Genomic DNA, 126,220 nt, shown 5'->3' on the forward strand with positions numbered 1-126,220 from the left:
CCGGGGGCGGGCGAAGCCAACGAATTTCCAGTGGCCGGGGCTGGGAATGGGCCGGGGGGTGGCGGAGAGCGCAGCCCTAGAACCCTGGAGCCCCCCACCCCCACCCCGCCTCGGCCAGCGAGCCCGAGGAAGAGGGGGGTCCGCCCGTTAGGAAGCTGGAGACCCCCTGAAGTGGGCGGGTGTTGGATCGTCCTCGGGGTCCGCGGGGGGGGGGGGCGCGCGCGCGGCGAGGGCAGGTGAGGAAGGGGGTCACTCTCCCTTTCCCTCGTCCCGACCCCATTGTCTCCGTCGCCTGCGCCCCGGGCCGGCTCGGTAACACGTGTTGACTGCTCCGCGATGAATTGAGTTGGGGTTTTTGTTGTGGTTATCGTTGACTATTTTCTTTTTTTCGTTTCCCAGAGGCGGTGAGCTCGTCACCTTTCGGCCGGAGGATGTCGCACCTTTCTGAAAGTCCGGAGTTAAAAGACCACGTCCAGCACCTTTGTCCCCTTCCCCGTGTTCCCGGCGAGCTGCACAGCCTCGGGGGCTGGGGCGTGGGGGAGGGGGAGGGCTCCCACCGGCCTCGCTCGCCGCCACCTTCACCACCCTCCCAAATCAGCGTTTTGTTCTGGCCTGCCACGTGTTTGATGGGGGGGGGGGGGTAGAATTTTTTTTTTTTTCCCTTCCCATGAAGCAACAGGAATTAAAAGACTATGTAGGGTATTAGTTGGTTACTGCCCAAGAAGGTGAGAGACGCCTGGGTGTCCCCTCCTACCCCGCCTCCGACCCTCCCTCCCTCCCCCATCTGACTCTTACAATTTTGTCAGCTCTTGACCACAAGCATAATTTTAAAATAAACCGGAGTAATGAGCTGGAAACTGCTCACCACATAGTAGGCACGCAAAACATCTTTTGAATGAAAAACGAGATAATCGGAAAGAGCAAAGACCATTCAGGAAAATTACAGTGGGGGGCGGGGGTGGAGGGAAGAGAAAAAAAAATATGTTGTCTAGAATGTGTGGATCGTTTGCCTGGGGAGGGGAAGGGACTTTTCTTGGTGATGTTTGTAGGGTTTTATTTTATTTTTTTCAAAGAGCTGAAAAAAAAAAGATGATCCTTAAAAGGCTGTTGAGGTCCTTGGCCTTTTCCTAAATGGTAGTCCCCAACCTCTTAATCTTTTCTGTTTTATTAGGGAACAAGGAAGAGGCTGACTAGGCAAAGCCAGCTCCCAAGAACGTAGAAGGCTGTTTACTTGATTTAGTTTAAATCTTCAGGTATAGATAATAATTATCTCCCTGAGGAACATACCCACCGCTCTATCTCTTCCTAAGACAAAAGCCAGTTGCAAGCCTACAAAAACTAGGTCTAGCTTTCTCCCTATGACTCCAAGATAAATTTTAAAAAGTAATCCTTGAATTCAACCTAGATTGCCTTTTTCCCATTTAGAAATATAATAGAACTCTAAATAATGAAAACCAGTCCTTTTAAAAAATAATATATAGGAAATGACAATACTGGGGAAAATAGAAATTTACTTCAGTATTTTTAAATCGTTTTAAATGATTTAATTAACAGTGTACCAATTGTTGCTCCATTGAAACTAATTCTTTTTTTTTTTAAATCAACTGTTTAACTGAATTCTAATCCTGTCCACCACCCCACCACCCCCAAGGGCTTCTGTGTGTATAATCAGCGGCTGCACAAGCTGTCCGAATACTGCTGGGTGACTGTGCCCCCACTTGAGTTTGCTTCAGTGACCCAGCGATCTTAGGCTGGGATAGAGGGAACTGAATGGTAGTTGAGGCTTAGCTCCTTTCCCTTCTGAGTGTGCCCAGCACTAAAATTAACCTCAGAGAAAGGTTATTTCTTATCAAGACTCATATTCCTAGGTTAGGGATTGGAAGGGGGGAAGCGAGGAGCACCATCTTCCTCTCCTTGTCTTGTTTGTTTTCTTTTTAGTATCAAAGACAGCTAAGAAACATTGTATTTATTTTCCTTTTTTTTCTTTCTACATTGCTTGTTTAGGGACTCCAGTAAAAAGTAAAATTTAGTTTGTGGAAATGTCAAAAATATAGCCACAGGATGATTTGTTCTTTTCTTTAATGATAATATAATTATTATACTTGCTTTTTTTTTTTTTTTTCTTGCTTTCCCTTCTCCCCCACCCCCAACTCCCAACTCCTTGATTTTTCCTAAGAGAAGTGTTTGGTCTCCTTCTGGAATTCAACTCAACCCCCCTCTGCACTTAGAAAATGTGAAAATAGACTATATTTTAAAGATAGGACCCTGGTGTCCAATGTGAGCATACAAATACATGCTGAGAGAGGAAAAAAATGCAAGAAAATAAAACAACTTTTTAAAAATTGGAAGTAGATGAGAAAAATCAATTGACAAATCAATTCCACCATTGTCATACAAAATTAGTTTTTTTAAATAAGTTTTCTCAGCATCTGTAACAGTTTATATTTTGTCAGCCTTTTATATTCTTTTATATCCCTTTAATTGTTTCACTTGCTGCTGTACTTTACCATGCTGGCTCCAAATTTTCCTAACTACCATTATTTTTATTCAGGATAATAGATTTAAATTAATTTCTAGATTTCTATGTTACATCGACTTTTTAAATTTTTTTCTCCCTTTTGTAAATAGTGCAGAAAAGATAGGACATAAATTTGGGGTATCATTTTCCCCTTCTTTTTTGGATTAACTTCTTGGAATAAGTCCCCCTAGTATATATTGAATTTAAAATCTAACCTTTGTCAATGGCTTTTCTCTTTCAAAATTTTAGCATGTTTTATAAAAGGACACAAAAAAACTCAGAAGTAGGAGGGAAATACATTAAGTAGAATTGTTTTTTAGTTTTGTGTTTTCTAATAATCAATTCTGAACTAGTTATAGTTGCATGAAATAGAGGAGGGGAAAAAAAGCCCCATTTCCTGACTTCAAAGCTTTGGGAGGAGTTTAAGGTTTTTTTGCTTGTTTGTTTGTTTGTTTGGATTTTTGTTTGTTTGGTTTTGGTTTTTGTGTTACTGCTTTTCATCCTTACTGCCTTGGGATGGTTGACTGTTCCTTCCTGCAGTTTGAAGTGTGGTTCTTTTAAATGCCTATAAACTTTGAGAAAGTGTAAATTAGTCCCAGTTTAAAGGCACATGCAACATTTTCTCCTGTCAAATAAATAAGGGTAATTATGTGTTTAGGATATCTCATAAAATGTAAGAGAACTATATCCAGAAAATGATATTCTCCTTCAAATTAGCAATCATTGAAGTGTTCGATGTGTTGCAACTTAAAAAAAAAAGTGTGTATGTGTGTGTGTGTGTGAACTAGAAGGACTCAAAAGGGGGGAAATAATCACGTTTTCTTGGGGGTCACACTGTGTGTGAGAACATAAAAACTCTCACTTTTTTTGTTTTGCCTCAGGTTTACAATGCAGAAACTTTAAGGCAAGGAAGGAAATAACTTGTTCTATCAAGTTTTTAAAGTGAATATTCCAAATTCATTTTGTTAGTAAATTAAACTGCTCTGCTCGCCCCTGGTGATAACTGTATAGAAATAGCCAAAAACATGCTTCCTACTACACTATTTTACATTTTTTGTTTTGGTCCAAAATCATTTGGTTGAAAGATAATGAACCATTTTACTTATTCCCTGCAGCACAAAATAAGAAATGGATCCCTGATTCATTTGGAGGAAAATTGTGCAAATCAAGAAAAGACAAAGGCTCTTTTAAAAAATAAAACAAATTACGAAAAGCAAGAAAGGAAAGGAAATCTATACCTAAATATCTAAGATGGAAATAGTAGTAAGCTAAATTTGTGCTTGAAATCAACCTTCTAATTATTTAAATTATTTGAATTTGCAATGTCTGTAACAATGTCAAACAGCATGAAGTTATTTTCAAGTTTTAGCTGTGTAATATCTATGCATTTTTAAGACAAAGATTTTTCAAGCTGAAAACCAAATTATTTTTTGCTTGCTTTTAAATTTTTTACTTCTGATTCATTGATTTTACTTCTATTCCTAATGAGGATTTTTTTTTCAGCATTTGCTTCAAATATCTCAGAATTCTTAAGGAAAAATGTTATTTTTTAATCTAAAATTAATACATATATTATTTCACTAGTAGATCACCAAAAAATGAAGGAATCACTAAAAGACACTTCAGTCTTTCTTTATCCTCAAATCAATTTTACAAACAAAAGGAGTCTAGTCTAAAAAACTTTTTTCCCACTGGTTGTTTGACTGTATTAGGATACAATTCTTATTGTGATTTCTGTTTTTCATGAGTTAATCTAGAGGGTTTGGATCACCCACCTCTCTCACAAACACTCCAAAATTTTTAGAAATTATGATTATGACAACTGAATTTCCACTCTGAAACACTACCTGAAAATATTTGAGCAGTGTGTCTATAAATTACTGCATGTTTGGGGACTTTTCATCTCATTTCCAAAACGTGTTTATAAGTGTATAGGAAACATATCTTAGGAGTTATTTCCAAATGGCTTTCAAATGAAGTTCCCAGTCCCATCTCTTCTCCTTCCTCTTCCTCACCGCCCCTCCCCCTGCCCCCTCCCCCCCTCCCCTCTCCCCTCTCCTCTCTCTCCTTCCTTTTGTTCCTCCATTTTTCTTCCTGCTCCCGACACTGTCAATTCCTTTCCTCCTCCCCCTTACCTTTACCCTCCTTTCCATTTTTCTTTTTTCTTTGTTGACCCTCTTCCCCCTCTTAGCATTCTTCAGCTCCTCTGCCTTGAAACTCCTTTTCTCCCTCTTTTTAATCACTATGCTTATCCCCACTTCTCTTCTTCCCTTTCCTTTCCCTCTATCCCTAACTTGTAAGTATTTCAAACTGTTGTTTTCAATGAGAGGAAAGATGCAAAGATACTTCAAGTGTTTTTTTCCACCAAAACAAGAAACTTGTTTGTTTGTTTGTTTGTTTGTTTGTTTAGGAGAAACTCAGTAATTCAGATTTCAGAGCTCCTTCACCCCTTCCCTTCCAGGATCCATTGGTGGAACAGATTACTTCTATCTGTCATTTCTCTGAGTCTCATAAGACTCCTTTTGGTTGTTAGAATTTCATGTATGGAATCCTTGAGATCAAAGATGAGGTATCCCTTAGGCAGTCTTAGCAATGCTCACAGATGTTCAACAAACATTGGGTAAATATTTTTGATAGTATCTGAGAAGAGATAGCCATTGTGACTAAATAAAATATTATGCTCAACCCTTTCTCTCTTTCTTTTTTTTTTTTTTAATAAATATGATACAATCATCAGTTCAATGATTATAAAGGGAGTCTCTGGAATTTACTTCCTTTAAGATAGTTGGTCCATAGGAATGAGCAACCAAAGGAGATGTTTTGGCTCCTTAATTCTGGGTTCATGCCAGTCTTGTGGTGTCCAGTATCAATTGCTAAATGTTCTTTTTGCCCCGTGTTTGGGTAGGCAGCTTCAGCGTCCTTAGCTCTGAAGCCCCGATCGTTGTTGGCAATTATCAGAATTACATGCCAAACCCCTTTGCCTTTCTGTTTTCTCCTCTTCTCAAACAGCCAGGTAACAGCCTCAAAGGAAAAATCCCCATGTACTTTCTGGGGAGAACTGTCTTAGGGTTCTCTTCTTGGATATGTAGGTCCCACCCCCTTTAACCATAGAAACATTTGTTACTCTTCTTATGTGGCCCAGAGTAAAAACTGGCACCTCCAAGCAGCTTTCCTTCTTGATCATTCCTAGCCCTTTGATGTAGTCACTTGCCAACCTTAGATGCTTACAGAAAGTTCTTGAGAAGGCAAACCCATTTTAACAGTGGACTAGTTTAAAATGAAAATTAGGCGAGTCATAGAAATAGAGTTTGGACTTTAAAAGAATGTAGTGAGAGAAAACATTCCTGTGGCTCTGTGGGAGAACAATGTTAAGAAAAAAGGAGGGCTGGGAATATGGCCTAGTGGCAAGAGAGCTCGCCTCATATACATGAAGCCCTGGGTTCGATTCTCCAGCACCACATATCTAGAAAACGGCCAGAAGTGGCGCTGTGGCTCAAGTGGCAGAGTGCTGGCCTTGAGCAAAAAGAAGCCAGGGACAGTGCTCAGGCCCTGAGTCCAAGCCCCAGGACTGGCCAAAAAAAAAAAATAATAATAAATAAATAAATAAATAAATAAATAAATAAATAAAATTAAAAAAGAAAAAAAGGAGATTCTTTAAAAGCAGGTCTTCATGGTACAGGTCTATAAATCCAGCACTTGGAAGGCTGAAGTAGAAGGATCAGGAAGCCAAGACTATCCTTGTCAAAGAAACAAACAAAAAAAACAAAAAAAAAACCCACAAAATTAAACAACAACAAAAAATCCTGCAAACTTTAAAATTCTGCCAAAACAAGGTATGAAAAAAATTCATTCAGCTGCCAGGCACAGATAGCACTATAACATGGGTAAATCTTCAAAATATTATGGTAAGTAAAATAAGCGACGTAGGCAACTTATATGATTTTTCTTGGCTGGTTGTGGGGCTTGAACTCAGGGCCTGGGTGCTGTTGTTAGTTCCTTTTGCGCATGGCTAGTGCCACTTTGAACCATAGTTATACTTCCACTTTTTTTTCCTGGTGGCTAATTGGAGACAAAAGTCTCACAGATTTTCCTGTCCCAGCTGGCTTCAAACCGTGATCCTCAGATCTCAGCCTCCTGAGTAGCTATGATTACAGGCATCAATCACCAGCACCTGGTTCTCACATGATTCTTAATGTTTACAGAATTTCACTTTGGATTGAAAAAAAGAATTCATGAGTTGTACAGTGAGGTGTTTGCACAACATTTCACTTAATGCCACTGAATTTTACACATCAAATGCCTAACACCAGAAATTTCATTGTGTATATTTTACCACATTTTTTAAAAGAGAAAAAAAACTAGCTTTGAAATATTTAAATAAAACTTGCACCAAAATTTGTAACTGTCAAAAACCAGTGATGACATAAATGCTCTAAATAAATATTAAAAAAAAAACAGTGTTCCAGAAGGTTTTAAAAAAAAACTTAAGCGGTTATCCAAAAAGTAAAATGCAAAATATAAGATACAGAAAAAGAGGGAGAAGGTGGGAAAGCCTTCCAAGTGCTGTGTTTATGTGATTAGAAACTGAAAACCAAAACAAAGCTAGGAGCCCACGGTTCATGCCTATAATCCTAGGTCCTCAGGCCACTAAGATGTAAAGATCGAGGTTTGAAGCCAGCCTGGAAAGTCCATGAGACTCATATCTCCAATTAAGAATAAAAAAAAAAATTGTAACTGTGGCTTATGTGGTAGAGCACTAGCTTTGAGCACAGAGGCTCAAGGATAGCATGCCCAGGTCCTGAGTTCAAGCCCCAGGACCAGGAAAAAAAATTGGTCTCAAAGACTAGAAATTAGCCCACAGTAACACATTGGTACCTGGAGAACATGTAGAAGAATCCTTTTAACAACAAAACTAGAGGCCATGCAAGGGTTTTTCACCCTGAACAGGTTCAAGGAAAGCCAGCACCACTGTGGATATTAAGGACAATGATAGCTGGCCTCAGTAATATGTGCCAATATTGGATGAACCTCAACATTGATTCACACACACACACACACACACACACACACACACACACACAGAGCATTATATACATTGTAGTTCTATTTCTATAAGACCAAAAATGCTCAAAACTAAAAAGTATTTAGCAATGTAAAGCTTTAAAGAAAACAAAGAAACTAATACAAAATTCCAGAACATGCTTAATTCCAGGAAAGCATAAGGCTTACAGAGATGGGACATACAGGACACTTCAAAGATTCAAAGATATTGGAGTTGTTCTAGCTCTTACTCTGAATGGTAGCTATGTAGGTGCTTGCCTTACTAATCAAAAAATGGTACTTGTAAGCTTTTTATTATCTGTTAAGTATAAGTATTTCATAATATAACCGATTGAAATAAAAAAAATCTGTAAACAGTGATTCCTTTTGGCTTGAAGAATATTATTCTCTCTTTCTTCCTTCTCTCCCTCTTTCCCTCCTTCTCCCTCTTTTTCTGTATCTTATATTTTGCAAGTTTGCCAAACTGAGTCTATTATATTTTAACAAAAATGGTTAAAAGGCTAAATAAATATTCAACAAAAGCATGCCAGAATACCTATATAAGACAAGTTAGAAACACTTTGAGATAATTTGTTATCCCAAGATTTGATACAAAAAAAAAATCCCCTTCCAAAGCTAGGCACTAGTGGCTCACACCTGTAATTCTACTGAATCAGGAGGCTGAGATCTGAAGATCTTAATTTGAAACTAATCTGAGCAAGAAAGTCCATGAAACTCTTATCTCTAATCAAGCACCAGAAAGTTGGAAGGGGATCTGCGGCTCAAGTGGAAAAACACTAGGCTTGAACAAAAATGATCAGGGACAGTGCCAGGCCTGGGGTTCAAGACCTGGACCAGCACAAAACAAACAATAAAATTCCTTTTCCATTAGCAACCAGTGTTGAGGGTTAACAACAATTCACCTTGACCTATCATGGATGTGGCTTGACTTTAGCTAAAGGTCTAGTTAATTATGTATGTATTCATAATAAATTGAGGCAGTATGTGCTGAAACTTAGGGCCATCATGACCAACAAGAAGAAATGAGCACTGAGATTCATACCTAGCCATGGTCTGTCCTGGATCCTGCAGACACATTGCTCCTTTCAACTCCCAAGCTAGAGAGGTGCGATTTGCATTCCCCTAGAATGTAAATTCTCTAGAAGTGAAGCCTGCTTCTCCCTGATCTACTGCAGGGCAGGATTCATATTGCTTCCTTTCTCTACTTAAGTGGTTTCCATTATTTTCATCCCCCACCCCCATCCCACCTCCTTTATTATTTCTTTATGAGACCAGAGTCTTATTTTTTTGTATGTGTGTGCCAGTCTTAGGGCTTCAGCTAAGGAGCTGGATACTGTCACTGAGTTCCTTTTGCTCAAGGCTAGTGTCCTTCCACTTCTGACTTTTTTTGGTGTTTAACTGCAGATAAGTCTCACAGACTTTCCTGCCCAGGATGGCTTTGAACCTCAATCCTCAGATCTCATCCTCCTGAATAGCCAGGATTACAAGTGTGAACCACCAGAACCTGGCTTTTGCCCCCCCCACCCCACCCCATCAGTCATGGAGCTTGATCTCTGAGCCTGGGCACTGTCCCTGAGCTCTTCAGCTCAAGGCTAGCACTCTACCACTTTGAGCCACAGCACCACTTCTGGTTTTCTGGTGGTTAATTGAAGATAAGAGTTTCACAGATTTTCCTGCCCAGGCTGGCTTCGAATCAGGATCCTCAGAGCTCAGCTTCCTGAGGAGCTAGGATTATGGGCTTAAACATCTCCCCCCCACCGCCCCCGCCCCCACCCCGTGTCCGACTCTGGCTTATTTATTTTGTATCTAAATTTATTTTTGTGCTGGTCCTGGGACTTGAAATCAGGGCCTGGGTACTGTCCCTGAACTGTTGTGCCTCAGATTAGCATTCTACCACTTGAGCAACAGCTGTATTTACAACTTATTGCTCATTATCATGAATTTGTAACTAATCTTTGAACCATGATGTACTTTTTTTTTTTTAAGTTTCTTGAAGATCCTTCTTGAAAGTACCTATCTTGACCTAAATGGTGTTGGCTGATGGTGTTGGGACCCTATGATGGTTGCATGTGACCGGCGAGGAAAGCAGGAGAAGGTAGCTGTAAGCATCTGGGTGACTGGCTGACTCATTTCAGGCATCTTGTCACTTCTGGCCTCCTGCTCTGCAGGAGATAAAAGAGAGATCAGAGGGAAGTGGGATCTCACTGGCTTTCTGAGTCAACCAGTGAGCTTGGAGACCAGAGAACTTCAAAAGCGGAGTCCACTTCAGGGAGGCTGGGGCCAGCTGAGTCAGCCAGGCCTGGAATGTCTGCAGGGCCTTGGGGGAAGGCAGTGCGAGTGAGTCACAGGAGGTGGGGGGGATGCTGGAAGAACCAGCAAACCCTGAACGTTCTTCAGTTGGCTCCAGTTCTCATTCCTGAGCCGAGACTAAGAATACAGGAAGAGCTTGGAAGTGGGAGCCTGGGTTCTGTGGTCAAAATACCACTTATCACCCTTCTGTCCCCATTTTATTCCATGACTCCCAAACCAAATGAGCTCCCTCCCTGCCAGGGTTAGGGGCCTACTGAGGTTGTCTCCTATCTCATCCTGTGTTCTCTCTGACCCCACACATCCTGGAAACGCTCTTGCTGCAGAACAGACCAAGGTGGGGGAGCCCTACTCCTTCCTGAGCTATACCCTCCCTAACCCACCTTCAAGCCACACAGGTCTGGGCACAGTAGGGCACTGTGTCTGTTAGTATGGCTGCAAAGGCTAGGATGTCGGGTAGATTTATTGAACCCTTTTGGTCAAGTCCAGCAGGCTGGGCTGAAGTGTAGCTCAGTGGTAAAGAACATGCTTAACATTCAGAAGGTCTGATCTCCAACACCACACACCACACACGCATGTGCACTCACTCACCCACACATGCCTTTCTGATCACCAGTCATCTATACTATAAAACTCCCAAGGTCATCTTTTCTACTCTCCTGCCTCCCAGCATGCCCTGTGGGTCTTGTGGGTACTACATGGGAGTTACAAGTCTCTGATCTTCTCTGGGCCTGTCCACATCACACTGCATGTGGCTCCCGGGAAGTGTGGAGCTTGCAGACTTAAGCAGGAGCTCTGGCAACCCTCCCCCACTACCATGCCCCTGCCAGGGGCCAGGCCACATCCTCTTGCCTGTCCAGGTTAGGGCAAAAACCCCACTTCACATCAAAGGGAGACTTAACTTGGGGGGAGGAGGTGGTTGCAGAGGCACCATTGGCCTTCAAAGCTGCCTACCTACCCCCAAGTGCAGAGGACCAGATGGGCCTCAGCTGTTGTACCCCGCCACAGAATTCTCCTCCTCCTCACCCTTCTCCTCCCTCTCCTCCTCCTCCTCACTTCTTTTTCCTCTCTTTACTTTTTTTTTTTGGCCATTCCTGGGGCTTGAGCTCAGGGCCACTGTCTCTGAGCCTCTCTATGCTCAAGGCTAGCACTCTACCACTTGAACCACAGCACCACTTCTGGCCTTTTCTGGTTTATGGGGTACTGAGGAATTGAATTCAGAGCTTCATGCATGTTAAGCAAGCACTCTGCCACTAAGCCACATTCTCAGCCCTCTCCTTACTTTCTTATACTTACTGATAATAAGTCTTCATATTTGCTAGGCAAGTCTTGCACCACCAGAATCAGCTCCCTAGTCTTGATTTTTGCTGGTATTTTTGAGATAATGTCTTGCTTTCCACCTGGGTATGCTCCTGAGCCAGGACCCTTCCTAATTTAGGCTTTCAGTCATTGTGGGAATGACAGAGGTGTGACACACTTTGTCCCGCTTCTCTTCATAGAAATGGAGTCTTATGGGGGGAGGTGGGGAGGGAATGAAGGAGGAGGTAACAAGTTGAACAAGAAATGTACTCACTGCCTTACATATGAAACTGTAACCCCTCTGTACTTCACTTTGACAATAAAGAAAAAAAAAGAAATGGAATCTTACAGGCCTTTTTAAGTCATTGGTGTGGGGCTAATTTGTGTGTATGTGTGTGTGTGTGAGAGAGAGAGAGAGACCGAGAGAGAGAGAGAGAGAGAGAGAGAGAGAGAGAGAGAGAGAGAGAGAGAGAGAGGATCACTAGTAGCCTAAGCTGAACTAGAACTTGCTATGAAACCCAAGTTGGTCTTGAATTCACAATCCTCTTGCCTCAGAGTACCAAGTGCTGGGATTAAAGATATGCACCACCAGAAACAACTTCTTCTTTTCCTCTCCTCCTCCTCCTCCTCCTCCTCCTCCTCCTCCTCCTCCTCCTCCTCCTCCTCCTCCTCCTCCTCCTCCTCCTCCTCCTCCTCTTCCTCCTTCTCCTTCTCCTCCTCCTCCTCCTTCCTTTTTGACTCTGTTTTGAAAGGAGACTTGGTGATGGAGGTCCCAGGAAAATTGTTCACTTTCTTGGATACCCTCTGCCTTCAAGCAGGAGCAGCCAGGTTTGGACACAAACCCTTCAGAGCCCATTATCTATGTTGCTTAGCAGGAAACAGCTCTGCAGTCCCTGGAGATGGAATCCAGGGCGATGTCCAATTTCCGCTCCGTGGCAGCTGGGAGCTGGGAGTGTGGAGTGCTCACGTGGAGAGAGGATTTTCTCAAAGGTGAGCAATGAGTGAGTAGGCAGCTTAGGTTCCTAGGAGGCAGAGGTAAGCAGCCTTCCTTGTGCAGGAGGCCTCTCAGCCCACACAGGCACTTAACTTCACACTGGGTCTGCTCCAGGCCCGTGAGCCCACCTGGAATGCAAAGTGGCCTTGATTAGCTAATAGGCAGAGCGAGAGCTTGGCCATTTATGAGTCCAATGACCAGGAAGGAAGCCTTGGGAGTCTGCCAAAAATACAGCCTGCACCCTGCCCTTCTACACTGACAGCTCTGTGGACAGAGCCATGTCCTAAGTACTTGGACAGAGACAGGAAGGATCCAAGGGGCACACACTGACACCCAGGAAGACTCACTATATGAGAGGACACTGTGTCTTCTTGTCATACACTGTGACAAGCATGCGCAGTGTGACATCAAGGTTCCCCACATTGATGAAGGCTGATGACAGACTCTAGGAGAGTAGGCGTTTGAGGAGAAGGCATGTGTCCGATGTCTTTACAGACACAGGTACTGGACCTTCCTGGAAGAAGGGATGTGTCCTACTTCCCTGCTCTGTGGTGGCCCTAAGCTGACAGTGTGTGTTCTCAGTTGACCTAAGCCATCACTAGGAAATCTCCCCATTCTCCCCATGTCTTCTGGGACATTCTCCTGCTTAGCACCATCACAGTGACCAAACCATGGGCCACTTTGCAGAGCTGGGGTTCAGATAAATTAGGGACGTTCCTCTTCTCCCGAAGTTAACCAATTGTTGCTTTATGGAAGGGGCCGCTGCCCCACCAGGCATTGCCACCAATTATCCATGAAGCTAACCCTTTACCACTGAGACTCTCCGACTAGAAGTAGGCAGACACCTATGGGTCCTATACCTAAAAAGAGGTGGGAAAAAGAAAAGGGGGGATTAGGGTACCCTGCCAACGGGCGGGCTGGCCCCAGATAGCAGCTAAAGATATCCAAATGTTAATCACCAATTAGCTCAGCCTCGGTGGAAAGAGTAAACTTCATTATGTGTGAAATGGACTTAATGTGGCAGGAGCTGTAGGCTTAATTTCTTGAGATAAGATGCTTTTAGGCTAATCAGTGGGTCTATGAGGCCTGGATATAAAGGAGCAGGGACAGGCTTTCTTGAGATAGGCTCCCAAGAGCTGGCAAGCAGGAGGAAGGAACCCCATCCTGCCCTTCAGGAACTCAGAACACTAGTCTGGTAAGAGAAAGGCTGGTCCAGGTGGCTGGAATGACTAGGGAGGGAGGGAGGTGAATCTGGGTAGCTTGAGACACTCGACTCTCTGGCATCTTCTGTGGATGAAGGTGGAAGGTGGTTCTGAAGGTTCTTTAGGAAGAACAGCCTTGCAAACACATGACTCACAGTCTAATTCTGATCTTCATGGATTGGGAGGAAGACTCCTTATTGTTCTTAATTTCTATTGAAGACTGACATAGATCAAGCCCCCATAAGAAAAATACAGGTCAGACTTTAGGAAGGACTTTCTTGAGTTAAGCCTGAGAAGGGGAAGAATAGAATGGTTCCGGTTTTCTTGCTTGCTTTTTTTCCTGTCAGTCCTGGGGCCTGAACTCAGGGCCTGGGTGCTGTTCCTGAGCTTTATCCCTCAGGACTAGCCCTCCACCACTTTGAGCCACAGTGCCACATCTGGTTTTCTGGTAGTTAATTGAAGAGTTTCATAGACTTTGGTGCCTGTCCTGGCTTTGAATCGCAATCCTCAGATCTCAGCCTCCTTAGTAGCTAGGATTATAGGCATGAGCCACCACCACCTCACTCTTTTTTTTTTTTTTTGCCAGTCCTGGGGCTTGGACTCTGGGCCTGAGCACTGTCCCTGGCTTCTTTTTGCTCAAGGCTAGCACTCTGCCACTTGAGCCACAGCGCCACTTTTGGCCTTTTCTATGTATGTGGTGCTGAGGAATCTAACCTAGAGCTTCATGTATATGAGGCATGCACTCTTGCCACTAGGACATATTCTCAGCCACCCTTTTCTTTTCTTTCTTTCCTTTTTCTTTTTTTTTCCCTTCCAGTCCTGGGGGCTTGAACTCAAGGCCTGGGCTCTGTCCCTGAGCTGCTTTTGCTCAAAGCTAGAATTCTTTTTTTTTTTTTGCCAGTCCTGGACCTTGGACTCAAGGCCTGAGCACTGTCCCTGGCTTTTTTTTGCTCAAGGCTAGCACTCTGCCACTTGAGCCACAGCACCACTTCTGGCCATTTTCTATATATGTGGTGCTGGGGAATCGAACCCAGGGCTTCATGTATACGAGGCAAGCTCTCTTGCCACTAGGCCATATTCCCAGCCCCTCAAAGCTAGAATTCTACCACTTGAGCCATAGTACCATTTCCAACTTTTTCTTTTTACATGGTACTGAGGAATAGAACCCAGGGCTTTCATGCATGCTAGGCAAGCACTCTACCACTAAGCCACATTTCCAGCTCCTTTCATTTTTTTGAGGTAGGGTCTTGCATAGCCCAGGCTGGCTTCAAATAAACCATCCTCAAGCCTCACCCTCCTAAGTGCTGAGATTGTGGATCTGCATGTCCAGCTCCTGCAGGTAGATCTCATGGAGGGAAAGAGAGTTACAATAATTACAGCCCAATGAAAAGGAGGAAGGCTGGCTGCTACAAACTAGACCCAGAAAAGAGGAGTGTCCAGCATAGACCTTTACTGCTTTATGTCTCCCCTATCACCAACCTCACAACCAACTCAGAATCTATTTAAAATGAAACAAGGGATAAGGCAAGTTCCCCTCTTGGTCAGGCTTAGGTCCCTTATAGTCAACATGTTTAGTGCCCAGTGTCCCCCACCTGTCACTGCCTCCTAGAACCCATCTTCCCCGGCTATCAGCTCCAGCTCAGGCCTCAGCATTGCACAGCCTCCTGGATTCCCTTGCCATAGAGCTGCCCCTCATTTGGGTCCCTTTTTCTCTCAGCTCAGGAAATAAGCTGTGGAAGATGCTGGCTGCAAGGACCTGCTCTCTGCTGCTGGTGCTTCTGTTCCTGGCAGTGGGCCTGGGAGAGGAGGAAAAGGCTCAGTCCAGGTAAGGATATGGGAAAGCAGGGGCTAGGGGATGAGCTGGTTCAGGGGCAGGGAAGGGGGGAGAGGAATTGAAAAAGTGATGAACCCTAGACTAGACTACGAGTAAAGAAGTTAAAGATAGGCACTAGTGGCACATATCTTATAATCCTAGCTACTCAGGAGGCTGAGATCCAGGGATTGCAGTTCAAAGTTAGCCTGGGCAGGAAAGTCCATGAGGCTCTTATCTCCAATTAGCCACCAGAAAACCAGAAGTGGTGTTGTGGTTCAAAGTGGTGAAGCACTGATCTCAAGTGAAAAAGCTCAAGGACAGTGACCAGTCTTCAAGATCAAGCCCCATGACTGACCAAAAAAAAAAAAAAAAAAAAAGTAGTTGTTGGGAAGAAAAGCCAGCTACAGCTAGCCACTGAACATAGTGACAGAGCATTTTTCTTTTTCTTTTGTTGGTCATGGGGCTTGAACTTAGGGCCTGGGTGCTGTCCCTGAGCCTGTTTGCTCAAGACTAATGCTCTACCACTTTGAGTCAGCTCCACTTATGGTTTTCTGGTGGTCAATTGGAGATGAGGTTCATGGACTTTCCTGCCTCGGATGGCTTGGAACTGTGATCCTTGGATCTCAGCCTCCAGAGTTGCTGGGGATATAGGCATGAACCACCAGCATCTGACTGAGAATCAGAGTATTTCTAAGGTGCTACTGTTTCAGTGGTAGACACTGGTTAGATCTGTGACTGGACTTTTCAGTGGCTGAGTTGCACAAGGAAGATAGTAGCATCTCCCTTCCTAGTGGAAGTTCTAACTATTCACTAATGTATGCCTCTCCTGAGCACGGGAAGTAGGGATTCATAAGATGATCTACATTCATTCATAGGATGATCTACAAACACCTGTCTTTAGAGAGCACACAGACCAGTCTCAAGTACTGTGAGCAGAGCAGACACTGTGGGTAAAGATAGCAGGGGCTCGTCTGGTGTGTCCAGGGACCAAGTCCAGGAACTTGTCTCAGTAAAGCTGATCTTCTCAGATTCAAGGACAGTCCAGTTTTGGCACAAGTAAAGTTTTAAGTGGGCAGGATAGCTGTCAAAAAAACCCAAACACCACAAGGAGGCTGGGAATGTGGCCTAGTGGGTAGAGTGCTTGCCTAGCATGCATGAAGCCCTGGGTTTGATTTCTTAGTACCATGTACACAGAAAAAGACAGAAGTGATGCTGTGACCCAAGTGGTAGAGTGCTAACCTTGAGCAAAAAAACAACTCAGGGAGAGTGCCCAGACCCTGAGTTCAGGCCCCAGGCCTGGCAAAAAGAAAGAAGAAAGTGTCAGCACTTTGTGTACATTAAGAACCTACACTTAGAACTGGGAGTTGGTGGCTCACATCTTTAATCCTAGTTACTCGAGGGGCTGAGATATAAAGATAGCATTTCAAAGCCATCCAAGTAGAAAAATCTGGGAGAGGGCTGGGAATATGGCTTAGTAGTAGAGTAGCTGCCTAGCATGCATGAGGCCCTGGGCTTGACTCCTCAGTACCAAACAGAAAAAGCCCAAAGTGGTATAGTGGCTCAAGTGGTAGAGTGCTAGCCTTGAGCAAAAGAAGCTCAGGGACAGTGCCCAGGCCCTGAGTTCAAGCCCCAGGACCAGCAAGAAGAAAATAAAAATCTGGGAGATACTCATTTCCAATTAACTAGCAAAAAGCCAGAGATGGTGGTATGGCTCATGATACAGAACCAACCTTGAGGTAAAAAGCCAAGTTCAGATCCCAGCACACACACACACACACACACACACACACACGGATGATAAGACCCACCTCTCATGGAAGTTGGGAGGATGCAATGGTTTCCTATGTAAGGCTTATAGGGTTGCCAGTCGTAGTAAATGTTTTTCTGAGCTCAGTATTATAGTATTTTTATTATTAACTTGAGATGGCCTAGCTATGTAGTCCAGACTGGCCTTGAATTAATGATCCTCTTGCTTTAGCTTCTCGTGTCAGGATTACAGTGTGCCCTTCCACATTGGCCTCTGAGTTCACTATTATCTTTTTTTGCCAGTCCTGGGTCTTAAACTCAGGGGCTGAGCACTGTCCCTGGCTTTTTCTTACTCAAGACTAGCACTCTGCCACTTGAGCCACAGCACCACTTCTGGCCATTTTCTACATATGTGGTGCTGAGGAATTGAACCCAGGGCTTCATGTATACGCGGCAAGCACTCTTGCCACTAGGCCATATTTCCAGCCCCTGTTATTATTTCTACTGAATGTGAATTAAGAGCTGAATCAGGAAAGGGCAGGAAGAGAGGGAGAAAGCAAGGCACTGTGCCGATTTTTATTTTTATTTATTTATATTTTTGCAGGCCTGGGGCTTGGGATTCAGGGCCTGAGCACTGTCCCTGGCTTCTTTTTGCTCAAGGCTAGCACTCTGCCACTTGAGCCACAGCACCACTTCTGGCTTTTTTTGTGTATGTGAGTCTGAGGAATTGAACCCAGGGCTTCATGCATGCTACACAAGCACTCTCCCGCTAAGCCACATTCCCAGCCTCTATGCCATCTTTTGGGATGAACACCGTATGTCTTTGTCCAGAATCCAGAATCACACCCAACCACAGAGACATATACACATATGGATGTGGGAAGTGGCCTCTTGAGCTGAGGATGAAGTTCCGGGGGGTGGGGGTGGGTGTCAGTGGAGAGACAGGTTGTCTGGAAATGACCTTGAGAACCTGATGGCTCACATTCAGATGTGTGCCTTCTGTTAGGGATGATTATTTCCTCAACATTGTCATTTCCCCCATTTTCTGTCCCTTCTGCCATCCTGGTGTCTATCACTCCTCAGATCTCATGCTAAATTTGGTGGCTCCCGAGGCCCAAGGTATGCGGAAGGGACTTTCATCAGTGACTACAGTATCACCATGGACAAGATCCGCCAGCAGGACTTTGTGAACTGGCTGCTGGCCCAGAAGGGGAGGAAGAATGAGTGAGTGACTTTGTGTAGTCCCTCCCACCGCATATACCCATCTCTCCTCCATTCAGGCCAGTTCACCAAATGTGGCCAAGAGGGCCATGTGTGTGCAACTTTCAGTGGCACCTTCTATGTGTGGATGTGGCTGGGACCGATGGAGCAGCAATCCAGTCTGGGGGTGGGATGAGGGCTATTCTCCTCTCCTTTACTTCTAAGAAGAGGATCAGGAAATTGAGTCCAGAGGGCAATTTCTAGAGGGCTGGGGATGAAGGCAGCAAGTGCCACGCTGCTTCATGTGCCTGTCTGGCAGTGGCCACTCCACCCTTTGGAAACAACTTGTCCCCGGACTCTCCTTTCTTCCTCCCCAAGTCTCATGTTTTGCCCTTACTGTGTGGACAGCCTGAGCGGCTGGCTCAGCAATGGAAGGGTAAGTGGAGAAAGAGGTGCCGTAGCTCCTAGGGGGTAGGTACTGGAAAATTCAAGTATCTCCCCCACCTACTCTCAAGTTTTCCCCTTACCAGCTGGAAACACAACATTACCCAGAGGGAGGCCCAAGCCCTGGGGCTAGCCAGGCGATCTCAGAGGAATGAGGAGGCCACCGGGGAGCAGCAGAGGTGAGTCCCACAGGGAAAGGTAGGAGAGTCTCCAGCTCCCCCTCCAAACTGCAAGGTAGGGCAGGCACCTGGCATGTGCATCCTTTTCTTCTCGCAGTTCAGAGGGGGGTCTCCATGAACAAACTCCTGGCGTCACCCCAAGGTCTCATGGAGGGCATGGGGAAGGGTCTCTAAGATCCCATGACTTAGTGCACAAGTGGATTTATTGAGTCAGGGCTGGGCGGGGAAGGAGACCTCAGAATCGGGACTGCATAGGAATTAGGGTTCTCTAATGCTACCCCTCTCATATCAGCTACCCTTCTCTGAGGGAGGGAGGGATGTGTGGCATAGATTGTTCCAAGTAGATGTCTTCCACGTTCCCTCTGGGGTCTTTGGAATGTAGTCTGGGAACCTTTTACAGGTGAGTGGGTGGCCTCTCAGCAGAACCTTGTCTAGTTTTTGCCTGTACTGAAGTTGTCAGAGCTAGGTGGGGCAGGCCAAAAGCCAGACTTAAGCTCTGAGAGTCCAGACAACTGAGAAGCAGCTGTGCTGGCTTCTTTCCCCAGCGGCTGGCCCCTTGGTGCCCAAGCACTCAGAGAGAGTGAAACAGGCCCCTTCAGGCTGTCTCCTTTTCAGCTCCCTGCCCAAGGACTTCAGTAGTGAAGATGTGATGAAGGAGCTACTGATTCAAGAGCTGCTGGCCTGGATGGTGGACCAGACGGAACTCTGCAGCCTCAGGTCGGGGAGTGTGTGGGTTTGAGCATGTCAAGCAATAGGTAGGAGCTTCAGCTCTGGGTCACATACTCTTGGAGGGGAAAGGGGAAAAATGGAGGGAAGGAAGGAGAGGAGGGAAAGAGAGAGTGAAAGAGAGAGAGAGGGAGAGAGAGAGAGAGAGGCTGGAGATAAAAAAAAAACTCAGAGCCCTTTGCATGCTAGGCAAGCACTCTACCACTGAGCTATATCCACCTCTAGCCCAAATCCACACTGGCACATTACCTTTTCTGAACCCCAAATGTTTCATTAAAATCAAAGTTATTGAAATCATTTCATGGAGGGATGAGATATAGTTCAGTGGTAGGGCACTAAGTCTAGTATTCACAAGGCCTTGGTTTCTTACCAGTTTCTTACCCAGCACTGAAAAAAAAAAGTGGTATTGTGATTTTTTTTTTACTTTTTAACTTTTTTTTTTGTCTTTTCTCTTGATATTGGGGATAGAACCCAGGAGGTCGCACTTGCTAGGCAAGCACTTTGCCACTGAGCCATATCTCAGCCTGTGTAGTGAGGTTTAAATAACATTCCATGTGCCAGTGGCTCACTCTTGTTACTCTAGGTATTTAGGAGTCTGAGACATGGAGGATGGTGATGTGAAGCCTACAGAAAAGTCCATGAGACTCCATCTCCAACTAACCAGAAAAAAGCTTGACTGGGGGTGTGGCTCAAGTGGTAGAGCATCAACTAGGAGTGAAAAAGTCCACTACTACCTTGAGGTCCAGAGTTCAAGCCCCAGTACTAGCACAATCAAATAATACAAGCAAAGGGCTAAGGGCCATATCTGAGAAGTAATAAATGCTCAGAGTAGAACAGCAGCAGCAGCTGTACTGGGCTTTCCTTCTCAACTTCATGTGGGAGAGGTGCTGCTCTCTCGTCCGGACCTTGCTGCCCATCTCATTTTCAGCTTTCCCCATGTGTGGACCCTTCTCAGTGATGGGAGCCCTTGTAGCAGGAGGCATGTTGTCCTGTTCTGTAGCCACTGCCAGTCTCAATGCTCACTGGCTACAAAATCCTCAGTCTATATGCTCTGTCCAGAGCAAGGGGCTAAATACTATGGAGAAGACTATACTTGACGGTGAGATGACATCCACCCAACATGCACACGCCAATCCGTATCTAGATTTTGATACTAGGAGCTGAGGAGGGATGAAGGGAGCAAATCTGGACAAGTCACTAAAGAGAGAAGGAAGCTGGGCACTGGTGCCTCATGTCTATAATCCTAGCTACTCAGAAGCTGAGATCCAAGGATCAATTAGGGTTTGAAGTCAGCCCAGGCAGCAAAGTCTGTGAGGCTCTTATAGTCAACTAACCACCAGAAAACTGGAAGTGGTACTATGGCTCAAAGTGGTAGAGCGCTAGCCTTGAGCAAAAAAGTTCAGGGACAAGCTGGGGGGCTGGTGTCTCACAGTTCAAAGCCAGACCGGGAAATTATTGACAATTAACCACTCAAAAACTGGAAGTGGCACTGTGATTGAGCATAAAGAGGCTTAGGGACAGTACCCAGGCCCCGAGCTCAAGCCCCAAAATGAACAAAAACAACAACAAAGCAGAGAGGGGGGAGGAATGTGACAACACCTATAGAGAAAGAGAGATGAGAAAATCTGCATAGGAAGGTTGGAAACTATCCCTCTACCTTTATGAATTCTGACTTTTTATTATTAAAAAGGCACTTGGTACTGGGCCGAGTGGCACACACCTGTAATCTAGCTGCTTAGCAATAAGGTGCTGTGCCTATCTGCTATCTTGCCTACAGGGAAGCATATGTAGGATTCTTTAAGGCACAGGGCAAAAATGTGAGACCTCACAGACCCTATCTGAAAAAATCACTAAAGCAAAAAGTCCTGGGGCTCAAGTGGTAGAGTACCTACCAGTATCATTAGAAACAGAAGTTTGTGGGCAGGGAGGGGGGAATGAGGGAGGAGGTAACAAACAGTACAAGAAATGTATCCAATGCCTAACATATGAAAGTGCAACCTCTCTGTACCTCAGTTTGACAATAAAAATTTAACAACAACAAAAAAGTTTGTGGGCAGGAGGCATAATTCTGGCTGGGTGCCAGGATAAACTTGCTTCACTAAGTTTAAACTGAAATGACCCTTCTCTCCAACCTTCTTTTTCTGTCTCTTCTCTCCTAGGTCTCAGTGACTCAACCAACCCAGAGCAGGACTGGTCTCTGCCCTTCACATACTCAGTTCCTGCTTCCTCCCTTCTCTGGTCTCCAAGAAGCCAAACCAATAAAGCCTGAGCTGAGATAAATCATTGTGTTCATGTGAAAACTTAATTCTAACACCAGCTGAGTACTAACAGGATACATTTGTGGGTTTCTACATGCCACTGTGCCTTCCAATAAAAAAAAAAAAAAGATGTCATTCCTTTGTCTATTCTTTTTTTTTTTTTTTTGGCCAGTCCTGGGGCTTGGACTCTGGGCCTGAGGACTGTCCCTGGCTTCTTCTTGCTCAAGGCTAGCACTCTGCCACTTGAGCCACAGCACCACTTCTGGCCATTTTCTATATATGTGGTGCTGGGGAATCGAACCCAGGGCCTCATGTATATGAGGCAGGCACTCTTGCCACTAGGCCATTTCCCCAGCCCCCCTTTGTCTATTCTTTCTACAAACACTTACTGGAAACTTCACATAGGCAAGGACCATGCTAAACATTGTGTGTAGCAAAGGAGGAGATAGACACAAGGCATGTTTCTCAGGAGCTCAAAATTTAGCCATAAGTTGGGTGTCAGTGGCTCATGCCTGTTATCCTAGGAGGCTGAGATCTGAGGATTGTGGTTTGAAGCCAGTGGGCAGGAAAGTCCATAAGACTCTAACCTCCAACAAATTGCACCCAAAAACCTGGAAGTGGAGCCAGGTGCCAGTGGTCACACTTGTAATCCTAGTTACTGACTGGGATTTGATGATTGCGGTTTGAAGCCAGCCCAGGCAGGAAAGTCTGTGAGACTCTTAGCTCCAATAAACTATTCAGAAAAAGCTGGTAGGGGCACTGTGGCTCAAAGTGGTAGAGTGCTAGCCTTGAGAAAAAGTAGCTCAGGGACAGTGCCCATGCCGGGTTCAAGACCCAGGACCAGCCGCCCCCCCCCCCCCCGCCCCAAAAAAAGGCTGGAAGTGGGACTGTGACTCAATTGGTAGAGTGCTAGCCTTGGCGCGCGCGCACACACACACACACACACACACACACACACAGAATTAGCCACAGACATAGGTCACAATGTGTTTTGTTTTTCTTTTGAGAAGATGTGTTACTCTATTATCTGGGCTGCCCTAAAACTCCAGGCTCAAGTGATCTACCTCCCAAAGCCTCTTGAGTAGCTGGGACCCCCAAAAGCCTTCATTTTAACATACAAACACAATTTCTTTCTTTCTTTTTTTCTTTCTTTCTTTTTGTACTGGTACTGGTACTGGTACTTGGTCAGGGCCTAGGTGCTTTCGACTTAGCTGTTTTCACTCAAGGCTGGTGCTCTACCATATGAGTCACTTCTTCACTTCTGGCTTTTTGGTGGTTAATTGGGAGATAAAGAGTCTCACAGACTTTCCTGCCTGGGCTGGCTTTGAACTGCAATCTTCCAGTCTCAGCCTCCTGGGTAACTAGGATTACAGGCTTGAGTCAGGAGCACCTGGCTATAATCTATCTATCTATCTAATCACACAGCACTCAATTATATGAAGAAGACTACAAAGCTATGAGAGGATGAAGATGCCTTCTCCAGATGAAGTATAGTAAGAAAATAGCAATTAAGCTGAGTGAGATTTGAGGGACAAAATAGTCCTTCAAGCAAAGGAAGGCTTAATATTTAGCCAGTATTCCTATTATACAGCAAAAAGCGCAACTGAGTGAACAGGTTATGGGAAGGTGGGCAGGGCCCAGCCTCATTAAATTTGCGCTGTAGCCTCAGTGCAAGCTGAAAGTTCTGGAAGGATTTTTTTTTTCTTTTGCCAGTCCTAGGGCTTGAACTCAGGGCCTGAGCACTGTTCCTGGCTTCTTTTTGCTCACCGCTAGCACTCTGCCACTTGAGCCACAGCGCCACTTCTGGCTTTTATCTATATATGTGGTGCTGAGGAATCAAACCCAGGGCTTCATGTATATGAGGCCGAGGTGAGCACTCTTGCCACTAGGCCATATTCCCAGCCCACTGGAAGGATTTTAAGCAGAGCTTGTCTGAGAATGTATGTGCACTCCAGAACAATGGCTTTGAAGACAGAGACCTACTGAGATGAATGGGAAGGAGTGGAAGACCATTTCCCAGGCTCTTGCAGAATTTCCAGAGAGATGAGGGTAACATGGACTGGTGGTAGGAATAAGGATAAGGAAGTGGGCAAACTGTCCTAAAGTCATCTTTTTATCACCCTTCCCCACTGCAGTCAGCTGCCCTTTCCCAATGCTCTCCACTCACAAAAGGCAGGCCTCTTGTTTTTCTTTTGACTTGAGTTTTCTGCCCGGAATGCAGTCTTCTCTTAATTTAGTCACATTTTAGCATTTCTAGAGTTAATCACAGCAAGTCCCAGATACTCCATAGGTTTTTCAGGCTGGGCAAGTTACTTTTTTTTTTTTTGCCAGTCCTGGGGCTTGAACTCAGGGCCTGAGCACTGTCCCTGGCTTCTTTTTTGCTCAAGGCTAGCACTCTGCCACTTGAGCCACAGTGCCACTTCTGGCTTTTTCTATATATGTGGTGCTGAGGAATCAAACCCAGGGCTTCATGTGTACGAGGAAAGCACTTTACCACTAGGCCACATTCCCAGCCTGGCAAGTTACTTTTGTGTGTGTGGGTGGGAGTATGCCAGTCCTAGGGCTTGAACTCAGGGCCCAGGTGCTGTCCCTGAGCTTTTTTGCTCAAGGCTAGTGATCTACCACTAGAGCCACAGCTCTACTTCTAGCTTTTGGGCAGTTAATTGGAGATAAGAGTCTCATGGATTTCTTGCCAAGGCTGGCTTCGAACTGTGATCCTCAGATCTCAGTCTCCTGAGAAGGTAGGATTACAGGTGTGAACTAGTGGTACTTAGCTCATCACCAACACAATAAAGCAACAGCAACACCAACAACAAAGTACTTACCTCATGGTGTGGAAAATAATATTCAGGTAATGTGTATATGTCTTTTTTTTGGCCGTCCTGCGGCTTGAACTCAGGGCCTGAGCACTGTCCCTGAGCTTCTTTTACTCAAGAATAGCACTCTACCACTTGAGCCACAGTGCTACTTCCGGCTTTTTCTGTTTATGAGGTACTGAGGAATTGCATGCTAGGCAAGCACTCTACCACTGAGCCATATTCCCAGCCCTTGCTGAGGAGTTTTGTGGGTTTTTTTTTGTTGTTGTTGTTGCCAGTCCTGGGCCTTGGACTCAGGGCCTGAGCACTGTCCATGGCTTCTTTTTGCTCAAGGCTAGCACTCTGCCACTTGAGCCACAGCGCCACTTCTGGCCGCTTTCTGTATATGAGGTGCTGGAGAACTGAACCCAGGGCCTCATGTATATGAGGCAAGCACTCTTGCCATTAGGCCATATTCCCAGCCCTGCTGAGTTTTGTCCATGGAGTTATGATTATAAACTTTCATGAAGGACTTTATCTCTGACCTCTTGGTGATTTTGTTCTTCCCCACTGTGGCTGTCATTCTGTGGGGATAGAGGTCAAGTGATGGTGCCACCATCAATGTTCTTCCTGATGATGGCTTTCAAAAGAGCTCAGAGACATCATCCAGTCCGATTTCAAGCTCCAGAACTAGTGTGCGCGTGCGCGCACACACACACACACACACAGACAGAAGGAGCTTTCTAAACAAAGAGATGGCTGATCACACCCTCGACAATAAGCCTATTTTTGTGTTGCGCACTGCAGCTAAAAGCTTTACTTATATTTCTTCCCAACACTCATGTTCACGTGTAGTAATTTACAACTGTGGATAGTGGAATGCAAGAGATGACAGAATCTGCCTGCAATAACTGACTCTTCTACAGTAGAACTGAGATCTGGAGAACTGCCTGGATCCAGGCAATCATCTACTCCATAGTTCAGTTCTCTCTTAAAAAAAAAAAGATATTTTAGTAGCTATACTTTGAACAAAGGCAGTTTCGGAATACAATGCGTCTGGATCAATGTCAACCTTTCAACATTCTCACTCACCCCTCCCAACCTACCCCTCTAACTCAGTTCTTAACTGTCAGGCCCACCCACGTCAAAATCTCGGCCGGTCCCTCCAACTTTACTCCCTTAGAACCTTCAATGGGCAACACAGCAGGCGGGTCAGGAGACCCGAACCCGAGGCGACGACAGTGGCGGGACGCATGTCCCCGCGCCGGTCAGCGAGGGGCGCCTCACCCCCGGGTCCCGCATCCTCCCCGACCGCAGCGACAGGCGGGGCGGCGTCGCCCCAGAGAGACACCCAACGAGCGGCCGCCAGAGCCTGCATTCCGCGGAAGGAAGTGGGCGCGCGACTTCCGGCGCGCGCGGATGACGCAACGGGGACTTCCGCATTGGGAGCCGGCGACTTAAGACTCGAACGCCCAGCTCTGGGGTCCAGGCAGCCCGCGCGGCCCACGGGCCCAAAACGGTGATGCACCGCCGCGGGGTGGGAGCCGGCGCCATCGCCAAGAAGAAGCTCGCCGAGGTGAGGGGTGTCCGAGGCCGCTCTCCATCCCGCTCTGACCCGCGAGTCACTGAGTTTTAGTCCCTTCAGTCGTCCCTCAACCGACCCCCAGGGAAACCAGCTCCTTGCTACGGGGTGTCAGGATCCTTAGGCCCACCAGCCCCTCCGCTCATCCCCCCCACCCCCAAGTTGACGGGAGACGGAAGGCATCGATTGTACTTCCTAAAAGATCATTTAAGAGACACCCTTCTCCTTTTAATACAGCTGGGGACCCCATCGCTCACTCTCTCAACTCATGCAGATCTCTTTGTCTGACAGGCCAAGTATAAGGAACGAGGGACTGTCCTGGCTGAGGACCAGCTGGCCCAGGTGAGTGATGGCAGGGCTCCAGGCAAAAAGAGGGATAGAACAGGACTGAGCAGCAAGTCTTACATGTACACTAGGTTATTTAACTCGGGCTAAAGTAAGGTGGCTGACAAGTCTGGATTTCTGGGCTGCTGCACCCTTTTTAGACAGCCTGCTAATAGTAATAGTTAACATTTTTGATTGATGCTGATTCTAAGGTTCCGGGCACTTGTCCATTTTCTTTCTTCCTAGTGCATGCTAAGTAAGCACCATTAACACTGATCTACATTCCTAGCCCTTGTCCATGTTCCTTTCTTCCATTTGTTTCTTGTCTTTCCTCCTTCCTTCTTTAGTCTCACTATGTTACCTAGGTTGGATTTGAATTTATGATTTTTCAACCTCAGTACCTGGCAGAAATAAACAACAAAATGATATATCTTGATTTTAGAGCAAAGTCATGTAGAAAGCTGTTAAGCCAGGTGCCAGTGGCTTCTGCCTACTGAGAAGCAGAGATTGGAGGATTGAGTTTCCAAGCCAGCCCAAGCAGAAAAACCTACAAATCTTCAACCAAAGTCTCAAGAATCTTTTCTTTTCTTTCTTTCTTTCTTTCTTTCTTTCTTTCTTTCTTTCTTTCTTTCTTTCTTTCTTTCTTTATTTATTTATTTTGGTCAGTCCTAGGGCTTGGACTCAGGGCCTGGGCATTGTCCCTGACTTCTTTTTGCTCAGGCTAGCACTCTACCACTTGCACCACAGTGCCCACTTCTAGCTTTTCTGTGTATGTGATGCTAAGGAATCGAACCCAGGGCTTCATGCATGCTAGGCAAGCACTCTACCACTAAGCCACATTCCCAGCCCTCTGAGAATCTTATTAAGCAGCAAAAAAAAAGTTAGACTGCAGTCATTGCTCAAGTGGTACAGTGCCAGCCTTGAGCAAAAAAGCCAAGCCAGAGGAAGAAACCCTGTGTTCAAGTCCCAATAGTGACACAAAAATAAAAGCTGTCTGTTTTAGAGTTGGGGGTATCTCATTTCTGCTGACAGTAAAACTGCACAAGAGAGGCAGAGATAAAAATAGAGGAGACAAACTAGCTCAGGATGCTGAGACTAAGAGGATTAGGGTTCTAGGCCAGCTTGAAAAGTTTTTGAGACCACATCTCAGCTAATAGCTGTGTTTTTGGCATGTGACTATCATTTCAGATAGCTATGGTGGTGTGTGCCTGGAATCTCAGTTATGGTGAGAGGTGTGAATACAAGGATCATTGTCTAGCTGGATCAAGCAAAAGGCAAGACCCTATCTCAAAAATAATCAGGGAGGGCTGGGAATATGGCCTAGTGGCAAGAGTGCTTGACTCATATACATGAAGTCCTGGGTTCGATTCCCCAGCACTACATATATAGAAAATGGCCAGAGGTGGCGCTGTGGCTCAAGTGGTAGAGTGCTAGCCTTGAGCAAAAAGAAGCCAGGGACAGTGCTCAGGCCCTGAGTCCAAGCCTCAGGACTGGCAAAAGAAAAAAACAATAATAATAATCAGGGAGCTGGGTGCTGGTAGCTCACGCCTGTGATCCTAGCTACTCAGGAGGCTGAGTTCTGAGGGCTGAATGCTGGCCCAGGCAGAACAGTCTCCATAAGACTCTTATCTCCAATTAACCACTCAAAAACTGGAAGTGGTACTGTAGCTTAAGTGGTAGAACACTAGCCTTGAGTTTACTTGAGGTTCATGGATAGCACCAGGCCCTGAGTTCAGACTCCACAGCCAACAACAACTACAAAAAAAAATCAGGGTGATGGGCTCTGGTGGCTCATGCCTATAATGTGAAGATTGCAGTTAAAGGCAACCTGGGCAGAAAAGTCAATCAAACTTTTTCTCCAATTAATCAGCAAAATGACAAATTGGAGTCATGGCTCAAGAGGTAGAGTGAAAAAGCAAAGTGAGAGTTGAAAATCCTGGTACCAGTACTAGTATACACATACACACACCTGAGCAAAAAGAGAGGAATGGCTCAAGCAGTAGAGTGCCCATCTAGCAAGTATGGAACCCTGAGTTCAAACCCCACTAATACCAAAAATAGAGGGGAGCTAGATAATAAGCAACATAATGGTAGGCCTGGAGGAGTCTGCTTATGTTAGATCTACCTGTGCTGCTTCACTACGGACCGACTTTTGGCATCTGGTTATCACCTGGGATGCCTCTAATCTTTCTCTTGTACAAACCAACAGATGTCAAAGCAGTTGGACATGTTCAAGACCAACCTGGAGGAATTTGCCAGCAAGCACAAGCAGGAGATCCGGAAGAACCCTGAGTTCCGGGTGCAGTTCCAGGACATGTGTGCGACCATTGGGGTGGATCCTCTGGCCTGTAAGGAATTATCTGTAGGAGTCTAGTGTCCCCACAGGGCTCTTAAGGGACAGAAATTCACTTGTCCTCACTATATTGAGATATCTTCTAGCAGAGCTGCAAGGAGATCTCTGGATATTGTTTTTCAAAAGTACCTAGCAAGTGGATCAAGTGGTAGAGTGCTAGCCTTGAGCAAAAAGAAGCCAGGGACAGTGCTCAGGCCCCAAGTCCAAGCCCCAGGACTGGCCAAAAAATATACCTAGTAAGATGACTATTGCCCAAACTAACCTGATTACATGATGCTCTGAATGATCTCTGGTAGTGGACTTTTTTTTTCTTTTTCCAGTCCTGGGGCTTAAACTCAGGGTCTGGGCGCTATCCCCGAGCTGCTTTTTTGCTCAAGGCTAGCACTCTACCACTTGAGCCACAGCACCACTTCTGGCTTTTTCTGTGTATGTGGTACTGAGGAATCGAACCCAGGGCTTCATGCATGCTAGGCAAGCACTCTATCACTAAGCCACATTCCCAGTCCTGGTAGTGGACTTCTAAAACATTTTCCCTCTTTACAAAGAAGGGAAGGGGCATACTTGGGGTGTGGCTCAAGTGATGCTTGCCTCTCAATGATGAGGTCCTGAGTTCAAACCTGTTACTTAAAAAGAAAAAAGGTCTGGAGTGTGGCTCAAGTGAGGCTCTGGATTCAATTCCCAGCACTAAAATACATACATACACACAGTAATATGTCATTCATTTGATTAAACAATATGGATGAAGTATAAGTCTCTTGATCTTGTTTCATAATTGTAGAGATCGTAGTACTGGCAATGTAAGATACAGAAGGTCCCTAACTTACAATGGCTTTTTTTTTTTTTTTTTTTTTTGCCAGTCCTGGGCCTTGGACTCAGGGCCTGAGCACTGTCCCTGGCTTCTTCCCGCTCAAGGCTAGCACTCTGCCACCTGAGCCACAGCGCCCCTTCTGGCCATTTTCCATATATGTGGTGCTGGGGAATCGAACCCAGAGCTTCATGTGTAGGAGGCAAGCACTCTTGCCACTAGGCCATATTCCCAGCCCCAATGGCTTCATTTTTGAGAAGCTACAAAACAATAGGCATATTAGATTTTTTTTTTAATGCCAGTTTTGGAGCTTGAACTCAAGGCCTGAGCACTGTCTCTGGCTTCCTTTTGCTCAAGGCTACCACATGAGCCACAGTGCCATTTCCAGCTCTTTTCTGTTCACGTGGTGCTAAGGAATCGAACCCAGGGCTTCATGCATGCTAGGCAAGCAGTCTACCACTAAACCACATTCTCAGCCCAGGCACATTAGATTTTGATCTTTTCTTAGGCTAGTGATTGGGTAGGTTATTTTCTTTTGAAGTTGGGCAAAGGGGCATCCAGACCATAAAGTTAATAACTGAAACTTTACTTTCTACCTTTTTTTTTTTTTTTTTTTTGGTGTCGGTCCTGAGCCTTGAACTCAGGGCCTGGGTGTTTTCCCTGAGATTCTTTTTCTCAAGGCTCTACCACTTGGCCACAGCCCCACTACTGGCTTTTTCTTAGATAAGAGTTTAACTGGCAGGGTAGCAGGATACTAGTGGCTCACGCCTGTAATCCCAGCTACTTAGGAGGCTGAGCTCAGAAGACTGCAGTTTGAAGCCAGCTGGGATGGGAAAGTCCGCAAGACTATGATCTTCAATTATAAAAAAGCCAGATGTGGAACAGTAGCTCCAGTAGTAGAGTGCTAACCTTGACCAAAAAAGCTCAAGGACAGGGCCCAGGCCCTGAGTTTAAGCCCTAAGACTGGTGCGCACATGTGTGTGCACACACACATACATAAGAGCCTTACAGACTTTTCTGCTTGGGCTGGCTTTAAACCACAATCCTCAGATCTCAGCCTCCTGAGCAGTTAGGTTACAGGCATGAGCCACTAGTGCCTGGCTTGCACTGATTTATTAACCTGTGCTGTTGAATAAATTAATGCTCCCCCCTCCCACATACACACACTGGGGGGTTGATTCCTAGGTCTACATACTGGACACTCTGACACTTGAGCTATACCCTTTTGTATTTGTGGGATTACAGGTATGTAATACCATGCCTGACTTTTATTGTAAGTTTTGCAGCTTCTGACATCATCATCATTATCATCATTGTTGGTTCTGGGGCTGGAACTCAGGGCCTTGCTATGATCCTTGAGATTCTTTTTCTCAAGTCTATCACTCTACCACTTGAGCCACAGAACCACTTCTGGCTGTTTCTGAGTAGTTTATTGGAGATGAGAGTCTCACACATAGATCTTCCTGCCCTGCTTGGCTTTCAACTGTGATCCTCAGGTCTTAGCCTCCTGAGTAGCTAGGATTATAGGCGTGAGCCACCAGCACCCAGCTTAGCATTTGATGCGTTTCTAGAGAGTTGTTTTTTTTTATACTTACAGATTGTTTTCATATGTTTGGAATCATTCTATAATTACTACATAACCTAGCCTGCAATTTACATTTAATATTGTTTTCAGTGGTTTTTGAATTACAAGTCTGCATTTTTTTTTCTCTTAGCCTTGTCTTTTCCATAGTTCCTACTCTGTTTCACTATATGCTTTGGGAAAGGAAATTTTAGTTATATAATAGCCTCTTGCTGAGAAAAATGGCACATGTCTCTCTGATATGCAGAAGTTAGATTTAAGACACAATTTTTTTTTTTTTTTGGCCAGTCCTGGGCCTTGGACTCAGGGCCTGAGCACTGTCCCTGGCTTCCTTTTGCTCAAGGCTAGCACTCTGCCACTTGAGCCACAGCGCCACTTCTGGCCGTTTTCTGTATATGTGGTGCTGGGGAATCGAACCCAGGACCTCATGTATACGAGGCAAGCACTCTTGCCACTAGGCCATATCCCCAGCCCCTTAAGACACAATTTGACATGAAAAATTACACAGGATTCTAGATACTCACATATAGTAAGGCCAAAAGAGGATAGTCTTAGGAGAAAATCCTCAAGTTGTAATACCCAAGTGCTTCTTCATATATCTTTATATATTTATATATTATATATAATATATGTAATATATTACAATTATATATATACATATACATCATATCAAAGATATGGAAACAAAGGATTATTAATTTGTTCTTTCATTTTCTGATGACTGTGTTCTTTACCTCATATATGTTGTATTCACATGCACATCCGAGGGAAGGTGGGGGAAGGGCACAGAATCAATGGGAAATGGGTGAAAAAGTGCATCAGTAGAGCTCACTGGCTACACTGGACATTGATGAAAGTGAAGTATGCAACTGGTGGGCAGAGATGGTAGGGAGGGAATGGGAGAGAATGAGGGAACAGTTGATACTATGCAAAAGGAAGGAAATGTACTTATTACTTGATGTATGTAAAGGTAACCCCTCTGTAAATCACCTCTAAAACAACAATAAAGTAATAAAAGAAAATAGCCTCTTGCTTTTCTTTCTGTCTTCCCTTCCTTCCTTCTTTCCTACCCACCCCCACTCCCCCACCCCTCTTTCTGACAGGATCTTTCTGTGTAGCTCAGGCTGGCCTCGAACTCAAGATCCTTCCACTTCATCCTTCAACCTTCCAGTTACAGGATTACAGGTATGGTGCACAGCCAGCTCTCAAAGGATCTTGAGCAGAAAGCAGAGAAGGATGTAGGGCTAGACAACAGGACTTGATACAGGATAGATGTTTTAACTCGGTACTGAATGAACAGGAAGAACAAAAATTCACCAGTAACCTAGCTTCTTTTTTCCTGTTTGTAGCTGGAAAAGGATTTTGGTCGGAGATGCTGGGCGTTGGGGACTTCTATTATGAGCTTGGCGTCCAGATTATTGAAGTGTGCCTGGCCCTGAAACACCGGAATGGAGGTGAGGGTGGTTGGGGCCTCTGGCCTGGGGTTTGGGCTTATCTGTCCAAAGGGGGGAAATGCTGAGAGGTTTTCTTTTCCATACTGAAGTCTTCAGGCCTTCAATGTGCTGAGATTAAAGCTGTTCACTGGGGCTGGGAATATGGCCTAGTGGCAAGAGTGCTTGCCTCATATACATGAAGCCCGGGGTTCGATTCCCCAGCACCACATATATAGAAAACGGCCAGAAGTGGCGCTGTGGCTCAAGTGGCAGAGTGCTAGCCTTGAGCAAAAAAAAGCCAGGGACAGTGCTCAGGCCCTGAGTCCAAGGCTCCAAGACTGGCAAAAAAAAGAGCTGTTTCATGCTTTTGAATCCATGGCAGGTCTTCATGGCTACGGGTGAACAGAATTACCTAAATAGTTAACTCTAATGATCTGCGACTGGGAAGTTCACTCTTGTCATTACAGAGTTGGGAGGGAAGAATGGGCCTTGTCTGCAGAATGCATCTGAGTAATGGGTTTTGAAGTAGTAACTATAGGGCTGCACGGCCTCCCAGAAGTATGGTTTTGCCAACTGAGTCTCTGAGCCTCCTTAAATTATGACTTAAAAAATTAGTCATGTGCCAGGCAGCGCAGATCATACCTATAAGCCTAGCTACTCAAGCTGACTGAGAATTGCTGTTCAAAGTCAACCAGGCAGGACAGACAGTATGTGAGACTGAACCAAAAAGCTGAAGATGGAGGTATGGTTCAAGTAGTAGAGCACTAGCCTTGAGTAAAAGAGCTCAGGGACAGCACGCAGACACTGAGTTCAAGCCCTCATAACCAGTATATATATTAGTCAAGCCAGGTGCCAGAGGCTCATGCCTGTAATCCTGGCTATTCAGTCTGAGATCTGAAGATCACGGTTCAAAGCCAGCCTTGGCAGGAAAGTCTGTGAGACTCTTCATGTGCTTTCCCACTTGAGTCATACCTGCAGTCCTTTTTGCTCTGGTTATTTTTGAGATAGGGTCTCACTTTTTTCTTGTACTGGTCTGGAATGTGACCCTACTAATTTACACTTCCCACATAGCTGGCACGCTAGGGCATATAGTATCACATCCATCTATTTTCTGTTGAGATGAGGGCTTGTGAATTTTTTTGTTTTTTTTGGCCTGGGCCAGTCTGGAACCATGAGCCTCTCAATCGCCAACCTCCCAAGTAGCCAGGATTGTAAGTGTGAGCCATGGGCTCTTCTTTCTTAATTAGCCCCTAGGATAGTTAATGCTAAAGACAACTCCAAACAAGTTATAAATCATTGGCTTGTAAAGAGACACTAGTCTTGAGTAACAATATATAGAGTCAAGAATATATGCAATAGACCCTTGGTGTCTGCACATTATGAAGTTTGCTGTTGAGGGAAAACAGCCAGTTCTCAGGATGCATAGAGTTCAGGGCTCTACTGAGGATGTTTGGATCTCTGTGTCTATAAAGTCATCAGCTTCTGCTAAAGACATGGCACCTTGAAATCTAAAGTTTGATCACTTAAGCACATTTATATACCATCTTTGACTTGGGAAAGTTATCCTAACTTGCTTGTTGGGCACTATTTGCTTTTTTTTTTTTTTTTTAATTTTGGGGTGTTGGGAGCACAATATGATCTTGAACTTATCCACCAAAGTAGATATAATGTCTCTACCAAATCAAATGTGGTGGGGCTGGGAATGTTGTTTAGTGGTAGAGTGCTTGTCTAACATGCATGAAGCACTGGGTTCAATTCCTCAGTACCACATAAACAGAAAAAGCCAGAAGTGGTGCTGTGGCTCAAGTGGTAGAGTGCTAGCCTTGAGCATAGTGAGGCTCAGGGACAGAGTCCAGGCCCTGAGTTCAAGCCCGAGGAGCAGCAAAAAAAATCAAATCTGGCAACCATAATTTTCTGCATTGTAATTGCAGTCAAGTGCTTTTTAAAAATTGCCAACTTAGTCAAAACCCTGCTCAGGAACCAATAGCTTCTTTGAAGCCACAGTAACAGTTAAGTATGGTTGAGACGCAAATGCCAAAATCTGACTGGTTGGAAAGCTCATTAAACTTCCAACATGCTCAAGGGGGACTACAGTTAGGCAAAACTGATTTTTCAGGGAGGTAGAGTTAATTGAAATCCCACCTCTGGTCAGCTGTTAAGAGCATTTAAGGTCCTGAGGTAACAAGGAATCCAGGCATGAAGGGGTGGGAGGACAGCTGGCCCACAGGCCATGTAAGGGACTCGGATTCATTTGGTACATGATAGACAGTCATGTAATTCTTCTCGTTGGCGGCCTGCAGCCTGCCTGCCTGTATTGATAATTTTGTATGGCTCATTACGATGTTATAAATACTTCCATGGCCCTTGGCAATGAAAAAGTTCCCAAACCCTGCTAGACAGTCTTCTGTTGTCCTTTCTTCTCAATCAGAGATTTGTGGATGTGGGGATGACACCACCAGCAGCAATTCTAGCCTTGATGACAGTCTGATTCTTCATCTCCACGAATAGCAAGTTGCAAGGGATGAGGGGTAATCTGCTTTACCTTTACCTCTTTCCGTGCTTTTCCTGCTGGTGCAGGCACCTCTGTGGCGGAAGTACTGTGGGCTGGCAGTGCATAGTGGCAGTCATGCACACACCCACAATGGTTGTCCTAGATTTCAGGTGTGGATGAACATGTCCAACTGGGAACTGCAAGTTAAGTGGCTGAGAATGGGAAAATGGCCTTTAGCTTGGCCTTCCCAGAGTCCTTCCCAGCTTTTCTTCCAGCCATTTGGAATTCTGTTGAAGGTTACACAAGCAAGGCAGAGAAAAAGCTAGTCTACAAGACAGCAAGGTCTCACCACCTGTTCCCATGATGATTTAAAGAAATTGACAACAATATAGCAGAGCTTCTTCACATGCAGTGAGCTGTGTCACATGGGCCTGGGAATTGAACTTTTTTTTTTTTTTGGCCAGTCCTGGGCCTTGGACTCAGGGCCTGAGCACTGTCCCTGGCTTCCTTTTGCTCAAGGCTAGCACTCTGCCACTTGAGCCACAGCGCCACTTCTGGCCATTTTCTGTATATGTGGTGCTGGGGAATCGAACCCAGGGCCTCATGTATATGAGGCAAGCTCTCTTGCCACTAGGCCATATCCCCAGCCCCTGAACTTTTTTCTTTTTGGTTTGAAAAAAAAAATTTGGGACGGTGGTGGGGTTTGAACTCAGGTCCTTACATTTGGTAGGTAGTCACTCTTACCACTTGAATCATATCCTAATTTCTTTTTTTTTGGCCAGTCCTGGGCCTTGGACTCAGGGCCTGAGCACTGTCCCTGGCTTCCTTTTTGCTCAAGGCTAGCACTCTGCCACTTGAGCCACAGTGCCACTTCTGGCCGTTTTCTGTATATGTGGTGCTGGGGAATCGAACCCAGGGCCTCATGTATACGAGGCAAGCTCTCTTGCCACTAGGCCATATCCCCAGCCCCTCATATCCTAATTTCTTTTGATTTAAAAAAAATATTGTGTCCACATTTGGCCAAATTACAGATAATCTGGAGTGATGTGGGCTTACTGTAGAGCCTTTCAAAGATACTGCTACCTTTGTTGTTTTGTTTTTTTTTTTTGCCAGTCCTGGGGCTTGAACTCAGGGCCTGAGCACTGTCCCTGGCTTTTTTTTTTTTTTTGGCCAGTCCTGGGCCTTGGACTCAGGGCCTGAGCACTGTCCCTGGCTTCTTCCCGCTCAAGGCTAGCACTCTGCCACTTGAGCCACAGCGCCGCTTCTGGCCGTTTTCTGTAGATGTGGTGCTGGGGAATCGAACCTAGGGCCTCGTGTATCCGAGGCAGGCACGCTTGCCACTAGGCTATATCCCCAGCCCCCCCTGGCTTCTTTTTGCTCAAGGCTAGCACTCTGCCACTTGAGCCACAGCGCCACTTCTGGCTTTTTCTATATATGTGGTACTGAGGAATCGAACCCAGGGTTCATGTATACAAGGCAAGCACTTTACCACTAGGCCATATTCCCAGCCTACCTTTGCTTTTAGATTTTCATAGGTATTCCCTATTGAAGTTCTAACAAGGCCTCACACCCCATCTCTGGCCAGTTACTTTATATAATTAATTTGTTTTATTGTGTCAGGGTCTTGCTGTGTAGCCCAGGCTGGCCTCAAAATCATAATCTTCTTACCTCAGCTTCCCCAGTTCCTGGATTCCAGGTGCGTAACCAGTTGGCCAGTTACTTTAGAAGAAGAAAAGGAAAGAAATTTACTAGAATGCTATTTTGCTACTTGTAGACTACTGGAAAGAAATAACTGGGCATTTATTTAAATTAGAGGCTGTCATAAAGCTAATCTCTTCATTTGTTTTCTGTTCTCTCTACAACAGGTCTGATAACTTTGGAGGAACTACATCAACAGGTGTTAAAAGGAAGGGGCAAGTTCGCCCAGGATGTCAGCCAGTAGGTCTTGCTTTCCAACCCTTTAGAGTACAGAGAGGTTTTGTGTATGTGTGTCTGCACACATGCATGTGCATGGGCATGTGTGTGCGCCCATCCTGGGGCTTGAACTCAGGGCCTGGGCGCTGTCCCTGAGCTCTTTTGCTCAAGGCTAGTGTTCTACCACTTTGAGCCCCATCTCCACTTCTGGTTTTCTGGTGGCTAATTGGAGTAAGGCTCTCACAGACTTTCTTACCCTGCCCGTGATGGCTTTGAACTCAGATCCTCAGATCTCAGCTTCCTGAGTAGCCAGGATTATAGGCATGAGCCACTGGCACTCAGCCTGCCAAGGGTCTATAAGCTGTTCTTCCTCACCTCAGGGATGACCTCATCAGGGCCATCAAGAAACTAAAGGCGCTGGGCACTGGCTTTGGCATCATCCCTGTGGGCGGCACTTACCTCATTCAGTCTGTTCCAGCTGAGCTTAATATGGACCACACCGTGGTGCTGCAGCTGGCAGAGGTAACGGTCTGCTTGCTTCCAGACAGGGGAAGGAGCATCCTGGGGTGGGAGTCAGGAGCCACCTGTCTGCCTCCCTCTCACATAGGTCCTTTGCAGAGTGTATGATAGATGAACCACTCAGGCTTGTGCTCATTCAGCAGTCATTTATTGAGCAGCTGCTGTGCTAAGCACTGGGCTGGGCTGTGGAGCATAGAGTGGTGGGATATACTCTGCTCTCAAGGAGTGCACAGTCTTAATCAGGGAGACAGCCATTCTTAAACTACATTGTGAACTCTTCAGTTTTGCTTGCCATCTCCACATTGCTCAGCATGCCTGATACTTCCTCCAAAAGCCCATTATGTTATTTGTTAAAGATGTTCAGTGTTAATTCTATAATATAAAATGGAACTATAAATGCAGGGGGAAGGGGAGCTTTTATATTGGTGGGTGGGTAGGGTGAGGCAGGGCCAGCAGTACTTAAGTAGTTTAGGTTAATAGTTTATCCCTATTCTTTACGAATGAATAATTCCCAGTCTTCCACACGGATGTGTGAAAATCCAACTTAATACCTTGGTACCTGGGAACCTACAGAAGACAACCTACCAAACTGTTGTCCCTGAAAGTCACTTGTCTTCCTTCTCCTTTAGAAAAATGGGTACGTGACGGTCAGTGAAATCCAAGCCAGTCTTAAATGGGAGAAGGAACGAGCGCGGCAAGTGCTGGTATGTAACTGAATGGCCCAGAAAACACGGGCCCTGGTTGGGAGAAGGTAGGCTGCACACAGGCAGGCATTTTAGTCTTGTTCTACTGTTGCCACACTCGGAATAAGGCTGGCATTTTTAATTGCACTGTCAAGGTAGATTACTTGAGGCAGACCTCTGACCCTGGAACTGCTGGTCAGGGCCTTAAGTAGTATTATAGAGTGAGAGGTATTAGTAACTGCTTATGGTAATTACATACTTATAATGATACATTAAATATATTGCATATTATATAGGAGAGAGACAGACAGTGATGGAAGTTTGATGTAGAAAGGGAGAATGTAGCCACTCTGGCTTCAGTTACTGTTTTCTTTATCCAGGCAATTTGGCATCTGTAAAATAGGAGGACATAAATATCACCCAAGTGTTGGGCAGACAGAAACAGCTCATCTTGAGTGTATTTCCAGCCTAGGAACCGTGAGTCCATTCTAGTATAAATAAGGTCCTTCCCATCTGCTTCCAAGTTAACGCACAGCCAGCTAGAACACTCCTCCCTTCTGGTGCAGGGAGATGCAGTGATTTCTCAGGCCATATAGCAACTTGTGGTCCTGCATTTCCACTACCTCTCATTATGTCTTGGCTCGATCTCTCCTGCCTCCTTGAAAAGGTTAAATGGCTTGGTAGGCTTTTTCCATACTGCAGGCCAAGGATGGAGAGCCAACAGATGGTTCCACTGTAGTTGCAAATGCGTGAAGACACATGTAGGTTGTTACAGGTTTGGGGCTACTGCCTAGCTCCATTACTTTCCCTAGGAAGTCTCCCTTGTCTCAGAGTTCTCTTCTTCCTCCCCCTCCAGGAACACCTGCTGAAGGAAGGGCTGGCCTGGCTGGATTTGCAAGCCCCAGGGGAGGCCCACTACTGGCTGCCAGCTCTCTTCACAGACCTTTATTCCCAGGAGATTACAGCAGAGGAGGCCAGAGAAGCCCTCCCTTGAGGGAGTGTGAAGGGACACACAGCAGCAGCTGGAAGAGGGAGGAAAATCATGGTGAATAAACCTGGACAATTTTGTTTATCAAAGAAAAAAAGTTCCAAGTTTTTCTTTCTTCCCTCAGTATTTTATTTTTTTAAAGTGCCTTCACATTGCATCATTTTTGGAGGAAGCCTCATTTATCCAGTAGGCTAACCTGAGTAACACAGGTAACAGCAAGCACATCCGAAATACTTGCATAGACCATCTACAAGTTTGTGGAGGAGCCGGGCCCAGAACACAAGCTGTCTCTGGGCTAGAGAGGGCCTAGTCTTTCTGTAGCGGTACCAATTTCCTCTCTGCAGTCAAAACTTGCAATTCATGTTCCTAATCACATTAGCCGGGCTCTTAGGAACCAAACCGGTTACTCTGATTTGAGTCTTTTTCAGCTTCCTCTATATGGCTCTAGATTTAGAGCTCGGCTTTGTGAAGCAAACTGAAGCTAGGTGTTAAAATGGTGGCTAGGCTGGAGGAAAGAAAAGTAGACTTGAGAGGAATTGGTCAACACTGATTTGTTCTTCGGCCCTGACAGTCTCTCCCTCTCCCACACCAGGTCCATCTAGCTTCATTGTGGAAAAGGGAATCTTACTGTAAATTGATTCTGCTTTTCCCCTACATATTTCAACCTCACAGATAATAAACCAAAGTGATTTACCAAGGGCCACCCACTTAGGCAGTGCCAAAGCTGGAACCTATGTCTGAACTCTAAGGTCCATACTGTACTGCATCACTGCTTTGTACAGTACAGGCTGGCAAGACATAATGTGTACAGACATTTTCTACATGTGGTTAGCCAGGAGAACGTCTCTGCCGCAGAACATTAAGGCTCCTAAAGCAAGTAGGCGGTTACAAGGGAAGAGGCCCAAGTTTATGGTTTCTAGTCCTAAAGGTCTGATGCTTCAGCAGTTCTGGTTTTGTAACTGAAATTCAGTGGCTTTACCATACTGAGACAACCTTCCTTAGCAAATAAGCCTGGGAACAACTCTACTTCTGCCTGTTCTCACAGGACCCGCTCACTCTTCCGAGCTTCCTTTCTCTGGAAGCCAAGGTCAAAGTGGCTTAACTTTCCTGAGCCATAACTTTTAAACTGGGTGTTTCCAGTAAATCTAGTCACCAGTATTCCTACTCCCTTCCCACCTCCCCCACATAAGTGCACCTAAATTCTAGGCCTAGGTGAGGTATGGTGGGTGAGATGATACCATCGTTCCTTTCCATAAACCCTCCCACACCCACAGGCGCTTCCTCCTTCTGCCAAAACAAACTTTATTGCACCAAAAAGGAAAAAAAAAAGAACTTCATTTATGTACAGTCAGATATAAAGACATCTCTTTGACTCCTGTGCATATATTTTCTCAACTTAAGATTAGGGCATAAAAGTCAGGCTGCTATGCCGGACATGCTCTGCCCCATGGCAGGGCCAAGGAGAAGATTGTCACTTGTAAGTGGGAACACTTAAGTGGATGACAGACAATACTGGACCCACAGACCAAGGGCATTCTTCTCGGCCCTGGACTAGCTCTGGGAATGGAAGAGGGAAATTGGAAGCAGGGTCCCTTTTTGAGTCTCTATGTGAACACTCAGGCTTCAGATATCCAAGATAAACTTAAGTTCCCCAAGCACACCACTCTGTCCACTTCCTTTGCTTCCGGCCCTCTCAGTAGGATGGTGCCCTCTGTGTCCTATCCCCTCATTCCTCCAGCATCTCCATGATCCGTATGGCAGAGACCTTCGGGAGGTGAGCAAGGCAGAGAGGCATCATGCTCTCCCCTCTGTGTCTGGATGGACTAAAGCTCTGGGCCACGTGGATCACCAGTTTCCTACTGGGAGTCCCAGTGGTAAGAATCTGCAAGTTTGGGGGAGAACAAATCGAACAGGAAGGATAGACTCCCTTGGTGTCCAAAGTTACAGGGCATCTGAAGCACATTTTTCTGAGCCAACCAACTAGGGGATCACTGCAGCTAAACATGGGCAAATACCCAATCAGAGCCAGGGACAAAGAGCAGCTGGGAGAGGATTAGGGAGTAGCCACAGCTCCAATCCCCTTCTGCCACTGGCTACCATTGCTTCCCACAAATCCCCAGGGGTTGCAGTGAGGAGGAGGACTATAGGCTGGGGTGAAGATACACAAGGACAGCCAAACAAAATACAATAACGACTAGCATCAGTCTCCCCCCTGTATCCCACCCTCAAGAGAAATACCCTCATTGACTAGTACTCATGAAAATCTGTAAGGACTATTCTATGTAGTGGCTCTAATACCATACACACTGCACCGGCCTGTGTCAGGAACTTTTCAAATCAGTGATTGTGGGAACAGACAGTACTTTCAGGCTTCTTACAGTGCCTGAGCAGGCTTCACCAAGACCTGGGTTAAGTCCCAGGCCCATTTACCTTGTGTCTGAAACCTAAAAGAGAAATGGGGGGGGGGGGAGGGGAAAAAGGTGCTCAGGTGCTAGGTAAAGCTTACTGATCAGCAGCCTAGACTCCACCACTGTTCCTTCTCTTTGGTCTGTCTAGAACAGTGACTATAAATTAGGAAAAACAAAATTATCTGGCCTGTGGGAAATAACACGGGAGGGGTGGGAGGGACAAAAAGGGCATTGGGGAGCCCTGCTTCAAGATTGAATATGAACAGAAACACCCAGACTGCTTAAATGTCACAAGACAGCCCCCACCCCAAGCTCCCTTCCAGATACCCCAGTAAATCACTCGGGCACACTCCCTGTTGGAACTGCAATTTGTCTTCTATCCTTAAGGAGCTGGCCCTGCGGAGAGGTGTGATGGTTGTTCTGTTTTGCCAGAGGCCTTTACCCCCGGGTGCTCCTATAAAGGTACCTTGGCCCTGATTCAGGATGAACACAGCCCTAGGTGCTCCAGCGCCAAGGGTCAGGCTGGGAACCCCCCACTCCCACACCCTGGGATCTGAGCTTGCTCATTTCTTGCCATCTTGCAGGATGACATCACGTTTGGAGGGAGATACACGGTGCCTCTCCATTCCTGGGGTGGGGGAAAGGGACTCTGCTGGGACTCTCAAGTTGGGGGAGGGAAGAGGGGACGGGGTCTAAACCCTCAGGCTCCCATGCAGGTCTGTCTCTGTCCCAGATGAGCTGCTATCAGAGTCCATTTCAGCATTCTCATTGTGGAGCCTCTCCAGCACTTTCTGACGAATCAGTCCCAGGCGCATCAGGAGGGACTGGTAGTCAAAGTGGCCCCGCTTCTCTCCAAAGGGGTCCTGCAGATAAAAAGAGACAAGGGAACAGAACGTTCAGGCACAGGTGGCTCAGCCTCAAGAGAACAGGTTTGGACCCAAGTGAAATGCAAGTTCACCTTCTGAGCCATGAGGAGAAAAAATGCTGCAACACACCTGCCTCCCCAGTAGTTCTAAATCGTTTGCATTCAGCCAAGTACTAGTGCCTACGCCTGTATCCTAACTACTCTGGAAGCTGAGATCTGAGGATGGAGTTTCAAAGCCAGCCTGGGCAAGAAAGCCCATGAGACTCTTTATCTTCAATAAACTTTCAAAAAATTGAAGTGGAGCAATAATTCAAATGGTAGAGCACGAACAAGCCTTGAGCACAAAAGCTCAGGGACAGCACATAGACCCAGTGTTCAAGTTCCAGGACACCCCTCCCCCCCCTCAAAGAAATGCAAGCCAATAATGCAGAAAGACATGGAGACATTCTGTAAGAGATGGGCTATAATCTTTGTAGGGGATTTCACATGGACTTCTGGAATTAATGAGACAGCTAGAAAAATTCAATACATAATATGTAACCATTAAGTATGCCTATTTCTAACTAATCTCTAAAAGCAAAAGGAATATCATCCTTTATTTGCTACATGCAAAAATGACACTGCTTTTTGAAGGTCTAAGGCAGGTATAGAAGTAAGAGTTCTGACTTCCAGATAAGCACCTGAACTCTTCCCCAGAGTTCATGTCATGACATTCCTGTCTGTTTCTGGACACTGCTCCAGGGCCACCTGGTCTTGATCTTTCTTAGTCTCTGACATTTGAGATTAAACATAGAAAAGCTTAGCTGTCCTCAAACTATCAAAAATAACTCTGGGGAGCTGGACACTGGTGACTCACACATGTGCCCACCTCCCAAAAATAAAATAGGAAGTAACTTCTTTATTAGCTAGGTGTGGTAGCACAGGGTTTGATTCCATCTATGTGGGAAGTGGAAGCAGGAGTACTTCAAAGTTTAAGGCCAGCTTGGCAAAAGTAAGACAAAACAAAACTAAGAGTATGCTTAAGAGTGCTTGTCTGACATGTCTGAGGTTCTGGTTCTACCTTCTAGTACCACAAAAAAAGAAAACCAAACAAAAAAACCCAAAACACCTTTTTGTCTCTTCCTACACCACGGTTTGAATTCAGGGCCTTACACATGTTTAATCTGCTTGCCAGAATGGTACTCCACCACTTGATCCATAATTCCAGCCTAGCTGGTTATTTTGAAGACAGATTCTCCCAGGCTTTTCTGCTCAGGCTGACTTCAAACTGACCTTCTAGATCTCAGCCTCCCAAGCAGCTAGGATTATAGGCATGAGCCACCAGGGCTAAACTAAGAACCTCTTTATTAAAAGAAGCCCCAACCTGTCTATATTTTCAATAAGTAGTCCAAATTAACCTGGAAGTTACCCTGAATTTTTTTTCTCATTTTGACTCAATCTGCTAGGTACCAGATTTATAGGCATGTGCCATCACACCCTCCCCACAGCTACATTCTAACAGAAGCAAGGGCACATTTCCCCAGTAAAGACTACATGAACTGTGAATTGGCTATCACTTTTGGAAGAGGACTGAACATTCAATCCATGGTTTCTCCAAGTTGCCTTTCTGTGATCCCTTAGGGATAGGGAAAAAAACTTCAGCAGCAACTCTCACCTTCTCTGAGCTTCACAGTGGCCAAAGACTATGAACAAGAAAGAAAGGTGTTCTTTTTTCTTTTTGCCAGTCCTGGGGACTGGACTCAGCCTGAACGCTGCTCCTGGCTTCTTTTTGCTCAAGGCTAGCACTCTACCTCTTGAGCCACAGTGCCACTTCTGGCTTTTTTTTGGTTATGTGGTACTGAGGAATGGAACCCAGGGCTTTGGGAGTGCACTCAACCACTAAGCCACATTCCCAGCCCCAAGAAAGGCACTCTTGAAGAAGAATCAGATTACTCTGAGTACAGACTTTATACCATGAACTAGGAACCAATGCTACATAGCTTCAAACCAGTCAGTCTTCTAGGTTTCAATTCCTCAAATGACACAGGTTCCTATAAGCTGTGCTATTCTACAAGACGTGGACATGAACCTTAGGGAGTGGGGATTCCACATGGTTTTCTGTGAGGCTTCTAGAATTAGCAGTGGGGGCTGTATGTATTACCTGCATAGTCTGGCCTTGGAGGTGCAGACGATCTTTGCAGGCTACCTCATAGAAGTCATAATACTCCAGGAAGGACTTTTCCATCACCCCTCTGAAAAATAAGTAGAGAAGTTAGAAACCCTGGGGCACGAGTCTGCCTTTCACTTCTGAATCTTAATGTCAGATTACACAGTCAGAGTTCCTAAGGCCAGATTTTGTTTCCCACACAGATCTTTAAATGGAAAAACAGATGCCTGTGATAGCTGATTTCCCTTATAACCCAGGAATCACAAAATGAGAGGGCTATAATACTCATCAACTAAATCCCAACCCCAACTCATGCTGTGCTCAATCTCTATGGTTTCCACAGCCCTTCCCTAAATCTAAATCCTACTCAAAATCTCCTAGAAGTTTAATACCTTTGTATTTGATGAGGTCTAACATTCAGAAATAAACTTAACACGAAGAAACGGGTTTATTATGAAATGTTCTCTCCCTCATTGTTTATGCAATGGTTAGTGTGAAGCCTTCATCATATTGGGGGCTCCCTGAAGGCATGAACTGCCTCTCCCACCACTCTTCGCACTTTGCACTGGCACTCTGAAACAACTGAGAAATTCTCTGAACTTCCTTTTGGGTAATCCACAGCTCTTTACAAGCATGAGCCAAGACAAATATGGTGGTATACCCCTGAAATATTGTAGCTTTCAGGAGGCAGAGGCAGGAGGAGTAAGAGGTTGAGGCCAGTTTGTACTACATAGCCAGACCTTGTCTAAAAATAAAAAGAAGGGCTGGGGCACTTAAGCAAGTGGCAGGGCCCTTAGTATGCCAAAGTCCTAGGTTTGATTTTAACTACCAAGGAGGTAAAAAAAAAAAAGTATGAACTACATCTTTCCCTTTCTATCTGTCTCAATACTGGACTCTGCTCCCAAGGCCCTCACAGGCATGGCGGGCCCTCTTAACACATACCGGAGGGGTTCGGGGCAGGGACATTTGCCTTCCATCATGTCACAGACCGCAACTCTGATGGTCTCATGCCGGATACATTCATTGTAGTTTTTGCTGTCTCCTGGATGTCTCTCCTGTAATTTGGCAGATGCCATAGGATCCAAAAAACAAAATTTAGGCAGAAAGAAAAGCCAATGGGAAGAGGGCTTCAAGGTTAGTTTTGGGTATATGACATTTTTTTTTTCTTACTGCATTAAGAACTAAGCCTTTATTTTTTGGGACACTCATTCAGTTAAGAATCTTCTGGCCTATAATCAATACACTAGATTCATCACATTTTCTTCAATCAGCTGGGCATGGTGGCAAACATCTAAATCCCTAAAGAGGCTGGAGGATTTCAAAATCTAGGCCAGCCTCAACTATATAACAAGGCTCTATTGCCAAAAAATGAAAAATCTTGAATCTATCAGGTAAAGATTAAAAGGGAAACAACCACATACATACAGTAGACCCTTGCAATCCACAGGTATATAGTTCCAAGGAGAAAACAGAAAAATAATTAGGATTCATAGAGCTATTATACTGCGGATGTTTGACTCATTTCTCCCATAATGCTGCCCAACTTCTGCTAAAGACATGTTTTCTTTTCAACAAAATCTCAAGCCAGGTACTGATGTCTCATACCTGTAATCCTAGAGGCTGAATTTTAAGGAAGCTTCGAAGCCATCCAGACTAGACATAAAAGTCTGTGAGACTCTTATCTCCAAATAACTATTAAAAAGCTAGAACTGGGCTGGGGATATGGCCTAGTGGCAGGATAGCTTGCCTCCCATACATGAAGCCCTAGGTTCGATTCCCCAGCACCACGTATACAGAAAACGGCCAGAAGGGGCGCTGTGGCTCAAGTGGCAGAGTGGTAGCCTTGAGCTAAAAAAAAGCCAGGGACAGTGCTCAGGCCCTGAGTCCAAGGCCCAGGACTGGCAAAAAAAAAAAAAAAAAGAAAAAAAGCTAGAACTGAAGATGTAACTCAAATGGTAGAGCACTAGTCTGGAGCAACAAAGCTAAGATACCAAATTCAAGCCACAGTACATATACACACACACTTCAAACTATACACACAATTTTTGCTTCATCTATTAAAATTAAGCAAATAAACTTAAATCAACTTTTACTCTGCTTTGGGGGAGGTATATTTTCACAAAACTAAGGGTAGAGGAACACTAAGCAGCAAATGATTTAAAACAACTGACAATAAAGTAGGACCAAACAAGCTGTGTAATATGCATGGAAATTCAAAAGTTTTGTTTTTGAAAACCCTTTTGTTCACTTCTTCCTTTAAGACTGTTTTGTAATGCATGTAAGACCTAAAATTGTGGGGGTTTTTCTGGTCTTTTTATGGTTGTTTTGTCCCCCCCCTCCCCCGAGCTGAGGACCAAACTCGGGGCCTTGCACTTGCCTGGCTGGCAGGCGCTCTTCTTCTTCTTCTTTTTGGCCAGTCCTGGGGCTTGAACTCAGGGCCTGAGCACTGTCCCTGGCTTCTTTTTGCTCAAGGCTAGCACTCTGCCACTTGAGCCACAGCACCACTTCTGGCCATTTTCTGTATATGTGGTGCTGGGGAATCGAACCCAGGGCCTCACGTACACGTATATGAGGCAGGCACTCTTGCCACTAGGCCATATCCCCAGCCCCTGGCAGGCGCTCTTCTTCTGAGCTAAATCCCCAGCCCCCTAAAATTGTGTTTTTAATTTGTTTTCTTTCTTTCTCTCTCTCTTTTTTTTTTGCTGGTTCTGAACTCAGGGCCTGGGCACTGTCCCTGAGTCTCTTTGTGCTCAAGGTTAGTGCTCTACCACTTGAGCCACAGCACCATTTCTGGCTTTTTCTAGACTTTCCTGCCCAGAGTGGCTTTGAACCATGATCCTCAGATCTCAGCTTCCCTGATTACAGGCATGAGCCATGGTCACCCTGCTTAAAATTGTGTTTTTAAAGAAAATGTTCAAATATGACAATATTCTATTTGTGTTTCTACCATTCAAAGTTCTATTTAGTGAAACTAATGTGCAGTCTTTTTTGCTTTTCATTATTGCTGATCCTGGGGCGTGAACTCTGGGCCTGAGTGCTGTCCCTGAGCTCCTTTTGCTCAAGGTTAGCACTCTACCACTTGAGCCATAGCTCTATTTCTGGCTTTCTCTGTGATTAACTGAAGATAAGAGTCTCACAGACTTTCCTGCCAAGGCTGGCTGTGATCCTCAGATCTCAGCCTCCTGAGTAGCTAGGATTACAGGCATGAGCCATTGGAGGTAGAAAAGTGAACATAATTCTAACTTATCCCATTTCCTGAATGGGAAGAGGAATGTTTCTCATTCTTTTCCATTTCTTTCTATTCTAACCCAGCTACACTAAATTATTGCTAAAACAAAAATGAAAATAATAAATACAATAACATTAGTGATTGATGTCTAAAACCCTAATTACTAGGAGGCTAAGACATAAGAACAAAGCCACCCTTTGGAAGGTTCATGAGACTTTTATATCCAATTAACTACTAAAAAGCTGGAAGCAGGGGCTGGGAATGTGTCTTAGTGGTAGAGTGCTAGCATGCACAAAGCCCTGGGCTCGATTCCTCAGCATCACATAAACAGAAAAAGCCAGAAGTGGCGCTGTGGCAAGTGGGAGAGTGCTAGCCTTGAGCAAAAAGAAAGCCAGGGACAGTGCTCAGGCCCTGAGTTCAAGCCCCAGGACTGGCAGGAAAACAAAAAGAAAAGCTGGAAACAGAGTTATGGTTGAGGTAGTAGAGCACCAGCCTTGAATGAAAAACCTAAAGGACAGTACCCAGATCCTGAGTTCAAGCCCCAGTACCAGGAAAAGAAAAAGTGAGTGAAGGTATAGAAAATGTCATCAATTGGTAAAAGATGCTTCATGGTGTTGGGCACACGTGTCTCATGCCTGTAATCCTAGCTACTCAGGAGACTGAGATCTGAGGATCATGGTTTGAAGCCAGCCCAGGCAGGAAAGTTCATGAGACTTTTTGTCTCCAACCAACTACTTAGAGGGAAAAAGCCAGATGTGATGCTGTGGCTCAAATGGTAAATTGCTAGCTAGCCTTGAGCACAAAGAGGTTCAGAGACAGAGCCCAGGCCCTGAGTTCAAACCCATAGACAGGCAAAAAAACAACCAAACAACAAAAAAGATGCTTCATAGTCTCCTTTATATGTCTCTAAGGCTCCAGAATCATTGAACGAAGTATTATAAATCTACCAGAAGGAAAGCTTGAGATTTTTCAAAAGAAAAACTATAGCCGGGCACTAGTGGCTCACGACTATAATCCTTGCTACTCAGAAGGCTGAGAGGATTATGGTTCGAAGTCAGACCAGGCAGAAAAGTCCCCATGAGACTTTTATCTTCTAACCACTCAAGACTTAAGTGGTACTGTGGCTCATGTGGTAGAGTGCTAGCCTTGAGCACAAAGAGGCTCAGGGACAGTGCCCAAGCCCTGAGTTCCAGCCCCACAACTGACCAAAAAAGCAAAGCAAAACAAACAAATAAAAAACCCCTGTAAATTTGGAGTGTGAATCAATGGTGGATCATTTGCTTACCATGTCCAAGGCTCTAAGTTCTTTTTTTTTTTTTTTGTCAGTCCTGGGGCTTGAACTCAGGGCCTGAGCACTGTCCCTGGCTTCTTTTTGCTCAAGGCTAGCACTCTGCCACTTGAGCCACAGCGCCACTTCTGGCCATTTTCTGCATATGTGGTGCTGGGGAATTGAACCCAGGGCTTCATGTATAGGAGGCAAGCACTCTTACCACTAGGCCATATCCCCAGCCCCAAGGCTCTAAGTTCTTATCTCAAGCACCAAAAATAAAAAATAAAAATTAAAGTTGTTTTAATCACTGACACTGAACTTCCTTCTGAAAACATTACTGGAATTTTGTGTTTATGAGGTATTATTCATAAACACACCTGCAATCTTAGCCCCTCAAGGGAGTGAGATATGAGAATCTCAGTTCACAGCCCATCTGGGTAAAAAACTGGAAGTGACTCAAGTGATAAGAGTGCTAGTCTTGAGCAAAAAAGCTGAGGAACAACACCTAGGCCCTGAGTTCAAGCCTCAGGAACAGCATATGGGCATGTCTCTGTCTCTGTCTCTGTCTCTCTCTCTCTCTCTCTCTCACACACACACACACACACACACACACACACACACGTACTTTGAAAACAATGGTAGAATCTGGACACTCATTGCAAATCTTGAGTACTAAACTCATCTGTGGGGGCTGGGAATATGGCCTAGTGGCAAGAGTGCTTGCCTCCTGTACATGAAGCCCTGGATTCAATTCCCCAGCACCACATATATAGAAAACGGCCAGAAGTGGTGCTGTGGCTCAAGTGGCAGAGTGCTAGCGCCTTGAGCAAAGAGAAGTCAGGGACAGTGCCCTGAGTCCAAGGCCCTGGACTGGCAAAAACCAAACAAATAAACAAAAACCTCATCTGTGTTATCATGGAAATAAATTAACATCTGACCAAGTAGACAGTACTTACTTCGTATAGTTAATAAAACTTAAACAAGAAATTACACATAAAAATCTGCCATTACTGGGCATAAGAGTATACCTTTGGGAAAGTGTGTTTACTATACATTCTCTGTGGTAGCACTGACTAGAATATTCTAGTTTTACCTAATGACCAGCTCCTTTGGCTCCAAGGGTAACAGTACTTCATTTGTATATATGGGGGCAGTACTGCGGATTGCACTCGGGGACCTCAAGCTTGTTAGGCAGGCACTCTCCCACTTGAGCTACACCTTCAGCTGTATCACAGTACTTCCTAATGACTTACTTAAGGGGACGCTGCAAAATGCAAGCGTAATGATTCTATGGCTCCCAAAGCTCACACTGTAAGTTAAAATTAATTTCCATATGACTGTATTGCCTTCCGCTCTATAGATTAACAAATAATGAACATACACTCAGCCAGGTACCAGTGGCTCCTATATATAATCCTAGCTATTCAGAAGGCTGAGCTCTGAGGATTATGGTTCAGAGCTTTGAAACTTATCACCAATTATCCAGCAAGAAGCCTGAAGAAGCAGCATGTCTCAAGTGGCAGAGTAACTGCTGTGCGCAAAAAAGGTGAGCAAGAGTGCCATTCAAGCACCAATACAGGCACAAGCCCTCAAACCAAAGCAAAAAAAAATACACTCAGCTGACCTTTCCTCCTACAGTGAAAAAAATGTAATAATATATGGGGCTGTTGAAGGGCTAGAGGAAGACTACTTTTAAGCAGGTCTCTCAGATCTTAGAGCCCCCCAATATCATAGGGATCAGAGCCTTACCTGTTCAAAACCAGGTTCGTTGTGGTAGGGATTCTCAGTCATCAGGGACTGGATGGAGATGAGCACAGAAGAGATGCTCTGGGCAGGGCTCCAGGCTGGGCCAGTCCATGTACTACAAACAGCAGAGCAAAGGGAAATAGGTGAGGAGAAAAGATCAGGGAGGGGATACTGACAACAGCAGCAACAACAGCAGCAGCAGCAGCAGCAGCAGCACCACCACCACCACCACCACCACTACAAATGACTCACCAGGAGTTTCTCTTTCACTATATTAATATTTTGGTAATTCCCAGCCTCTGCCCCCACCCTCATACTCCAGAAATCAGTCAACTGCCTAATCTTCTTATCAAGTAGGACAGAAAAAAAGGGGAAAGCAAGTACAGCAACTGAAAGGATTTTCTTTGGGCTAGAAAAGACACAGTAGCCAGCTAGGGTTACTGTATCAAAATAAAAGACCTAAGTTAAGAAAATAATTCTAAAGGTTGTCTAAATGTTAACCTCTGTAGACCTCAGAGCTTTACTGACTGACTGATTGGTGGTAAGTTAGGGAGAGCAGGTAAGCAGAGGCGCACAGGTGACTGAAGCCATCTGGTTAGAGGCCATCTGGTGAGGCTGATGATCAGGGAGCCAGCTCTATAATAAGCCCCCTGGAGTGTCAAGTTCTCTGAAGACCACACCAAAGAATAGGTGTGTTGGGCTGGGAATATGGCCTAGTGGTAAAGTGCTCGCCTCATATACATGAAGCCCTGGGTTTGATTCCTCAGCACCACATACATAGAAAAAGCTGGAAATGGCGTTGTGGCTCAAGTGGTAGAGTGCTAGCCTTGAGCAAAAAGAAGCCAGGGACAGTGCTCAGGCCCTGAGTTCAAGCCCCAGGACTGGCAAAAAAAAAAAAAACAAAACAGAACAAAGAATAGGTGTGACCTACCAAAGAAAGTAATGGGCACTTCCAGACTGTGGAAGGTCTGAAAATACTATTTTTCTACATGTAAAACATCAGAAATTTCAAAACTGCACCCTTCTTTCTTTCATAAACCTCACTAAGTATTAAGGAGGACGGGATAGCTTGGATGTCAATGACATTTACTTTTAGCTCAATTAATGGACAGGGTGGCACCACAGCTGTAAGCCAAACACAACCTGAGCCAGGACTAAGTTTGTTCGAGTTAATTGGCCACTATACTTTCTGTGGTTGGGAAAACCCAAGTCAGAAACAAGCAGCAATAACTTTACCAGAGGCTGCTCCTATGTGCCTGCAACTCCTCTCTCCCAGCTTTGCTCTCCTAGATAGAGCTCCATGTCTCCTGCTATTCCTAACTTTATATATTTGGGAATTCAATTTAGCAGAACCATTCTCATATTCTCTCTTTCTCTGTCAGTTGTGGGGCTTGAACTCTGGGCTTGGGTGTTGTCCCAGAGTTCTTTGCCCAAGGCTAGCGCTCTACCACAGTACACCACTTCCAGTTTTCCGGTGGTTAAATAGAAATAAGAGTCTCACGGACTTTCCTGGCTAAGCTGGCTTTGAACCATGACCCTCAGATCTCAGCCTTCTCAGTACAATTACAGGTGTGAGCCACTGGCACTCAGCTTCATTCTATCTCTTTTGTAAGTTAACACATGTTTATCTAGGTGGAAAGGACAATGTGGCTAACAGAGTTAATGAAAAATGTAGTAGGAATTTATTTCTATACTGGCTTTTCATCACAAAATTTCAACTCCAGAGTAACTTCTCCTTTCCCATCCAACATACGTTCTACCACATTTACCACACAACCTTCCTTTCCCTGTTTCTCCTATGAGCTGGTCTATGCCCCAAACAACTTTATATTGGCCTAACGAGGGAGAACAGTTTACAGAACAAATTTCATACAGAAGCACACATGCACACACACATATGTGCGCGCGTGCATATACACACCACACACACACGGTATCTCACGAACAGACACAATCATGCTACCTTACTAAGATGAAAGATTTCAAGAACAACCTCCTACAAAGGATTTCCTTCAGAATATGGATTTGAGTGTTCTAGAGAAATGAATCCCATTTCAAGTATACTTCAGCTGCCTCCCTACCACCCTCAAAACTGGAAAACAGGAGAACTAATTTGGGCAACTTAATCTTTTAACTGTTATCTGTTCCCCACCCCACTGATATTCAGATTATGATAAAAAAAAAAAGACCAACCCAGAAATGCTAGAAGCCATTCCCATTCTAACTAATGCACAAAGACAATTAAAGCAGAATAATAAATAGAAACTTCATGAAGCAATATCCCAGTAGTACCCAGAAAATACACTTAAAACTTACATTTCATATCCGAAGTGACTTTCAATGTCAGACATTTTCATTCAATTGTCCAATTATCATTATCACTACCACCACCTCCAAAATCATTCATTAAAAGACTCAAGTAAGGGGCTGAGAATGTGGCTTATTGGTAGAGTGCTTGCCTAGCATGCACGAAGCCCTGGCTGATTCCTCAGCACTACCTAAACAGAAAACAAGCCAGAAGCAGTGCTGTGGCTCAAGAGGCAGAGTGCTAGCCTTGAGAAAAAAGAAGCCAGGGACAGTGCCCAGGCCTTGCATCCAAGCCCCAGGACGGGCAAAAAAGAAAAAAAAAAAAAAGACTCAAGATAAGCTTGAATGGCACAGATTTGCAGCTTTTCTTAACCTGTTTGAGATTAAAGCTCATGTCCTAAGGAAAGTGGTCCTTAAAATGAGTGCGCCTGGATGACCTGTAGTAGACCCCAGAATTTCTGATATAGCATGACCAAGTGAGTGGGGTCCCTAAATCTGTAGATGCTGCTGTGCTAGCTCAGAGACCAAGCACTGAGAACCACTTCCTAAGACATCTCTTGTATGTAATAAATGGACTTCCCTCCTTTTTCATCTAGGATTCTAGGGAAAATTGAGGGGGAAAAAAATCACACAATCATTTTCTACCCTGCAGTTCAAATGAGAAACCCTGGTTGATGAAGATTGGTTTAGATCAATTACTTGCTAATAATCAACTTGGCCAAGAAGTCTCCTCTTACCCTAGAATACTCAAGCAGACTTTCCCATTGCGGTAGAAGTTGGGGTTAAACCTCACTGTGTTATTGCCCGTTGTCATCAGTTTGACCCGAGGTGGGTGGATGGGATAGTCGGGCGGACACCGAAACACGAACAGGAAGAAACCCCCTTCATAAGGAGTGTCAAATGGGCCTGTGATCAATGCATGAATCTGTAAAATAAAACCCCATCTCAAAATTGTGAGGTGAAATCCCACCCAGCCCCTTCTGGCTTCCACCTATACCCCAGTCAGAAACAGGGCCACTGTCTGTGCTGTCCAAATTCCATGTTCTTTCCATACAGAATATACTCATTCACATAAATATACTATACTCACTCATATAAATAAATTTAGAATGTTAAGCAATCCTGTTACAATGGAGTAGCATCATACTCAGGGGTTATGTTCCAAAGTTAAAGCTCAGGGGCTGGGAATATGGCCTAGTGGTAAAGTGCTCGTCTCGTATACATGAAGCCCTGGGTTCTATTCCTGAGCACCACATATATAGAAAAAAGCGAGAGAAGTGGCGCTGTGGCTCAAGTGGTAGAGTGCTAGCCTTGAGCAAAAAAGAAGCCAAGGACAGTGCTCAGGCCCTGAGTCCATGCCCCAGGACTGGCAACAAAAACCAAACAAAAAAAAGTTAAAGCTCAAAGCGAAAACTAACTCTTGTCAAAAATCACCCTTATCCCTTAAAGCATAGTGTAGACCTCCCTCATCAGTGTTACACAGAAAATATGGACAGAATATCATTGTGTAGTGGCACTGTGGCTCAAGTGGTAGAGTGCTAGCCTTGAGCTGAAGAGCTGAGGGACAGCACCCAGGCCCAGAGTTCAAGCCTCATGACAAAAAAAAAAAAAAAAAAAAAGAATATCATTGTGTAAAATGTAATGTCTACCTATAATTTTAATAATAAGAATCCAATATGTATTTTTTTTTACTGAGTATCTATGTTTGAACTTGCCTAGGTTAAACACGCAATGATGCAACTCCACCCTACATACTCATGCCACAAAGGGTAGGTAAGAGGAATGAAAAAGAGGAAAGGGATTGGAGCACCAATGTCAGTTAATAGTGCAGAGCTGAGGGTTATGATGGGCGCCTAGCATGTCTGTTTGCTTCCTCCATGGAGAATGAGTATGGCTCAGGCATCTACCAGCTGTGCCAATGGTACAAAAATTAATGGGGAAATCTCAAGGTCCACTCAGGGACATTAGACTCAGGGAGCTGGGAATATGGTCTAAGAGGTAAAATGTTGGCCTCGTATACATGAAGCCCTGGGTTCGACTCCTCAGCACCACACATATAGAAAAAAGCTGGAAGTGGTGCTACGGCTCAAGAGGTAGAGTGCTAGCCTTAAGCAAAAAGAAGCCAGGGACAGTGCTCAGGCCCTGAGTCAATGCCCCAGGACTGGCAACAAAAACAAAACAGACAATCCTCAGAACTTTCCCTAGCACTACTGGTTTAAAAAATAAAAAAATCAGGCTGGGAATGTGGCTCAGCGGTAGACTGCTTGCCTAGCATGAAAACCTTGGGTTCGATTCCTCAGTACCACATAAACAGAAATAACTATAAAAAATAAAAATAGGGCTGGGAATATGGCCTAGTGGTTAGATTGCTTGCCTCGTATACATGAAGCCCTAGGTTCGATTCCTTAGCACCACATATATAGAAAACGGCCAGAAGTGGTGCTGTGGCTCAAGTGGCAGAGTGCTAGCTTTGAGCAAAAAGAAGCCAGGGACAGTGCTCAGGCTCTGAGTACAAGCCCCAGGACGGGCAATAAATAAATAAAAAAATAAAAATTTCTTAGAACACTGAATTGTCTTCCTCTACAAGCCATAATTATTGAATGTGATTTCCCTTCCTGAAGGGAAGAAAATCTGAGTTGACTCAGTTATATTCCTTCTCCAAAGACTCCTAAGCACTAATTCTGCTCAGAATTTGAACAGCAAGAGAAAAAGAACACTGCCTCACCTATAGTCCCAGCCTTGACCTGGCAACAGCCTCGGTTAGTCTAGCCCCCAAACATATCAAGCCCAACTGCTCTCAATATGGCATCAATTCTGAGACAAAGGACTAGGACCAGTAGTATTTGGGGATAAGATGTCTCAGGAAAAACATTTTCAACCTTGCAAAAAGAAAAAAAAATCAATTTAAAGGAAAGTCTACTACTAAAAACAAAAGGACATACCAAGAATACTAAAGCTAAGTTTTTAAGAAATTTGAAACTCTCAGTTCTCAGTAAAAACAACACTAGATTTGGGAAAATTGCTTTCTTTCCTATATCTGTTTACATGGCTGTTCTCTCCCAAGGGTGGAACACTCAACATCAGTGAGGTATTTATTTATGTCAGAGGAATTTGATAGTATGTAGTAAGCTTTCTCTGGATAGAGGACAAGAAAGGAATGATCTTGGAGTGGAAGGGATATTCAAAAGCAATTAGTAAAGATAGGAGCCTAAGCAAAGCCTTTTAACCATAAACCCTTCAGCTACACTGGCCCTACCCCTAACTTGCCCTGACTTATAGTACCACCATTAAAGTCAAAAGTGGCAAGATGAGGGGGAGAGCTAAGCAGAGCAGTAGCTAGGGTGACTGACTATATAATTTCTCATCTAGACGGTCCTATTAATAACAAAGCTGGGCAACAGGAACAAACATATGTACCTAAGTAATAGACCCTTGTGTAGGGTTCTGCTCTACCTCATTGTATGACCCTGGCAAGCCACTTACTCTCTTGGAGGTCTTAATTTATTCACCTGTATTACCAGAGAGACACTAAATAATCTTTTAGACTCAACTTTATGGGCCCAATTTCCCAATAACCCCAACCAACTCCCATCAAGTTACATACCTTAGTCATGTCAACAGTATCAGGCACAACGAACATTCCTGGAGGAGGTTCCTTATAAATGGACATGATATCCCTGTATAACACCAAGAGGAGGTAGGGGACACAGTGAGGGAGGAGGGAAAAAGGGAATCCCTTAAAAGGACAGTTGTTATCAAGTCAATGAGGGCAGGGTTCGAGAAAGTGGTGCTTGGTACCACGAATGTTTGTACTGTCTTGTTGGCTGAGAAATCTCAACTGAGTACTTGTCAGGCAGGCAGAGAGTATATTATCAAAGGAACATTGTTTTCTCAGGGGGAGGGTAGCGAGAGGGAAAAAAATAACTAGAAATCCTAACAGCATCAGATGTCACCCTGAAAAAGCCACATCCCTTTTACTCTCACTTCCTCCCACATAGGAATTCACTCACTTCCCAGCTTGGGGATTCCTAGGTATTACACTGAATGTCAAGTGCAGATCTTTTTAGTAACTGGAAAGTCATAATTAATCCCACCAAAAAACTTTCTATAAACCATACAGTGGACCTTTGATGGTGAGGGGATCATATGAAGCAAGTAAGGCAACAGTAAGCAAATTTATTATGCTCTTCTTGCCCAGGAAGCAATAGGATAGAGATATCTTCATGCTGGGGAGAGGGGAATGCTTGGAAATCACACAATCTTACATCTGTAATTTACGATGATATGTTGTGTCCACTACAGGTAACAGGATTTCTAGATCATGTATCACCAACCAGAATGGATCAGTTGAGAGCAACAGGCTTAGGAAAAATATCAGCCATGTATTAAAGTGTAGGAAACATACTAGAGTAATAGAACATTAAAAAAAGGTAAAGAAAACAGGAAACAGAGCAAAGAAATACTGGCAAACTCAAAGGTGTAACCAAACTGGAAGCAGGAGACAGCTGAAGGAGTATAAGTTGCATGCTGAATTTAAGTTAGAGGTGGCAATCTCCAAGTCAGCATCCTCCGTCAGGCAATGTGCCAGGTACTTCACACACATCATACTGCTTAACTTTCATTACAAAGTTGAAAAGTGAATAGGCAGCCATCTAAAGAAACTTTGGGTGACACAACCCAGAGAAGAAAGCTCGTGGTGATGGGGGCATGGGAAGAAATCTGGTCATCCAGAAACAAGTTTCAGGATAAACACCATTTCCCTGCTCTTGTGCGACAGGTACTAACATCAAGTACTTTTGCAAAACATATCATCTATTAAATGATATGATCTAAGATCAGTCAACCTGAAAAATAAGCACAGAAAGGACTCAGGCCTTTTTGTTCCTGTGTTTGAATTAAGTATATTTGCCTCACAACAGTAAACCGGAGGACCTGGGGGGAAATACAAGGAAGAACATCCTGAATGGGATATTACAACCAGAATGCTAGTGGATAAAGGAGCCTCAGTTTCTAGATCAGGTGGGAGAGAGGTACAGCTTTGGGGTACCAGAAAATGGGTTGGAGGGGAAGATTTGTTAAGTGTGAAGGAAGCTATCCAGATGTAGGGAGGGAACCATGTGTTGGGGTGGAGTGTATTTTTGAGGAAACTGAGGGTAAAAATGAAAGCTGGCTCCAGTCTGAGGCCAGGGGCCAAGCAATCAGAGTAGGTTACAAAAAGGGCAAGGAGATGGGGGGAGGGGGACCCGACGGGTGGGGCTGGCAAACCGCATCTAGGTAGGTTGGGGTGGGGGGAAAGGGGCGGCGCGGAGGGCGAGAGGGGTGGTACTGAAGCGGCCGGGGGTCGGGTTTCAGTCCGGAGGTAGGGGGTGTGTGGGAGGGTGTCCGAACCAGGACTCCGGGGAGGTCGTCGAGGGGCGGGGTCGGACCTGGGCACGTGAAGGGGGGTTAGGAGCCCGTGGACCTGGGGTTGGGGGTGGGGGGAGATGGGACAAGGCTCTGGACATCCTGGGCCTGGGGAGCCGGGCGTCGAGAGTGGCCTGTGGAGGGGAAAGGCAGGGGGCGGGGAAGGTCGAGCCCCGGGGCTCGGTGCTGGGGGAGGAAAACCCCGTCTCACCGTTTGATCCGGAGCAGACACTGCGGCGCGGTTCGCTCGCCGTCCCAGTCCGAGCTGAGCGTAGGATCCCAGTGGCTAAGCAGCGCGGCCCCGTGGGCAGCGGCCGAGGGCGGGAGCCCCGGCAGCGGAGCCAGGCCGCTCCCCGGCCCCCCGGCCCCGCCCGCCGCCGCCGCCGCCGCCGCCCAGACATCCGGCAGGAAAGGGGGCCCGAACCCGCCGCCGCTACCGCTAACACCGACCACACCGGCGACGCCGCTCGCTCCGGGGCCTGCTGCTCCGGCACCCGCCGTCGCCGCCTCCTCAGTCGGACTCTCCGCCATCGCTGCTTCGCTTCCGGGACCGCTCGGCAGCACGTCCGCCGACCAGAGCGGCCGCTACTCCTGCACCACAGAGAGCCGGGCCAGAGTGTCCCCACCCTCCGCTTCCCTTGCCAGGGCGGGCGGCGCTGGCTCCGCCCACCCCGCACGGACCAGCGAGAGGCGCCGTGCCAGAGCGTCCACCCCGGTCCTCCAAGGCGAGGGCGGGGGCGGAGGCGGGAGGGGGTCCCGCACCACACCGCAGGGGCCTGGTGCTCTTCGGGAGGAGCTGTGTGTCCACCTCCAACCAACGGTGCATTTTCTAGCCTTGACGTGGGAGAAGGAAAGTTGAGAGGGAGTGGGGAGAGTCTTTTCTTCTGCCCTAAAGGAAGGGATCCTCAGCGTGCCCCTGGGGTAAGAGCGGACATCCAGCTTTCTCTGTAGGACAGCTGTTGACTCACTGAAGGCCTTCGGGTGTCCCGGAGGCGGGGTGGGTGGGTCCCACCTCCAAGGACAGGCTGCCATTGCCCCGTGCCTGCAGCAGGACCCGGAGGGAGGAATGAATTAGAACCTGCCACTGGCTATATGTGTGTGTGTGTGTGTGTGTGTGTGTTTATTTGTGCCACTTCTGGGACTTGAACTCAGGGACTGGGAGCTGGCCTTGAACTTGTTTATTTCGTTTTGTTTTCCGTCAAGGCTTGGGCTCTACCACTTGAGCCACACCGCCACTTCTGGCGTTTTGCTGTTTCATTGGCGATAAGAATCTCAAGATCTTTTTTGTCTGGGCTGGCTTCCAATCACAACCCTCAGATCTCAGCCTCTTGAGTAGCTAGGATTACAGGCATGTGCCAGCCACCAGGTTTTTGTTTTTTTGTCGGCGTGGGGATTGAACTCCCCGGCCTGAGCTCTTCAGCTCAAGGCTAGTGCCCTACCAGTCAGTTTTCTGGTAGCTAATTGGCCTTTCCTGCGGGCTGGCTTTGAACCCCGATCCTCAGATCTCAGCCTCCTCTGAGTACGTAGGGTTTAGGATTACAGGGTCGAGCCAGCGGGCTTCCAGCCACCAGTTTGATGCTCAGCTGATGTTTATGAAGAGCCTACCAAAGGCCACATTGTTGCTAGGCGTTGTGCTGGGGAATACTGAAATGGAAGTGGGAAACTGGGTAAAGAGAAGAAAAATCAAGCCTGACCCAACCTTCAGTACTTTTTCTTCCCTTAATTCCTTTAATATACAGGAACCAAGGGGCTGTGAGTAAATCCTGGGAGGATTCTTTAGTACTTCTCTGAAATAAGATGGGAAAAGAGCGAAAAAGCTAGAGAAAAGCCTGTGCAGACACCAGTGGGTCACCCCTGCAATCTAGTTACTCAGGAGACAGAGAGCAGAGGATTGGGGTTTGAACCCAGCCCAGACAAGTCTATGAGGTACCCATCCCCAAAATAACCAGCAAAAATCTGGATTGCATGCTGGGCACCAGTAGATCACTCCTGTAATCCTAGCTACTCAGGAGGCTGAGAGCTGAGGATCTAGGTTCAAATCCAGCCCAGACAGACATCTGAGACACTCTTTACCTTCAAGTAACCAGAAAAATGCCAGATGTGGCACAAGTGGTAGAGCACTACACGAGCAAAAAAGCTAAGGGATAGTGCCCATGCCTTGAGATCAAGCCCTACAACCAACACCAACAAAAAGAGCCAGGAATGTGGTTCAAATAGTAGGGCATTTGCCTACCAAGTGTGAGGCTCTGAGTTCAAACCCCAGTACTTTACACAACAATGCTGCCCCCCCCCAATCAAAAAAGGATAGAGCCAGATCAGATATTGCAACCTTAATCCTAGCTACTCTGAAGGCTCAGGGATCTAAAGGAGGATCTTGGCTCAAAGCCACAAAAATCCCAGGGCAGAAAAGTCAGAGATTTATTGACAATGAACCAGCAAAATACTAGATCAGAGGTGTAGCTCAGGTGGTAGTGTCAATTATGCACAAGAAAGCTGAGTGAGAATGTGAGGCCATGAGTTCAAGCCCTGTTACTAGTGAAGAAAGAGGGAAAGAGGAGGAGAAGGAAGAAAGGAATACGGGAGGGAGGGAAAGAAGGAAAGAACGGAAAGAAGGAAAAAGGAAGGGCTGGCTGGCCTGATTTACGTAGGGAGTTCTTGTTTCAAAAAGCAAAACACAAAAACAAAAAACCTGGCTCTCAGAGCGTTGTGAATTTTTCATAATGGATTGTGGATCTGAATGATAATAGCCAATATTCACTGAAAATGAAAATTTTATTTTTTTTATATCTGCCATATTCTAAGTGGTCAATGCCCGACACTTTATCTGCTTTGTGTTATTATTTTATTTTTTTTTGCCAGTCCTGGGGCTTGGACTCAGTGCCTGAGTACTGTCCCTGGCTTCTTTTTGCTCAAGGCTAGCACTCTGCCACTTGAGCCACAGCGCCACTTCTGGCCATTTTCTATATATGTGGTGTTAGGGAATTGAAGCGCTCTTGCCACTAGGCCATATTCCCAGCCCCTGCTTTGTGTTATTCTTTACACCAGTTTTATAATGTAAGTACTATTATTAGTCTGTTTTGACAGATGGAAAACCAGAAACACATAGAGGTTCTGTCACTTAAACAAGATCACAGTGAGAGCAAGCAGCAGAATTGGGACTGTAGGCCAGATACATCTAACCCCAGACAAGTTCAAACCATTGTGTGACATTGTTGCTACTTAGAACTCCCACACCTATTACTGTAGTCCTTTGGTATTCATTGTCCTGTCTACTTGTTCTCCCAATTTTTTTTCCTTTCCTTTACACTGTGTTATCTGTGAATTACCACTCAAGAGAATTAACACCAATATTAACCCCAACAATATTTTATACAGTTTTCATGTTTTGTTGGTCTAGTGTTTTACCATGATTATAAAGATGGGGAGAAACTAGGTGCTATTGGATCATACCTTTAATTCGAACTACTCAGGGGGCTGTGACCTCAGGACTATGGTTCAAGGCCAGCCCAGGCAGAAAAATCTATTAGACTCCTATCTTGAATTAACCATTAAGAAGATGGAAATGGGGAAGGGGGGTTGGGAGGGAAAAACTGAGAAAATGAGGGAAGAGGTGACACTTTAAACAAGAAATGTAGGGAAGGGAGGAGGCAGGGCAAAGGTGCGGGAGGAGGTAACAAGTTGGATAAGAAATGTACTCACTGCCTTACGTATGAAACTGTAACCCCTCTGTACATCACGATATTGAAAATAAATAAAATAAAACAAAAAAAGAAATGTAGTCATTTCCTGACTTATATAACTATAACCCCTGGAGTTTGAACCCAGGGCCTTGTGCTTGCTAGGAAAGTGTTCTGCACTTCACCAACTGTCAACCCCTTTCTGCACTGGTTATTCTTCAGTTAAGATCCTCATTTTTTGTTCAGGCTGGTCTGGATAGTGATCCTTTTCTGTGCTTTCTTTTGTTACTGGGATAACTGCACACTTCTGCACCCAGCCATTACTTGAGGTTGTCTGGAGAACTTTTATGCCCAGGCTGGCTTCAAACTGCAATTTCTGGATCTCTACCTCCCCAAGTAGTGAGAATTACAGGCTGGAGCCACCACCCTTGCTTCAGGTTTTCAATCCTGCTACCTTTGTTTTGCCAGTCCTGGGGCTTGAACTCAGGGCCTGAGCACTGTCCCTGGCTTCTTTTTGCTCAAGGCTAGCATTCTACCACTTGAGCCATAGCACCACTTCTGGCTTTTTCTATATATGTGGTGCTGAGGAATCGAACCCAGGGCTTCATGTATACGAGGCGAGCACTTTGCCATTAGCCCATATTCCCGGCCCCTGCTTTGGAGCCCATTTCTGCAGCCATATAATGGGGAGAATGCCCACCTTACAAGGTTTTTCTGAGGATGAAGTAGGATGCTTTCCACAAGTGTTTTTGTAAAGTGGCAAGCACTACCTGGGCACTGGTGGCTCATGCCTGTAATCCTAGCTACTCAGGAGGCTGCAATCTTAACTCATCTCCAATTAGCTACCCAAAAAGCTGGAAGCAGAGGTGTGGTTCAAGTGGTAGAGTGCCAGCCTTGAGCACAAAGCTCAAGGACAACACCCAGGTTCTGAGTTCAAGCCCCAGGCCTGGCATGTGTGTATGTGCACTCAAGGCTAGTGCTCTACCACTTTGAGCCACAGCTCCACTTTAGTTTTCGGGTGGTTAATTGGAGATAGGGTCTCACAGACTTTCCTGCCTGGGCTGGCTTTGAACCACAATCCTCAGATACAAGCCTGAGTAGCTAGGATTACAGGTGTGAGCACCAGTGCCCAGTTGTCACTTATTTAACCTTTCCATAATCTCCTCATTGGTAAATCTGGAAAAATAATTGTTGCTGCTAAAACAAGATAATGTAATAATGAAATGGCCCAATGACTGGCCAGTTCAATAACGATCAACATTATTCTTACTCATCCTTCAAGGCTGGCTAGAATATAACTTTCTTTGCCATACCTTGTTTCCATGCAATAATTAATTAGTCTGTTTTAATGAGTCCCTCCACTGGTACTTATGGCTCATTATTCATCACTTTATTATAGCACATCCTTTTGTTGTAGTGGTTTGCTTACTCACCTGTCTGGCCACTTGCTAGGGCCTCCTCCAGGGCAGGAAGCACACACCTATGCTTGTAGCTCTAGGGTGTGACATTCAGGGATGCTGGGTAAAGTGATGCATAGAATGCAAAGGAAGACAGGCACAGTAACTTGTTGCCCCTCCCCTGGCCATAGATGAGTAGGATTTCTACTACCTCTTCAGATATGTATGCTTTCCTAGTGCTGAGCCAATCTTGCACGAAGAAATCTGCAAGTCAAGGCCTGAAGGCCTACAGGGGTTGAGAGCTGCTTCCAGAAGCAGCTCATCCCTCCATCACATGTCCTTCTTGGGAGGCCTGAGAGTCTAGCATGGGGTCTGCCAGAAGTACTTCTAGTGCTCACTTAATTTTGAGGCATCGAATACTTGGCTGGAATGCTATCTGGAGCTACACCCATGGCTCTGGTGCAGGTAGATGACTAGAGTGGTCTCCTCCCACCCCCTTGTACAGGAACCCACATCTAAATTTCCTTCCCAGCATGGAGTTGCTCTGCACTGGGCCTAGTGTACCTAAGCAAGTTTCCTCCCCAAGTGTCCTGGAGTGCTAGGGTTCAAGTCACTGCTATTCTCTTCTCCTTCCCCACTCTAAGGGTACTCCTTCCTGAGCCCAGTCTTTTGTCTTAGCAGAAAACTAGGAATAATAAGTGAGTCCCACGAGTCCTAAATCCTGAAAAATCAGAACTGGAATGTTTCGAGGCTTCTAAGCAATAGCTCTATTTAATAATTTAATTATACTGGCTTATTATGCATTTTTTATTTTTTGGTTGAACTTAAATCCTTGAGCAGGTGCTCTGCTTGAGCCATACCCCTGGTCCTTTCCTGAAAGCTTTTTATTTTTTTACTTCTTTTTGAATTTAAGGACCCAAACTCTCACTTGGCTTTTAAGCTCAAGGCTAGTGTTCTACCAACCACTTGAACCACGGGCTGGGAATGTGGCTTAGTTCTAAGAGTGCTTGCCTAGCATGCATGAAGCCCTGGATTTGATTCCTCGGTATCACATATACAGAAAAAGCCAGAAGTGGTGCTGTGGCTCAATTGGTAGAGTGCTAGCCTTGAGCAAAAAGAAGCTAGGGCCAGTGCCCAGGCCCTGAGTTCAAGCCTCAGGTCTGGAAAAAAAAAAAGCAAGCCAAGCCAGGCACTGGTGACACTGGTGGTTCACGCCTGTAATCCTAGCTACTCAGGAATCTTGAGATCTGAGGATCATGGTTCAAAGCCACCAGAAAACCAGAAGTAGCACTGTGGCTCATAGCGGTAGAGCCCTAGCCATGAGCAGAAGAGCTCAGGGACAGTGCCCGGGCTCTGAGTTGAAGCCTCACAACAACAACAACAACAACAAAAAAGAAACAAAGGAAAGAAAGGAAGGAAGAAAAGAAGCCAAGCAAATAAGAGGTCTTGAGTTCAAGTCCCAATACTGGCACATGTGCCCACAGAATAGATTCCTGGCAGTTCACAGGAAGAAAAGCAACTACCCTCCCTAGGGGCTGTTCCTTGATTACCATCAGAGCTGGTGACCAAGCAAGGGTGCCAGTGTGATATCCCAGAGGGTGATGTTTGCATAACTGCATTACCAGTTAGTTAATCCATTGCTCCCTTGGTGAGAAGGACACTGAATGTCAGTTCAAGCTCAGTCCATTCTAGGCCCTGAGATTCCTTGACTGTTTCAGGCTCTATCACTGGTTTGCTAACCACACCTTGAAGGAGTTACTTAAGGTGAAAAGAATGGCACATTATGGCAGATTATTTCTCAACTGAATGATTTTATCACCCAACTACTGGAAGACATTTGTTAATATCTGAAATTTATTAATTGGTTATGATTTGGAAGGAAGATGGTTGGATACTACTGGCATCTAGTGGGTGCCAGCTAACCTATATATCAAGGGTGAGAGATCTTTTGGTAGAAAGACTGAGTCTGTTGAATAAATCAGATAGATTGAGGTTGGAATTTTTAGTTTTTTTTGGCCAGTCCTGGGGCTTGGACTCAGGGCCTGAGCACTGTCCCTGGCTTCTTTTTTTTGCTCAAGGCTAGCACTCTGCCACTTCTGGCCATTTTCTGTATATGTGGTGCTGGGGAATTGAACCCAGGGCCTCATGTATATGAGGCAGGCACTCTTGCCACTAGGCCATATCCCCAGCCAGAGGTTGGAATTTTTAGGTGTTATATGACCTTGGGCAAGTCATTGGACTTGCATAAACCTTAGACAATACAGTTTCTGCCAGAAGCTGGTGGCTCACCTCTGTAATCCTAGTTACTCAGGAGGCTGAGATCTGAGGATCACGGTTCAAAGGCAGCTTGAGCAGAAAAGCTCATGAGACTCATCTCTAACCAGCAAAAAGCTGGAAGTGGCTCAAGTGGTGAGCGTGCTAGTATGGAATGCAATAAAGCTAATCAAGAGTACAAGGCCCTGAGTTCAAACCCTAGTACTGGCAAAAAGAAAATGAAGGAAAAGAAAAAGCCTGGCACTGGTGGCTCACACCTGTAATCCTAGCTACTCAGGATACTGACATCTGAGGATTGAGCTTCAAAACCAGCCAGTGCAGGAAAGTCTGCGAGACACATCTCCAATTAACCACCAAAAAGCCAGAAATGGAGCTGTGGCTTTTAAGTGGCAGAGCACTAGCCTTGAGTAAAAAAGCTCAGGGACAGCGTCCAGACCCCAAGTATCATCACCAAAAAAACAAAGGATGAGTTTAGGATGAGAACCCTCAATGCTGCCTCTTACTTGGTGTGTAATGTTGGACAAGTTATTTTGCCTTTCTGGTATGTCAGTCCTACTTGGTTTGGGTGCTGTCCCTGAGCTTTTGTGTTCAAGAACTCTACCACTTGAGCCACAGCTCCACTTCCAGCTTCTTGGTATTGAATTGGAAATAAGAGTCTCATGGACTTTCCTGCCTAGGCTCGCTTTGAACTTTGATCTTCAGATCTCAGCTTCTTGAGTAGCAAGGATTACAGCTGCCCAGCTTACTTCACATTCTTAAGCATGAGCCTCTTTAATGACTGCAAGAACAATGCATAGGGTTGTTGTAAAACACTTGGTGCAAATTAAGAAACTTGTCCCAGGAAAGGGAATAAATACCCATCAGCACTATTCAGAGAAATCCACATTCCCAGTAGTAGCAGTTCTGCTAACCTAGGGACTTCCTCAACACCAACAGCTGTCCCTCTATCCACCAAGACCCTCCCAAGGTCAAAGGACAGAGGCACAAGCATATGGGTTTAGAGAAATGTTGTGTTTAATGGTAAAGCTTAGCACACTCCAGCACCTGGGATGGCATGGAGTCGAAGCAGCAGGAACATCTGGGTGACCCCCACGGAGCCTCACATGGCGAAGAGGATGAGGAAGGCGACCATCAAACAGAAGAGCCCCATGGCCTCGGACAGGGCAAAGCCCAGAATGGCATAGGAGAAGAGCTGTTGCTTGAGAGACGGATTCCTGCCAGGGACAGAGATTGATGATAGCACAGGGAGAGGAAAAGAGCAAGGGGAGGGGTTGGGAATATGGCCTCGTGGCAAGAGTGCTTGCCTTGCATACATGAAGCCCTGGGTTTGATTCCCAAGCACCACATATATAGAAAATGGCCAGAAGTGGCGCTGTGGCTCAAGTGGCAGAGTGCTAGCCTTGAGCAAAAAGAAGCCAGGGACAGTGCTCAGGCCCTGAGTCCAAGGCCCAGGACTGGCAAAAAAAAAAGAAAAGGGCAAGGGGAGGGGTGGGAGACACTGGGTGAGGGTGGAGTGCTGGTATAACCAGGAGAGGACTGAGCCTGCCCATACACTGGATATTTGGATGGGCAAGCAGAGTAGCAACTTGGCAAGCTAAGGGAGCTATGTTGGACACCTATTTAAATTCTTATTTAGAGGTCATTGGAGCAAACAGGAGGTAGAGAAGCTCCAGAGAGGAGCTCCCGCTGAAGGTTTGCCCAAACGTGGTTAACTTACAGTGGAAGATGCTCTAGGATGCCCCAACCTTACCTGGCATAGCCAATGATCAAGCTGCCAAACACTGTTCCAATGCCAGCCCCTGATCCAGCCACACCAACTGTAGCAGCCCCAGCACCAATAAACTTGGCTGCTGTGTCAATGTCGCGGGAGACGATACTGGTTTGGAACTCCCGTGTGGCCACCTGGAGTGGGGAGCCCAGGCAGGATGGCTAGACAAGGGAAGGTAAGCCAGAACAGAGATAATGAGGTAGCAGGAAAGGTAGCTGACTCCAACCCTCCCACTACCCTCTGAGCTCTGAAAGTCTTGGAAAATTGCCTGATAAGTACAGAATACTCTTGCATGCAGGGAGGATGTCAGTCCTGGGGTCTATTTGCAGACAGGACCAAGGGAAGTAGGAGTGAGGCAAAGGCACCTTTCCAAAATTTCTCACCCACAATGATTGCCTTTGGAGATTTAGATTTACATCACTGATCTTCTATTCTCCTCCTAATAAGGCCTTAAGGCAATTCAGTTTAGAGATTTGCAGTCTGGGAAGCCACCTAAGGGCCCTACTTCCTTACCTGTTTAGATGGAACCTCTGGCTTACTCAGGAGGGAGGCAGACACAGGCCTGATTAGACCTCTGGTACAACAGCGCATCTGCAAAGTTAGAAAGACATATCCCTCCAAGTTAAGCAAGGGAAAAAAAGAAAAAGACCACCAAAAATCTAACTGATGAGCTTCTTGTGGAAAAAAAAAAAAACTACAGCACTGAAAAACAAAAGAGCAATATATTTCAATGTATGTTTGCTTCTACCCGACGGGCAGACCTGCATCAGAGACAGCTGTATTGAGAGCCTGGTGTAGTCACCAGTGATGGCAACCCATTACCATCCAAAGCACTGGGGAGTGGTAGTGCATATTCTTGGGTTCAATCACCAACAAAACAAAAACATGTATCCAAATTCACTTCCATGGGGCCAACCTTCATCAGTTTCCCAGAATGGAACAAAACCCACACTCATCGCAGATGGGGGTACAAGAAAGGTTTATACCCAAATCACCACAGTAATGAAGGAAGGGGAAGATAATATACAGCTCTGGAGAGATCTCAGTAATATGCCTTCTTTCTTTCTCAAGTCTATGTAGCCCAGGCTGTCCTGGAACTCCAGATCTCCCTGCCTTAGCTTCCTAAGTGCTAAGATTACAGACCTGTGCCACCTGCCTCACAAGTAACCTGGCTTTCCTTGAAATATTCTTTAGTGCAGTGGTTCTCAAAGTCCACTGAACTGTGGAATCACTGGGAAGTTGGTTGTTTTTTTTTTTTTTTAAAGGCCTAGGGTTCCACCCAGGGTCTAAGACTGGATATTTGGAGATTTAACAGCTCTGCAGATGATTCTAATATGCAGCCAAGATTGAGACTATTTTCATGGCCTGACAAGGGGTAAAGGTCATTTCTAGCCTCTCTGAGGACATTTCAAAGCCAAGAGAAGTTGGATTACAGGTCCAATTAAACAGCGGTTACTTGCATCACATAATCTCCTCAAAGAGCCAACATCATGACACCAAACTCCACTCATTCCATTCATTCCATACAGATGCCTCCCACACCATACATGGCACCACAGGATACCCCAACCTTAGCTTACCAGAACTGGAGAAATAAGCAGTGCCCCGGTGGTCTGCATTTTTTCAGTCTGCTGAGACCAAAAACAGAGAGAAACGAATAAATCCTTTGACAGCATGGCTACTTGGTTATGGTGACGACCTTCGGTCGTCCCCAGCACCGTCCCCATCCCCCCACATCGTCCCTGGACCCTCTTTTCCTTGCATCGCGCCGTAGGCAGAGGAGGGCATTAGAGGTCAGAGGAACAGAGCGGACTCAAGGGTCAACCACCTTCTGCGTTGCGGGTGTGCAGCGTGGAAAAACCACCGAAATCGGAAGTAATAGAAAGAGGCTCGGGCCCCAAGGGAGAGACGTTGCGAAAGGAGGCAGTCTCCCGGGAAGAAGTGGCAGAAACCGGGCAGATGCCGTGCAGGATCCTGCCCAGATTACACATCTGCCCTCTACTAGCCCCGGGAGTGGCCGTTTATCGCTCATTACCGTTGGTAATTAACATTAATTGGTGAGGCGAAAGACTCCCTTCGTTTCTTCCATCTTGAGGGCAAATGCTCCTCCTCCTACGCTCACCTCACCACCCTGCCACCCGCAGGTTCCCGGCCCCAAATCACCTGCACACCCTCTCCCCTGCAGCCCCTGCCCAGCACACGGCACTCGCCCGGCTCAAGGTGACTGACTCACTCCGCAGCTTTAGCCCTTGCTCTCAGCGCTCCGCTCCCCCACCCACGTGTCCCGGGGCCCCTCTACTCTGATTGGTTGCAACCTTCCCGCGTCCCCATTGGTTTGCGTCATCAGCTCGCCCCTTCCTATTGGATTTCTGCAGCTTCTTCCTCTCTCCTCCCACAGCAACTTCGTGGCAATTCCCGCCTCCCTGCGGAAAAAGGCGGGGTTTTCCTCAGAGATCTGAGTCACGATTGGCCGATCCGTGAAATACTCGACCATAGAGTCGGTGGGGACGGGACTCGGAGGTTCCATAACCTCCCGCACAAAATGGCGACCAAGGTGCAAGCTGAAGAGAAGGCGTGAGAGTGATGACCGGACATCTGACGCAAGCAGGCACATGACCTTAGCCCCACGTATTCATTCGGGCGCGCGCGGCCTCGGGGCACGGTGCATGTTGGGGTTTGTAGTCAGGTCTGAGACAGCCCACCCTCCCATCCCCACCCGGGCAACTGAGATACCGCGAGATGTTGCTTCTTGGGGTTGGGAGCGCCGACGTCTAGGCTGCAGTTCCCACCCTAGTAATTTGTGGGAACCTTCCGCCATGGAAAATTCTGGCCGGTTGCTAAGCTCCCAAAGCGATGGTCCCGCGTTTGTGGGCTTTTGTGAGTGCTCAACAGTCACGAACTAGTAACTATTATTTTTAGAAATTATATGTGTAATTAGGAGTATATTTATAGTTCGAAATTAAGTATAAAACCATACCCTGACAGAAAGGTGAGTTGTGTGTGTGTGTGTAAAGAATTTGCGTGTAGTAGTTTGTGCACTAATCTCAGCACTGGGGGGAGGCTGAAGCCGAAGGTGGTGAGTTCCAGACCAGAGTGACTACATGGTGAGATCCTGTCAAGAAAAGGAGAGAGAAATGAGCCTAAAGGATAAGAGTAAGCAGTTCACTTAAGGGAGAAATGTGAAGTTTAGGCATGCTCAATTTTACTAATCAAAGAAATACAACCGGGGCTGGGAGTATGGCCTAGTGGTAAGAGCGCTTGCCTCGTATACATGAAGCCTTGGGTTTGATTCCTCAGCACCGCATATATAGAAAAGGCCAAAAGAGGCGCTGTGGCTCAAGTGGTAGAGTGCGAGCCTTGAGCAAAAAGAAGCCGGGGACAGTGCTTAGGCCCTGAATCCAACCCCCAGGACTGGCAAAAAAAAGAAATACAACCGTAAAATGCACTATTATTTTTCTTTATTGTCAGAGTGATGTACAGAGCTTTTACTCTTATTAAAAGCACAAAGTTATTTTATTGTAAGCTAGGAGCTCTCCCATACTGCTAGTGTGAGTTAGGAAACTTTCCTTGAGAGCAATTTGGCAATACTTATTTTTATTTGAGAGCCTCTGAATGGACCATCCTCTTTGACCCACAATTCTTGAGTAATTGAGAACTTTTGCCACTGCATCCTCTTGACCCAGTAATTACTTCCAAAAATACTTCATGAAGAAATAATCAGAAACGCAAAGATTCAGCCAGGCCTGTAAATCCTGACTACTTGGGAAACTGAGACCTGGAGGAGAGGTTCAAAGCCAGTCTGGGGGAAAGTCTTCTAGTCTCTGTCTCCAAAATAATCAGCAAAGGGCAGGGATGTGGCTCAGTGGCAAAGTGCTTGTCAAGCAAGTGCAATGCTCTGGGTTTGATCCTAGTATAAAAAAGAAAATGGCTGGGAATATGGCCTAGTGGTAAAGTGCTCTCCTCATATACATGAAACCCTGGGTTCGATTCCTCAGCACCACATATATAGAAAAAGCCAGAAGTGGCACTGTGGCTCAAGTGGTAGAGTGCTATCCTTGAGCAAAAAGAAGCCAAGGACAGTGCTCAGGCCCTGAGTTCAAGCCCCAAGACTGGCAAAAACAAAACAAACAAACAAAACCAAGAATCAACAAAGAGCCAAGCTGGAGATGTAGTTCAAGTAGTAGAGCATCAACCATGAGCAAGGAAGCCAAGCAAACACTGAGCTCTTGCATTCATAGTCCTGGCACACATAAACAAAAATTCTGCTAAAAGGATGTACATTGCAAAGCTGGGTGATGGTGGCTAATCCTAGCTACTCAGGAAGCTGAGATTTGAGGATCATGGTTCAAAGTCAGCCAGGGCATGAAGTCTTGAGACTTTTTTGGGGGAAGAGGACAGTCCTGGGGCTTGGAATCAGGACCTGAGCACTGTCCCTGGCTTCTTTTTGCTCAAGGCTAGCATTCTACCACTTGAGCCACAGCACCACTTCCAGCTTTTTCTATATATGTGGTGCTGAGGAATCTAACCCAGGGCTTTATGCATGCTAGGCAAGCACTCCACTGCTAAGTCACATCCACAGCCTTGTGCGACTTTTATCTTCAATTAAGCACCAGAAAATAGGAAGTGGAGCTGTGGCTGAAAATGGTAGAGTACTAGCCTTAAGGAAAAAAGGTGGGAGATAATGCCCAAGCCCTGAATTCAAGCCCCATGACAAAAAAATATCAAGGATGTACATTGCAGACTTCACTGAAAATGAAAACAAGGAAATAAATGTTCCATACATGTTGAATAGTTAAAATTATATCTTCAGTTATAAAATAAGTTATAAAACAAACATGAAATAAAATGGATTTGTTTTTGGTTGGCACAAGGGCTTGAGCCTGGGACGAAGGCTCTTGCTTGGCCTTTTCTGCTCAAGGCTGGTACTCTACCCCTTGAGCTGGTACTCTACCTCCACTTCTGGCTATTTACTGATTTATTGGAATTACGTTTCTCACAGGGTCATCCAATCATGGACTGAAACTGTAAAGGAAACAGCCTTTTTTGTTTGTTTGTTTGCTTGCTTGTTTTTTGCCGGTCCTGGGGCTTGGACTCGGGGCCTGGGCACTGTCCCTGAGCTGCTTTTGCTCAAGGCTAGCACTCTACCACTTGAGCCACCGCCCCACTTCTGGCTTTTTTTTGTTTATATAGTACTGAGGAATCAAACCCAGGGTTTCATATATGCTAGGCAAGCACTTTACCACTAAGCCACATTCCCAGCCTAGAAACAGGCCTTTTCTCTTTACCAGTTGAGCTAACTGGTGAAGAGTAATCTGCTTTGCTAGTAATTGACAGATCAGACAGCCAGGACACAATAAAGATGACTTTATTTTTAATTAAAAATTTTTTTTGGCAATTGTGGGACTTGAACTCAGGGCCTGCTTGCTGTCTCTGAACTCTTTTGCTCAGGGCTTGCACTCTACCATTTTGAGCTCCACTTCCAGTTTTTGAGTGGCCGGAGATAAGTCTCTTTTCTGCCTTTCTGCCTTGGCTGGCTCCTAACTACAATTCTCAGATCCCAGTCTCCTAAGTGGGTACCATTACGGGCCTCAGCCACCATGGCCCAGCCAGAAGACACATTTCTTGAATTTATATAGAACTATGTAGCAAGAGCTGGGGATATGGCCTAGTGGCAAGAGTGCTTGCCTCTTATACATGAAGCTCTGGGTTCAATTCCTCAGCACCACATATACAGAAAATGGCCAGAAGTGGCGCTGTGGCTCAAGTGGCAGAGTGCTAGCCCTGAGCAAAAAAAGAAGCCAGTGACAGTGCTCAGGCCCTGAGTCCAAGCCCCAGGACTTCCCCCCCCATCCCCAAAAAAAGAACTATGTAGCAAATAACTAAATAATATACACTTTTCAAACACACATGAGAAATTTTAAAAAACCTGACCACTTACTAAGCCATAAACATGCTTTAATAAACATGAGTCAATACCACACAGGCCACATTCTCTGACCACAATATAATTAAATAAGAAATCAGATTATTAAAGACAATGCAGTTAGAGAAAAATTGTTGTCCATATCAAGAATTGGGAGGTTGGCTTCCTCCTAACCTCCGCTGTGTCGGTGGGTAGGATGAGGCCCGAGTTGGCAGCTCGTTAAATAAAACAACTGAACACCTGGGGGGGGGGGAAGGGAAAGGGGGGGAGGGAGGGGGGCATGAGGGACAAGGTAACAAACAGTACAAGAAATGTATCCAATGCCTAACGTATGAAACTGTAACCTCTCTGTACATCAGTTTGATAATAAAAATTTGAAAAAAAAAAAAAAGAAGAAGAAAAAAAAAGAATTGGGAGGTAGAGCAAAGTACTGGTGGCCCATGCCTATCCTAGGTACTCAGGACAATGAGATCTGGAGGGTCTTGTTTTGAGGCTAAACTGGGGCAGAAAAATCCATGAGACTCCATGTCTAAAATAAACCGCAAAAAGCAGGGCCAACTTGGTGCTGATGGCTCAGGCCTTTAATCCTGGCTACTTAGGAAGCTGAGATCTGAGGATCTGGGTTAGATCCTTTTTTTTTTTTTTTTTTTTTTTTTGCCAGTCCTGGGGCTTGAACTCAGTGCCTGAGCACTGTCCCTGGCTTCATTTTGCTCAAGGGTAGCACTCTACCACTTGAGCCACAGCGCTAATTCTGGCTTTTTCTATATATGTGGTGCTAAGGAATCAAACCTAGGGCTTCCTGTGTAGGAGGCAAGCATTCTTGCCTCTAGGCCATATTCCCAGCCCAGGACTTGGGTTAGAAGCCAGCCCAGGCAGCAAAGTCTGAGAGACTTTTATCTCCAATTAACTACTCAAATAGCTGGAAGTGGAGGTGTGGTTCAAGTTGTAGGGAGCTAGCCTTAAGCACAAAAAGCTCAGAGATAAAGTACAAGCCCTGAGTTCAAGCTCCAAGATCAGCAAAAAAAGCACACACACAAAAAGCTGGGCCAGAAGTGTGGCCAGCTATTCAAGCAAGTTGAGCAAGTGCAGAATCTTGAGTTCAAACTTTGGTATTGCTAAGTGGATACTCCTTAGGTCTCCAGTACATTCTGGTCCATGTAGTCCAATGTATGTGCTCAGCACATGGCACACACACACACACACATAAGACACATGAATATACACCCGCATCTCCTTACACATCCAACATACTTAGTAGCCTAAGATGACCCCATGGGCTCAACTCACCTTCAAGACAAACAATAGGGCTGGGAATATGGCCTAGTGGCAAGTGCTTGCCTCCTATACATGAAGCCCTGGGTTCGATTCCCCAGCACCACATATATAAGAAACGGCCAGAAGTGGCGCTGTGGCTCAAGTGACAGTGTTAGCCTTTTTTTTTTTTTTTTGGCCAGTCCTGGGCCTTGGACTCAGGGCCTGAGCACTGTCCCTGGCTTCCTCTTGCTCAAGGCTAGCACTCTGCCACTTGAGCCACAGCGCCACTTCTGGCCATTTTCTACATATGAGGTGCTGGGGAATCGAACCCAGGGCTTCATGTATACGAAGCAAGCACTCTTGCCACTAGGCCATATTCCCAGCCCCAGAGTGTTAGCCTTGAGCAAAAAGAAGCCAGGGACAGTGCTCAGGCCCTGAGTCCAAGGCCCAGGACTGGCCAAAAAAAAGAAAAACAAAAGAAAAACAATAATACAGCTGTGTACCTATGCTTCACACCAATAATCCTCCATACTTAGGACACTGAGATCTGAGGATCACGGTTCAAAGCCAGCCTGGGCAAGAGTCTGTTAGACTCTTATCTCCAATTAACTACCAGAAAACTGGAAGTGGCACTTGTGGCTCAAAGTGGCAGAGTGCTAGCCTTGAGCAAAAGAAAGCCAGGGCCAGTGCTCAGGACCTGAGTTCAAGGCCCAGGACTGGCAAAAAAACAAAAACAAAAACTCAGAGCTCAACCAGGTCCTGAGTTCAAGCCCTATAACTGACCAAAACAATAATCCAAAATGATGTCTAGCAAAAATTCCAAGGCAATATGACACAGCCATTCCCCAAATACAAAATGTCCCAGTAATGTCGAGTTTTCTAGTAAAGTTCAATCTTACCTCTGTTTCCCCAGTGTCACCAGTGGAATTATTGTCACATATAGCTGCCACCTACTGCCGGTCTGTGCTTACTGAGCTTCCTTCGTTGAAGCACATGGCCCAGATTGTGTGAAGGTCAGGACTGAGTCACATGCACCTGGTTTATCTATGCAGGAACAATGTCAAGACCTCTTCAATCTTTTTTTTTTTTTTTTTTTGCCAGTCCTGGTACTTGAACTTGGGACCTAGCAACTGTCCCTAAGTTTTGTTTTTATTATTTTTTTCCTCTTTCTTTCAAGGCTATCACTGTACTTTCCTGCCTAGGATTTTGTTTTTTGTTTTTGCCAGTCCTGGGGCTTGAACTCAGGGTCTGAGCACTGTCCCTGGCTTCTTTTTGCTCAAGGCTAGCACTCTACCACTTGAGCCACAGTACCACTTCTGGCCTTTTCCTATATATGTGGTGCTGAGGAATCAAACCCAGGGCTTCATGTATTCGAGACAAGCACTCTTTCCACTAGGCCATATTCCCAGCCCCCTAGGCTGGTTTTGAACTTCAATTCTCAGATCTCATCCTCCAGAGTAGCTAGGATAACAGGTGTGAGCCACGGGTGCCTGGCCCTTCTAGCATTCTGTCATTGCAGTTCACTTAGTCCACAATGACTTTTCTTTTTTCTCCTCGTCCTCCCCCCTCCTCCCTTCCTTGTCCCCCCCTTCCTCCTACCTCCTCCATTCCTTCTACCCCCTTCCTCCTCCTCGCTTGAACTCTGGGCCTGGGCACTGTCCCTGAGCCCTACAGCTCAAGGCTGGCGCTCTACCACTTGAGCCACAGTGCCACTTCCAGTTTTCTGTTGGTTAACTGGAGTTAACCTGCCCGGGCTGGCTTTGAACCTCGATCCTCAGATCTCAGCCTCCTGAGTAGGATTACAGGCCTGAGCCACTGGCACCCAGCTCCTTTTTTTTTTTTCCTTTCCATCTTTTCTTTTTCTTTCTTTTCTTTTCTTTTTTTTTGCCGTTTCTGGGGCTTGAATACAGGGCCTGGGCATTGTCCTTGAGCTTAATGCTCAAGGCTAGCACTCTACCACTTGAGCCACAGCGCCCCTTCTGGATTTTTCTGCTTATGTGGTACTGAGGAATCGAACCCAGGGCTTCATGCATGCTAGACAAGCACTCTACCATTAAGTCACATTCCCAGCCCAATCTTGTCTTTTAGTTTTTGGTCAGTTGTGGGACTTGAACTCAGGGCCCATGTGCTGTTTTTGAGCTGTTTGCTCAAGGCTAAAACTCAACCACTTGAACTCCATTTCGAGTTTTTAGGTGTTGGAGGTAAGAGTTTCCCAACCTTTCTTGCCTGGGCTGGCATCAAACCTGGATCCTCAGATCTTAAGTTTCCTGAGTAGTTAGGAGTACAGGCATGAGCCACTTGGCTTTGTCTTTAATAATTTCCAGTAGGGTTAATATTCAGAGGGGGTTCTAGTTCCTCTTGAGATAAGGGTCTTGGCTTCAGGTATGGATGGATGGATGGGTGATGATTAATGGTGTGGGCATGCCAGATGGGAGGCTTTTTCCTTTAATCTGTATGTGGTATGTTGCTTCTCTTGATAGATTCTGTTTTAAACAGGAAAGTGGCAAGAGTGCTTGCCTCATATACATGAAGCCCTGGGTTTGATTCCTCAGCACCACATATGTACAAAAATGCCAGAGGTGGCGCTGTGGCTCAAGTGGTAGAGTGCTAACCTTGAGCAAAAAGAAGCCAGGGACAGTGCTCAGTCCAAGGCCCAGGACTGGCCAAAGAAAAAAAGGGGGGGGGGGAAGCAGTTATACTTTTGTCCAGCAGAGGGGGTGCAATGGAAGATAGAGGTTTTTTTTGTTTTTGTTTTTGTTTTTTGAAATACTGACATTTGAATTTAGGGTCTTGCATTTGCTTAGCCATGCTTCTATTTCTTTCTAAAAAATATATATTTGTGGTACACTAGATATTGTATATGTCTACCTGATCTAGGGAAGGGAAAGAAAAATGAGGGTGTAAGATATCACAAGAAATGTATTCACATTGGGCTGGGGAAATGGTCTAGTGGCAAGAGTGCTTGCCTCTAATACATGAAGCCCTGGGTTCGATTCCCCAGCACCACATATACAGAAAACTGCCAGAAGTGGCGCTGTGGCTCAAGTGGCAGAGTGCTAGCCTTGAGCAAAAAGAAGCCAGGGGGCTGGGGATATAGCCTAGTGGCAAGAGTGCCTGCCTCGGATACACGAGGCCCTAGGTTCGATTCCCCAGCACCACATATACAGAAAACGGCCAGAAGCGGCGCTGTGACTCAAGTGGCAGAGTGCTAGCCTTGAGCGGGAAGAAGCCAGGGACAGTGCTCAGGCCCTGAGTCCAAGGCCCAGGACTGGCAAAAAAAAAATAAAAATAAAAATAAAAAGAAGCCAGGAACAGTGCTCAGGCCCTGAGTCCAAGGCCCAGGACTGGCAAAAAAAAAAAAAAAAAAAAAGAGTGGATGTTCACCCACTCAAAAGCTCAGGATCAGATGACAATGGTGTAAGCTTGAACAAACCCTCTGCCCTATGGGAGGAAGAGGATGGCTCTCAAGAAATGTATTCACTGCCTTATTATGTATCCCCTTTGCACAACACCTTGTCAATAAAATTTTTAAAAAGGCAATATATATTATTGTCATTATGTAGTTGTACAAAGGGATTATTAGCATTTAACACATCAGTTTATAAGTACAATGCATCTTGATCAATATCACCATTTCTATTCCCTTTTTGCCTTGGTTATTTTCTAGGTAGGGATTTGCTTTGCGCCAGCAGGCCTGGATTGTGACCCTCCTACTTAATGTGTCTCAGTGCTGCTGGGGATAGAGGACAGGCATGCTCCACTATTGCCCAGCTCTTGTGCTTCCTGTGTATCTGGATAACAGGTATGCGCCACTGCACTGCTTCCCCCCGCTTTTTTTTCTGATAGTGGTGCTTGAACTTGATCTCATGCTCTTGCTCAGCTTGTTTATTCATGGCTGGCATACTACCACTTGAGCTGTGTTCCAGCCTAGTTTCCTGAGTAGCTATGATTATAAGCGTAAGTCACCAGAGTCTGGCTCCCTCATTCCCTTTGTGTGTGTGTGTGTGTGTGTGTGTGTGTGTGTGTGCATGCACATGTGCACACATGCACACCAGCCACTCTTGGGGCTTGAACTCAGGGCTTGGGTGTTGTCCCAGAGCTTTTGTGCTCAAAGATAGTGTTCTACCACTTGAGCCACAGCCCCACTTCCAGTTTTCTGTTGGATAATTGGATATAAGAGTCTCATAGACTTTCCAGCCCAGGCTGGCTTTGAACTGTAATCCTCAGATGTCAGCCCCTGGAGTCGCTAGGATTACAGGTGTTAGCCACTGGTGGCCTGGCAGTTTTTTTTTTGTCTTGATCAGATCTTGCCAGTTTAGTGAAGCTTGCCTGACTTTCCCATTTAAATTTTCCATCCTCTACTTGCCTATTCTCCCTACACTCCCTACTGTGCATTATTATTTCCTCCAAGAAAGGAAGATTGAGAGTTCAAGAACAGCCTGAGGGGGCTGGGGATATAGCCTAGTGGCAAGAGTGCCTGCCTCGGATACACGAGGCCCTAGGTTCGATTCCCCAGCACCACATATACAGAAAACGGCCAGAAGCGGCGCTGTGGCTCAAGTGGCAGAGTGCTAGCCTTGAGCGGGAAGAAGCCAGGGACAGTGCTCAGGCCCTGAGTCCAAGGCCCAGGACTGGCAAAAAAAAAAAAAAAAAAAAAAAGAACAGCCTGAGCTACATATAGCAAGACTCTGTCTCAAAAGGAAGCAAAACAAAACTACCTCTTCCCCTCAAGCCATACTGTGATTCTATTCGCAAGTACTATGATTCTATTCACAAGTACTATTATTAGCTCTCTTTTTTTTTTTTTTTTTTTTTTTTTTTAGTATTTTTCCTCTTAATACTTGCACAACTGAAGCTCCTTGAGGGAAGCAATCTGCAATGAGCTTAAAAAGTTCCTGGCCCAGGGTAGATGTTCATGCAATACTTGTTGAATCAAATACTTGTTGAATCCAGCTAAAACTAAGACTTTCCAGGTGTGTGTGTGTGTGTGTGTGTGTGTGTATTTACGTGTGCTTATCTGTATGTGCCTGTAGTGGGGTTGAACTCAGGGCATTGCTCTGAGTTTTTGGCTTTTTTTCTCAAGGCTGGTGCTCTATCACTTGAACCACAGCTCCCCTTCATATTTTTTGTGCATTGGAAATTAGATTCTCATGGGCTTTGCTGCCTGCACTGGCTTTGACCCTCAATCCTAAATTCTCAGCTTTCTCAGCCACCAGCTTCTGGCCAGCTTTCCAGCTTTCAAATCAATGCTTTAACTTGATTCTTGGGTATGAGAGAGGTTTGTTGTGTGTATGCTCATCATTTTTCCTCACCTCCCCCAATGAGTCCTGAATGGTACTAAGAGGCTTCAGCTTTGCCTTGCCTCTCACTGCCCCATCCCCTGCAACCCTGTGCCTCCTCTACAGTGCTGTCACCATGCCCAGGTTGGCTTTCCTCCCCAGAGCTGTCTGGCAAACTCATATAGATCCTTCCAGGCTCAGCCTGACTGTCTCCTGCCCAGTGGGGCTTCACTATACCTCACACATTTGCTTTTCCTGGAGCTCTTGTAAGGACTTGGAGAACATACCTATTCCAGCAGCACTAAATTGAACTGAAATAGTGTTCTATGTGTCCTACTCTTGTTACAGTGGTAATTTTCTGATATTTACCTTCTGTTCCCAGAGCACCTAGGGAGTGGCTGGTATAGGCAAATGTTCAAAAAATAAGTAGTGGGGCAGATCTCATTTCCTCCCTCGCACTTTTCGGGAGCAAACTCTAGAGGGCAGTCTCACACTGCACTTAACCTCACTAGCTTCTGCCCAGTTGCTTTTTATTCCCTCCCTACCATAGCAGCTTGGAGGGATAGGTGGATGGATAGATGAACTCAGATGGATGTGTAGATGGGACAGTGGATGGGTGGATGGTTGGGTAGGTGAACAGATGGATGGAGTGCAAGTGGGCTGTGGGATTGACAAGCTTCGGCACCTAAGCAAGCTTCCTTCGCATCCCTTAGGCCCTAAGGACTATAATTGAAAATTGAAGTTATTGTTGGCCAGGCACTGGTGGCTCATGCCTGTAAACCTAGCTACTCAAAATGCTAAGATCTGAAGATCACAGTTTGAAGCCAGCCCAAGCAGGAAAATCTGTGAGATTCTTGTCTCCGATTAACTCCCTTCAAAAAAAACCCAAAAAACAAAAAACGTAAGTGGTGCTGTGGTTCAAAGTGGTAGAGTGCGAGCCTTAAGCAAAAGAGCTCAAGGACAGTGCCCAGACCCCAAGTTCAAGCACCACAACTGACAAAAAAGTTAGTTTTCAAAACTAAAAAAATGAAAATTGCAACACAAAGTACTGACCAATCAACTGCAACTCAGTTTGTCTGTAGTTTGTGTAAACTGCAGTTCGTGTGGGCTATGAGTGCAATTTGCATTTTTTTTTTGTCAGTCCTGGGGCTTGAACTGAGCACTGTCCCTGGCTTCTTTTTGCTCAAGGCTAGTACTCCGCCAACTTGAGCCACAGCGCCACTTCTGGCTTTTTCTATATATGTGGTGCTGAGGAATCAAACCTAGGGCTTTATGTATACAAGGCAAGCACTCTTGCCATTAGGCCATATTACCAGCCCCAGTTTGCTATTTTTGACATGATGATATGCTCCAGTGTCCACCGTCCACCGGCTTTGCCAATACAAAGGCCTGGGAGGGAGCAGAATGGTTTCAGGTTGAGCTTCAGGCTTCCCAGCAGGGGGCGCAAGAGTGGCTCAGACTCAATGTGAGGCTAATCTGTTCCCCTCCTCCCACTGAGGGTCAGGAGCTAAGCCCATACAAATAATGTTTAGCCATCTTCCTTGATCTCAAGGTAGTGGGTGGGAGGAGGTGTGGTAATGGAGGTAATTCACTGGGGTCCTACACTGGTAAGAAATTGAATAGGAAGAGTCCTTTGGAACTCCTGGCCAGTAGGCTCTGAACTTGAAAAAAAATTAAAGAGAGGGCTGGGAATATGGCCTAGTGGTAAAGTGCTCACCTCATATACATATATAGAAAAAGCCCGAAGTGGAGCTGTGGCTCAGGTGGTAGAGTGCTAGCCTTGAGCAAAAAGAAGCCAGGGACAGTGCTCAGGCCCTGAGTTCAAGCCCCAGGACTGGCAAAACAAACCAAAAAAAAATTAAAGAGAAAGGAGAACAGCAAGAAACATTAGTCAGCTGGGCGTTGCAGTTCATATCTATAATCCTAGCCACCTAGAGGCTGAAATCTGAGGATTGTGGTTCGAAACCAGCTTGGGCAAGAAAGTCCACGAGATTCTGATCTCCATACCAAAAAGCCAGAAGTGGAGCTGTGGTTAAATAGTAGAGTGTTAACCTAGAGCCAAAAGCTCAGGGACATTACCTAGGCCCCGAGTTCAAGTCCCAGGACCAGCATCAAAATAAGTAATAAGTAAATGAATAAAATTGTCCCATGTTGGGAGCTGATGGCTCAGGCCTATAATCCTAGCTACTCAGGAGGCTGGACTGCTGGACTTATCTAGCAGGACTGATGTTTCAAACCAGCCTGAGCAGAAAAGTCTTTGATATTCTATCTTCTACCAGTCATGAGCAAGAGAGCTGAGACTGAGAAGCCCTAAGTTCAAGCTCCAGCATTGGCAAAATATATATATATGAAATCCTGGGGCTGGGAATATGGCCTAGTGGCAAGAGTGCCTCATATACATGAAGCCCTGGGTTCGATTCCCCAGCACCACTTATATAGAAAACGGCTAGAGTGGTGCTGTGGCTCAAGTGGCAGAGTGCTAGCCTTGAGCAAAAAGAAGCCAGGGACAGTGCTCAGGCCCTGAGTCCAAGGCCCAGGACTGGCAAAAAAAAAAAATCCTGTTGAGGATGCATAGCCCAAGTTGGCTACAAATGGTGTGGTGCCTGAGTATGTTGTCAAAGTTTCTCCACATTCTCTTCCGGAGGGGCTTTCATCTAAGGGATGGGTGGGGAGTGTTCCTGGAGGAGCAGTCTGGATACAATGCTCTGGTGTCAGGCCTAGTTGCTGTGTGCATTCAGAACAATTGAGCAAGGCTAGGAGACAGAGAGCCTCTGCAGTTCAAGATCCCCACAGCTGTTTCCTGGACCTGAATGAATTTAAAGGTGCCTCCTAAACCCTGACCCCAGTCTTCCTATTGCTAAACATATTTCTCTAGCTGAAACCTGAATAAATTTTCAGAAAATGCAGGAACATGCTTGTAATCCCAGAAGTACATGCCTGCAATACAGAAGTGCATGCCTGTAAACTGTAGCTTGCTCTTAGGACACTAAGACAGGAGGACTGCAAGTTCAAGACTGGCAGGAGATATATAGCAAGCAATCCCTCATTAAATAAAAGGAAAAAAAAGCTGGGTGCTGGTGGCTCACACCTGTAATCCTAGTTGTTCAGGAGGCTGAGATCTGAGGATGTTGGTTCAAAGCCTGACCAGGCAGGAAAGTCCATGAAATTTTTTTTTTCCTGGTTATGGGGCTTGAACTCTGGGTCTGGGCACTGTCCCTGAGCTCTTCAGCTCAAGACTAGTGCTCTACCACTTGAGCCATAGTGCTACTTCCAGTTTCCTGGTGGTTAATCAGAGATAAGAGTCTCACACTTTCCTGCTCAGGCTGGCTTTGAACCAGAATCCTCAGATGTCAGCCTCCTAGTAGCTAGTATTATAGGCATGAGCCACTGGTGCCCAGCTTCCATGAGATTCTTATTTCCAATTAACCACCAAAAAGTCAAAAGTGGAACTGTAGCTAAAGTGGTAGAGTACTAACCATGAGCTAAAGCTCAGGGACAGTGCCCAGGCCCTGAGTTTAAGCCCCAGGACAGGCACGCGCACACACACACACACACACACACACACACAGGGAGCTGGGAGTGGAGGTGAGGCTTAAGAGGCAGAGCATAAGCCTCAAGAAAACTAAGAGACAGTACCTAGGCCAGACTAGGCCCTGAGTTCAAGCCTCAGTATAAAACAAAAACTCCCCTGGGTGAGGCAGTTGGTGTCTGTAGGTGGAAATGCCCTGGCCAAAGCTGAACCGAAACACCAGGCTACTAGGAAAGAGCTACTGAGCCCCATTAGAGGGGACAGCAAGGGGAAGAGTGTGTTTTTATCTCCAGGAACTTTCAGGGAATTTCCTGGAGTATACTCTGAAGTATACTGCACAGAGGACAGAGGACAGAGTGGCTGGGTACCAGTTGTTAGCTTTAGGCTCCACAACCATCCTTTCCATCCCTCCACACCTGGGTTTGCCATTTCCCTAATGGGACAGCACTAAGCCACCCCTGGTCCAGCCTGGCCTGTAAAGCTGTGTGGGGCCTTCACCTTCCCTGAACCTTGGCTTCTCATCTGGAACAGCACTTATACTTAAAAGAGTAGGCTTTCAGTAGATACTGGGTTTAAGTAGCCAGTGATGGGCCAGAGATTTGCACTAAGGGGAAGTCTGTCCTTGGTGAGAGGAAAAAGGCAGGTTGTCCATAAAGAAGAAAAAAACAAAACAAAACACATGTGAAGGCATGGTTCAGTGGTGTCATGTCAGCCCGGCAAGTATGAGGCTCTTGAGTTCAAACCTCCAGTGCCACTGAAATATTTACACCCCCCCCCCCAAAAAAAACCCCACCACTATCAGGTAGTGCCTTGTTTAGCAATGGGGGAGAGCAATAGCATCCATCTTTGGAACAATGTGTACCTACTAGTCATGGTGTCAAATTGTTCCCCCACCCCCGGTCTGTTTTATTGTTTTTTGCTGGTCCTGGGGCTTGAGCTCAGGACCTGTGTCAAAGCTTCTTTGTGCCCAAGGATAGTGCTCTATCACTTGAGCCACAGTCAGTTCTATCATTTTCCGAGTAGTTTATTAGAGGTAAGAATCTTCAGATCTCAGCCTTTTGAGTTGCTAGAATTATAGGCATGAGCCATTAGTGCCTGGCTCCTGGCCTGGTCTGTTTTGAGATGATATTCAACAAATGTGTCCCTGGGCAACAGGCTGACAGTGGGAAGCAAGAGTTAGGTAGCACTGGGTGACAAGCAGGACCTCAGCAGGGAATTGACTGTTTCATTATGAAAGGTGTGTGTGTGTGTGTGTGTGTGTGTGTGTGCGCACGCGCGTGTGTGTGTGGACAGTGTTGGCTGAAGACTAGGCAAGGTCACTGGATTTAGAATAAGGCACCTGTCTTCACTAGGCCTCTAGGTGCTGAGGAGCCAGGGAAGAAGGCTTCCAGGTGGGGTAAGGGGTGAGGGGGAGCCCTCAGGTGTGATTTCAGGGAGATTAGAGGCTGATTTAAAAGGGAGGACAAGGCAAGCACCAGGATGCATCCAGGATGAGAAAGCCTAGGGGAGCGGGAAGAGCTCCTCTTTTAGGGGCAGAGAACATTCCAGGGAGCAGATGTTGTGGATGGGTAAGGCCCTGACAAAGGATGTGAAATACTGACCTAGTGAAAAGTGCCTGCCTGGTGTTTGCCTAGGCCAAACCCCAGGTAACAGCTTCCAGAAAGCCATCCAGGCTGGAGGCTAATATGTCCTCCACATTCTCACCTGCTCTCCACAACCTACAACTCGGCTCCTTAACCGGGCACAGAGCCTCGGTGGGGGACTTCAGGAGGGTGTGACTGTTGGAAACCAAGGCTAGCATTGCATGAACATGTGCACATATACATGTATACACGTGTATGCACGCACACAGTCTTTTCTTTCTAGTTTTTTAAATAGAGGAAATAAGCTTATCTGCATATTAACAGTAAATTCTTAAATCAAAGTTGCTTTTTTGTGTGTGTATGGTGTTACTAGGGCTTGAATTTAGGGCCTGGGCATTGTCTTTAGCTTTTCCTGCTCAAGGCTGGTATTCTACCACTTGAGCCACACCTCTACTTCTTTTTTGGTGGTAATTGGAGATAGGTCTCTAAGATTTGTTTGCCCAGGTTGGCTTAGAGACATGAGCCTCAGATCTCAGCCTCCTGAGCAGCTGAGATTACAGGTATAGAGCTACTGGCACCCGGCTGCACGTAAGACCATTCTATTATATGTGTATACATGTATAAATACATATGTATATATGTATTTATGTATAAATCTATGTATATACAGACACATACACATATATGTTATAAATGTTCAAGATCAGCTCCAGTACCAGCACAAAACAGACAAAAACACACACACATTTCCAAAGTTCATCTATGGTGTGACAAACCAGCAATTTTTTATTGCCAAAAGATATTGCATTGTTTGGATATGCCATATTTTATCTACTAATCATCTGATGGACATTTGAGATTTTACTTTTGGAAACTTATTTCTTCCATGTTTCAACTTAGGTCATCTGCAAAAGTAAGAGTTAATAGTAACTTCATTTTTATTAAATAACATATATATTATATTCCACAGGGAATATACTAGCAATTATAAATTCACTACATGAATGTAAAGACATCTGAGTACTTATGAGATCAGCTAAAGAGGGCACTAGGTCAGTTTAATTTCCCCCAGCTTATAGCCTATTACTAACTCAGGGCAAATAGGCGAGCATCTCTTTTGAGTTTCACCTCTATGCAGAGTCCATTCTGCTTGATCTCTCTTAGCCCTGACCTGTCATCTGATCCATACTTGCTGCTGCTCAGTGCCACCCTCTTCCACGGGAGAAAAACCACTCAAACCAGAGAATGTTATTTAAACATTTCACCCCAATTTTTAGCATGACCAGGGAAAAGGGTAAAGCTGTGGGGGTTCCTTGGGACATGGGTTACCAATTATCTTGCCGACTCTGCTTTTTCTGATTTTAGACTATTTTTCACACTTAAATGTGCCAGCATGTGAATGCCACATCCCATTGCTTAGCAAGTATGTGTGCTAAAGCTATGCAAAAAATGGTTTAATAACAGAACAAGAGAAATTGAATTAGGAAGGAAAACCTGTTGCCTTAACTAGAATTAAAAAAATTCAACTTAGATAAAAAAATACTATCTACCTCATCTCTTCTATTTTTTTCTAGTTTTCACAGCTGTGAAATATGTGGGTGCACAGGGAAGGGGGTAAGAGCAGGCTAGGTTAGGTAGTAGAATATGAAACTATTGTTTTACCACTTCTCATAGGTGCCTGCAGCAGATTTCCCCCTTCTGAGTTTTGGTAAGAGCACCTGACGGTAATGAACAGTGGGTAAAGATGCTTTGTTTTATGCCTGGCAAAAAGGATCATTAACACCTCAACTGTTTTTCCCCAAGCTTGAGGAAGGGCTCCTGCTGCTGTTGATAATCATGGTAATAACCTACAGGAGTGCAGGGGCAAAGGGGAGGGACTTCACCAGAAAATGGTATTGGCTGACTTGGATTATGTGCATCACTCCTCCTCTCCACCCATGTGCTTAATTACGAGCTGACTAGTACAAAACAAATGACTCTGCAGCTCTTCACTACAAGGAACTATATGGAACAGAAAATCCTGCAGGAAGTATATTGGAAAAACTTTATTTCTAGCTCCCCATTACAATTCTACTATAAAGTTAGGGCTTATGTCACTTCTTTTTTTTTTTTGCCAGTCCTGGGCCTTGGACTCAGGGCCTGAGCACTGTCCCTGGCTTCCTTTTGCTCAAGGCTAGCACTCTGCCACTTGAGCCACAGCGCCACTTCTGGCCGTTTTCTGTATATGTGGTGCTGGGGAATCGAACCCAGGGCCTCACGTATACGAGGCAAACTCTCTTGCACTAGGCCATATCCCCAGCCCCAGCTTATGTCACTTCTATATGTGTGCCAATACTGGGACTTGAACTAAGGGCTTCACTCTCTCATTCGATTTTCTGCTCATAGCTGGTGCTCTACCACTTGAGCCATAGCCCTACTTTGGCTTTTTGCTGGTTAATTGGAGATAAAGAGTCTCGTGGTCTTTTCTTCCCAGGCTGGCTGGAACCACAATCCCCAAATCTCAGCCTCCTGAGAAGTTAGGATTACAGGCATGAGCCATGTGTCCAGTTCACATCAGATGCGTAAAGTTTATGAGTATGGGACCTCTTATTGAAATGATAGAGGAGTGGTAGAATTTCATCTTAATTTTATCAAGGAAAAATCAAAGCAAGGAGCTGTGAGAACAACAATGGTTCATGTAGGGCATAACTATAACATCAGGAAAATAGTAGGAGTGCTGTTATAGCTGCCTTAATTTTATCCTTGACATCATGTGTCACGTAATTCATAAGTTTTGTTAAAAGTCTCTATAGTGACCAACTGTTGACTCCTCAGGGGTCATTTCTATTTGTTTTTCCTTTGAAAGGAAAGAAAATGGAGTTGCTTATAGCTTAATCAGGCAAACCTGGATAGAGGGCTTTGAACGTAATTCACAAAGCATAAGAAAATCAGTCCACTGCTTAAAAAAAAAAATGCATGTAAAGTTGAGCAAAAGTAGGTAGGCCTCTAAATTCCCCAAACTGGTGCTGTCTCACCAACCTGTTCACCTCAATGTAACTGACCACCACCAATAGTATCTCATGACCTTTTATGTCCAGGTTAGCTTGAACTTAGATACTCCATGTCCATTCCCAAGCAGCTAGGATTATAGTTGAGCCACTGCACCCAGTGCCAAGACATTCTTAGTAATGGAGACAAGGGAGGAGATATCACTAGTATAATCTGCAAGACCATAAGACTAAGATTTATTTTACATTATCTAAATCCCTGAACAAGTTTTGCTATTAAAGAGATTAACAATAGTTGTTTCATTATTCTGATATCACTCAGTCAAACTTAACTGTTCAGAAAGTTGCAAACCCCAGTTTCTAACTCCCTAAACTAGCCATTAAGACAATAAAAGTTATGTGCATAGGAAAGTGCTGAAGATGCTGGTCAGAGGTATCCAGACAGAAGGGCCTTTTTCTTTTTGGTGTTCTGAGATAGAGTCTCCCTGTAGACCGCAGGCTGGTCTGGAATTCTTTTTTTTTTTTTTTTTGCCAGTCCTGGGCCTTGGACTCAGGGCCTGAGCACTGTCCCTGGCTTCTTTTTTTTGCTCAAGGCTAGCACTCTACCGCTTGAGCCACAGCGCCACTTCTGGCCATTTTCTATATATGTGGTGCTGGGGAATCAAACCCATGGCTTTATGTATGCGAGGCGAGCACTCTTGCCACTGGGCCATATTCCTAGCCCCTGGTCTGGAATTCTTTATCCTCCTGCTTCAGCTTCTAAAATGCTGGGACTTAAGGCTTTCTGTGCTTGAAGCATTTTCCTGGCCTTGGATCAGGAATATGCTTCTTTTGAGGGTTTGAGAGATAAAGATCGGAAATCTTTGGTATTGAAATTGGACATCTGAATTCTCTGCTGATTTTGGCTAATTTAATGCAGTCAACTGGAGAAAGAGGCCTGAGAAGAAATCCTCAACCTCTGCTCTGAATCTATCCCCAGGATTAGGACTGAGATCTGAGTACAAATACACTCAAGGCCTGACTTGCATGGCAGTGGGGCAACTTGGAAGACAAATCCCTTAGAGTAAACTCAGGCCTGTTGTGAATAGTAGGTCAATCAGTTCTATCCTGGGGCTCTTGTGCTGAAGTCCAAAGGGAAGAATGGGCACTATAGGTAAGAACCTGATGAGCTAGAGTTATGTGACTTAGGGAGTCACCCACAAGAACTTAATACCATTCTGCAGATAATGCACAAGTCTACTTTTACCGGAAACCCCCAATGATTTCAGGTTAGGCAGGATCTTGACTAATATAGCTCATAGAAGAAGCTATACATTCTACGCTATAAAATCTATGTATAGCATACATCCAGCAGGCTGGAGGGGGATACCTAGAGAGAGTGGCAGTACACATGGTCTTCAAAGATTTGCCTCTCTTTTGCTGAGAAGACCTTAGAGCAAATTGGACAATTCAAAGAATGGGATTGAGTTTGCTTCTGTTCCAAGCTCTGATCACAGATTTCATCAGCAAAGTCTGATTTGCAGGTGAGGCATTTCTTGGAGAGCTGGGAGAAAGAACAAAGAGGTCAAGGCAAATGTGAACTCCGTGTGACAGACATCCATGTTCTTTCCCATTATATACTTACTGCCCAGCATAATGATTAGCACCATAAATGCTAAAGAAATTAATGGATTAACAGATTCACATCTGGAGGTACTCCTTGATGAAAGCATCAGGACTCCAGGACTGAAAGCGCCTACTAGTGCCGAAGCAGTCAATATAGCTCCTGCCTAGAAAGGGCACTGGATACACCATGACTGGCTAACTGCCTAGTTCATGTCTCCTCCCTAGTCATGTTCCCAACCTTAACTTATAAGTGCAGACCTTGAGCAGAATGACAGATGAACAGTTTTTCCTCAAAGGGCTGCCAAGCCTTGGGCCAAGAACAAACTGATCCAGCTGACCTTTGGAATTATCAAAATCAGACACCTCCCTATGCTTCTCCCATAATATAGAGCAGAAAAGGAAATTTTCTCAAGAATTTGATATGGACAATCCTGTGAATGAAATACTTACCACACTGGATGCAGAACTTTCTTGGACACCTGAGGAGAACAAGATAGATTTCATTCAATAAAAAAAAAATACCCCTTGATTTACAGCTGTATTCTAGTAGATATTTTCTGTAACTTTCATTATTTCTTTTCCTTCTTGCTTCCTTTTTTTTTTTTCCCCCTCTGGTCATGGGGCTTGAACTCTGGGCCTGGATGCTGTCCCTGACCTCCTTTTGCTTAAGGTTAGCACTCTACCATTTGAACCACAGTGCCACTTCCAGCTTTTTCTGTGATTAATTGGAGATAAGAGTCTCAGGACTTTCCTACCTAAGCTGGTTTTGAACCGCAATCCTGAGAAGCTAGAATTAGACATGAGCCACTGATGCCTGGCTCAACTGCTTTCTTTCTCTCTCAAGCATACCACTTCTAATACAGCATGTAGGTCAATTACAAACAGAAAGGGAAAACATAATGATGTGTGTGTGCGTATTATGCCCATATAAACCTCTTCTCAGAGGAAAATGAGATTTTAATATAGTAACAAGCAAGGAAATAATCTAAGAATAGATAAGAAGACCATTCATGTAGTTCTTTTTAACTTAGATGTGCTATATACATAGACACAATATATTTTATTTAAATTTTGAATTTATCATTTTCTTTTTGCACTTATTAATTCTCCTAGCTATCTGAAATTTTTTCTACATTGGCTGCTTTCCTCCCTCTGTTTGCTAATATGACCATCTATTGAGCAATGAACTGTCTCCAAGACAGCTCTATCTCCTCAGGCAGGTCCTCATCAAAGCTGTAAGATGGCCTCCTGTCTCATTTAGTCAGAATATCAATTTCAGTCTTAACCAAAGGAATAATCATCCGAACAATGCAACAACCACTGGAACTTTGTTATCTAGAGACTCTGGGTACCAAGCAAGAAATCCAGTGCCCTAACCAAACCTTTAACCTATCTGGATTGCTGGGTTCAAATGGTAAACACACTATATTTAATCCTCTAAAGATTCCTGAGTGGAATCTTCTGTTACATCACTGGCTATGTTCCCTAGAAGAGCAGCATACGCTTGTCACGTGGGAAGACAAATGAGTAGATACTGGGTTTCTGAGCATGTGGAGCAGTGGGTGGGTCGAACAGTGAGCTGGAGGGGCCCTGTCCACAGCAGTACCATCACTGTGCCAGCCCATGAAACGTCCACTTCCACTTGTACCATCATCAACATGGGAGATACAACTGGCCTACCAGTTCTCCATTCCTCAACCAGAAAGTCAGTTAAAAAGCCTTTCCCTTTTTTTTTTTTGGCCAGTCCTGGGGCCTGGACTCAGGGCCTGAGCACTGTCCCTGGCTTCTTTTTGCTCAAGGCTGGCACTCTGCCACTTGAGCCACAGCGCCACTTCTGGCCGTTTTCTGTATATGTGGTGCTGGGGAATCGAACCCAGGGCCTCATGTATCCGAGGCAGGCACTCTTGCCACTAGGCCATATCCCCAGCCCCGCCTTTCCCTTCTTATTAGTTTTTCTATATTAAGAAAGACAGAATGCAGAGGTGCTCAAAAGTATTTTTAAACAAAATAACCCCGTCCCAACTGGTGCAAAAATCTGGTTGTAACTAACTTTGCTTCTTAAACTACTCGAAAAAGCAAATGAGGTCTTGCCTTGCTTTTGGGGACAAAGGAGGAGAGCTCAGTTTGGCAGGTACAAGCGACCACAATTCCCTGAGTGGCCTTATTTTTCCCATCCTGCCCCTCTGGAGTCTCAGTAGAGCACACTTCTGTTACCCTTGGTCGGGCCATCAAGGGGGCTGCTGTAACTAACAGTTTCTGAATGCTGTAACTGCCTCTCACACTTCCATTTTCAAATCTTAATTAGCTTCTTCTGGTTTGTATGTGTATATCTTCTACATAAAGACATTTCTCTGATTTATACATCTGGAATATAGCCACGGGACTCAATTTGTGTCTGCTGCCTCTAGGCGAATGATCTGATTTGCGTCTTCTGAATTCAGATTTATTTCTCAATTAACACTTCTCGCCTGGCAATTTTTCTGTTGGGTCCTCAGCTTCTGCCCAGCAATTCTTAACAATGAGGCTGGTCTTAATTAGCATCTCAGACAAAAAAAAATTTAATAAGGGAAAGGGAAGCAGGCAAGGTTCTTCTAGGCTAGAATGGCAAAGTTGCTGTCTTACCAGAATATGGGTTTCCATAGACAAGAGTTGGATTTCGTTCAGTGCTTCCTTGAGCTGAAGTAGGCATTTGAATGGACAAAGAGTCAAAATCCAGACCCATGTAACTCAACAATCTCCTGTTCTCCTCCTTCAAGAGCTAAGGAGAAAGTATTTACAGACATGAGGAAAGAGAACAAAGAATGGCCACCAGAAACTAGCTAGATGTCCACTAAGTTTTTAAAGGAAGCCCAACAATAACTTATTCTTCAGCAGCTCAAAAATAAGGGTTTTTGTTTTGTTTTGTTTTTTGAGAGACTGGAGGTTAAGCTGCGGCATCAAGCTTGCTAGGCAAGTACTCTACCATGTTACCATGTTCCCAGTCCTATTAGTATTTGTGTGTGCCCATACTGGGGCTTGAACTCTCGGCTCAGCCTTTTTGTTCAAGGTTGGTATTTTACTACTTGAGCCACAGCTCATCTGGCTTTTTGGTGGTTAATTGGAGATAATCTCACAGACTTTCCTGCCAGGGCTGGGTTTGAACCACAATCCTCATTATCTGTCTCCTGAGTAGCTAGGACTAAAGTATGAATCACTACCACGCAGATACTATTTTGGTTTTGAGACAAGTCTAATTTTCTCCAGGCTGGCTTTGAAAATCCTAACTCTCCCAGCTCCATTTCTACCTTCCAAGTAGCTGGGATTACAGACATTCCTGGTAGGAATGATCACTGTATGAACTTTTTTCTCTCTTCCTTTTTAAGCTTTTGTTAAGGATCAAACTTGTTAAGGATCAAACCCAGGACTTTAGTGCCTGCTAGGTTAAGTGTTCTACCAGTAAGGCATATCCCCAGCACTTTAGAGTTCTTTTTATTTTCTTTTTGTTAGTCATGGGGCCTGAACTTGCAGCCTAAGTGCTGTCCCTGAGCTCTTTTTGCTCAAATATAGCACTGTACCACTTTGAGCCACAGGGCCATTTCATGTTTTCGGGTGATTAATTGGAGATAAGAATTTCATGTATTTTCCTGCCCAGGCTGGCTTTAGTCCCCTGAGTAGCTAGGTAGGATTACAGGCATGAATCACTAGTGCCTGGCTTAGAATAGGGTTGTTGTTTTTTTTGCCAGTCCTGGGGCTTAACCTCAGGGCCTGGGCACTGCCCCTGGGCTACTTTTGCTTGAGGCTAGCACTGTACCACTTGAGCCACATGGCCACTCTGGCCTTTTCTGTTTATATGGTACTGAGGAATCCAGGGCTTCATGCATGCTAGGCAAGCACTCTACCACTAAACCACATTCCCAGCCCCTTAGAAATAGGTTCTTTTATTCAACTTTCTACCGTATCACATCTCTGGGCCACTATGCTCATTCCCCTTTGGACCTTGAGGGAGGAATCTACCCTCTTTCCCACACTTACATTATTTTCTTTTTCCACTCTTTCTTTCTCTCTTTGCAAAATATCAAATAAAATCTTGCTTTCATTTAGTTCTCTTGACAGTTCAAAGTTTTCATCCTGTCAACAACAATGAAAATTTATAATTAGAATCATATATTGCCATCCAGACCCAAGGTGGAAGATGGTAGAGGATATGGTGGCCTTCCAAAGGGGTAAGACTGAGTGAGGGAAAAGAGAACTTTGGAGGAAGAAGTTATACTGCGAGATGGGGTGCTGTTTACAGAAAAGTAACAAACCATATGCCAGAAAGCCTCAACTATCATCAAGATGTTTTGTGGGGGTTTTTCTCTTTTCTTTTGCCAGTACTAGGCTTGAACTCAGGACCTGAGTGCTGTCCGTGAGCTTTTTTGGTCAAGGCTAGTGTTCTACCACTTCTGTTCTACCACAGCTCCACTTCTGGCCTTTTTAGTAGTTTATTGGAGATAAGAGTCTCATGGACTTTCCTGCCCAGATTGGCTTGGAACTGCAATCCTCAGATCTCAGCCTCCTGAGTAGCTAGAATTACAGCTGTGAGCCATGAGCACCTGGCTTGTTTTTGTCTTTTAAATCAGGAATATAACTGGAGAAAACCTCAAAGATCAATCAACCTATCAGATTTAGGGGTAGCAAAGTCTTAATTGGTCCCACCAAACCAGAAAATAACTGTTGGTTTGGATTTAACAGCTCACAAGCCTGAGATACTTTAGTGTGATTTCCTTCTAGTGGGACAGGCACCTAGACGTAGTTTCCACTGAAAAAGAGGGAACATTGAAGGGCACTTGTCCCAGGCCACAAGGAATGCAGACTGGGGTCTTGGGCTTTCCAGAAAGATAGGCTATCAACTAATTTCAGGCTTCAGTATTTCCCATCTCTTATTTGCATACATACACAGGCGCATACCTCACAAACACACTTATGCTAATCCTACAAGTTGTAGTTTTTGTTCCAAGGTTTTTTTTATTTGAATGCTGGTGCCCAAACTGCTGTGCGTGCTTCTAGCCAACCCTGAGGAGTTAATGCCACAGGGGGCTACCCGATGATAGTACCGACTGCAGGCTCCTTGTTCCCCATCCCCACTGGCTCCTGCTGGCTCTTCTGGTCCTGCTTCACTTCCTCAAAGGGCAGAAATAAGAAAGAACTATCTGAGTCTGCACAGAGCCCACTCAATAGTTATAAAACATTTCCTGAGTCCTATGATCAGGCTGGGGCCTATATTTCCAGGGACCCCAAGGATGGTTTCTGACTTCATTTTCCACCCTCCCCCCACCTGTTTTTTTGGCCAGTCCTGGGGCTTGAACTCAGGGCCTGGGCACTGTCCCCGAGCTTCTTTTTGCTCAAGGCTAGCACTCTACCACTTGAGCCACAGCGCCACTTGTGGCTTTTCCTGTTTATGTGGTACTGAGGAATTGAACCAACCCAGAGCTTCATGCATGCTAGGCAAATATTCTACCGCTAAACCACATTGCCAGCCCCACCCTCCCTTTTTAATATGAAATGTCTCTCCTGGACAAGAGTATATCTTTTGGGCTTGGTCTAAGAACCACAAACCTTTATACCCCTTTCTTTTCTGGGCCCCTTATCTGTCACCTACCAGTGCAGCAGCCCTGAGTTGCCTGATCTGTTTCTGGAGTCGTTGGCACTCTTTGTACTTCTCTAAGTAACAGGCTTTCCCGGCCTCTACCTTTGCCTTTAGGCGTTCCACCTCTTGTACTAACTGCTCCTCCACTGCTGTTTTCTTGTTCTTAGACTCCTAAAGTATAAGATACAAGGCATATTTGGATGCATGAAAAATAAAGAATAAAGAAATGGGGATGAGGCTCAGTGGTAGAGTGCTTGCCCAGAAAGGCACTCTATTCAACCCCAGCATCACAAAATGAAAAAATAAAACAAGAATTGCTATTAGACAGGTGAAGAGAATTTGAGGTATTAAAAAAATATTACATGAGAACTGAGGAAAGTCAGGCTCATCACAGGAGATTGAAATCTGTGGACAATTATAGATGAAATGAATTTATTATACCAGAGATCATTTTTCTAAAGAGCCAAGCAAGTAGTGAACTGAATGAAGGAAATGAATGCAACAGTGAAGAATAAGCAGAGTGTATAGCTCAGTAATAGAGCACTTGATTAACATTGATGAAACCCTGGGTTCCATCTCCAGCACCACCAAAACAAACAACAAAACAAAAAAAATCTACTTATCAGATTGAGAGTACATGACCCATATAAAGTGCATAGTAGCTTAGTAGCTACTCAGTGGCAGATATTGCTCCTGAGTAAGAATGTGGGCTCAAAATGCTGGATCTCCTGATTTTCAAAACAAGGGAGAAATACCATTTTTTAAATGGTAAATAATCTCATTTGCAAATGTTAAGTGATTCAATTTTTAGAAAAATACCATCTATGCCAAATAAGATATCATATAGGTTGAATTTGTCCCATGAGCTGACAATCTGTGCTTTGTCCTATTCTTTACTAAGCATGCTAAAAAACATGTAATAACTTATATATAGTAAATACTCAAAATTGAATATGATTGAAAGGGTGATGTACATATGACATTAGTCATATTCCGATAGTGGGAAAAGCCTGGATTTTTCATACCTTTATTTCAATTCAGAAAATAGTACAAGGATGACTCCAATTTGTCAAACATTTTCTATTAAAAGGAAGAAAGAGGGAAGGGGAACAGGAAGGAGGGAAAGAGGAAGGGAGTAGTTTCCTGTTGTAGAGCTCTTTATAGTCCCACAGTAGCACTATAGGAAGTACAAGGGGTTAGTTTGTGTGATTCCTAACCCAAAGATCTCTTTATTAGGACCAGTCATGTGTATTTTCATATTCATCACACAGTAGACATGTCTACCTTTTACAAATATCTTGTAAATGGCAGATATTCTGTCCTTATGGTGGGAATCAAACCATCCAGAAGTTAATGCTATGTCTTATTTATCCTATCACCTAAAAATAGAGGCTTATCCCTTCCTTCATTAGACTCCCTCCCGCAAAGCCATGCAAAGATAAAAAACATGCCGTTAACTTCTGTTGTTTCTTCACTGCAGTTGTCTCTTTCTGCTTCAACTCCTCCACTGTCTGCTGGAGTTTCTTCTGGTGCTCTTTCTGCAGAAAAACATATTTCAAACACATGTGCACATACACAATGGGGAAGGGCCTGTGGAACTCATAACTAATCGGGATGTAGGGGAGATTAAGTCTCTCAGTTGCTGAATAAAGCCATTAAATAAACAAGCTCATTTAAAGCACAATGTTATTTTCTTGAAAATGTCTGAAAAAAGTTACTTTTTTCCATTACTCTACCTGTTCAGTTAAACTGATAAAGAGTTGGTCATTTTCACTTTTCAGATGCTGCAACTGCTCTGTCTTATTTTGGTCTCCCTGAACAAGCTTCTCCATTTCTTTCTCTTGTATTAACAGCTGGGCCTAAAGGAAAAAAATGGTGACTATAACACCAAGGTGTAAAAGAAGGAAAAGTAACCAGTAACAATGCAAACATTTTAATGCACAGAAACATATGTATTTTCCTAGCAACTCCGAAGTGTCAAAAATCCCTCAGAAAAAAGAAGCTGGCGTCTCATGCCTGTAAACCTAGCTACTAAGGAGGCTGTGATCTGGAGAACTGTGTTAACTCTCAAGGCCAACTAGGGCAGAAAAGCTCACAAGACTCCATTTCTAAAATAACCAGCAAAAAGCCTGCTGGAAGCATGGCTCAAGTGGTAGACCCACCAGTCTACTACTGAAAACAACAAAAACAAAAACAAAAAAACCCTGCCTTACTCTTCAAGTCAACTCTACCTTACCTCCTAAGAATGTAAGATTCAGCTGAGCAAAGTTGGTTGAACCATTCTCTAAATTAGAGCTGTCTGCCTTAATAATTTTTTTGGCCATATTGGAGTTCAAACTCAGGGCCTTCTCTGTCAACAGGGATTCTACCTCTACTGCGTATACCACATCCTCAGCCCTTTTTGCTCTTGTTATTTTTCAAACAGGGTCTTCTTTTCTGCCCAGACTAGACTGGACCACGATCTTCCTATTTGCGCTTTCCATGTAGCTATGATGGTAGGCACATGCTACTGTATCAAGTTTTTTGTTTTGTTTTGGGTAGGTTGTGAGGCTTGAAATCATGGCCTAGGTGCTGTCCCTGAGCTTTTCTGCTCAAGACTAGCACTCTACCATTTTGAGTTACAGCTCTACTTGCAGTTTTCTGGTGGTTAATAGGAGATAAAAGTCCCACGGAGGGCTGGGAATGTGGCGTAGCGGTAGAGTGCTTGCCTAGCATGCATGAAGCCCTGGGTTTGATTCTTCAGCACCACATAAACAGAAAAAGCCAGAAGTGGTGCTGTGGCTCAAGTGGTAGAGTGCTAGCCTTGAGCAAAAAGAAGCCAGGGACAGTGCTCAGGCTCCCCCAGGACTGGCAAAAAAAAAGTTCCATGGACTTTCCTGCCCAGGCTGGCTTTGAACTTTGATTCTCAGATCTCAGCCTCCTGAGTAGCTAGGATTACAGGTATGAGCCCCCAGTGCACGGCTCTTCTCTGCTTCTTTACTAACATGATATGAGCTGGTGACACTGTACTCTGCTCTGCTCTTGCTGCCTGATGATAGACTAAACTTCTCAAACCGTAAGCCATTATAAATTCTTTAAGTTATGACAGGTATTCTTTCACAGTAACATATCTAGTAACAAAAAAGATTAGGCAAAACAATGGAACAACTCTTTCTGCGACACCAGATTAAGAGTGATGGTAAAGCTAAGAAAATACCTTTGGCAAAGGTATGTTGTTACCTACCTGAAGCTGATCCACTCTGATTCCCATCTTCTCGTTTTCTGAGGATACCTTCTGGTTGTTTTCTTTCAGTCTGTGGAGGTAGAGATGACTGTGAAACATCCACTGATCTCCTTGGCTTCCCCTGGGCAGAAATGATTTAAAGCTGCTTGGCCTACACCTGCAGTTAATAAAACCTATCACTGCCATAACAGGAAAGTGGTCTTCTAACAAATTCCAGAACTCTAACTTGACTCTACCTAAGGGTGTCTAGGACACATTACCAGCTCTTATCTAAGAATTATAAAGCATACTCACTGAAGCAGTTCAGTCTCCCAAGAAGCCTTCTGCTCTTTCACTTTCTCTTCTAACTTATTATTTGTGCTTTGTAGAGTTTCTAGCTCCTCCTGTAAATTGAAACATCATCAAAAGGACAACCCATTTCTAAGACAATTTTTAGCATCTAAGTATTTATTGAACATTGAGCACTTACTGCCTCTCAGGCATAGCATGACATGGCAGTGAATGAAGAATCCAAGTAAAGTGCTTCCATATGGTTAACAATGAAATCCCTTTACCACTAAGATAGGCTAACTGTAAAAAAGATTTCTATATGAAATTTATTATTTTTTGTTTAAAAATATTTTAATTTTTTTTTTTTTTTTGGCCAGTTCTGGGCTTGGACTCAGGGCCTGATCACTATCCCTGGCTTCTTTTTTGCTCAGGGCTAGCACCTTGCCACTTGAGCCACAGCGCCACTTTCTGGCCCCTTAAATTGTTTTTTCCATATATACATATTTATATCTATCTGTCTATGGTGCTAGGACCAAATCCTCATACATCTTCATACACCCTAGGCAGGTGCTCTACCACTGTACAACAGCCCCCATTCTTTCCATTCTAAAGATATATCTAGGGGCTGGAAATATGGCCTAGAGGGTAGAGTGCTTGCCTTGTATACATGAAACCCTGGGTTCGATTCCCTAGCATCACATATACAGAAAACAGCCAGAAGTGGCGCTGTGGCTCAAGTGGCAGGGTGCTAGCCTTGAGCAAAAAGAAGCCAGGGACAGTGCTCAGACCCTGAGTCCAAGCCCCAGGACTGGAAAACAAGAACAACAACAACCAACAACAACAAAAAAGATATATCTAGGCTGGGTACTGATGGTTCACACTTGTAATCGTAGCTACTCATACTCAGGAGGCTGAGATATGAGGACATTGGTTTGAAGCCAGCCTAGGCAGAAAAATCCATGAGACACTTATCTCCAATTAGCTACCAGAAAACCGGAACTTTCATTTCCATTGGGGATTATATTCATTGATGAATTAAATATTTATTAAGTACCTCTCTCACATTGGATACTCTTGTAGTAGAAAAAGTAGACCAAGTTAACTTTTCTCTAAGAACTCTGTTATCCAATAAGTTGATATTAATCACATGTAATTAAAAATTTAGTAGTCATAGGGCTGGAAATATGGCCTAGTGGTAAAATGCTCGCCTCGTATACATGAAGCCCTGGGTTTGATTCCTCAGCACCACATATACAGAAAATGGCCAGAAGTGGCACTATGGCTCAAGTGGTAGAGTGCTACCTTGAGCAAAAAGAAGCCAGGACAGTGTTCAGGCCCTGAATCCACGCCCCAGGACTGGCAACAAAAACAAAACAAATAAACAAAAAAATTTAGTAGTCACATTTAAAAAATTAAAAAGAAGTAGACCAGGGGCTGGGAATGTGGACTAATGGCAAGAGTGCTTGCCTCGTATACATGAGGCCCTGGGTTCGATTCCTAAGCACCACATAAGCAGAAAAAGCTAGAAGTGGCGCCGTGGCTCAAGTGGTAGAGTATTAACCTTGAGCAAAAGAAGCTCAGTGACCGTGTCTAGACCCTGAGTTGAAGCCCCAGGACTGGCAAGAAAAAAAAAAAGGAAATGTGATTTTTTTTTTAAATACTAAAGCCTTTAAATGGTGTATATTTTATGCCCATTGTGTGTGTGTGTGTGTGTGGATCTCAATACAACCATATTTTGAGTATTCAATAGCCATATGTGGCTTGTGGCTACCACACTGGTCCTAAACATTTGTTTTATTCTTTCCTAGTTTCCTTTTGCACTGAAGTTGACCTTGCTTCAACGGCAATCCTCTGCTTATGTCTCCAAGCTTCTCAATTTTCTTTTTTAGGCTTTATCAGCTTTTGTGCTGGTATTGGGACTTGAACTCAGGGCCTAGGCACTGTCACTTAAATTTTCTCACGCAAGTCTAGCATTCTACTACTTTAGTCACAACTCTACTTCTGGCTTCTTAGTGTTTAATTGGCGATGAGTCTCATGGACTTTCTTGTTCAAGCTGGCTTTGAAGCACAATCTCATTCAGATCTCAGCTTCCTGAGCAGCTGGATTACAGGTGAGTCACAAGCACCAGGTTTGGCCTTGAACTTTTTGGTATATGTGCTGGTCCTGGGATGCTGGCTTGGGTGCTGTCCCTAAGCTTCTTTTTACATAAGGCTAGTGCTCTACCACTTGAGACACAGTTCTACTCATTTCCAGCTTTTTAAAAAATTTTAAGTAGTTTATCGGAGAGAAGAATCTCATGAACTTTCCTTTCCTGCCTGGGCTGGCACTGAACTCAGAGCTCAGGCTCCTGAATAGCTGGGATTACTGGTGTAAGCCACTGGCACCCAGCCTGGCCCTGAACTATTTTTTTTTCTTTTTTGTGCCAGTGCAGGGGCTTGGGACTCAGGCCTGAGCACTGTCCCTGGCTTCTCTTTGCTCAAGGCTAGCACTCTACCACTTTAGCCACAGTGCCCCTTCTGGCTTTTCCTATATATGTGGTGCTGAGGAATCAAACCCAGGGCTTCAGGTATATGAGGCTAGCACTATACCACTAGGCCATATTCCCAGCACCTGGCCTTGCACTTTTGATCCTCAACCTGTTAACTCTTCTTTCTCTTCTCTTTCTCCCTCCACTCCCTCTCTCTCAACAAGTCTTATTGTATGTAGCACAGGTTGGCCTTGAACTGTGTAGCCCCCAGACTAGTGTCAAACTCATGATCTTCTCAGAGATTTCCAGAGGCTGGAAATACAAGCGTGTAACATAATCTCTAGCTCTTTTCTCATTCTCTCATTCATTCCTTTTGTCGAGCTTGACCTCAGGGTCTGGGGGGCTGTCTGAACCTTTTTGTGCTCAAGGCTAGTAATCTACCACTTAAGCCACAGAGCCACTCCTGGATTTTGAGTGGTTAATTGGAGATAAGCCTCCTGAGTAGCTAGGATTACAGGCACAAGCCACTGGTGCTCAGTTCTTTTCTCTTTTAAAATTTACATTCTAGCAAAACAAAACAAATTATAAATAGCAGATTATTATGAAATTGTAAATAGATTGCCTGGATTTGAATCTAGGTTCTATCACTGATTAACCCTTGGTATACTGTCATTTTCTCAATTTGGGAGTAATTGAGAAATCTAATTGAATCTAATTGTTTAGGAAGATTATTATTATTATTATTATTATTATTATTATTATTATTATTATTATTTTGGCCAGTCCTGGGCCTTGAACTCAGGGCCTGAGCACTGTCCCTGGCTTCCTTTTGCTCAAGGCTAGCACTCTGCCACTAGAGCCACAGTGCCACTTCTGGCCGTTTTCTGTATATGTGGTGCTGGGGAATCGAATCCAGTGCCTCATGTATACCAGGCAAGCTCTCTTGCCACTAGGCCATATCCCCAGCCCCGAGGATTATTATTTTTCACAAATAAAGGAACACATATAAAACTTTTTAACACTGTGCCTTTTCAAAGATACTAGCATTAGAGACATGAGATCACAAGCCAAATGAAAATAGGCTAGACCAAAAAGACCATCCAATTCTGATCTACATGCTTCAAGTTCACCTTTAACTAGCAGCCACACCTGCTTCCTTTTGAGTTCAGCCTGCATGTCTGAGTTCTCCTTCTGGAGAGTAGCACAGCTGTCCTTCAGCTCCTGGTTTTCTTTGCAAAGCTCCACGTTGTGCTGCTCAATCTCTTCCACCTTTCCCTACAAAAGAACATTCCATAAACAATATTCAAGTCCTTCAATCAGAAACTTCCTACATGTTGCTATAGTGAGGATCTGATTCCCACTCACTGCAGTGACATTCCCATTTACTTGGAATGTACCTCAAATAGGAAGAGCTCCCCAGTATGTAGCTAAGGATATAAGAGGTACAACTATGTAACTGCAGCTTTAAGCCAGATATGATCACAAAAGATAGAAAAGCAGGGCTGGGGATATAGCCTAGCGGCAAGAGTGCCTGCCTCGGATACACGAGGCCCTAGGTTCGATTCCCCAGCACCACATATACAGAAAACGGCCAGAAGCGGCGCTGTGGCTCAAGTGGCAGAGTGCTAGCCTTGAGCGGGAAGAAGCCAGGGACAGTGCTCAGGCCCTGAGTCCAAGGCCCAGTACTGGCAAAAAAAAAAAAAAAAAAAGATAGAAAAGCAAAGATTAAGGCCATAAAAATGTTACGGGGGGGGGGGGGGCGGTGGGAATATGGCCTAGTGGCAAGAGAGCTTGCCTCCTACTACACATGAAGCTCTCGGTTTGATTCTCCAGCACCACATATATGGAAAACGGCCAGAAAGGGTGCTGTGGCTCAGGTGGCAGAATGCTAGCTAGCCTTGAGCGGGAAGAAGCCAGGGACAGTGCTCAGGCCCTAAGTCCAAGGCCCAGGACTGGCCAAAAAAAAAAAAAAAAAATGTTACAAGGGAGGTTGGGAATATGGCCTAGTGGTAGAGTACTTGCCTCATATACACTAAGCCCTAGGTTCGATTCCTTAGCACCACATATATAGAAAAGACCAGAGTGGCATTGTGGCTCAAGTGACAGAGTGCTTGAGCAAAAATGAAGCCAGGGACAGTGCTCAGGCCATGAGTTCAAGTCCCGGGATTTGCAAAAAAGAGAAAAAAAAAAGTTACAAGGGACAGGCTAGATGTGATAGTACATGCCTATAACCCAGCACTGAGATCATAAATTCAAGGCCACCCTGAGCATACATAGTGAGTTTGAGGCCATTTTGAGCTACAAAGACCTTGTCTCAAAAAAAAAGTTACAAGAGATAGTGACAAAAGAATGTAGATTCTGGGGCTGGGAATCTGGCCTAGTGGCAAGAGTGCTTGCCTCATATACATGAAGCCCTGGGTTCGATTCCCCAGCACCACATATGTAGGAAGTGGCGCTGTGGCTCAAGTGACAGAGTGCTAGCCTTGAGCAAAAGGAAGCCAGGGCCAGTGCTCAGGCCCTGAGTTCAAGGCCCAGGACTGGCAAAAAAAGAAAAAAAGAAAAAAAGAATGTAGATTCTTCTCGTAGATAAATATTTTCTCCCTTGCAAATCTTGTCTCAAGGCCACAAATAATATTTTGTTGTTTTTTAAAATTTATTTATTAATAGAACACAAATTTTTTGACAAGGTGTTGTGCAAAAAGGGTAGTTACATAGTAGGGCAGGGTGTACATTTCTTGTGATATCTTACACCCTGTTTTTCTTTCCCTTCCCTAGGTCAGGTAGACATATATACAATACACAATGTATCAAGAACATATACAGTATCCACGTGGCCTATGCCCAAGAAAATTCGCCTAGGGCTTTAAATGTAATGTCGATATTAGACAATATGTCGACAGTAGTCTTATATGAACGTACATACATAGCTTTTGAGCTATTGTATTCCACTGAGAGGTCAATTTTTGACCTTTATATGTTGAGTAGTTGTTTGGTTTTAGTTACATAATGTTGGGTTACTGCCCCAATCCTGTGGGAAATACCATTTGACAAGCAGTTTTTGGTTTCACAGACCTGGTCTCTACTGTCTCTCCATCACCCTTTCTTAACAGTCATATATCAGGGAGATCATGCCCCTTTGTTTTCTGTGTTCTAGGCTTGTCTCACTCAACATTATTTGTTCAAGTTCTGACCATTTCCCTGAGAATAACAATATTTCACCATTCCTAATCACTATGTAGTATTCCATTGTGTATAGTACCATATTTTTTGGATCCATTCGTCTGTGGAGGGGCATCTGGGTTGTTTCCATATTTTGGCTATTGTGAATTGCGCCTCGATAAACATGGAAGTACAAATGTCTTTTTGATATCTTGGGACCTGCTGTTCAGGATAGATGCCTAGGAGTGGTATGGCTGGGTCATAGGGTAGGTCTATATTGAGCTTTTTGAGAAACCTCCATACTGTTCTCCAAAGTGGTTGTACTAATTTGCACTCCCACCAACAGTGGAGAAGGGTTCCTCTTTCCCCGCACCCCCTCCAGCATTTGTTGTTGCCTGAGTTCAGAGTATAGGCCATTCTAACTGGAGTGAGGTGGTATCTCAGGGTTGTTTTTATTTGCATTTCCTTTACTACCAGGGATGTTGAACGTTTCCTTATATGTTTCTTTGCCATTTTTATTTCTTCTCTTGTGAAGTCTCTCTTTAGCTCCTTTGCCCATTTCCTGATTGGTTTATTGGGCTTGGAGGGGCTTAGTTTTTTGAGTTCTCTGTAGATGACAGATATTAGGCCTTTGTCTGTTGCTGTGCTGGTAAAGATCCTTTCCCATATGGTTGGCTGTCTTTCTATTTTGGTGGCTATGTCCTTAGCTGTGCAGAAACTTTTTAATTTGTAGTAGTCCCATTTGTCGAGTCTCTCCCCTATTTGTTGTGCCCCTGGGACTCTATTCAGGAAGTTCCTTCCTGTGCCTATAAGTTCTAGTGTCTTTCCTACTCTGTCCTTCAGTAGTTTCAAGGATTCAGGTCTGATATTGAGGTCCTTGATCCATTTTGAGTTGATCTTGGTGCATGGTGATAGGCTTGGGTCTACTTTGAGTTTTCTGCATATGGCTGCCCAGTTCTCCCAGCACCAGTAGTTGAAGAGGCTCTGTTTATTCCATTTTATGCCTTTAGCTCCTTTGTCGAATATCAGCTGACTGTAAGAGTGCGGTTTTATTTCTGGATCTTCAATTCTAATCCAGTGGTCTTCCAAACTGTTTTTATACCAACACCAGGCTGTTTTTGTTATAATGGCCCTGTAATAGAGCTTGAAGTCTGGTATTGTGATACTTCCTGCACTGCTTTTTTTGCCTAGAATTGCTTTGGCTATTCTAGGTCTTTTGCTGTTCCATATGAATTTATGGATTGGTTTCTCTATTTCAGTGAAGAATGTGACTGGGATTTTGATAGGGATTGCATTGAATTTGCATAACAATTTGGGCAATATGGCCATTTTCACTATATTGATTCTGCCCACCCATGAGCATGGGAAGTCTTTTCATCTCCTTGTGTCTTCTTTGATTTCCCTTATGAGATTTTTGTAGTTTTCATTGAATAGGTCCGTCACGTCCTTGGTTAGGTTGATCCCTAGGTACTTTATTCTTTTTTTGGCTACTGTAAATGGAATTGTTTCCATAATTTCCTTTTCTGTTTGTACATTGCTGGTGTACAGAAAAGCTGCTGACTTTTGTGGATTGATTTTTTTAATCTTTTTTTTTATTATTTGAACATAAATTTTTTTACAAGGTGTTGTGCAAAGAGGGTGCAGTTACATAGTAGGGCAGTGTGTACATTTCTTGTGATATCTTACAACCTGTTTTTCCATCCCTTGTCTAGGTCAGGTAGACACATATGCAATATACAATGTATCAAGAACATATACAGTGATCACAGACTTGGTCTCTACTGTCTCTCCATCTCCCTTTGTTAACAGTCATATATCAGGGAGATCATGCCCCTTTGTTTTCTGTGTTCTAGGCTTGTCTCACTCAACATTATTTGTTCAAGTTCTGACCATTTCCCTGCGAATAACAATATTTCACCATTCCTAATCGCTATGTAGTATTCCATTGTGTATAAGTACCATATTTTTTGGATCCATTCGTCTGTGGAGGGGCATCTGGGTTGTTTCCATATTTTGGCTATTGTGAATTGTGCCGCGATAAACATGGAAGTACAAATGTCTTTTTGATATCTTGGGACCTGCTGTTCAGGATAGATGCCTAGGAGTGGTATGGCTGGGTCATAGGGTAGGTCTATATTGAGCTTTTTGAGAAACCTCCATACTGTTCTTCAAAGTGGTTGTACTAATTTGCACTCCCACCAACAATGGAGAAGGGTTCCTCTTTCCCCACAGCCCCTCCAGCATTTGTTGTTTCCTGAGTTCAGAGTATAGGCCATTCTAACTGGGGTGAGGTGGTATCTCAGGGTTGTTTTTATTTGCATTTCCTTTACTAGCAGGGATGTTGAGCATTTCCTCATGTGTTTCTTTGCCATTTTTATATCTTCTCTTGTGAAGTCTCTCTTTAGCTCTTTTGCCCATTTCCTAATAGGTTTATTGGGCTTGGAGGGGCTTAGTTTTTTGAGTTCTCTGTAGATGACTGATATCAGGCCTTTGTCTGTTGCTGTGCTGGTAAATGTCCTTTCCCATATGGTTGGCTGTCTTTCTATTTTGGTGGCTATGACCTTAGCTGTGCAGAAACTTTTTAATTTGTAGTAGTCCCATTTGTTGAGTCTTTCCCCTATTTGTTGTGCCCCTGGGACTCTATTCAGGAAGTTCCTTCCTGTGCCTATAAGTTCTAGTGTCTTTCCTACTCTGTCCTTCAGTAGTTTCAAGGATTCAGGTCTGATATTGAGGTCCTTGATCCATTTTGAGTTGATCTTGGTGCATGGTGATAGGCTTGGGTCTACTTTGAGTTTTCTGCATATGGCTGCCCAGTTCTCCCAGCACCAGTAGTTGAAGAGGCTATGTTTATTCCATTGTATGTCTTTAGCTCCTTTGTCGAATATCAGTTGGCTGTAAGAGTGCGGTTTTATTTCTGGGTCTTCAATTCTATTCCACTGGTCTTCCGATCTGTTTTTATACCAATACAATGCTGTTTTTGTTATGATGGCCTTGTAGTAGAGCTTGAAGTCTGGTATGGTGATACCTCCTGCACTATTTTTTTTGCCTAGAATTGCTTTGGCTATTCTAGGTCTTTTGCTGTTCCATATGAATTTATGGATTGGTTTCTCTATTTCAGTGAAGAATATGACTGGGATTTTGATAGGGATTGCATTGAATTTGTATAACAATTTGGGCAATATGGCCATTTTCACTATATTGATTCTGCCTACCCATGAGCATGGGAGGTCTTTCCATCTCCTTGTGTCTTCTTTGATTTCCCTTATTAGATTTTTGTAGTTTTCATTGAATAGGTCCGTCACGTCCTTGGTTAAGTTGATCCCTAGGTACTTTATTCTTTTTTTGGCTACTGTAAATGGAATTGTTTCCATAATTTCCTTTTCTGTTTGTCTATTGCTGGTGTACAGAAAAGCTGCTGACTTTTGTGGATTGATTTTGTATCCTGCTACTTTGCCAAATTGGTTTATTAGGTGTAGGAGTTTGGGTACTGAGTTTTTTGGGTCCTTCAGATATAAGATCATGTCGTCTGCGAATAGGGATAACTTGATTTCTTCCTTGCCGATGTGGATCCCTTTGATGTCCTCCTCTTGCCTTGCTATGGCTAGGGATTCCAGCACTATGTTGAAAAGAAGTGGGGAGAGTGGGCATCCTTCTCTTGTTCCTGAGTTTAGGGGGAATGACTTAAGTTTCTCTCCATTTAATATGATGTTGACAGTTGGTCTGTTGTATATGGCTTTTATTGTTTTGAGGAATGTTCCATCTATTCCTGTTCTCTCCAGAGCTTTTAATAAGTATGGATGTTGTATTTTGTCAAAGGCTTTTTGGGCATCGACTGAGATAACAATGTGATTCTTGATTTTAGTTCTGTTTATGTGGTGAATTACATTGATTGATTTATGGATGTTGAACCATCCTTGTGACTGTGGGATGAAGCCTACTTGGTCATGATGTATAATTTTCTTGATCAGTTTCTGGATCCTGTTAGCTAATATTTTATTGAGGAGCTTTGCGTCTGTGTTCATTAGTGATATTGGTCTGTAGTTCTCTTTTTTTGTTGGGTCTTTGCCTGGTTTTGGAATGAGTATGATATTAGCTTCATAGAATGAGTTTGGGATTTCTCCCTCTGTTTCTATTTCATGGAAGAGTTTGAGGAGTATTGGTATTAGCTCCTCACTAAAGGTTTTATAGAATTCGTTGGTAAATCCATCTGGGCCTGGGCTTTTCTTTGTTGGGAGGTTCTTGATTACCCCCTGTATCTTGCTGTAATTATTGGTTTATTTAGTTGATTTATTTCTTCTTGGTTCAGTTTGGGCAGTTTATACTTCTCTAAGAATTGATCCAATTCTGTAAAATTATTGTTTTTACTGAGTAGAGGTTCTGGAAATAGCTCCTTATGATTGTTTGAATATCGTGTGTACTTGTTGTAATTTTTCCGGTGGAGTCCCTGATTTTATGTATATGAGTCTCTTCTCTTTTTTGAAAGTCTTGCGAGGGGTCTGTCAATTTTATTTATTTTCTCAAAGAACCAGGTTTTAGTCTTATTTATTTGTTGAATGGTCTTTCTATTTTCAATCAGATTTATCTCTTCTTTAATCTTTGTGATCTCTCTCCTCCTACTCATTTTAGATTTGATCATTTCTTGTTTCTCCAGTTGTTTTAGTTTCATCGTGAGGTTATTCACCTGCTTTGCTTCCATTCTTTTAATGTGAGTGCTGAGGGCAATGATCTTGCCCCTCAGTACTGCCTTAGCTGTGTCCCATAGGTTTCTTTGGGATGTATTTTCATTGTCATTGTGGCTTATGAATTCGTTGATTTCATCTTTAATTTGGTATGTGGCCCAAGTGTTGGATAACAGTGTGGGGTTTAGCCTCCAAGAATGTGTATGGCCTCTGTGGTAACCGTTGTTATTGAGGGTTACCTTTAATCCACTGTGGTCAGATATAATACATGGGATGATGTCAATACTTTTGTATTTGCTGAGGTTCTTTGTGTGGGCTATGACATGGTCTATTTTGGAGTATGATCCATGGGCTGCTGAAAAGAAGGTGTATTGGGTCTCTGTAGGGTGGAAGATTCTGTATAGATCTGTCAGATCCATTTGGGATATGGTGTTACTTAGGTCCTCAGCTCCCTTGCTGATCCTCTGGGTGTTGGATCTGTCTTTTGGAGAGAGTGGGGTATTAAAGTCTCCCACTATGATTGTGTTTGGGTCTATCTTGTTCTGTAGTTCTGTGAGAATTTGCTTGACATATGTAGGGCCTCTTTTGTTCTGTGAGTATACATTTATCACCGTGATGTCTTGATTCTGGATTTTTTCCTTGTATTAAAATGTAGTGTCCTTCTTTGTCTTTTTGAGTTGATTTTAATGAAAAGTCCAGCTTGTCTGAGATCAGGATGGCTACACCTGCCGTTTTGGTAGGTGTGTTTGCTTGGAAGATCTTGCTCCATCCTTTCAATCGGAGCCTGTTTTTGTCCCTTGCTGTAAGGTGGGTCTCTTGTAGACAACAGATGGCAACTTTGTTTGCGGATCCATTCTGCCAGTCTGCTCCTCTTTATTGGAGAGTTTATACCGTTTATATTCAAAGAGATCAAGGATAAGAGTGTTTTTTCTCCTTCCATTTTCTTGTTGGGCTGTTTTTCCTCTATTTTTTTTTTCTTGTCTTTAGTGAGCTGCTCTCTCTGTTGGGCTCTGGCTATTGTAGTTTCTGTTTCTGTCTGTGTGTCCTGTACAATTTCTGTTGGGTGGGATTCCCCTCTTAGAATTCGCGGTAGGGCTGGTTTTTTATTCACATCCTCTTTTAGATCCTCTTCGCTATCTGGTTTTCCCCTCGAATATGAACTCCAGTTTCGCTGGATATTTTATTTTAGGTTGGCTGTTGTTGGCCTGTAGAACTTGGTGTTCTTCCATTCTCTTTGCGCGTGGTAGGTTTGTGTGGAGAGGTCTGCTGTTATTCAGATCCTCTTCCCATTGTAGTAAATTTCTTTCTTCGCTTTGGCTGCATTCAAAATTTGCTCTTTATTCTTGAGATCTGAAGTCTTGAATATTATGTGCCTTGGCGTGGCTTTTCTGGGGTCTGGCCTGCCAGGTGTTCTATAGGCTTCGGTTACCTGGATGGGGTCCCTTGTGAGATTGGGGAAGTTTTCTGCAATAACTTTATTGAAAATATGTTGAAGCCCTCTGCTCTGGTATTCGGCTCCTTCTTCTATTCCAATTATGCGCAGATTATATCTCTTGTCTTTGTCCACTAGCTCCTGGATTAGTCTGCCCTGAAGCTTCACTGTTTCTTGGAGTGTGGTAATTTTCTGGTTCTTATCGGCTGCATCATCGTCCAAGAGAGAGATTCTGGATTCCATATGGTCAATTCTTTGTGCTGTGGATTCAATTGCTGAGTTAATGGATGTCAGAGAGCTATTTATGGTTGTCACATCAGCTCTGATCATGGAAACTTCTTCCTTTAAAGAGTTGTATTTTAAATATATTTTTTCATGCATTTCACCTCAGGATGTTAAGGTCTTCTTTAATGGAGGTTTGCATTGTATCCATTTTTGCTTCCATTTCTTTCTTGGCTTCCTGGATGTCCTTCAAGACTTCCACTCTAAACTCCTGGAATTGTTTTCTGATTTCGTTTCTGAAGCTTTCCATCATTTCTGCTAACATGGCCTCAGTTGATTTTTCATTCTCTATCTCCTCTTCAGTCGTGCTGCTTTTTGGAGCTGGCGAGTTGGCTTGCCCTTTGATGAACTGTGTTATATTTCTTTGTGATTTACGCATCTGAAGATCTGTGGGTGGCTTCCCTGGTTTGGCTTTGTGCTGGTTCCCGCTGGTCCATCAGTGGGAGCCTTGTATCCTGGTGTCCTGGCTCTGGGTTTGGGTTTGGCTGTTGAACCTTGCTTCCCAATGGGTGAGCATGACCTTTTCGGTTATTGCTGAGGTGGTCACTCTCCCTGCACTTGGGGGTTGGTAGGTTCTGTGTCTTTCTCTGCGGGACAGTGTCCTGCCGCTGTGTTGTGCTGACCCTAGCGTGCCCCTGGTGGGAGTTTGCTGGTCGCTGATTCAGCGTGGCATGGAGGCTTATCTCTTCTTTGGTTCTTTTTTCCACTCTGTATCTTGGTCAGAGGAGCTAACCTCTCAGGTGGTTCACCCTCCTGTGTGGACCGCTCCGGGGCCAGTGTTGTTGAGGGGTGGCCCACCCACTTGTGTGAAATGCGCCAAACTAAGTGGGTACAACCACTGGAGAGCTCTGCCCTCCTGTGCGGGCGCGCCTACCAGAGTGGGCACTGTCGTCAGGGGCCCCGCCCACCTGTGCGCTGTGCGCCCACTACAGCGGGGGCTGCCACTGTGGCCCTGCCCACCTGAGTGGGGTACGCCTACCAGAGCAAGCCCCGGGTTGTTGGGTTGTGCTTGCACCCTCCCGCGAGTCCGCTGTGGGGGGCGGTATGTGTGGGGCCCAGTGGGATCAACTGTCCGGGTGTGGGTTAGCGCCCTCAGACTGAGCCTCCCCTGTGAGGAGGGCGCGTGATCAGGCCCAGGTGTCCCTGCTGTGCTGGTATTGTCCACCAGCGCCTGTGATTTTAGTTGAAAAAGTCCTCAAGGCCCAGGCGCCTCAGGTGGGGCTTGCAATGCCTGCCGTCCCCAGGCCCCTGTTGGAAAGGGGGCGGGACCAGTGCGGCTGGTCCAGGCTCCTCTGCTGCCTTGGCACTGCTCCGCCCTTCCCGTTAGCTCCTGTGTCTTCCCAGAGCCTGATGGGACCTTCCCACCTGATTTGGAGGTTCTTTGTTCCCTCGGGGTGGGGACGGGGAGGGAGGGAGTTCTAGCTTCTTTGTAGGGTTTGGGTCTCTGATAGCTTGTCTCCCGTTGGGGGAGGGGGCAATGGGGGACTCACTGGTCCTGGATTGTGTGTGTGTCCCGTTCCGCCCTTGGTCCTTCAGGGGTGGAGTGCTGGGGTGTGGCGAAAGGTCGTGGTAGCGTCCCCAGCTCTCCCCTTCTGCACCGCTCGGTTCCCCTGCCGCTCGTGTCCGTTTCCGGCCTTGTGGACCCGAACTTCCCGTCGCCGCCGTGTTTCTTGGTCCGCACTCTCCCTGGGGTCCGTGGAGTCCTGCTGTCTGGACTCTGCGCTCCCAGTGTGCGTTTTTGGCAGTTGGTCTGCCCTTCGCTGGGTCCCCTTTCCCACCCTGGCCCTAGTCGGGCCAGGGCGGCTGGTGGGGGTAGGGTACCCCGGAGATTCTCGGGCTCTGTGCAGGTTATAGGCTCTTCTTTTTTTGCTCCTTTTTGTTTTCCTGCGTTTCTCCACTGCTTCTGGCTGCTGGTTTTGGTGGGTTCTTGATGGGGTGTTGGGTGCTGGAGTTCCCAGCTCGCTATTCAGTTGGAGCGAGTCGGGGTGCCTCCCTACTGTGGCGGCACCATCTTCCTCCCAGCCACAAATAATATTTTGATTATTTGTAGTATTCTTAGGACTTTTCATAGTACTGAAGGAAAAGTAAGTGTTCTGCTAGATGAGTAAGTGAATGAATCTAACACTCATGTATGACAGAATGTAGGTCTGAACTGAGAGAGATACAATGAATAATATTTGGTGCTGCTCAATGGAACTTTTAGCCAGTGGCTCACACTTACAATCCTGGCTATTCAGGAGGTTGGGACCTGGAGGATTTCACTTCAAAGCCAGATGGGGCAGAAAAGTCTGTGAGACTCCATCTCCAATTAACCAGCAAAATGTAAAATTAGAGGCATGACTCAAATGGTAAAATGTCAGCTATTTGTAAAAAGTTGAGTGAGAACATGACATATCCATAGTGGAACCCCTTCTCCCCCAATGGACTACTACATTTACTGTGGTGATAAGATGTGCAGAAGATTATATTGCCTACAAAAGTTAAGGAGTAAATACTGAGTTATAGATGTGTGTGTGTGTGCACGCATGCTTGTGCACATGCATGCCAATCCTGGCATTTGAACTCAGGGCCTGGGCACCATCCCTGAGCTTTTTTGCTCAAGGCTAGTGCTCTACCACTTGAGCCACACATCCACTCCAGCATTTTTAGTGATTAATTGGAGATAAGAGTTTCATGGACTTTCCTGACCATGCTGGCTTTGAACCACAATCCTCAGCTCTCAGCCTCCTGAGTAGCTAGAACTATAGGCATGAGCCACTGGTGCCAGAAAGTTACAGAAGTTTAAAGAGAGTACTATATATTTTTTCCAACAGTATCTTTTTTTTATTTTTGCCAGTCCTGGGCCTTGAACTCAGGGCCTGAGCACTGTCCCTGGCTTCTTTTGCTCAAGGTTAGCACTCTCCCTCTTGAGCCACAGCACCACTTCTGGCCGTTTTCTATATATGTGGTGCTAAGGAATCGAACCCAGGGCTTCATTTATAGGAGGCAAGCACTCTTGCCACTAGGCCATATCCCCAGCCCCCAACACTATCTTTTAAATATGCCATAAAATCTTACTGATTCATTATCAACTCTACCTAGGAATTGCTATGCTTAATGGCAGAAAAGGCTTACGTAAGACAATTACAGACCTTAGTGGTAACAACAAGTATGTCCTCTTCACTTTCTGGACGGAACTGGAAAGGGATACTTGCTCCCCGAACCACACCATCTTGATCCACGTAGCAGAACTGGTAATACTCATCATCCTTGGGCAGATAATAAGCTGAAGAAAATCATGATTTTTAATCCAAAATAAGATCTATTAAAAAAAAACTAAACCCATAAATCATCTTATCTGCCTCAGAAAGCTCAAACTCAAGAAAACCTATTACAGCCAGGTGCCAGTAGCTCACACCTGTAATCCTAGCTACTTAGGAGGATTGTAGCTCAAAGCCAGCCAGATCAGAAACTCTGTGAAACACCTATCTCCAATTAATCAGCAAAAAGCCAGAGGTGAAGGTGTGGTTTAAGTGGTAATGTGCCAGCCTTAAGTGAAAAGGCTAAGTGAGAACAGAGGCCCCAAGTTCAAGCCTCAATACTCACAAAATAATTATCAGAAGGAAAAAAATGAAAAGAAAATCAAGCCAGGAACTAGTGTGCTCATGTCTATAATTCTAACTACTCAAAAGACTTGAGATCTGTCAGGCACTGGTAGGTCACACTTGTAATCCTATGCAGAAGGCTGAAATCTGAGGAACACAGTTCGAAGCCAGTGTAGGCAGGAACGTCTGTGAGACTCTTACCTCCACTGACTACCAAAAAAGCCAGGAAGTGGGGCTGTATCTCAAGTGGTAAAGTGCTAGCCTTGAGCAAAAGCTCAACGACAGCACTGAGGCCCTGAGTTCAAGCCCTAGGACCTGAGGCGGGGAAGGCAGGGCAGAAACAAAGCTGAGATCTGAGGACTGAGGTTCGAAGCCAGCCAGGTCAGACAAATCTGTGAGACTTTTATCTCCAATAAATAACCAAAAACCAGAAGTGGAGCTGTGGCTCAAGTAGTAGAGCGTCAGACTTGAGCGGAAAAAGCTGAGGGAGAGTGCCCAGACCCCAAGTTCTAGATCTAGTACCTGCATACACACCCCACCTCCACACACAAAGAAAACAAATCAGTTTTGTCCACAGTTTTCAACACCTTTGATCTAGTATTGTTCTCACCTTTGAACTGGACTTCCTGCTGTTTGGCTAAGTCCTTTTTTAGGTCATTGGGCAAAGCAACCCACATGAAAGTGTAATATTCACGGGTAGTCTTCCATCCTACCTATAATGACAAGAGGTTCTCATTTAGCATCTGACAGGGCTCAGGGAAAAGGCCTTATTTGAGCTGCTTTCTTAAAATGCATTTGTATTTTACTTGTATATACTAAAAATATAGTTGAATGACTTCAGTATGACAAAATTCATTTTTTTATTTATAGGAAAAAAGATCTGGAACAACTAAAAATTAATACACATACACACACACACACACACACACACACACACACACACACACACGTTTCAAAATGCCTAAGCTTCCAGTCTGTTTTTTGCTAGTTACTTGGGAAGTGGACTTTTCTAACCAGACTGGCTTTAAAACTATCTCTCCGGGGGCTAGGAATGTGGCTTAGTGGTAGAGTGCTTGCCTGGCATGCATGAAGCCCTGGGTTCGATTCCTTGGTACCACATAAATTAAAAAAAAAAAAAAAACAAAAAAAACGGAAGTGGCGCTGTTGCTCCAGTGGTAGAGTGCTAGCCTTGAGCAAAAGAAACTCAAGGATAATGCACAGGCCCTGAGTTCAAGCCCCAGGATCGGCAAAACAACAACAAACTATCTCTCCAAATCTCAAGCCTCCTGAGAGCTAAGATGATAGGTGTAAACCACTAGCATCTAGACTCTTTTCTCCCCTCTCCCTACCTCCCTTCCTAGCCCTCCCCTCAATCTGCTTCCCTCTTCTCCTCTCCTTTCTTTATTGGAGTTGAAAGGGGCAGGTGAAGGCAGGCCTTGCTAGCTGGGTACCGGTAGCTCACAGTGTGTAGCCACCCAAGGCAGAAAGTTCATGAGACTCTTATCTCCAGTTAACCACCAAAAAGCCAGAAGTGGTGCTGTGACTCAAATGGTAGAGCACTAACCTTGAGCACATAAGCTGAGGGCCAGACTCAGGCCCTTAGTTCAAGCCCCAGGATTCACATACACATACACACACACATGCACGCGCACACACACACACACGACAGGCCTTACTATGTAGCCTAGGCTGACTTTGAACTTACAATCCTCTGGACTCAAGCTCCTGAGTGCTGGGATAAGAAGCACGCATTACCAAACCCACTAGCCAAGTTTTTCTTTTTTTTTTTTTTTCCTTTTTTCTAGTCCTGGAACTTGAACGTAGGGCCTGAGCACTGTCCTTGAGCTGTTTTTGCTCAAGGCTAGCACTCTACCACTTGAGCTACAGTACCGCTTCCAGCTTTTTTTGTGTATGTGGTACTGAGGAATCGAACCTGGGACTTCTAGTGGTAGCACTCTACCACTAGGTCGCACTGCTGGCCCCCATGTTTTTCTTTTTCTTTTTTTTTCTTTTTTTTTTTTTGGCCAGTCCTGGGCCTTGGACTCAGGGCCCGAGCACCATCCCTGGCTTCTTCCCGCTCAAGGCTAGCACTCTGCCACTTGAGCCACAGCGCTGCTTCTGGCCGTTTTCTGTATATGTGGTGCTGGGGAATCGAACCTAGGGCCTTGTGTATCCGAGGCAGGCACTCTTGCCACTAGGCTATATCCCCAGCCCCCCATGTTTTTCTTAATGGTGATAAAGACTTAAAAAATCTTGATAGTCATAAAAGTCCATTCTCAGTATTGACTACAATAAATCAGAGGATACCAAGATAGAGCAAAAGGTGCCCAAGAGCCAGAATGATAGCTAAATGCAAATTTTCTTTTCTTTTCTTTTTGGTAGTTATAGGGATTGAATTCAGGGCCTGGGCACTGTACCTGAGCTTTTCTGCTCAAGGCTAGCACTTTGCCACAATGATCCACAGTTCTAGTTCTGGTTTTCTGGTGGCTAATTGGAGATAAGAGTCTCATAGACTTTCCTTCCCAGGCTGGCTTCAAACTACAATCCTTAGATCTAAGCCTCCTGAGTAGCTAGGATTATAGGTGTGAGCTACTAGTGCCTGGCTTTGGGAAATATTCTTTTTCACTACATATAAAAAAGGGTAAGAAATGGCTCAAATCTTATCTAGAAGATAAAAGAACACTAGGCAACAGAAAAAGGGGAGCCATTCAAAGGGCAAACACTCAGCAGTGAGAAGCAAAATTGCATCAGTTGCTATCTTTTGACCCAGCCTGAGCCCAATAGGAAGAGAAACAACTAAAAATAAATTCTACTTTTATATATTAAGGCATCTGAATAGGGGTGAAAGGTTACAACAAAAGCCCATCTGAAAATACTAGGGCATGTTTTAGAGCCTCATTAATACATACCCCATTGCTGTAAGTCTCTCAAGAGCCACTGCAACCAGCAGTGGTACAGGAAGCATGAATTTCATGGAGTATTCATTCATATCTTGAGATTTCTTAATGCACTCTGACCGAGATTTAATAGGAAGACCTAAAAAACACTGCAAGACTACTTCTGGCCACTTGCAATTCTATCCATGGCTCTTCCACCTGAGTAGTCCTAGTTCCAACCTGCCTGTCATGACACGCTAGCTGTCCTCTCACTGAAACTTGGAAACATTTAAGTCCCCAGGTCAAGGAGAGATCATAGGACTGATTATATTGAAGGAAGAAAAACGGACTATTTTAGGCTCTATCTCTGGTGGTGGCTGTCACTATACCTAGAAATAGCTATTAGCCATATAAGGCTGATTTATATTGGGACATGGCTCAAATGGTAAGCAGAGGCCGTTAGTTAATTCCCAATACCACCAGCAATAAATAAAAAAGTAAAAGCAGTTACTCATCACACATTTCAAGTACGACTGCAGTACTATACAACAAAGGTACAGCAAAGAGTACTACTGGACACTTTCTTTATATGAGGGAGCAGCCAAAACTTCCTTCCAAGAGAGAAAACACTCAAGAGAAACACTCTAGAGCATCAGTTCTCTGTGACAGAATACTCTCAGTATGATGACTATATATCCTATAGTTTCAACATCTGCCAGTATCTTCTTGTTGCCTACTATCCCGGTCTCTAAATAACAATCTTATTATCTCCAGTTCCTAAGGCTTTACCAATAAGTTTCCACAGAATTCACCCAGGGAGGCAAATAAGCAATAGTTTCTTCAGAGCACAGTAAAAAATGGTATGTGGCTTCAAGATGAACAGCACTGGTTAGCATGCACATGACATACTGCACTGTCAAACCAAATGTCACCAATATTGGGAATTACAATGTAAATTACTTAAATTTGACCTTTAATTCCTATCTCTGGAAATAGGGAAGGCTCTGACTTAATGGCGTGTGGTTATGTGTGTGTGCACACACGCACGGATGTTTATCCACATATATTTATACATGTCTGTATGTTTGAGGGGGAGGGTGTGTGTGAAAAATGCAGAAATGAAAAGGGGATATAGAGAGCAAACTGAAAATTTGAAACACTATTTCTGTACTATGGCAAGATGATTATACACTAGAATAGGCCACTGAGGTTGCTCATAAACTTTCCATCTTTGGAAAGAAATAAACTTTTTGTTTGCAGGATACTGAACCAGGTAATTTCTCAGTATCCTTTCCAGATGTGGGATATTTACATTAAAATAAACATCAAACAAGGAAATAATGTTTCAAGTTGCAGAAATTATTTAAGAGATCACCCATTTTAATCAAGCCCTATATGAATACTTCAAAATAGGATAATTCTTAAGGCATTTATATTAAAAACCGAGTAAGACTTTGGGATCACAGAATTTTTACTTTATTTTAGCTTGAAGCCGAAATTAAAATTTGAATTCCACAAGCATACATTGGTGTATGATAACAGAGTTCCCCAACACTTAGTTTAAGATTTTAAGATTGGCCAGACATGCTATGCTGGGAGTCAGTGGCTCATGCCTATAAAACCAAGCTCCTGAGGAGGCCGAAATCCTATGGTTACAGTTCAAATTCAGCAGACTCTTACCTCCAATTAACCAGTAAAAAGCCAGAAATGAAGCCAGGGCCAGTGGCTTATGCCTGTTGTACTTACTCAGGAGACTGAGATCTGAGGATCACCAGTCAGTTTGAAGCCAGACTGGGCAGGAAAGTCTGTGAGACTTATCTCTAATAAACTACTCAGAAAAAGCCAGAAGTGGTGTTGTGGCTCAAATGGTAGAGTGCTAGTCTTGAGCAAAAGAAGCTCAGGGACAGCACCCAGGTCCAAAGTTAAAGGCCCAGGACCACCACCACCACCACCACCACCACCACCAAAAAAAAGCCAGAAGTAGAGGTGTGGCTCAAGTGATACACCTCTAGCACTGAGAAGGTTGGGCAGGGGCAGAAGGACTGAACAAGAGTGAGCCTGACACAGAAATGGAGGGACAAAGGGTAAACAAATGCAGCAGTGGTACTCACTAAACACTAAGTTGAAAATGAACTATACGACTTATGGTTGGGGATGGTAGGGAAAAACTGGGAGAAAGGGAGGGAAGGGGTGACATTTTCCATAAAGAAATGTACTCTTTGCCTGACTTATGTAACTGTAACCCTTTTGTACATCACCTTTATAATAACAATAAAAAAGAAAGAAAGGCACTGGGAATGTGGCCTAACGGTAGAGTACTTGTCTAGCAAGCATGAAGCCCTGGGTTTGATTCCTCAACACCACATATACAGAAAAAGCTGGAAGTGGCACTGTGGCTCAAGTGTTAAGAGTGCTAGCCTTGAGCAAAAAGAAGCCAGGGACAGTGCTCAGGCCCTGAGTCCAAGCCCCAGGACTGGCAAAAAATAAATAGAGTGAGCCTGAATGTTTATAATATACTCAAGGAATTAGTTCCAAATAATTTAATAATAGATTTACCACTTACTCTAAAGATGCCTATCCAGTCCTTTCGACGGGGAATGAAATGTTGAGTGAAGGTATAAAAGCACGTGATATCCCCTCCAGGGACATAGAACTTCTCCACGCTGTTAAAGATGACCTGAGAAAAGTGACAATGATCCAGCAAGACAGCTGATGAGGGGGGCTCTTCTACTGCCCTTTCCATGGTGGGGTCCTGTTAGGAGACATGAAATAAAGGAAGGCTCTAAAAGGGGTTGGCTGGTAATTTCTGGGCAGTCACCCAAGAACATTCTGTTCAAGGCAATCAGGAAAAGCAGAATCCTGACAAGTCTTGCGATCACACAGCTTTCTGTTTCACTTTGAGCCATTTCACCCTATAAATTCCTACGCTATGAGAATTTTCAGTGTCTTTGACCACAAGCACTTCCACACTCACTTATCCTTATTCTCTGCTTTGTTGTTTCTCTTTCTTTTAAACAAAGCAACCTACACAAAACAGGTAAAACTGGAAATTATAAGACCTAAATTCTAGATTTCTCATCCCAACAAGCCCCATGACTTTAGGAAAATCAGGATGTTAGCTTCTTAACTGCATTTATCCTACAATTATTGGGCTCTTTCATACAAAATAATATGCTAGGAGCTGAGTATGGGATTTAGAAAAAGAAATGAGACGAATAAAAAGCCTGGTGCTGGTGGCTCAGGCCTATAATACTAACTACTCCGGAGGCTAAGCTCTTAGGATGACTGTTTGAAGCCTGCATAGGCAGGAAAGACTGTGAGACTATTTCTTCCAATTAACCACTTAAAAGCCAGAGCTGTAGCTCAATTGACAGAGCAAAAATGCTAATGGATAGTGACTAAGCCCTGTGTTCAAGCCCCACTACCAGCACACATGTGCCTGTGCACATGTACACACATACACAGGGATACACACATGCACAGAAAATACTTTTGGTTGGCTGGTCATGAACTCTGAACCTAGTCATTGTCCCTGAGCTCTTCTGCTCAAAGCTAATGCTCTACCATGTTGAGTCAAATCTCCAATTCCAGTTTTCTGGTTGTTAACTGGAGAAGAATCTCCAGTGGCTTTGAACCACTATCCTCAGATCTCAGTCTTCTACTAGCCTGGCTAAGAAAATGCTTTGATCATTAACACTTTCTACTTTCTGCTCTCTCAATAAGTCATATATACTCTGTGTGTCTGTGTGTGTGTGCATGCCAGGCCTGGGGCTTGAACTCAGACACTGAGCTCTGTCCCTACCTCCTTTTCTTTTCTTTTTTTTGGCCAGTCCTGGGGCTTGGACTCAGGGCCTGAGCACTGTCCCTGGCTTCTTTTTGCTCAAGGCTAGCACTCTGCCACTTGAGCTACAGCGCCATTTCTGGCCATTTTCTGTATATGTGGTGCTGGGGAATTGAACCCAGGGCCTCATGTATATGAGGCAAGCACTCTTGCCACTAGGCCATATCCCTAGCCCCACCCCCACCTTCTTTTTGTTCAAGGCTAGTGTTCTACTTGAACCACAGCTCCACTTCTGTTTTTTTTGGTAGTTTCATGGAGATAATCTCACAGGCCAGGAACTGGTGGCTCACACCTGTAATCCTAGTACTAAGGAGGCTGAGATCTGAGGATTGTGGATCAAAACCAGCCTGGGAAGGAAACATCTGTGAGAGTTTTATCTCCCACTAACCACAAAAAGCTGGAAGTGGAGATGTGGCTCAAGTAGTAGTTAGATTTGAGCAAAAAAACTCAGAGACAGGGGCTGGGGATATAGCCTAGTGGCAAGAGTGCCTGCCTCGGATACACAAGGCCCTAGGTTCGATTCCCCAGCACCACATATACAGAAAACGGCCAGAAGCGGCGCTGTGGCTCAAGTGGCAGAGTGCTAGCCTTGAGCGGGAAGAAGCCAGGGACGGTGCTCGGGCCCTGAGTCCAAGGCCCAGGACTGGCCAAAAAAAAAAAAAACCTCAGAGACAGCACCCAGGCCTATAGTTTAAGCCTCATTACTGGCACAAACAAACAAACAAACCCCAAAAGAGTCTCACAGGCTGTCCTCTCAGGCTGGCTTCGAACCCCAATCCTCAGATTTGAGCCTCTTGACTGGCTAGGATTACAAAGGGCATGAGTCACTGGCACCCAGCTCTATGTACTGTCTAAATGCCTCTACTAGTCTAACTTCAATTAAAATGTGACTCTCAGCCTAGGATTTTACTAGGAAATTAAAAAAATAATAATACAGTAGCACTCCATACACAAATATTACATAATATATCCTAAGTTCAACTATTGGAACATGTTGAAAGGTTATATACACAGAGACAAACATACAAACCACTATAACTCTTCTAGTTCTGCCCCACCCTATCTACTTCCTGGTTTTACTATGAAATCTATACAATTAGCCCTCTTCTTTCAGCTTACCAGAGAAGGCGAGAGGACTTAGGGGCACTGAACTGTCTATTTTTGGGATTAAGCTAAGGAACTAAGAAATTACTGGCTTTCTGGCTTAGGACACTGTCTAGCCACATCCTCAATATCAAACCTCAAAACAGTTTTCCAAAGTGGAGGTCACATTCCAGTCTATTTATTTCCTTTGTAATAAGCTGTTGTGTGATGAGTTTTTCTTGGATGCTAGGAAGACGGACAGAGAGATTTCTCAGCCTTCAGAATACTACTTTCCTAGTAGTCTTCAGTCAAAATGAGGTTAGCATGTTCTCTTTGTCCTAAGCCTAAGGCACCAATTTCTCTGAGCATATAAAATGACTTGTCTTTTGACTATGAATCAAGAACAATGCATAGGTAAGAGCGATTCTTAATTTTTAGATCCTCTACTTAATCTACCTTATAACACAACCACCACTGCAATGTCTAACAATACTTAACACAAAGTAATTGTTAATTAGGTACTTGTTAAATGAAAGAACCAGATATGTAAAGGAAAGGGGCTCTGCAGGTCAATAAAAAAAAATTATTGGCATGATTGGTCCAGCTGGCAAGGCTGGTTTGAGGGGGCATAGTGCCAAAAAACCCCACATTTTATTTCCTTAAGAACGAATCAAATTCACATTCCATTACCCACCTTCCACACACACAAACTCTGGCAAGCTGTTTCAAAAGATACTACTATAGTACTCTGGAAGGAAGATGATTCAACTGTATTAGTGAATTTGTACAGCTTCTTTTCTTACTAGCTAAACAACCAGTTAGCTAATGATATAGTAAAGAAGTAGTGTGTGCAAGATTCTGGGCTCAATATCCAGAACTTCCATCTAGTTAGAAATGAAAGTATGGCTCGTTGATAAGAGCCTGCCTAGTAAGCACAAGGCCTTAGGTTCAAACCCCAGTACTGATGAGCAAAAGATTGAAAATAGCAAACTCATGCATACACATAGAATGACATTAAAAGAACACATGCTCTGAAGTTGAACACATAGTCAACAGATCCCTTAACGCTTTTCTTCCATATGAAAACCCAATCACCTGTCTAGAAAAACAAGTAGCTTTGATTCTTTGCTTATCAAAAATTCAAGAGACTTGCCAGGTGCTGGTTGTTCATCCCTGTAATCCAAGCTGAGGGTCACTGCTCAAAGCCAGCTCAGGCAGAAAAGTCCCCGTGAGACTCTTATCTCCAATTAACCACTCAAAAACTGGAACTAGAGCTGTGGCTCAAAGTGGTAGAGTGCCAGTCTTGAGCAAAAGAGCTCAGAAACAGTGTCTAGGCACTGAGCTCAAGCCCCATGACTGACCAAAAAAAAAAAAAAAGAAAAAGAAAAAAAAGCAAGGCACTTGTGAAATTTTCTATTACAGAGATCTCATCACATTCCCAACAGGACTCAGAATACTTAATGGCTGGGCAGTCATAACTCAAGCATTCTAGAAATAAAGGTTAGGGCTCTCTTCTACCAAGACTGGGGAAGGGTCAAGGAGGGAGGTAGACTGGAACACAACAATGGCTTCCATGTTCTCTTTTTACCAAGCTGAGAACAAAAAGAGCCACAGCTAAATCTAGAGCACAACCATACCAACCTGAACTGAGTCAATAAGGAAGTATTCCAACTTTTCCTAGAGGGAAAACATTTGTTGTTTTTTAAGATCCTTAAAACTTTTCCTTCTCAGTAAAAACTGCCTGGGAGAAACTGACTCTAACGATGGCTTGGGAAATTATCTTTCCAAAAAAGCAGCCGAGAAATTAGTATTTGTATAAAAGGGGCATAAAGATATGGAAGGAGGGGATGGGAATATGGCCTAGTGGCAAGAGTGCTTGCCTCGTATACATGAAGCCCTGAGTTCAATTCCCCAGCACCACATAAATAGAAAATGGCCAGAAGTGGTGCTGTGGCTCAAGTAGCAGAGTGCTAGCCTTGAGCAAAAAGAAGCCAAGGACAGTGCTCAGGCCCTGAGTTCAAGCCCCAGGACTGGCAAAAAAAAAAAAAGATATGGAAGGAAAAGAAGAATGACTTTTCCCCCAGCACCCTGGTTTGAACTAAGAGTCTCAAACTTGGTAGGTAAATGCCTTGGTTCACAGTCCCCACCCCACCCCCACCCCCACCAATTTTAAAGGATGATTTAAGCATCAATTTCCCTTTACTATCCTCTCCACTATAAAACTTCCCTATCATTTACTCCTTATTCTGATAACTCAGAAGCCAACAGAGAAAAAAATAAGAATAACTGAAGTTAAATTTAGAAGTCCCAGAGAACTACTGAATCATGATAATTCTGTAGTGGTATAATTCCTTACTCCTACTCCCAAATCAAAGACTGGCTACATGAGTGACCGGGGAAAACCAACAATAATGCAGATTCCACAAACTATCAATGGCACTTTACTTGGCCTCTGCCATAGTAGTTTTTTTGTTTCCCAGCTTGGTTTTCAAAAGGATTAGGGACCTCAAGGGAGCTGGCAATAATAGGAATGTATTTTAAAACCAGTCTCCTGAACTGGCTTCTGGCTTCTAAGAAAGTCTGACATATTTTCATCTAATGAGCTTTTTAAGCTTAATATACTACTCCCATGACTGTCCTATGAGGTCATAGATCCTCTTTCTGTGAAGCAATGCAACAAAAGTCAGCTCTACTGCTTTTGCTGAGGAAATCTGCAAATATACTGATATGCTTTTTGGCAGAAAAATTTAGAAATGCCACACACCTTTACATTAGCCTTTTATACCAGTGGGCATATGTTTCAAGAGAAATGAAGACTACAGGTAGTTTCTCTGGATTAATTTGCAGGAAAAAAAAGTCAGATGCTTACAAAGCCAAATGAGAAATACAAATCAATTCTTCATGTGGGAACAGTAAAAACAAAGATTAGTAAAAAGTCAAGCCCATATTTAATCTAATTCCTTCATGTTTCTGCTTACTTTACTTTTTATAACTTCTAGCAATTAGCAAACTGGATGAACTGATTTGAATCCCATTTCTCCCAGGCAGATGTGACATGTAAGTAGCCTTACTGAATATCAGCAGTGATCACTACCACTATGGGTATATAGTTGGCCCTGAGACAGACATCAAAATTATAATCACATTCACTGCTCCTCAGATTAGTAAACCCATGTACTCTAGTCCAAATGTTACAAGTTCTAGTTCCTCATGTTTATAGTATCTAAAGGGAAAAAATATATCCTCAGAGGCCTTAAAAAATACTCATAGCTGCATGCCAATGGCTCCTAGCTACTCAGGTGGCTGAGATCTGAGGATCAAAATTTGTAGTTAGCCTAAGCAGTAAAGTCCATGAGATTCTTATGCAATTAACCATCAAAATCCAGAAGTAGAGCTGTGGCTCAAGTGGTAAAGTGCTAGACCTTGAGGGGAAAAAAAGGCTTAGGGAAAGCACCCAGGCCCTGAGTTCAAGCCTCTAGAATGGAGCACATGTGCATGCATGTGTGTGCATGCACACAAATATACATTAACAAAAAATAATACTCATTATCTGGGCACCGGTGGCTCAAGCCTGTAATTAAAACGACTCAGGAGGCTGACAGGCAAAGGAACATGTTTCAAAGCTAGTCTGTGCAGAAGTCTTTGAGATTCCATTCCTCAAAATAACAAGTAAAGCTCAAACTACTGTAACAATACCAAAAAAAGAAGAAAAGTAAAAAAGAAAAAATTCTATTCATCAACAACTATGTAAATTGGTTGTTTGTCTAGATTGTTCTAAGCAAGCTTTTATTTCTCAAACCACACCACCATAGTGTCAGCAGTACTAGGAGCACAGAAAGAGATTTGGGA

At 44.6% G+C, this 126,220-nt stretch overlaps 5 protein-coding genes and 1 long non-coding RNA gene across 12 annotated transcripts; 2 read left to right on the forward strand and 4 right to left on the reverse strand.

The window, feature by feature from the left end:
• Nucleotides 1-14,654: 14,654 nt before the first annotated feature.
• LOC125365871 (gastric inhibitory polypeptide) lies at nt 14,655-19,541 on the forward strand. The gene is made up of 4 exons (XM_048366138.1): nt 14,655-15,206; nt 18,024-18,164; nt 18,671-18,763; nt 19,379-19,541. Exons 1-4 carry the CDS (start codon nt 15,121-15,123, stop codon nt 19,500-19,502), a joined length of 444 nt encoding a protein of 147 aa, XP_048222095.1. The 5' UTR covers nt 14,655-15,120; the 3' UTR covers nt 19,503-19,541.
• A 6,398-nt stretch (nt 19,542-25,939) lies between these two features.
• Snf8 (SNF8 subunit of ESCRT-II) lies at nt 25,940-39,323 on the forward strand. The gene is made up of 8 exons (XM_048365372.1): nt 25,940-26,118; nt 26,416-26,466; nt 28,658-28,796; nt 32,538-32,642; nt 36,978-37,050; nt 37,407-37,548; nt 38,175-38,249; nt 39,085-39,323. Exons 1-8 carry the CDS (start codon nt 26,065-26,067, stop codon nt 39,220-39,222), a joined length of 777 nt encoding a protein of 258 aa, XP_048221329.1. The 5' UTR covers nt 25,940-26,064; the 3' UTR covers nt 39,223-39,323.
• A 1,178-nt stretch (nt 39,324-40,501) lies between these two features.
• On the reverse strand, nt 40,502-59,217 carry Ube2z (ubiquitin conjugating enzyme E2 Z). Its single transcript, XM_048365371.1, has 7 exons — nt 58,802-59,217; nt 56,792-56,864; nt 53,925-54,112; nt 50,884-50,995; nt 45,578-45,690; nt 44,630-44,720; nt 40,502-42,487 (listed from the first exon to the last, which is right to left on the reverse strand). The coding sequence occupies exons 1-7, from the start codon at nt 59,119-59,121 to the stop codon at nt 42,317-42,319; spliced, it is 1,068 nt and encodes a 355-aa protein (XP_048221328.1). The 5' UTR covers nt 59,122-59,217; the 3' UTR covers nt 40,502-42,316.
• Nucleotides 59,218-66,930: 7,713 nt separating this feature from the next.
• Nucleotides 66,931-70,024, reverse strand: Atp5mc1 (ATP synthase membrane subunit c locus 1). Of its 6 annotated transcripts, none has more exons than XM_048366298.1 (5): nt 69,942-70,024; nt 69,287-69,336; nt 68,220-68,297; nt 67,689-67,867; nt 66,931-67,152 (listed from the first exon to the last, which is right to left on the reverse strand). In XM_048366298.1, exons 2-5 carry the CDS (start codon nt 69,323-69,325, stop codon nt 67,038-67,040), a joined length of 411 nt encoding a protein of 136 aa, XP_048222255.1. In that variant the 5' UTR covers nt 69,326-69,336; nt 69,942-70,024; the 3' UTR covers nt 66,931-67,037. The 6 variants fall into 6 exon arrangements, with proteins under 6 accessions (XP_048222255.1, XP_048222257.1, XP_048222253.1 ...); XM_048366300.1 differs by having other exon boundaries at nt 67,689-67,840; nt 69,287-69,334; nt 69,870-69,993; XM_048366296.1 differs by having other exon boundaries at nt 69,287-69,334; nt 69,870-69,991.
• Nucleotides 70,025-86,025: 16,001 nt separating this feature from the next.
• On the reverse strand, nt 86,026-87,632 carry LOC125365309. The gene is made up of 2 exons (XR_007213687.1): nt 87,590-87,632; nt 86,026-87,373 (listed from the first exon to the last, which is right to left on the reverse strand). It is a non-coding gene; the product is annotated as an uncharacterized LOC125365309 (long non-coding RNA).
• Nucleotides 87,633-88,988: 1,356 nt separating this feature from the next.
• On the reverse strand, nt 88,989-120,199 carry Calcoco2 (calcium binding and coiled-coil domain 2). 2 transcript variants are annotated; one of them, XM_048365308.1, is made up of 12 exons: nt 120,011-120,190; nt 115,182-115,284; nt 114,119-114,252; nt 102,585-102,710; nt 98,992-99,080; nt 98,698-98,767; nt 97,211-97,333; nt 96,926-97,012; nt 93,878-93,973; nt 92,489-92,624; nt 90,317-90,345; nt 88,989-89,804 (listed from the first exon to the last, which is right to left on the reverse strand). In XM_048365308.1, the coding sequence occupies exons 1-12, from the start codon at nt 120,188-120,190 to the stop codon at nt 89,631-89,633; spliced, it is 1,347 nt and encodes a 448-aa protein (XP_048221265.1). In that variant the 3' UTR covers nt 88,989-89,630. The 2 variants fall into 2 exon arrangements, with proteins under 2 accessions (XP_048221265.1, XP_048221266.1); XM_048365309.1 differs by lacking the exon at nt 97,211-97,333 and having other exon boundaries at nt 120,011-120,199.
• Nucleotides 120,200-126,220: the final 6,021 nt, after the last annotated feature.

Source organism: Perognathus longimembris, chromosome 17, assembly GCF_023159225.1.
Source record: "Perognathus longimembris pacificus isolate PPM17 chromosome 17, ASM2315922v1, whole genome shotgun sequence".
NCBI classification, from domain to species: domain Eukaryota; kingdom Metazoa; phylum Chordata; class Mammalia; order Rodentia; family Heteromyidae; genus Perognathus; species Perognathus longimembris.

Bases quoted from the DNA above. Each gene is read 5' to 3' on its own strand.
- LOC125365871 (XM_048366138.1), top strand. From the start codon at position 15,121: ATGCTGGCTGCAAGGACCTGCTCTCTGCTGCTGGTGCTTCTGTTCCTG. The intron at 15,207-18,023 runs GTAAGGATATGG...ATCACTCCTCAG, and splicing joins GAGGAAAAGGCTCAGTCCAG to ATCTCATGCTAAATTTGGTG. The intron at 18,165-18,670 runs GTGAGTGACTTT...TCCCCTTACCAG, and splicing joins CAGAAGGGGAGGAAGAATGA to CTGGAAACACAACATTACCC.
- Snf8 (XM_048365372.1), top strand. From the start codon at position 26,065: ATGCACCGCCGCGGGGTGGGAGCCGGCGCCATCGCCAAGAAGAAGCTC. The intron at 26,119-26,415 runs GTGAGGGGTGTC...TTTGTCTGACAG, and splicing joins CCAAGAAGAAGCTCGCCGAG to GCCAAGTATAAGGAACGAGG. The intron at 37,051-37,406 runs GTAGGTCTTGCT...TCCTCACCTCAG, and splicing joins TTCGCCCAGGATGTCAGCCA to GGATGACCTCATCAGGGCCA.
- Ube2z (XM_048365371.1), bottom strand. From the start codon at position 59,121: ATGGCGGAGAGTCCGACTGAGGAGGCGGCGACGGCGGGTGCCGGAGCA. The intron at 56,865-58,801 runs GTGAGACGGGGT...GGTGTTATACAG, and splicing joins TGTCTGCTCCGGATCAAACG to GGATATCATGTCCATTTATA. The intron at 54,113-56,791 runs GTATGTAACTTG...TTTATTTTACAG, and splicing joins ATACTGTTGACATGACTAAG to ATTCATGCATTGATCACAGG.
- Atp5mc1 (XM_048366298.1), bottom strand. From the start codon at position 69,325: ATGCAGACCACCGGGGCACTGCTTATTTCTCCAGTTCTG. The intron at 68,298-69,286 runs GTAAGCTAAGGT...CTAACTTTGCAG, and splicing joins TGCTTATTTCTCCAGTTCTG to ATGCGCTGTTGTACCAGAGG. The intron at 67,868-68,219 runs GTAAGGAAGTAG...TCCCTTGTCTAG, and splicing joins CAGAGGTTCCATCTAAACAG to CCATCCTGCCTGGGCTCCCC.
- Calcoco2 (XM_048365308.1), bottom strand. From the start codon at position 120,190: ATGGAAAGGGCAGTAGAAGAGCCCCCCTCATCAGCTGTCTTGCTGGAT. The intron at 114,253-115,181 runs GTGAGAACAATA...GATTTTCTTCAG, and splicing joins GCAGGAAGTCCAGTTCAAAG to CTTATTATCTGCCCAAGGAT. The intron at 92,625-93,877 runs GTAAGTGTGGGA...CTTTCTCCTTAG, and splicing joins GAGTGGAAAAAGAAAATAAT to CTCTTGAAGGAGGAGAACAG.